This window comes from Hyperolius riggenbachi, chromosome 3 (assembly GCF_040937935.1).
Source record: "Hyperolius riggenbachi isolate aHypRig1 chromosome 3, aHypRig1.pri, whole genome shotgun sequence".
In the NCBI taxonomy this organism is placed as follows: domain Eukaryota; kingdom Metazoa; phylum Chordata; class Amphibia; order Anura; family Hyperoliidae; genus Hyperolius; species Hyperolius riggenbachi.
In genome coordinates, this window is record NC_090648.1 from 35,655,207 (window position 1) to 35,799,385 (window position 144,179).

Below are 144,179 nucleotides of genomic sequence, written 5' to 3' on the forward strand. Positions count from 1 at the left end.
GTCTCACCACCTACTGGATATATCAGTTAAAGTGACCTTGACCCCATCACTATCCTGGAGCGGCTGCTTTGAGAGCCACATAACGCGGCTCAATCTGACGTCCAACTTCAACACCACCATGTGTTGCTTTAGGGGCACGTTATGCGACCATAACGTCCCCTAAAACGCAACATCTTGGTGGGAAAGAGGCCTGAAGCGAGCTGTAAAATACAGTTAGATAATCACCTATTGAGAGGGAAGGCTCCGGATGCTATAGATCCTTCCCGGTCCTCGCTCGGTGTCGTCATTTGCCCGCTGTCCCTTTGGTGAACTATCAGCAGGTCGATTAAGTCTTCTGCTTTCCTCAGCCAGGCTTTGGAAGTACTCCTCAGAAGACTTTGGAAGCAATATCTCCCCTGAGTACATCTAAAGATGAGCGTATCCACATACCACACACCCAAATCCAGGCTCGCGCAAATACAGTATGGGTGCGCTCATCTTCGAAAGCACTCAGGGACACGACTGTTTCCAAAGCATTCTGAGGAGTCTCTAAGGTGTGTCATTTGTGGTGGACCGAGTAGACAGAGGGCCGGGAAGGCTCTATGGCAACGATGGCTAACCTTGACACTTCAGCTGTGACAAAACTACAAATCCCATCATGCCTCTGCCTCCCCGAGTTATGCTTAGAGCTATCACTGTATTGCAATGCCTCATGGGACTTGTAGTTCCACCACAGCTGGAGTGCCAAGGTTGGCCATCACTGCTCTAAAGCATCTAAAAATAATAATCATATGCACGATTTCTTACTTGCCTGCAGGAAAAATAAAATAAAATCCACTGCCTGTTTTAGGAAGAGGAGGGTGGAAACCTACATTCTTGATTAAAGTAATTGTATTACTTTATCCCAAATTAGTGACAAGCTCTGCCTTGGTTTTGTGGATTAAGCAATGTTTATTGAACATTACAGGAACTCTCGAGCTACAGAAGTCTGCTTTTTGTGTAGTTACAGTAAGGTGAATATACACGCATTACTTCTGTCACACGTCACTGCGAGGAACAACCATGGTACAGATGGGTCACTCCGGTATTCTGGAGTCACACGTACTATTGCTGAGTGGAGGAGGGATGACAGCGAGACACGATAGGACTTCTTCCAGTGGGTGAAATTAATTTGTTTCAGTGGCTGCATTCACACATCCAATCACTCGCCAATGTTGTCACCTCCATGTAGTATGAGGGACAGCAGATTGAATACTATGCATGGATTGTGCAGGTAAAGTCTCATAGTTCATGGATGTGGTCAAATTGGCCAATCAAAATTTGATGTGAGCACCAGGCTTGAAACTTGATGCAAATTGTCAGAATGTGTAGAGTCAACAAGTTGAGGTGATGCTTTATTGAGGATCTTCTCCAGGACCTCCATTTTCATCAGCAGCCTTGATTGCAGTACGGTTCCGTACTTGCTAAAAAAGGCCTCCTCCTTGTGTTGCTTGCAGTCTTCTGTCTTACTTGAATAGTCTCTGGATGGAGAAGATCTGTCCATTCCATGCTCTTTTACTGAGCCATCAGCCTACTGCCAGCTCTTCCTCTAGTTACTTTGTCTGCATGTGTGGTCCAGCCAAGTATAGACTTCTGGCCAATGTGTATGGGCCCTCAGGAGACTACTATACTATTAGAGAATAGTATACTATTTGTCTAATGGATTGCACTGTAAATTCCCCTATGAGTGGGAACCCTACCAGGCATGGAGATGTGTAACTAGAGCCCCCGAGCTCACAGCAAACATTTGGGGTGACATGTCTGGGCCTTACAGCTACTAGGGTTCTCTCGATCCCATTCCTGACGCACTCCCACTTCATGACGGGTACTAACCAAAAAGAAGAGTCATTTACTGCACTGGGGATAGTGTGCAATATTTGAAACATCTATGTTATGTTTACAAGTTTGTTTTACATTTTTTGTTATTGGTTACCTGGTATATTGGTTTGTTTTTGGTTGTATGTTACAATCAAAGTTGGTGAATAAATGCTTAAAACAAAAGTTCCGCCATTTTACTTAAAGTATTTTTGCAAAGCCTCATGAGTTTCATATTTTTTTAGGCACAAGGCAGAGCAATAGGTGGATGCTTAGATGTATCTCTACAGATGGTCGAAACATCAGAAAGTAATGAATAAAATTGCTTCTTTTTTAATTTTATTTGTTTACAATATTCACTTATAAATGATTTATTCTATGATCAGCTGGTGTCGATAGTAATAGTACAGCAAAGTCCCTAGTGTCCGGCACCGGCGGGGTTTGCTTGACGCCGGATACATGTGCTTGCGGGTTGCTTGAGAAGCACAAACCTCCCCCCCCCCCCCCCCCCTCTATGCAAGATAAAATACTGTATTTTTTGGACTATAAGAAGTGCCTGACCATAAGACACACCTAGGTTTAGAGGACTAAAACCAGGGGGGGAAAGATATATATATATATATATATATATATATATATATATATATATATATATATATATATATACTAAACCTGCTGCATCCATGGTGAAGGGGCATCTTGTGGATTATGCCCCCTTTGTACCTCTTGCCCCCTTATACCTCTTGTGTCTCCATGTGTTCGCCTCTGTCCCGCTTGCGTCTCCATGTGTTCGCCTCTGTCCTCCTTATGTCCTCCTCTATGCCCCTTTGTGTCCCCCTGTGTCTTCCATTTGTCCCCTGTGTCCTCCTCTGCATGGGCACAGTACAGGGAGTCGCTGACATGCGGCGGGTTGGAGGTTCGTATTGACAGGCGTGCACAAGTCAGGAACTCCCTGCATGTGGACTATAAGATGCAGTGACTGAAAAAGTGAGTCTTACAGTCCAAAAAATACAGTATATTGCCAAGCCTCCAGCGACATCTTCTACCCTTCCTGTAGCTCCTAGTAGCCTTCCATCGTCGTTTGTGTATGGCCCCCAGCTTATCACCTCACCCGGCGGGTCATGTGACACGCGGGGGGCCGTGCACGGACACCTTAATGCTGCTGGGAGTTACAGGTAGGGTAGAAGACGTTGCTGGAGGCTTGGTGAGTATCTTCTGGTCTGAAAACCCTCCAAAAACACAAAGCAATGTCCCGGTTATCCCTCAGGCATGCCGGTTAGTTGAGACTCCCGGTTGCCTTGGTAACGGGTATAACGGGGACTTTGGTAACGGGGACTTTCTTGTATTGCTTTTGGTGCCATTAAAACTAATGACTCAGGGCCCATTTCCACTATCGCGAATTCTCATGCGTTTTTCGCATGCAAATTCGCATAGCAATACAAGTGAATGGGACTCTTTCCACTTGTCAGGATTCCTGTGCGTTTTTCTGTGCAGAAAAAATTCGGATGTCAGAGCCATCAGAATTCGCATACCGCTATGTGAATCGCATACAATGCATTTAATAGGAAATTCACATGCGGTTTGGGTATGCGAATTTTCACGCGAATTTTCATGCGAATTCGCATAGAAACAATGGAAAAAGCACACCAGCACTGCCATGGTTAAATTCGCATACATCGTCATCCATGCGAATTCGCATGAAAATTCGCATACACCCGCATGCGAAATTCGCATCCGCATGCGAATTTTTACCGCGGCGATTAGCACCGCACTAGTGGAAATGCAGCCTGAAGGCTACAATCTTCCCATTCACGTGTCTGCTTCCTGAAAGGGAATAACAAAAAGTTTACGAGAAAGTTTTGGTGGGTGCAGGCAGAACTGCTACGACAATATTTTACAGCGTTCGTTTAATAAATAAATGACTTTAGTGTTTTTTATACAATACATAAAGTGACTTATTAACTCAGTGGAAAGCTCTCAGAAATATCTCTTTTATTGTCCAGTTTCCTGGTACTTTTATCTATACTGACTGCTGATACTCATCTGTTAGACAAGTGGATCTAAAGTGCCGTTCACACTGGGAATTGAAAAATGGAAGATTGCGATGTTGCAATGCTATGTTCTGCGATTTCCTCACGATTGTGTGTTGCGATTTTGATTTCATGGAATAAGAAGCACATCACCTGGAAATGCAGCATGCAGCATGTTTGCATCGTTGGAAATAACGATCTCACAGCAATCGCTGCAGTGTGAGTAGTCCCTTAGGATTGCATGTGTTACAACGCTTTGCTGATTACCGGCGAACAGAAAAGCGCAAAACGCTGCCAGAAAGCGCCTGCGTGTGAACGGGGCCTTATAGTGGTTGTCTCTTATGCCCTGTACACATGCTTGAAGGAACTTAGCCGAGGCGGACAACAGTGTCCATCCCTGGTGAGAATTCAGTGCATGTCCAGCAGCTCCCGACCTCGCTCAGCCATTGCTCTGCCTGGCAGATCGATTTGGCTGAGTAATGGCCAAGGGCAATGTTCTCTCCACTCACCCGGCTACTGTGACGTCACTCTTGTCATGCCTCCACCCCCCCAGCCCTAGAACACGTTGCTACCCTGTGGGCTAGTGTAAGCCCTGCAATACCACCCAAGGGATCGGGTCCCCGCCAAGCGGCATCCATGTGGCGAGTGTACAGGCCTTAAATCGCTATTTTTTTTCTCTCCCATTCCACCTTACTTGTGAGGGGCCACCTCCATTCCAAACACCTCTAGCTGGAGAACAGCTGGGACTGCCAGACTAAAGGTGTCCATCACTGTGATCTGCTGGAGATTGATACCCCAACAAAGCCACTTGACAGTAATGTCCATCAATTTCCAGTCAAAATCTATCGAAATTATTGATTGCTCCAGAAGGAAGGATTAGGTTCGAAAGAGGGTGGTACACTGACGGCCAAGTGACTGGGCCTGTAGGTCTCCCCCCATCTCTTCCAGGGGTCCTGCAGAGTGTTGGCAGTGGAATGCACTTACCTATCCGCTGGCGCACTCCCTCCTGTGTCCTCCTGTCTTCATTCCCGCTGACTGCCTTTTCTCCATGACCTTTTCCTTCTCACAATAGTGAATAAAATGCCTTTCAAACCACCAGCAAGCAAGAAAATACTTAAAATAATTTTGATAGTACTTTTCATCTATTTTTTAGTACTTTTTCAATTGAAAAGTGCTAAAAAATTCTTTTAAAAAGATGAAAAATTAGGAGTTCATGACCTTCAACCAGGAGACAGTATAACTCCAAAACCTGGGTCTTCATAGGAAACCAAAGTTGCTGATCCGTGCAGTTCCCTATCGTCCTTCATCTGTTTTCAGTTACCAGGACTTCTCACATACTAACTCATCCATAAGGCCAGAATGCTAGGCATTGAAATCGACTGTTGCTACTGGAAAAAGCGATGCAAAAACATTCCTAGGGGTCCAAAACCTATAAGATGAGTTCTAGTGAGCGGAACCTAGGGTATGGCATGTGCCTTGGGTTCCAGATTATAGGGGGGATGTGCAGATAAGCTGCTGGGCAGCTGAGAACACTCAGTAGACTTAGAAGCCACTTGCATGCCTCCCACTATTTGGACCCCATGCTCCGCACGCTCACACTTGCTGTTACTTCTGGGGATTGGTGAATTCATTGTCTTGATACTGGTCTGCCCAGCCAGTATCCATCTTGGCCACATGGCATCTCCTCCTCCCCTGTACACCAGTCACTGAGGATGTAAGTGGGGAATTGATGAATGCTGGCCAGGCTGATGGGAATCTTAAAAAAATAAATAAATAAACCAGATACTCACCTATGGAGAGGGAATGCTCTGGGTTGTATAGACCCTTCCTGCTTCCGTTAAAGAAAACTTGTAACCAAAAAAAACCCCTCTGAGGGATACTCACCTCAGGAGGGGGAAGCCTCTGGATCCTGACGAGGCTTCCCCTGTCCTCCTCTGTCCCGGCAATCCAGCGCTGCAGCCCCTGAACAGCAGTGAGGTAAATATTTACCTACCGCAATCCTGCCCAGGCGCTCTGGCTAAGGAGGAATTAGCCGAACCTGATCGTATCCTCTCTACTGTGCAGGCGCGAGTCCTTTGTATCTGCGCAGTACAGCGGATCGATCGGGTTTGGCTATTTCCGCCTTAGCCTGAATGTAGAGCCACTAGTGCGCCTGGGCAGGATTGCGGTAGGTAAATATTGCCGCGCCTACGCAGTAATTGTCAGGCTTTGACGAGGAAGTTTTGGGAGAGCCAGCGCTGGATTGTCTGCAGCTATAGAGGACAGGGAAGCCTCATTGGGACCCCGAGGCTTCCCCCTCCTGAGATAAGTATCTCCCAGATGGACATTTTTTTTTGTTACAGGTTCTCTTTAAGCACTGGCTTCCCCGTTTAAATCCTCCCCAAGAGAGGCTTTGGAAGTCTTTAGGAGCCGAGTGCTCCTGAAGACAGGCGGCTCTGTACTGCACCTGCGTGAGCACATGCACAAGAGAGAGTGCTCACGCAGACCGCCCGTCTTCAGGAGCACTCGGGCTCCCAAAGACTTCCGAAGCCTCCCTTCGGGGGCAGAAAGCAGTATTTGACCAATTTGGTGGAATACTGCTACCGGGGGAGCCAGCGCTGGAACGCGGGGACTGTGAGAGGAACAGAAAGGTTCTATGGGACCCAGAGCCTTCCCTCTCCTTAGGTAAGTATCTGGCTTTTTTATCTCAGTTCCCATTCCCATTTCTGTAGAAAAATACATATGTTTACATAGGTCTGTATATCAGTCCTGAAAGAGGGACAAATGAGGAAGGAAAAGGGACAGAGGAATTGGGTTTCCAAAGAGGGACTGTCACTCCAAAAAAGGGACAGTTGGGAGCCATGATGGTGGAGTACAGCTGATGTCGTGAACAAATCAATTACAGATTTCACACAGGGTAGAAAATATGTGCGCTGAGAGACAAAAGGGGGAAAGAGAACCAGGGCCAATCAGGCCTTATAATCTAATGGGTTAAAGTGTATCGGATGCAAACCTCGGATTAAAAACATACTCACCTAAGAAGGGGGACCCCCCCCCCCCCCTCCGTGAGTCCTATAGAGGCTTCCCATGCCTTCCTCCTGTCACCCATTGCCGAGCATGGAGCTCTCCCCTAAACCCCCCACCCTTCCCGAAGAATCTGACAAGGGCCTGTCTGTAAGATTTTGGCTGCGCCTGCACAGTAGGCCAGAGCCGCTTAGCAGGCCCGTTTCTAGGGGCCGTGCAGCAGCCCTGAGCGCAGACAGTGAAAGGGCCCTGTGAACTCTCCCCAGGGGACTGCAGAGTAATTAGCTCAGGGAAGCACTGTATACAGCTACACTGACTGGCCAGGAGGGAAGGGGGGCAATCTCCCCCCAGGCCGCCTTTCATTCAGTGATTTAGGGCAGGTCTGGTGTCTGGTGTATTTGGGTTTGTTGTAAGGCAATGTGAAACTTGAGGCTAGCTGATAAAAGTGCAATCAGAGGACAGGCAAGCGGGTAAATATACACAGCATGATGCAGAGCTTGTCTGGAGGGTCCGTGGGCAAACATCTGTCTGGTCTCTCCCTATTGTTATTATGACTGCAGGTGTGGATAAGGTGTTATACAAGTTAAAGTTTTTGACAGTCCCTAGACTCCAGAAGGGCTGCTTTCTGACTTGTGTGAGAGACAGGGACAGGAGTCCTATTACAGGCAAGTAGCCTCTGTGTGATGTGCAATACAGATAAGCTCTCTGCTCCATCTCAGGCTATTCTCATTTTCTCTCCACTCCTCCTCTCTCTGGGCTAGTGCAACGCCAGGGGCGTAGCAATAGGGGTTGCAGCGGTAGCGACCGCATCGGGGCCCTTGTGCCAGAGGGGCCCCAAAGGGCCCTCCCTCAAATGCAGTATTAGCTCTCTATTGGTCCTGTGCTGGTAATAATCACTTCTATAGACACTTTGAATAGTGGTAATCATTAACAAGCTGTTCCCCATTCCCTTCATGCACCTCTGACACTGTAGTTGTCCTTGGCAGGTTTTGGTGCGCCGTATCAATTGTTATGTATAGAGTGCTTGGGGGGCCCCAATGTAAAACTTGCATCGGGGCCCACAGCTCCAAAGCTACGCCACTGTGCAACGCCAAAATCGCAATAACAATCGCTAGCAATTTGTGAGTGTGATTTTGTGAAGCGATTTTTCAGAGCTATTTTTTAATGAATTGCTCCAAAAAATGCTACACACTGCATGTAGCATTTTTTGGAGCAATTCATTAAAAAAAAAAATAGCAATTTTCACATTCTCGCACTGGGTGCATTTTAGCCTAGAAACTGCCCTGCCGCTTAGTTGCACCTGAAGAGGAGCATGGCCTGGATCTTCCAGAGGTTCCCGCCGAGTAGCATCCAGAGATATCCCTTTTTTTTGTAAATATGTTTTTTTTTTTCTTACCACAGGTTACCTGAGGTTCGCCTCTTTCAGGGCCCTTTTACACTTGCAGGTAATTCCTGAGTCGCGTTACCCTATTATACTGCAAGGGGCTGCAAAAAGCAATGAAAGTCTATGGAGACTTCCATACTTATTGTGGTCCCTCGCAGTGCGCCGGTATCCGAGCCAACGTAAGGGCAGCAGCGCGTTACCGCTAGCACTGTGCTTAAAGGAAACCAGAGACATGCAACAATAAAGATTTGATACTTACCCAGGGCTTCCTCCAGCCCCATAAGCACGTCCTCCTGCGGTCTGTCATTCAGTCATAATCAGCCCCGGTAACTGGTTCATTTGCCTCAGTCGGGATCTTCTGTGCATGTGCGGGTCCTCCAGCTGGAGGAAGCCCCAGGTAAGTATCAAATCTTTGTTTTACATCTCTGGTACACTTCAATGCATGGGGCTTGGGGTAATGGAAGTCTATGGGCGACGCAATAAGTGTAAACGCTGGAACAGGGTGAATTGCTGCACATATGCGCGGTCCGTCAGGAATCCCTGGGGCGTTTTGCATTGCGGCGGGATGTGGCAGAAGCGTCAGATCCCGCAACGCAAAAAACGCTTAAAACCGGCCTCAGGGATAGGACGATAGAGGAAGGGAAGCTGTATATGAGATGGTGGTCGGTAGGCCAAAATGTCCTAAGCCAGACAGTATGCCTCCCTCCGCAGTGATGCCAGTAGTAATGCCAGTAGTAAAGATGTCACCACCTGTGATAAAATTTAAGAATATAAATCGGGGAGTGGCAAGATTTTACATTGCGCAAACGCTGACCTAATAATCTATAAATTCATATATATTGTAAAACCTAAGCAATTCAGTTAGTTTCCCCTTTAATTCTGTCCCAGCCCCCCTGGCTCCTGGGCCCAATGGCAGCTGTTATAGATGTTCCCACCCAAGTCCCCGGGCTTTTCCCTCCCATTCTAGAGTCTGGAAACTTCTGGACAGACAGAAGTGGAACTTCGGTCCCCACCTTTCATCTTCTCCTGCATCTGTGTCTCGTACATGCTTAGCAATGGTAAGCTGTGATCTGTGCTCAGATATTACTGCTGTATGTAATAATAAGTGTGTATCTGTAATCAGAGTAATAGTCATCTAGCAGCATCTATGGCCAGCACGTGGCCTGCTGCAGAGTCACACTATGGAAGAATCTGTACATTCCAGACCTCCATAGAGCTTGTCTTTTACTAGCATTACTCACATCAGCCACTCCCCACCCTCCATAGAGGTACATACAGTGCTTGGGGTGTTTCCAGCAATAACAGCATTGAGATATAAACAAAAAAGAACAATATCGTGGCCCTTATCTGTTCACCTTATCTGTAAAACCTTTTATGTACCCAGCAAGCATAATAAGTCTAATGCTATGTACACACGTTAAAGCATGGCTCCCAACTGTCCCTCTTTACTCCTCATGTGTCCCTCTTTCAGGACTTTGTCCCTCTTTCTATGTAAATATATATATTTCTCTGCAGTACTAAAAATGTGATTGATTGACTCTAAACGTTATTCCCAGCCTTTAAATTGATATATTACACATTTTAAACCGTTAATATGAAGGAAAATGAACCAGGATAGAAAGGGCCAGTGTGGTTTGAATTATAAAACAACATATTTTTCTTATGAAATCGTTATGGTATGTGTGACAAGGGGCGTGGTGGGGGTGACAGGGCGTGGCTTAAAGGGAAGGTTCAGGGTGGCTCTTAAAAAAAATAAAAATGCCCATCCACTTACCTGGGGCTTCCTCCAGCCGTGGGCAGCCAGGACGTGCCCTCGGCGCCGCTCCGCAGGCTCCCGGTCCCCTCCGGTGGCCGACCCGACCTGGCCAGGCTGGCTGCCAGGTCGGGCTCTTCTGCGTTTCAAAATGCGCCTCACGGGGGCACGCTGACGTCATCGGACGTCCTCCGGGCTGTACTGCGCAGGCGCAGAACTACTGCGCCTGCGCAGTACAGCCCGGAGGACGTCCGATGACGTCAGCGCGCCCCCGTGAGGCGCATTTTGAAACGCAGAAGAGCCCGGCCTGGCCAGGTCGGGTCGGCCACCGGAGGGGACCGGGAGCCTGCGGAGCGGCGCCGAGGGCACGTCCTGGCTGCCCACGACTGGAGGAAGCCCCAGGTAAGTGTATGGGCATTTTTATTTTTTTAAGAGCCACCCTGAACCTTCCCTTTAAGTGTCCCTCTTTCTCATCTCAAAAAGTTGGGAGTTATGGTTAAAGGGAAACTGAATTGAGTAAAATTATTTAAAGAGAACCCGAGGTGGGTTCTGACAATGCTATCAGCATACAGAGGCTGGGTCTGCTTATACTGCTCAGTCTCTGTTGCTTTCTCAATCCCCCCCTAAGTTCCCCCTGCGCTCTGCTATGCCCTCAAATCATTAGCCGAGCCAGCGACACACAGCGTGTCGCAGCCGGCTGTTTACATTTGCAGCTGTCAGTCTCGGCGCTTCCCCGCCTTCTCCATAGCTCCGGTCCCCGCCCGTGTCCCTTCCCTCCCTGCTGATTGGATTGGGCGGGGACCGGAGCTATGGAGGAGGCGGGTAGACTGACAGCTGCAGATCTAAACATCTGGCTGTGACACGCTGTGTGTCGCTGACTCGGCTAATGATTTGAGGGCATAGCAGAGCGCAGGGGGAACTTAGGAGGGATCGAGATAGCAACAGAGGCTGGGCAGTATAAGCAGACCCAGCCTCTCTGTATGCTGATAGCACTGTCAGAACCCACCTCGGGTTCTCTTTAAAATAAACACATTATGTATCTGCAAATGAATATTACATACTAACCTCGCCGCCAGTTCCTCCCAGAAGCTCTCCATTTTCTCCTTACAGTGATCTATTCCAGTTCTGACAATTGTTTGTCAGAACTGAAATATACCAGTTGCTGTCAGTTATATATCAGTAGCTGTCAGTTACAACTGAATGTGCAAGGTAATGTTCATGTTTCCCTATGGCCATTTTTAAAATGGAGGACGGAGAATTCCATTGATCACAGTCTACAAATGGGATGCAGGAGAGGAGAAAGATTGAGGAGTAGACTACACAGGAGGTAAGTATGACCTGTGTATGGTTATTTTGACTTTTTATTTTCAGTTCAGGTTCTCTTTCATGCTGGGCATACACGGCTAGTTTTTGCTGCTCGATTCTCCTGTTCGATCGTTTCGCCGCTCGATTCCGCAGTCAGTTCTCTTATCTTCCGCTCGTTTTTCTTATCTTCTTCCATTCACTGCTATCTGGAACCGAGCGGCAAAACGATCGGGCGGGAGATCGGACAGGTCGGAAATTATCTATCGAGCCATCTTAATGGCTCAAAAACAAGCAGTGTATGCCCAGCATAAGATTTTCTGACAGATCGATTATTTCCAGCATGTCCTATCTGATTTCCGATCGATTTTCCTATCGATTTTCCGTTCACTTCTATAGAAAATTGATCGGGAATCAGATCAGACATGCTGGAAATAATCGATCAGGCAGTAAATCTGCCAGAATTTATTTTTTTTTACTTCGGACCTGTCCATTAGGGCTTTTTCACTCTGTGAGCGTTTTCGATTTTTTTAAGCACTGCCGATTTTAAAATCGCTTTAAAGGTAACCTTAAGCCGGGAAAAAAATGAGTTTTACTCACCTGGGGCTTCCAATAGCCCCCTGCAGCTGTCCGGTGCCCTCGCCGTGTCCCTCCGATCCTCCTGTCCCCGCCGGCGGCCACTTCCGGTTTTGACGTCAGGACCCGACAGGCTGGGAACGCGAATAATCACTCTCGTTCCCAGCCTGTCGGGTCCTGACGGCAAAACCGGAAGTGGCCGCCGGCAGGGACAGGAGGATCGAAGGGACACGGCGAGGGCACCGGACAGCTGCAGGTGAGTAAAACTCATTTTTTTTAAGGTTCACTTTAAGGGCTCGTTCACACTAGAGGCGTTATTATTTGATTTTTTTTTTAAGCGCTGGCGATTTTCAAAATCGCCCTGAAAGCGCTTGTGCAATGATTCTCTATGAGAGAGTTCACATCTGAGCTGTTCGTTTCCGATCCGCTCAGCAAATCGGTGCCTGTTCCATTTTTGAGGCAATTTTGCCTCAATGGAAGGTAAAGGAAAAATACAAAACGCTCACAAAATCGCTTTGTGCAGTGATTGCGTTCACGTTTTTAAGAATAAATGCATTGTATTTATTCTTTTCCGGGTCAAAGAGTTCACTTCCTGACTTGCGTCAAGGAGTGAATTTAAAAAAACGTTCGGGAAAAGCGCTTAGAAAAGCCCTTTTCACAAAAACGCAACGCCCACCCAAGCGCCGGGAATTGGGAAAAAAATTGCGTCAAAGCCTAACGCGAACGGAACGCAATGGCGAGGCCTAAAAGCGCTTGAGTAATGTAGCTCTGTGAGCTTTCCTTCCAATCGGCTCCTGCACCATTTCCTGAGCATTTGCTCTTCAATATAAGTATAAGGAAATCGCAAAGCTCTTGGAAAAAGTGCTTTGAAAAGCGATTTCCCCAGCGCTTTTAGGAATAAATACATCGTATTTATTCATTTCCAGGTCACAGAGTTCACTTCCTGACTGTCTAAAGGAAGAAAAACTCAAATTGCCAGTCAAAAGCGCTTTGGAAAGCGCTTAACAAAGTGCAAATCGCTCTAAAAGCACAGGGAAAAGCGCTCAGCGAGTGCGCTAGCGATGTATAATGTGAACAAGGCCTTAACCACTTCCCGACCGCCACATGTACAAATGGCAGCCGGAAAGTGGATCCCGCAAGGACGGCCGCATGTACAATTGGCGGCGGTCCTTATACGGGCATGGGCGGATCCTCTGCCGGGGACTGGCTCCGCCCCCTCGCGCTGTAACCCGTCGGCCGTTCGGAAGCGCCGGCGGGTTACTAGCTCCCGGATCGCCGCATACAAAGTGTATAATACACTTTGTAATGTATACAAAGTGTATTATATAGGCTACCTCCTGCCCTGGTGGTCCGAGGGACCACCAGGGCAGGCTGCAGCCACCCTAGTCTGCACCCAAGCACACTGATTCCCCCCCCTGCCCCCTGATCGCCCACAGCACCCCTCAGACCCCCTCCCCCCCCAGACCACTGTTTGCACCCAATCACCCCACTAATCACCCATCTTTCACTCACCCAATCAATCTTATCTGTAAACGCTATTTTTTTTTTATTTTCTAAACTGCTCCCTCCTGATCACCCCCCCACCACTCAGATTCTCCCCAGACAACCCCCCCCCGTGTACTGTATCTGTATGCATCTATCCCCCTGATCACCTGTCAATCAACCCCTGTCACTGCCACCCATCAATCAGCCCCTAACCTGCCCCTTGCGGGCAATCTGATCACCCACCCACACCAATAGATCGCCCGCAGATCCGACGTCAGATCACCTCCCAAGTGCAGTGTTTACATCTGTTCTCTACCCTAAACACCCACTAATTACCCATCAATCACCCCCTATCACCACCTGTCACTGTTACCCATCAGATCAGACCCTAATCTGCCCCTTGCGGGCACTCAATCACCCGCCCACACCCTCAGAACGCCCTCAGACCCCAGCCCTGATCACCTCGCCAGTGCATTGCTTGCATCTATTCCCCCCTCTAATCACACCTTGAGACACCCATCAATCACCTCCTGTCACCCCCTAGCACACCTACCCATCAGATCAGGCCCTAATTTGCCCCGTGTGGGCTCCTGATCACTCGGCCAAACCCTCAGACCCCCTTCCGATCACCTCCCCAGTGCATTCATTGCATCTATTTTCCCCTCTAACCACCCCCTGAGACACCCATCAATCACCTCCTGTCACCCCCCTAGCACTCCTATCCATCAGATCAGGCCCAATACAACCTGTCATCTAAAAGGCCACCCTGCTTCTGACCGGTTCCACAAAATTTGCCCCCTCATAGACCACCTGTCATCAAAATTTGCAGATGCTTATACCCCTGAACAGTCATTTTGAGACATTTGGTTTCCAGACTACTCACGGTTTTGGGCCCGTAAAATGCCACGGCGGTATAGGAACCCCACAAGTGACCCCATTTTAGAAAAAAGACACCCCAAGGTATTCTGTTAGGTGTATGACGAGTTCATAGATTTTATTTTTTGTCAAAAGTTAGCGGAAATTGATTTTTATTGTTTTTTTTCCCCAAAGTGTCATTTTTCACTAACTTGTGACAAAAAATAAAATCTTCTATGAACTCACCATACACCTAACGGAATACCTTGGGGTGTCTTCTTTCTAAAATGGGGCCACTTGTGGGGTTCCTATACTGCCCTGGCATTTTAGGGGCCCTAAACCGTGAGGAGTAGTCTAGAAAACAAATGCCTCAAAATGACCTGTGAATAGGACGTTGGGCCCCTTAGCGCACCTAGGCTGCAAAAAAGTGTCACATGTGGTATCGCCGTACTCAGGAGAAGTAGTATAATGTGTTTTGGGGTGTATTTTTACACATACCCATGCTGGGTGGGAGAAATATCTCTGTAAATGACAATTGTTTGATTTTTTTTTTACACACAATTGTCCATTTACAGAGATATTTCTCCAACTCAGCATGGGTATGTGTAAAAATACACCCCAAAACACATTATACTACTTCTCCTGAGTACGGCGATACCACATGTGTGACACTTTTTTGCACCCTAAGTACGCTAAGGGGCCCAAAGTCCAATGTACCTTTAGGATTTCACAGGTCATTTTTGTTTCAAGACTACTCCTCACGGTTTAGGGCCCCTAAAATGCCAGGGCAGTATAGGAACCCCACAAATGACCCCATTCTAGAAAGAAGACACCCAAAGGTATTCCGTACGGAGTATGGTGAGTTCATAGAAGATTTTATTTTTTGTCACAAATTAGCGGAAAATGACACTTTGTGGAAAAAAACAATTAAAATCAATTTCCGCTAACTTGCGACAAAAAATAAAATCTTCTATGAACTCGCCATACTACTAACAGAATACCTTGGGGTGTCTTCTTTCTAAAATGGGGTCATTAGTGGGGTTCCTATACTGCCCTGGCATTTTAGGGGCCCTAAACCGTGAGGAGTAGTCTTGAAACAAAAATGACCTGTGAAATCCTAAAGGTACTCATTGGACTTTGGGCCCCTTAGCGCAGTTAGGGTGCAAAAAAGTGCCACACATGTGGTACCGCCGTACTCAGGAGAAGTAGTATAATGTGTTTTGGGGTGTATTTTTACACATACCCATGCTGGGTGGGAGAAATATCTCTGTAAATGGACAATTGTGTGTAAAAAAAAAAAATCAAACAATTGTCCATTTACAGAGATATTTCTCCAACTCAGCATGGGTATGTGTAAAAATACACCCCAAAACACATTATACTACTTCTCCTGAGTACGGCGATAACACATATGTGGCACTTTTTTGCAGCCTAACTGCGCTAAGGGGCCCAAAGTCCAATGAGCACCAGCAATCGAATAGCACCAAAAGAAAGCTTTATTAGTGACAAAAAAGGAGCCAAAATTCCTTTAGGTGGTAGGTTGTATGAGCGAGCAATAAACCGTGAAAGCTGCAGTGGTCTGAATGGAAAAAAAGGGTCTGGTCCTTAAGGGGGGTAAAGCCCGCGGTCCTCAAGTGGTTAAGATGGCCATGCATCATTTGACTTGGCAGCCGATCGACCATCCGATTCATTCTTAAAATCGAGTAGGATGAAAATCAGTGTCTCCAAGAGCATGCCCGCTCATCAATACGACCAATATCGGGCCGACATTAGTCGCATAAATCGGTCGGACATGCTGAAAAATGTAGGGCCGACTTGCTTAATCGGGTGTGTGGCGGTAACCGCGAGCGATATCGGGACAAGCGACGAAACCCCCAGCACTGTTTTCCCAGTGTATAAATGTAGGCTGTCTGGATCCTCCTCTAGGTGGGCAGGTAATGCTGTTAGTTGGGAAATACTGCACATACGGGGGCTGGCCTATGTTGGGGGGGGGGGGGGGGGGCGGGGGGCACTTCTCTTGCGTAGACTGGTAGCCAAGTTATGGGACCCGGTACCAGAGCAGGGTACCAGAGCAGGAGGAGTGGCTGGATAGTGTAATGGTCAAGGGTTCTGCCTCTGACACAGGCGACCAGGGTTCGAATCTTTCCTGTTCAGTAAACCAACACCTGTTCAGTAGGAGACCTTGGGAAAGTCTCCCTTACACTGCTACTGCCTATAGAGTGTGTCCTAGTGGCTGCAGCTCTGGTGCTTTGAGTCTGCCAGGAGAAAAGCGCAATATAAATGTTCTGTGTTTGTTTGAGAAGACTGAGGACGGCGGTGTGAGAGCATACAAGAGATATCGGCGCGGGAGACTTGGGTGCAGGATACGGCAGCTGATCCTGCTGCTGTACAAATTCCCATTGATGTTGATTACTATTCCCCCTCCAGGCCGCCATGGATGGTGGGGGAATGAAATAATTCAGCTTCCAGCTATTGCTGGAGGCCAAATTATTGTGTTTTAAAAGTAACTTCAGCTCCGTCTTCTGATGGCGCCGAAGTTACTCCCTGTGTGCTGCTATACGCGTAATTCCTATTACGGCCTATGGTGGTGGGAGCGAGCCGTGTGCATGGGGCTGGAGGAAGCCCCAGGTATGTATAAAACTTTTAGTTCGGATACACTCTAAAAGGAAATAAACTGCTGTAGGTAGAATCTCTTAGGGCTCATTCACACTAGAGGAGTTTTTTTTTTATTTTTGAAGAGCAGGTGATTTGTACAAATTGCCCTAAAAGCGCTTACACTATGCTTTCTAATAAGATAGTTCTCACTGGGGTGCTCCGTTTGCTTTCTGCTGACTTAAGACCGTTTTCAGGGCCAATTGTCCTTTTGTCCTGAATGGAAGATATATATATATATATATATATATATATATATATATATATATATATATATATATATATATATATATATATATATGAAAAATGCTCACAAAATCGCTTTGTGCAGCGATTGCGATCGCGTTTTAAAGAATAAATACATGGTATTTATTCTATACCGGATCATAGAGTTCACTTCCTGACTTGCGCCAGGGAGTGAATTTAAAAAATTTCTCGGAAAAAACGCTTAGCAAAAACGCCCAGCGCACAGAAATCGGTTCCGGATACACGATAGACGCTATGCGCCGCTAGTGTGTATGCAGCTGTTAGACTCTGGAGAGATAGACAGTCACCGCGTGGAGGCTGCTACAGGACAGGTAATGTACAAATGCACATGCGGGGGCACATTTATACATTGGGGGGGCAGCAGCGGTGCAGAAGTGCTGGGCTCAGCTGATTCCCTGAAGATTTCATGCTGAAATCGGACGGGAGTTGGTCTGTAGTGTATGGGCAGCTTCGACAAAGAGACCAGTTTCCTGTAATCAGATAGAGATACATTTGTCTGTTTGTCGAATCTGCGCATAATCTTCAGGTCTATGGCCACCTAAAGTACCCCTGACCCCCCCTCTAAAACAGCAGACTTATGTTTTTTTTTAATTTGCTGCGCTGTGATGTGCATCACATCGCCTCTCTCCCCCTTTAGTACCCCCCCACTCCCCCCCCCCCCCCCCCCCCCCCCCCCCGTTTTGCTTAGCTGAAATCTTCGACTGGAGCAGAACGTTGAGGATGGGTGGGGAGGAAGTGTCTGTACTTCCTCCTCTCTGCCCCTCATCAGGAACGACCCTCACTCTTGCGGAGCTGCGCTGTGTGCGGTCTTGGGGTAATTTAGCTCAGGACAATAGTGTATTAATAGCTGTTTTAGTACACCATCGTTCTGAGCTCAATTACCCCAAGACCGCACACAGCGGGCTGTGTAAATAGGAACGAATAGCAGCGAGTTCAGGGGGGAGTTACGGATGACGGATAAAGGGCGGGATGTACCGACACTTCCTCCTAGCCCATCCTCCAGGGAGGCGGGGGCACTAAAGGGGTAGGATTAGGTAGGTCAGAGGTACTTTAAGTGATCAGGAACCCTCGCTATGCCTGTCACTGCCTCGGGGCATCCCAGCAACCTAGTTTTTAGATAATGTACGCTAGATGTGAAGGATCATGCATGGTAAGTTTTCCAGATCTCCAGGCTAGAAGGACACAAGGAGCTTGATTCACTAACCAGTGCTAACTCAGTTAGCACATGTTAAAGGGAACCAGAGGCCCCAGAAAAAACTACGGGACCCGGTACCGCCGTTACAGGAAGCGGTGGACGGCGGCGTGGGAGCGATCCGTGCGTATGGGGCTGGAAGAAGCCCCAGGTATGTATAAAAGCTTTTTCTGTTTTTTTCTGTTTTTACAGAGAGTTCCTCTCTGGTTCCCTTTAAGGCTTTGCACGTGCAAACTAGGGTGCTAAGTAGTTTGCACGGGCAAAGCTGTTGCTGTTCGCGTGCTATTTTAGCGCGCGTATGGCCCTACGAAGCGGCTGATTTTCCAGGGCTGTGGAGTCGGTACAAAAATCTTCCAACTCCGACTCCTCAGTTTATGAAACCACGACTCCGACTCCAGGTACCCAAAGTGGCCCCAACTCCGACTCCTCAGTTTATGAAACCACGACTCCAACTACGACTCCGGGTACCCAAAATAGCTCTGCCTCTGACTCCTCGACTCCGACTCCTTAGTCTAATACTTAACAGTTCTGTGGATTTTGTACAAAAATCATCCGACTCCGACTCTTCAGTTTATGAAATCAACGACTCCAACTCCGACTTCGGATGCCCAAAATTGCCTCGACTCCGACTCCACAGCCCTGATAAATTCTTACGCGCATATTAGCGCGTGCAGAGCCAGTTTGCACGTGCTAAGCGGCTTTTCACTGGCGTGCTAACATTTAGCACGCTTTTGTGAATCAAGCCCAAGCACTTTTTGGGTACCTGGAGTCGGAGGTTTCATATACTGGAGGAATCAGACTTGGAGTCGGATGATTTTTGTACCGACTCCACTCTGGATATTAGTAATATCCAGGGCTGTGGAATCTGTACAAAAATCATCCGACTCCCGCTCACTCCTCAGTTTATAAAACCTCCGATGTGGGGAACCCAAAATGGCTCTGACTCCGACTCCGACACATTAGTATAATACTTGCCAGGGCTATGGATTTTGTACAAGAACCATCCAACTCCGACTCGTTAGTTCATGAAACCACCAACTCCAGGTAGTCAAAACGGAGCAGTTTTGACTACCTGGAGTTGGTGGTTTCATGAACTAACTTCAACTCCACAGCCCTCAATATTACCGATAGTAGAATATCTGTTATTTTATCTATAGTCCACTATAACCCTAAATAACCTATTTCTCAGGCTAGGTTCACAGTGGGACGTTACAGGCGCACGTTAGAGCAGCCTGTAACGCAGCCCCACCGCACAGTAATGAAAAATCAATGGGCTGTTCACAGTGCCCACGTTGCGTTACATTGTAACGCTCCACGTCAAGAGAAAGTGCTGCATGCTGTGCGTTATAGGCGGCTAAGCCGCGTTAGACTGTTTGCACATGCTCAGTCATGTTGGGGAGGAGGGGAGAGCGGCCGGGCACATGGCTAATTAATATTCACTGCACGGTGTGACATGCAGTGTTTACTTCCTGGAGCGCCGCTCTGTGCCGCGATTGGCCGGGCGGGACCACGTGATGCCGCATGCGTCCAAGAGTGTGCATCACGGCATAGCGGATGCCAGAGTGAGCTGCACAACGCGGCTCACTCTGACGTCCACACCAGAGAGCACCAGGCGTTGCGTTAGGGGCACGTTATGTACCCTATAACGTCCCCTAAACGCAACGTCCCACTGTGAACCTAGCCTGAACTAACCCTCACCTACACCTAACACTAACTTCACCTCCCTACCCCACTCTGAAGTAGGGTTGGGCTATGTAATAGCCGGACCCCAGGCACCCATTAAAGGAGTCATCAATCAAAACAAGTATCCCCCCCCCCCATCCACTTCCCCGGGGCTTCCTCCAGCCCCTCCAAAACCGCAGCTCCACGCTCAACCGTTGGCCCAGGGTCCCCACCAGTGCAAAGGCTGACCTCCTGGTTGCCTCTGCTGCGCCTGCGCGAGCATCTCTGTCAATCAAACCCACGTTGTCCGCGGTGTACTGTGCAGGTACAGAACTACAGCGCCTGCGCAGTACACCATGGACAATGTGGATGTGATTCACAGCGGTGCTCAGGGACTTGTCAGCTGCAAGGGGCTGGAGGATGCCCTGGGTAAGTAGAATGAGGGGGGGTTATTTTGATTGATGACTTCTTTAAATTACCCTCCTCTGCTGTGTCTTCCAATATTTTTGTACTTCCAGAGCTCAAATGAACCTATTGGCCCTTGGCTAAGATATAGCTGAGCAACCATTTCCTATCTATACAAAGAGAGAAAAGGTCCCCCCTTATAGTCAGCACCACTCCAGGGTATACAGGTATTTCAAAAATATCAAAATCAGTTTATTATGCCATCAGTAACGATAATTAAACACACATGGTGGTGCAATGGTTAGCGCTCTTGCCTTGCAGCGCTGGTTAGATTCCAGCCGCGTCAACATCTGCACGGAGTGTGTATGTTCTCCCCGTGTCTGCGTGGGTTTCCTCCGGGCACTCCGGTTTCCCCCACATCCCAAAAACATACAAATAAGTTAATTGGCTTCCCCCTAAAAAATAGGCCCTAGACTACAATACACACACTACACAATACACACATAGACATATGACTTTGGTAGGGACTATATTGTGAGCCCCTCTGAGGGACAGTTAGTTGACCAGACAATATACTCAGTACAGCGCTGCGTAATATGTCAGCGCTATATAAATACATATAAAATCGGATAAAACCATAGTCCTTCTAGGGTTTTCAGGGTAACATTATATCGTATTTCATCATTCAGTATATAACCTGGAACTGCTTACCAAACCTGCAGCAGGCCGTGTTCACATTGATACAGCGTGTGCTTGAATCCGGGTTCATATAAAGTGCAGTAGTGTGAAAGGTACAGGGTGCATAAACATACAAGCAAACATATTAGAATGGCCATAAATCACAAATGATGCTGGTGGTAGCTGGTGCAAGGCAATATAAGGAGACCTATATCGTCACCCAGGTAAGCAGACCAGGAGGAACCCGAAGGAGGGTGTGGCATCTCAAAATGTCAGGGTGGGCGAGTCCACCGGTTCCGCGGGTGTCACCGCGCTTTCTCAAGACTATCTGGTGTTATATGGTGGGGCGGAGCTCATGTGACAACGAGGATATGATGTCGTGTATTTACGGTTTCGCAACGACTCACAAACCAGCAGTAATAGGGCTGTGTGGAGTGCATGGACTCTCTCCGCACCAGGGCCGAGGCAGAGGCAAGAGAGGCTCCAGCCTCGGCACAGTGTAGTAGGGGGCGCATAGCTCCCAACTGTCCCTATTTTGGAGTTCTGTCCCTCTTTCCTCCTCATTTGTCCCTCTTTCAGGACTTTTTCCCTCTTTCTATGTAAATATATATATTTTTCTACTAAAAAATGTGTTTGATTGACTCTAAACTTCATTCCCATCCTTTAAATTGATATATTACTAATTTTAAAATGTTACTATGAAGGAAAATGATCCAGGATTGAAAGGACCAGTGTGGTTTAAATGATAAAACAACATATTTTTCTTATGAAATCTTTCTGTGACGGCTGGGGTTGGAGGGATGGAGGGGGGTACTTTGGTGTCTCAGTCTCGGGTGCTGGAGGACCTTGTCCCAGCTCTGCTCCACCCCCACCAGATGGACAACAGTATTCCCCCCCCACTGCGCGGGGGGAATACTTTAGGATATTTTAAATAGGATATTTTTGAAGTATACCCTGGAGTGATGCTAACCAGGCATGCTCAAATCCGAATTCGGGAGATACCCGGATAGCTCTATCCGGATATCTCCCAGTAAAGCTTTGCAGGGGTGGGGGTCAATCTTACCTGTCTGACGTCTTCTTGCTCCGTCCCTCAGCGCCTCCCATGATGCGCTCCACGCGGCGGTAACATGACTTCAAACACTTCCTGCTTCCGGATTGAAGGAGGAAGTGTTTGGAGTCACGTGATGCGCGTGAAAAGCATCGTGGGAGGTGCCAGGGACGGAGCAAGAAGACGTCAGAAAGGTAAGATTGACCCCCACCCCTGCACAGCTTTACTGGGAGATATCACTGGGAGATATCCGGATAGAACTATCCGAGTATCTCCCGAATTCGGATTTGAGCATGCCTGGTGCTGACTACGTGGGGGGAGGGGGGGACCTTTTCTCTCTTTGTATATATGCCTTTAAAGAGACTCTGTAACAAGAAAAAGTTCCCCTGGGGGGTACTGACCTCGGTAGGGGGAAGCCTCAGTGTCTCAATGAGGCTTCCCCCTCCCCTGTAGCTGCAGGCAGTCCAGCGCTGGCTCCCCGAAGTGTCCCGGAATCCTCCCTCGACAAGCCTGACAAGCGCTGATTTATTTACCTCTCCTGGCTCCAGTAGGGGCGCTGTTGCAGCTCTCCGCATGTAGATAGGTGAAAATAGCCGATCTCCGTCGGGTCCGCTCTACTGCTATTTCCGCCTATCTCCGAGCGGACAGCCCATACTGCGCTGGAGCTGGGAAGGTAAATATTTACATCCCCGCAGCTCAGGGAGCTTTATCTCTGCCGCCGTGGGACCGAGGAGGACGGGGGAAGCCTCAATAGGATCCGGAGGCTTTCCCCACCCCAGGTGAGTACAGCCCAGGGGAGGTAGTTTTTGTTACAGGTTTTCTTTAAAACCCACCCATAGCACACCTCTAGTGGTTGCGTTAATTTGTGTTGTACCCATTTCCTATATGCTTACCGTAGCCAATCACCCGTGCCTAAATGAATCCCTTGGCGCTCAGCTATAGTATAGCCAAGCGCCCATTTCTGCTACATCGCTGCATCACGCAAAACCAGTGTACAGGTAGTCCCCGACTTACGAATGTCCCGCCGATACGAATGGTATGGATCCAGTGTTTTCATGGGAACAAGCCCAAAAACAGTTTTCAAATTGGACTTGTAATTTTTGAGAAAATCGATTTTAAAAAATAAAAAAAAATGTTATTTAAACTTGTATAATCAGGTACAGAGAGCAGATATGACACAGAGGGGGATACTGGAGGCAGAGGGGGCACAGAGGAGGTACAGGGGGCAGAGATCCGACTTAAGAACAGATTCAGGTTAAGAACAAACCTATAGTCCCTATCTCATTCGTTAACGGGACTACCTGTATAATTGAATTTATCATTGCAGTCTATGTGACGCCCATGTTACCAACATGCTCCAAAATGACTTGCTTTGCTTTAGTAAACCAAGTCCAGTGCCACTAATCTTTCCTGTCTTTGTTCACCAGATTGTCAGTCGGAATGGTATACTGACGTGCCTGTCACCTGTATTTGCCCGGAGGCCAGAAGCAATAACTGGACTGGATCCTGCACCGGAAGAGGCAGCCCTGATAGAACTGGAGTTTGGCTGTGATGTTTTACCCACCCATTCATCCACCCGCCCCACTGACTTCTCTCTGGGACAGCACACGGTCCATGCAAATCGTTCCAACGCTGAGAAATCTTACTACATCCACCAAGAAGATGACATAGACATCTGCTCACACTTCCTGGTGGGCCAATGCTCCAGGGGTCTTCTCTGCCGAAACCATCACACGGCTTTACCATACGTATGGCAGCTGAGGCGTAAAGACACAAAGCTGTGGTGGAGTTTTGATGAAGGTGATCAGCTTGTCCTGGAGAGGCTGTACAGTGACCCAAGTAGGGAACATGTCTTTATAGTCCACGGGTAAGTATGAGGAGAACCGTGGAGCGTTTGGAATGCGCTTACACACCTGGCAGCGATAGGGGTGCACAAACAGACCAAGGTAGAAGTGAAACAAAACACTTATAAAATCCTTCAATAATATAGTGACGTAAAGGATTACAACTAGAGTGGAAAAAAAGCGACACACTCGCATAAGAAGAGGGAAGGCTCTGGGTCCGTTAGAACTTCCTGGTCCTCTCTGCATCCCCTCATTCCACCACCAGGCCCTCGTTCCAGCATTTGACTTTAACATCGAAGAAGCCTTCAGGTCTGCTTGGAAAGCTACGGAACTACTTGGTTTCCAAGTACGTCTGAAGACAAGTAGCTCCGTACTGAACATGCCAAAGTCCAGGATCGCATGTGTGCAGAAGGGAGCAGCTCGTCTGGCGCTAGTCTACTTTAGGGGACCTAGCAGGAAGCCTCATAGACAAAATTAGCTAACGCGATTGGGTGGACCACTCCCTTTCAAACTGCTAAGTTTCCAGTAGGTTGTAGTAAACTACCCCCACACTATTCAGCCAGTCACAATGCTTTGTGCTGTAAGAGGGGTGTGATTGGAAAACTGTTTTCTATGAGGTTTTCTGCTGGGTTCCCTAGAATTGACTTGCGCCGCTTGTCTTTAGAAGAACTTGGAGAACCCAGTAATTCCATAGCCTTCCAAGGAGACCCGAAGACGCAGCCGGTGGGAAACTTGAATGGGGGAATGAGGGGACACAGAGAGGACCCCCCCCCGGCAGAGGTTACAGGTATTATTTAAAGTGACTCTAGAGCAGAAAAAAAACCCTCAATATAATGGATTGGTTGTGTATTTCTGATAATTAATAGAACATTAGTAGCAAAGAAAATATTCTCATTTATTTTCAGGTATATAGCTTTTTTTTTTTTTAATAACGTTACATCATTCTCTAATAATTGCAGTTTCCACACTACACAGCATTTTAATTGATTTCACAGAGCAGGCCAGTGAGACTTTGAACTATTCTCTGCAGAAATACCAGAAACAAAGAAGAAACAATGAGAGATAGTTGAGATAAGAACTTCAAAAGACAGTGCTGTTCACAGAGCTCACAGAAGCGCTTTTGCATAGATAACAGAAGTTTCTTAACTCTTCCTGTACTGGAAAACAATATAAAACTTATATCTCTGCTAATAATGTTTTATTTCTTAGCTGTACTACACATACAATTCATTATATCGTATGTTTATTTTCACTTCAGATTCCCTTTAAAGAGAACCCGAGGCGGGTTCTAAGAATCCTATCAGCACACAGAGGCTGGGTCTGCATATAATGCCCAGCCTCTGTTGCTATTCTGCACCCCCCCCCCCCCCCCCCCCCCCCCCCCTGCGCTCTGCTGGCCCTTTTAAATCACACAGCCGTGCTAGCGACAGCGTGTTGCTGCCAGCTGTTTACCTTTAGATGTGTCAGTCTCGGCGCTCCCCTGCCTCTTTTATGTCACCACACTCCCCGCCTGCGTCCCTTCCCTCCAATCAGCGGGGAGGGAAGGGACGCAGGCTGGGAGCGGCGACACAGAGGAGTCAGGGAAGCTGCGACCTAGAGAAAACGGGAGCGGGGATGCCAGCTCCTATATAAAATAGGTAACCAACTATGGAGAATATTAACTCAATGAAGCGTTAGTTCTCCTCAGATCGGTCAGATGGATTCTTAACCAGTCATACCAACAATATATATTTTTAGTATCACATATATCCCCAATGAAATAATGAGTCTCAGACCAAGATCACTTTTTGTCTTAAAATAAATGTATTCTTGTAATAATAAACATAGAATATACAAAGATCACATAGAACAGGGTTATTATAAAAAAAGCAATTGTAAAAATATCTAGCAACATTTCTCAGCCATCAGGAGTACATAAATTAAAAAGATACGTACCACCTCTCTTACAGCATATCTCGGCCAAAGTCTTATCTGAACAGTGTCTTGACCTATATTTATAGGGGACATCGTACCCATACCAAGTTTCCCTCACGTGAGTTTCAGAGTCGTCACAAGAGACAGACATGTAAGGGGTAGTTGGCCTTGGATGGAGCCAACTTGAAATTTACAACATACAGGGTTTATACACAGTTGAATGGGTCACTTAAAGTTCATTCTTTCTAGGTGAAAGGTAATTTTACAGAGTTCACCAACAGTTTATTCTTTCTGGGTGAAGGTTCACCAACAGTTCATAAGCAGTTCATACGGTTATTATAATTCACAGCACACCAGATATAATAGGATTATTAAACACACACTGCACATGATATAATAATGCAAACAGTTACATTAGTCATATACCATAAGATATGCATAAATATGTTTCTCTAATTATAGTTCTTACACTATTTAAGTTTACCTAATGACAACCTGATAATAAAGATTAAATATGTTTGACAGCGACCTAGAGGAGGCAGGGGAGCGGCGACATAGAGGAGGCAGGCGAGCGGCGACATAGAGGAGGCAGGGGAGCGGCGACATAGAGGAGGCAGGGGAGCGGCGACCTAGAGGAAGCGGGGGAGCGGCGACATAGAGGAGGCAGGGGAGCGGCGACCTAGAGGAGGCAGGGGAGCGGCGACCTAGAGGAGGCAGGGGAGCGGCGACCTAGAGGAGGCAGGGGAGCGGCGACCTAGAGGATGCAGGGGAGCGGCGACATAGAGGAGGCGGGGGAGCGGCGACCTAGAGGAGGCTGGGGAGCGGCGACATAGAGGAGGCGGGGGAGCGGCGACCTCGAGGAGGCGGGGGAGCGGCGACCTAAAGGAGGCAGGGGAGCGGCGACATAGAGGAGGCAGGGGAGCGTCGACCTAGAGGAGGCAGGGGAGCGGCGACATAGAGGAGGCAGGGGAGCGGCGACCTAGAGGAGGCATGGGAGCGGCGACCTAGAGGAAGCAGGGGAGCGGCGACCTAGAGGAGGCGCGGGAGCGGCGACCTAGAGGAAGCGGGGGAGCGGCGACATAGAGGAGGCGGGGGAGCGGCGACATAGAGGAGGCGGGAGAGCGGCCACCTAGAGGAAGCGGGGGAGCGGCGACATAGAGGAGGCGGGGAGCGGCGACCTAGAGGAGGCAGGGGAGCGGCGACCTAGAGGAGGCGGGGGAGTGGCGACCTAGAGGAGGCGGGGGAGCGGCGACATAGAGGAGACGGGGGAGCGGCGACCTAGAGGAGGCGGGGGAGCGGCGACATAGAGGAGGCGGGGGAGCGGCGACCTAGAGGAGGCGGGGGAGCGGCGACCTAGAGGAGGCGGGGGAGCGGCGATATAGAGGAGGCGGGGGAGCGGCGATATAGAGGAGGCGGGGGAGCGGCGATATAGAGGAGGCGGGGGAGCGGCGATATAGAGGAGGCGGGGGAGCGGCGACATAGAGGAGGCAGGGGAGCGGCGACCTAGAGGAGGCGGGGGAGCGGCGACATAGAGGAGGCAGGGGAGCGGCGATATAGAGGAAGCGGGGGAGCGGCGACCTAGAGGAAGCGGGGGAGCGGCGACATAGAGGAGGCGGGGGAGCGGCGACATAGAGGAGGCGGGAGAGCGGCCACCTAGAGGAAGCGGGGGAGCGGCGACATAGAGGAGGCGGGGAGCGGCGACCTAGAGGAGGCAGGGGAGCGGCGACCTAGAGGAGGCGTGGGAGTGGCGACCTAGAGGAGGCGGGGGAGCGGCGACATAGAGGAGGCGGGGGAGCGACGACCTACAGGAGGCGGGGGAGCGGCGACATAGAGGAGGCGGGGGAGCGGCGACCTAGAGGAGGCGGGGGAGCGGCGACCTAGAGGAGGCGGGGGAGCGGCGACCTAGAGGAGGCGGGGGAGCGGCGACATAGAGGAGGCGGGGGAGCGGCGATATAGAGGAGGCGGGGGAGCGGCGACATAGAGGAGGCGGGGGAGCGGCGACATAGAGGAGGCAGGGGAGCGGCGACCTAGAGGAGGCAGGGGAGCGGCGACATAGAGGAGGCGGGGGAGCGGCGACAGAGGAGGCGGGGGAGCGGCGATATAGAGGAGGTAGGGGATCGGCGACATAGAGGAGGCGGGGGAGCGGCTACATAGAGGAGGCGGGGGAGCGGCTACATAGAGGAGGCGGGGGAGCGGCGACATAGAGGAGGCAGGGAAGCGGCGATATAGAGGAGGCGGGGGAGCGGCGACATAGAGGAGGTGGGGGAGCGGCGAGAGTGACACACCTAGAGGTGAACAGCCGGCTAGGGACACGCTGAGTGTCGCTAGCACGGCTGTGTGATTTATGGGGGACAGCAGAGCGCAGGGGGGGGGGGCCTGGGGGTGGAGCAGTATAGCAACAGAGGCTGGGCATTATACGCAGACCCGGCCTCTATGTGCTAATAGGATTCTTAGAACCCACCTCAGGTTTTCTTTAATAATGCCTCACACCATAATACATTTCAGTATTGATGCTTCTAATGGCGATCCTCTTTGGGGTCTTTGTAAAGTGTTAAGTTGTAGAGTCCTTAGTCACAATACCCCACTGCTATACCCAATCCCCAGCATCTTCTCGTTTTTCATTGAGGCTTCCCTTTGCTCCATTCTTCTGGACCAGTGATCTGCAGACTTGGCTGTTAAGGAACTACAAGTCCCACAAAGCATTGCGGGAGTCTGACAGCCACAGTCATGATTCATAAAGGCAAATGCATTGTGGGATTTGTAGTTCCTTAACAGCTGGAGAGCCAAGTTTGCAGATCACTGTTCTTGACCAGTGGGAATTGTCACTGGCACATTTGTATTTGAATTTGTTGTTAAGCATTCTTATTGGATCCTGACTTGTAGTACAAACAAAGCTGAGCTTGAGAGACTAAGACAACTCTTAGGCCTAGTGCACACCAGAGCGGTTCTGCTGCGGTTTGCGATCCGCTTGCGGGTGCCGATCCGCTAGGGTAATGTATTTCAATAGGCTGGTGCACACCAGAGCGGGAGGCGTTTTGCAGAAACGCATACTCCCGGACTGCTGCCGATTTTGGATTGCGGAGGCGTTTCTGCCTCAATGTTAAGTATAGGAAAAACGCAAACCACTCTGAAAAACGGCACTTCAGAGCGGTTTGCCAGGCGGTTTTTGTTACAGAAGCTGTTCAGTAACAGCTTTACTGTAACAATACATGAAATCTACTACACCAAAAACGCTTCACAAAACCGCAAAATGCTAGCTGAAATGCTACAGAAAAAGAAGAAAAAACGTTTCAAACTCTGCTAGCATTTTGCGGATCTGCTAGCGGTTTTTGGTGTGCACCAGGCCGTAGTGAGCATGGCAGGTCTCATCGGTTATACAGTAAAGGTAGCCATACACTGGTCGATTTGCCATTAGATCGACCAGCTGACAGATCCCTCTCTGATCGAATCTGATCAGAGAGGGATCGTATGGCTGCCTTTACTGCAAACAGATTGTGAATCGATTTCAGCCTGAAACCGATCACAATCTGTTCAGCTGCTCCTGCCGCCTGTCCTCCCCCCGCGCATACATTACCTGACGCTGGCTCCCGGGCATCTTCTCCGCATTTTCTCCGTGCTGCACCCGCTCCATCCCGGCGCTTCTTGTGTCACTCCGTGACCAGGAAGTTCAAATAGAGCGCCCTCTATTTGAACTTCCGGGTCACTGCAGTGACAGGAAGCGCCGGGATGGAGCGGTGCAGCGCGGAGAAGATGCCCGGGAGCCAGCGTCAGGTAATGTATATCTGATCGGATGCCGCTAACGACGCGCTCCCTACCCGCGGGCGATCGAGGGTAATTTCCCGCACGGCGCGATCGACGGACCGATCCGATTTCGGGAGGAAATCGGATCGGCGGGTGCGTTTAGCGCGAACGATTGGCAGCAGATTCGATCCCAGGATCGAATCTGCTGTCGAAACGGCCGCGAATCGGGCCAGTGTATGGCCACCTTAACCCTTGTAAGCACTGAGGAAAAGCAAGATGGCCACCTCACGACACTTGCCATACACTGATAGATTTGCAGCAGATTCGACCATCAGATAGATTTCTGTCAGATGCCTGTCAAGTCGAATCTGACAGGAATCTATCTGATGTGTGCCACACACTAGGAACAGATATCAAATACGTTTTTAGAATTAAATCTATTGTAAATCGATCTAACTGCATTATTGGACCATTAGATCCAATGCAACTCTATGGGCCATCGCTCTGCTGCCAGCAGCAGATCAACCTAGATTTTCTATCCTGTCAGATAGATCAGGAAGTGACTACAGTGTGACTCTCCCTGATAAGAAATTCCAACTATAAAACACTTTCCTAGCAGAAAATGGCTTCTGAAAGAGATAAAAAGGGGAATTTCTTATCAGTGAGGGTCACACTGTAGTAACTTCCTGTGTCTGAATCCTTAAGGCTTAGCACGTGCAAACTAGGGTGCTAAGTAGTTTGCACAGGCAAAGCTGTTGCTGTTCGCGTACTATTTTAGCATGCGTTCGCGTTACGTGTTGCGCGCGTACGGCGCTGTGCGCTCCGTTCGCGTGATAATCCGTGACTTTGGGCCTGATTCACAAAGCGGTGCTTAGGCCCCGTTCACACTTGCGGTTTTGCGAAAACCGCACCGGATGTCCGGACCGCACCGGAGCCGGATCGGACCTGAACCGTACGGTTCCTGTCCGGATCCGGTCCGGTTGCATACGGTTTCCGTGCGGTATGAACACGGTTGCGGTCCGGATTCTTAAAGAGATAACAACCTGTATAAATACCTGGGGTTCTGGGAGGTCAGCAGAAGCTCTGGGGTCATTGTTGGAGACAGCTGGACGTGTGGAGACCATCCTTGGATACAGAGACAGCAGTTGGGACCATGGATCCAGTCATTTTTTACGCTTATTACCTGGGAATTCTCTCCTTCCTGTTGTTTAGCTACTACTATGTGGGGAGAAGGCGTGCTCCTCGCAGGAGATGGTGGGTGCACCCTCTACTAGCCAGGAGGCAGAGGAAGGGAGAGTTCCAGGCCCTCTACCGGGACCTCAGACGACACCCACAGAAGTTCTACAGCTACACTCGGATGTCTATTCCCCTGTAAGTATATAGGCCTAAATACAGCAACCCCCACCATTCCTAAACACCACACCCTCACCCCCACAACACCTCATCCCTGTATACCTAGCTAAACACACCACCCTGACCCCCACACCCCTGTATACCTAGCTATACACTACACCCCCACCCTCCACAACACTCCCAAACCTCTGTAAACACACCTCCCCCATCCTCCACCCAACACCTTGTCCCACAACATACTTTACAGCTTCTTCCTTTACATCTCCTGACAGGTTTGATACCCTTTTGGAGATGGTGAAGGATGACCTTAGGAAGAAGGATACCACGTTCAGGAGAGCAGTCACACCACAAGAACAACTACTCATCACACTGAGGTATGTAAAAACAAATTTTTTTATTGCAAAAACAACCACTTTCCAACATGGAAACATTCTTCCAACATGGAAGACAAAAAAATAACATATCTATGGTATAGCCCGGTCAGTTTTAAGGAACACCAACCACCAACTTTGTGCTGGAAGAGTTGCAGGGCATAGCTGCCCAAGTGTCTTTCGGGGACACCAGGCCCTAATAAATTGAAGTGCTTCAAAAACCTAACCACTGGCACAGGACCCTCTGAGCCATGGATGAAGGACACAGGTCAGTGAAAAGGCTAGGCCTCTCACCGACCAGTGTAGGTGTCCTTCATCCATGGTTTCAAGGGTCTTGTGCAAGTGGTTAGGAACAAGAACAAAGTGAGGAGCAAGAGGAACCGATGGCAGAGGTGCATGACTACAGGTGCAGTGCAACAGGCACAAGGTTGTGACCCAGGTAGTGTCTTTCGGGGACACCAGGCCCTAAAATTGAAGTGCTTTAAAAACCTAACCACTGGCACAGGACCCTCTGAGCCATGGATGAAGGACACAGGTCAGTGAAAAGGCTAGGCCTCTCACCGACCAGTCAAGGTGTCCTTCATCCATGGTTCAAAGGGTCTTGTGCAAGTGGTTAGGAACAAGAACAAAGTGAGGAGCAAGAGGAACCGATGGCAGAGGTGCATGACTACAGGTGCAGTGCAACAGGCACAAGGTTGTGACCCAGGTAGTGTCTTTCGGGGACACCAGGCCCTAAAATTGAAGTGCTTTAAAAACCTAACCACTGGCACATGACCCTCTGAGCCATGGATGAAGGACACAGGTCAGTGAAAAGGCTAGGCCTCTCACCGACCAGTCAAGGTGTCCTTCATCCATGGTTCAAAGGGTCTTGTGCAAGTGGTTAGGAACAAGAACAAAGTGAGGAGCAAGAGGAACCGATGGCAGAGGTGCATGACTACAGGTGCAGTGCAACAGGCACAAGGTTGTGACCCAGGTAGTGTCTTTCGGGGACACCAGGCCCTAAAATTGAAGTGCTTTAAAAACCTAACCACTGGCACATGACCCTCTGAGCCATGGATGAAGGACACAGGTCAGTGAAAAGGCTAGGCCTCTCACCGACCAGTCAAGGTGTCCTTCATCCATGGCTCCAAGGGTCTTGTGCAAGTGATTAGGAACAAGAACAAAGTGAGGAGCAAGAGGAACCGATGGCAGAGGAGCAGGACTACAGGTAGTGTCTTTTGGGGACAAAAGGCCCTAAATTATTAGTGCTTCAAAAACCTAACCACTGGCACAGGACCCTCTGAGCCATGGATGAAGGACACAGGTCAGTGAAAAGGCTAGGCCTCTCACCGACCAGTCAAGGTGTCCTTCATCCATGGTTCAAAGGGTCTTGTGCAAGTGGTTAGGAACAAGAACAAAGTGAGGAGCAAGAGGAACCGATGGCAGAGGTGCATGACTACAGGTGCAGTGCAACAGGCACAAGGTTGTGACCCAGGTAGTGTCTTTCGGGGACACCAGGCCCTAAAATTGAAGTGCTTTAAAAACCTAACCACTGGCACATGACCCTCTGAGCCATGGATGAAGGACACAGGTCAGTGAAAAGGCTAGGCCTCTCACCGACCAGTCAAGGTGTCCTTCATCCATGGCTCCAAGGGTCTTGTGCAAGTGATTAGGAACAAGAACAAAGTGAGGAGCAAGAGGAACCGATGGCAGAGGAGCAGGACTACAGGTAGTGTCTTTTGGGGACAAAAGGCCCTAAATTATTAGTGCTTCAAAAACCTAACCACTGGCACAGGACCCTCTGAGCCATGGATGAAGGACACAGGTCAGTGAAAAGGCTAGGCCTCTCACCGACCAGTCAAGGTGTCCTTCATCCATGGTTCAAAGGGTCTTGTGCAAGTGGTTAGGAACAAGAACAAAGTGAGGAGCAAGAGGAACCGATGGCAGAGGTGCATGACTACAGGTGCAGTGCAACAGGCACAAGGTTGTGACCCAGGTAGTGTCTTTCGGGGACACCAGGCCCTAAAATTGAAGTGCTTTAAAAACCTAACCACTGGCACAGGACCCTCTGAGCCATGGATGAAGGACACAGGTCAGTGAACAGGCTAGGCCTCTCACCGACCAGTCAAGGTGTCCTTCACCCATGGCTCCAAGGGTCTTGTGCAAGTGATTAGGAACAACAAAGTAAGGAACAAGAGGAACCGATGGCAGAGGTGCATGACTACAGGTGCAGTGCAACAGGCACAAGGTTGTGACCCAGGTAGTGTCTTTCGGGGACACCAGGCCCTAATAAATTGAAGTGCTTCAAAAACCTAACCACTGGCACATGACCCTCTGAGCCATGGATGAAGGACACAGGTCAGTGAAAAGGCTAGGCCTCTCACCGACCAGTCAAGGTGTCCTTCACCCATGGCTCCAAGGGTCTTGTGCAAGTGATTAGGAACAACAAAGTAAGGAACAAGAGGAACCGATGGCAGAGGTGCATGACTACAGGTGCAGTGCAACAGGCACAAGGTTGTGACCCAGGTAGTGTCTTTCGGGGACACCAGGCCCTAAAGTTCAAATCCAGCAAAACCAAAAGTTCCCTGACATGGTCATCTGAACACCTCTGAACCTTGGTTGAAGGAGATGGGGCAGGGAAAAGGTTGGGCTAAAAAGCCCTGTGATGGTATCCTTCCTCCGAGGATCGGAGGTATTCAGAGGAGCATGTCCAGGAACAATTTGACTTTTTTTTTCAAATTGTATCGGCACCACTACTAGAAAAGGTGGGAGTTGCTGCCTGGAAATCTGGACTCTCTTGGGTGCTGGTCGTGGATGAGCTGGACCCTGACAGCGGTGGCCCATATTGACTGCCTCTGTAGCCGGTGTACACCTGTGATGATTGCCAGGTGGGCACCGCTGTTGGTTGTGGGGGTCTAAAAATTGGTGGTTGCAATAATGGCGTGTCCATGTGCTGTTTGATCACCTCCAGCAAAGTGGAATGGCACGCCATCAAGTTTTGGGAAGGCACCTTTTCCAAATATGGTATTAGAGACATCACAGTGTGAAAACACGGGTGTGCCTGCAATTTCAGTAGTTCCTTGCTTTGTTGATGCATTTGCTGCATCATGTTCTGCAGCTGGCCCACCGACTGATGATGCTGCGCACGCAGTTGGTCGATTTCTCCTCTGTGCATCTCATGCATCATTTTAAGCTCGTCCCTGTAGTGCCCATGTACAGCGTCGAGCTCACATTGCAGTGAAGTGATGTGGGACTTGTACTGCTCCATGATATGGCCCCTGTCCTCATCTTGCAACTGCCGGGTTATGAGAGTTTGGTGGCTCTGAAGAATCCCGAGAAGTCCGGAGACAGCCCCGGACATCTCGGACTCTGTCTCTCTCCTTGTTGGGGGGAGGGTACCTCGACGCCTCACTGGTGTGGTGGTCCTCACTGGTGGTGTGGCAGCATCTTCCCGTCCTCTGGCCTGTGTCGGGGTTGCCCTGCGCGCTGGTTGTGCTGCAGTCTCTCGGTGCTCCTCACTTTGTTCTTGTTCCCCGGGAGCTTCCATAGCGGTCGATTGTGGAGGTGCAGCTTCATCCACACTCGGTCCTGCAACCTCAACATCCAAGCTCTCTTCTCCCAAGTCATCATCAAAGGAGAGAGCTGGGATAGCTAAGGACTCCCTCCTCCTACTCCTCTCCTCGGGGACATAGGTTACATCGGCGACGTCATCATCCACCAAGCTCTCCTCACTGCTGAACCGTGCCTCCTGGGTCGGTTCCTCTTGCTCCAAATTGTCTTCAGTCCTGTAGATAAAAACAATATTTATTGGTGTGCCAAACAGCATGTGGCGTCAATTCACAGAGCTAGCAAACACTAGCAAACACTTTATCAACCGTTTCTACCAAACATTTGATAAAGCTTGTGAGAAAAGTTCGCTAGCCATGGGAATTGAGGCCAGTTTATAGCAATACATGGCCGAAGTCATGGTAGTTGTCTGCTAAAATGAGCTCTCAGTTCCTGCCCACAGTAGTGGTACTTACAGTCTAGGTTCCAGGCTTGCATTGATGAAAGACAATTGCTTGGCAAATTGGTAGTCTTTTTGTCGCTTTCCCCCGCCACTGCCACTTCGTTCGGCAAGTTTTTTCTTCCGTAGCCATTTCACGTATGCATCACGTATATTGCGCCACCTTGTCTTGAACCTTTCTCCTGTAACGACATGAAAAATTGATTTCGATTATTTCTCTTGTAGGTACATCGCAACTGGACAAACATATACATCGCTACATGTCACATTTCGTATTGGGAAGAGCACGGTGGCAGGCATCGTCGTGAGGACTTCGAGGATCCTTTGGACGCGACTGAGGGCCAGATACATGCCTGTGCCGGACACCACGAAATGGGAGGAGATCGCCCAGGGCTTCTGGACCGAGTGCAAGTTTCCTAATTGTGTTGGCGCACTGGATGGGAAACACATCCGGATTCAGAAACCCGTGGGGAGTGGCAGCCATTATTTCAACTATAAAAAATACTTCAGCATTGTTCTAATGGCAGTGGCAGATGCGGACTACAAGTTTGTGTACGTGGACGTGGGGTCGTACGGTAGTTCCAATGACTCTGGAATTTTCCAGCGTACGACCCTTTGCCGGCTGATGGAGGAAGGCAGACTGCGTCTCCCCCGTGACAGACCCTGGCCTGGGACAAGGGCACCAGCCTACCCCTATGTGTTTGTGGGGGACGAGGCCTTCGCCCTGTCCGACCATGTAATGCGTCCGTACCCAGACAGGGGACTTGATGCCAGCCAGCTACACTTCAATGCTCGGTTGAGCCGTGCAAGGAGAATGGTGGAGTGCACATTTGGGATCCTGGTGTCAAAGTGGAGGGTGTTCCACACGCCCATGCTGCTGAAACCGGGCAACGCAGTTGTCGTGGTGAAGGCAGCATGCATCCTCCACAACTTTGTGCGGCAGGAGGAAAGAGAGACTCCGGAACCCCCGAATGTGCTTCCACTAATGCCCCTGCGGAGGTATGCAACCAGGCCAAGGGTAGTGTCACTGCGGAACAGGGACCAACTGAGACTTTATTTTACCACACCACCAGGACGAGGGTGAATGTTTGGTTTTTAATATGTTTTGTTGAAATGTGTTTATTTTGGAGTTTCAAGTTTTTAAGTGATTTTAAATGTCTTAATTTTTTACAATAAATTGATGTTTAATAATTGGTCATTGTGTATGTTTTATGTGCACAGGTGGGGTGCATCGCAGGTGGGTGGGAGACATCACAGGTGGGTGGGATACATCACAGGTGGGTGGGATACATCACAGGTGGGGTACAGGTGGGTGGGATACAGCACAGGTGGGGTACAGGTGGGTGGGATACATCACAGGTGGGGTACAGGTGGGTGGGATACATCACAGGTGGGGTACAGGTGGGTGGGATACATCACAGGTGGGGTACAGGTGGGTGGGATACATCACAGGTGGGGTACAGGTGGGTGGGATACATCACAGGTGGGGTACAGGTGGGTGGGAGACATCACAGGTGGGTGGGAGACATCACAGGTGGGTGGGAGACATCACAGGTGGGTGGGAGACATCACAGGTGGGTGGGAGACATCACAGGTGGGGTACATCACAGGTGGGGTACAGGTGGGTGGGATACATCACAGGTGGGGTACAGGTGGGTGGGATACATCACAGGTGGGGTACAGGTGGGTGGGATACATCACAGGTGGGGTACAGGTGGGTGGGATACATCACAGGTGGGTGGGATACATCACAGGTGGGTGGGAGACATCACAGGTGGGTGGGATACATCACAGGTGGGTGGGATACATCACAGGTGGGTGGGATACATCACAGGTGGGTGGGATACATCACAGGTGGGGTACAGGTGGGTGGGATACATCACAGGTGGGGTACAGGTGGGTGGGATACATCGCAGGTGGGTGGGATACATCACAGGTGGGGTACAGGTGGGTGGGATACATCACAGGTGGGGTACAGGTGGGTGGGATACATCACAGGTGGGTGGGATACATCGCAGGTGGGTGGGATACATCACAGGTGGGGTACAGGTGGGTGGGATACATCACAGGTGGGGTACAGGTGGGTGGGATACATCACAGGTGGGTGGGATACATCACAGGTGGGGTACATCACAGGTGGGGTACAGGTGGGTGGGATACATCACAGGTGGGGTACAGGTGGGTGGGATACATCACAGGTGGGGTACAGGTGGGTGGGATACATCACAGGTGGGGTACAGGTGGGTGGGATACATCACAGGTGGGTGGGATACATCACAGGTGGGTGGGATACATCACAGGTGGGGTACAGGTGGGTGGGATACATCACAGGTGGGTGGGATACATCACAGGTGGGGTACAGGTGGGTGGGATACATCACAGGTGGGGTACAGGTGGGTGGGATACATCACAGGTGGGTGGGATACATCACAGGTGGGGTACAGGTGGGTGGGATACATCACAGGTGGGTGGGATACATCACAGGTGGGGTAAAGGTGGGTGGGATACAGCACAGGTGGGGTACAGGTGGGTGGGATACATCACAGGTGGGGTACAGGTGGGTGGGATACATCACAGGTGGGGTACAGGTGGGTGGGATACATCACAGGTGGGGTACAGGTGGGTGGGATACATCACAGGTGGGGTACAGGTGGGTGGGAGACATCACAGGTGGGTGGGAGACATCACAGGTGGGTGGGAGACATCACAGGTGGGGTACATCACAGGTGGGGTACAGGTGGGTGGGATACATCACAGGTGGGTGGGATACATCACAGGTGGGTGGGAGACATCACAGGTGGGTGGGATACATCGTGGGTGGGATACATCGTGGGTGGGATACATCACAGGTGGGGTACAGGTGGGTGGGATACATCACAGGTGGGGTACAGGTGGGTGGGATACATCACAGGTGGGGTACAGGTGGGTGGGATACATCGCAGGTGGGTGGGATACATCGCAGGTGGGTGGGATACATCGCAGGCGGGTGGGATACATCACAGGTGGGTGGGATACATCACAGGTGGGGTACAGGCGGGTGGGATACATCACAGGTGGGGTACAGGTGGGTGGGATACATCACAGGTGGGTGGGATACATCACAGGTGGGGTACAGGTGGGTGGGCCACGGGTGGGTGGGCAACACGTGGGTGACACAAATCCATAGCAAAAGTGGAATACATCACAAGCTAAACCACAAGCCCCCCCAAAAACTTCTAGTCAACATACCCTCTGTGCCTTGCTGTCTCTTGCTCAAGTGCTCAAAGTCCTCCACATACAGCTTGGCAATTTTTTTCCACAGGCCTCTGCATTTTTTGATGTTGCTGTGGTCCGCATCCCCCTTGTCCCACAGGGCTGGTACCTGCTGCACCTGTAGGATGAGGTCTTCTGATGTGTAAGGCCTCACCCCCTTGTTATCAGACATATCGTCAGACATGTTGCTGCCAAACAGCTCCAGCATGAAGTCACTGCTGCTCCACTCTGTGAACGCTGGTGCCATGTGGTCCCCATCCAAAATGGCCACCATACCATAGAGTCAGCATAGGAAGTGTGGTATAACATCCGGTTTTTATAGCCAGTGTGTTGTGCGCTCTCCGGTTCTCATTGGTTTCCATTGGCCGGTTTGCAACATTCCGGCTCCGGTCCGGATACGTCAGCCGGACCAAAAAATAGCGCATGTTGGAACGGACGCCGGAGTCCGGATCCGGTCCGGCTCCGGTCCGGACGAAACGGACGCATGTGAACGGTCGCATAGACTTTCATTGCTATGCCGTGCGTCCGTTTCGTCCGGTCCGCATGCGGTCCGGCTCCGGCACGGCTCCCTCACGGCGATTCCGGATAGCAACCGCTAATGTGAACCGGGCCTAACAGTTAGCATGCTGGTGAAAAGCCCTTTATCACGCCTAGACTCAGTTTAGGCATGATAAGTTTAGGTGTGATAAGTTTAGATGTGATAAGTTTAGGCGTGATAAGTTTAGGTGTGATAAGTTTAGGCATGATAAGTTTAAAGGGGAACTGAAGAGAGAGGTATATGGAGGCTGTCATGTTTATTTCCTTTTAGACAATACCAGTTGCCTGGCAGCCCTGCTGATCCTCTGCCTCTAATACTATTAGCCATAGCCCCTGAACAAGCATGCAGCAGATCAGGTGTTTAAGTGGTTCAGACTTATAAGTCTGATCTAACAAGACTAGCTGCATGCTTGTTTCTGGTTTTAATCAGATACTACTGCAGAGAAATAGACCAGCAGGGCTGCCAGGCAACTGGTATTGATTAAAAGGAAATAAACATGACAGCCTCCATATACCTCTCTCTTCAGTTCCCCTTTAAGCACCAACTGCGTTAGCACCGCAGTGCACAGCTGATCAAAAGTTTTGCGCTAGCAAAGTCTGGTGCACTTTGCATACAGTTTAATGGCGCTGCTTTGCGTGCGGGACTTTGCACGCTATCTACACTTATCTAAACTTAGCATGCCTAAACTTATCACACCTAAACTTATCACGCCTAAACTGACTTTTCACCAGTGTGGTGCAAAGGTTATCACGCCTAAAGTCTTTTAGGCGTGATAACTGAGTTATCACCGCTTTGTGAATCAGGCCCTTTGTGTGCTAAGTCTGCTTATCACGCTACTTAGCACACGAAGCAACTGATTTTGCATGCGAATCGCTGCATGCTAAACTTTGCGTGAAACTTTACGCGCGTAAACACTTACGCGCATATTGGCACGTGAAGAGCCAGTTTGCACATGCTAAGCGGCTTTTCACTGGCGTGCTAACACTTAGCACGCTTTTGTGAATCAAACCCATTGTATTTATTGTTTTCCGGGTCAAAGAGTTCACTTCCTAACTTGTGTCACGAAGTGAAAAAACAAATCGCTCTGCAAAAGTGCTTTACACAAAATCGAAGCACGCAGGTAACTGCCGGGAGGAGAAAAAAATGCGTAAAAAAAATCGTCATCTACGATTTCAAATTGTAGATGTGAACAAGCTCTCATTAATATATTTTTTCCTTTGTATACCATGCATTTGCCTGGCTGTCTTGCTGCTCCTCTGCCAATAGGACCTTGTTTACACTATATGCGTTGCCATGCGCATTTCAGCAATATATACGCTATAAAATGTGTTGTCTGTTATGGAATAAATGTTTCTCTCTCACGTACATCTGTCATTTCCTGTACTTTTCTCTGGTCAGAGATGTTAAACGAAAGATCGACCTCAACCTGATGACCATCCAGCAGAATCGATGGTGTGACCGCATCCGGCGTCTGTCCACCACGTCTTGTACGAAAGCGGAGTTCCACACTGTCTACAAATATTACTACGAAGAAAAACCGAACGAGTGGGAGGAATATGAGACGGTAAGGATCAAGGGCCTCATTCTCATTAGCCACATAAAGAGGCACTGTAACGACATAGTTATGCTAACCTTCGTGTAGCGCTTTTCTTCTATCTGACTCAAAACGCTTGAGAGCTGCAGCCACTAGGGGGCGCACAGCAATAGAATGTGCTGCATTATTTTACATACCCATTTTTATTTTAATTATCCTAGTTTTAGCATCAAAAACACCTCCTATGTCTATACATTGCTGTATATTAATATGTAACTAGTGATGTGTAGCCTAGGCTGTGATGTCATGAAACCTCCCAGTGCTTTCTGGGAGACCAGGTGTTATCTCTGTGTGTAGCCTCGGCTGTGATGTCATGAGGCCACCTCATACCAGTGCCTTCTGGGAGACCAGGTGTTATCTCTGCGTGTAGCCTCGGCTGTGATGTCAATAGAGCTGTCTCCTCCCAATGCATTCTGGGAGACCAGGTGTTATCTCTGCGTGTAGCCTCGGCTGTGATGTCAATAGAGCCGTCTCCTCTCAATGCATTCTGGGAGACCAGGTGTTATCTCTGCGTGTAGCCTCGGCTGTGATGTCAATAGAGCCGTCTCCTCCCAATGCATTCTGGGAGACCAGGTGTTATCTCTGCGTGTAGCCTCGGCTGTGATGTCAATAGAGCCGTCTCCTCCCAATGCATTCTGGGAGACCAGGTGTTATCTCTGCGTGTAGCCTCGGCTGTTATGTCAATAGAGCCGTCTCCTCCCAGTGCATTCTGGGAGACCAGGTGTTATCTCTGCGTGTAGCCTCGGCTGTGATGTCAATAGAGCCGTCTCCTCCCAATGCATTCTGGGAGACCAGGTGTTATCTCTGTGTAGCCTCGGCTATGATGTCAATAGAGCCGTCTCCTCCCAGTGCATTCTGGGAGACCAGGTGTTATCTCTGCGTGTAGCCTCGGCTGTGATGTCAATAGAGCCGTCTCCTCCCAATGCATTCTGGGAGACCAGGTGTTATCTCTGCGTGTAGCCTCGGCTGTGATGTCAATAGAGCCGTCTCCTCCCAATGCATTCTGGGAGACCAGGTGTTATCTCTGCGTGTAGCCTCGGCTGTTATGTCAATAGAGCCGTCTCCTCCCAGTGCATTCTGGGAGACCAGGTGTTATCTCTGCGTGTAGCCTCGGCTGTGATGTCAATAGAGCCGTCTCCTCCCAATGCATTCTGGGAGACCAGGTGTTATCTCTGTGTAGCCTCGGCTATGATGTCAATAGAGCCGTCTCCTCCCAATGCATTCTGGGAGAGCAGGTGTTATCTCTGCGTGTAGCCTCGGCTGTGATGTCAATAAAGCCGTCTCCTCCCAATGCATTCTGGGAGACCAGGTGTTATCTCTGTGTGTAGCCGCAGCACACTCTGTCCATTCCCATTATCCCTTCCGTGCTGCAGGTACATCCTCCATCTTCCCCTCCCAGCCAGCCACAGTCCCAGAAGGGGAAGGACTACTAGACGCTAACACTCGGTTATTACATAGGCAGCATTTCAAGGGACAGCGAGCTCAGTTATTGGTTCACAGGTCAGGAGGGTTAGAGGTAAAAGTGAACACGAGGTGAGAGATTTGGAGGTTGCCATATTTATTACCTTTTTAAAGGACACTGAGGCTTAAATAAACTAATAAAATAAACGATTGTATCTATCTTCCTTCTCGTAAAAATGGCTTTTTAAGATATCCTGTTTTATTTTATGTTTAAATCTACTTTTTAAAGTTTTAGCTGTTTTATTGTTTTTGCTCAATGATGCATTCGTTGAAGTATGCCAGAGCTAAAATCTATAAACTATTGAACCATTTCATCTCTTTCCTGCTCTCAGAAGCCATTTTCTGCTAGGAAAGTGTTTTATAGTTAGAATTTCTTATCAGTGAGGGTCACACTGTAAGCATTTCCTGTCTGAGTCAGAACTGAGTCAGCCACTTACATACCTGATATTTAACTCTTTCAGGCAGAGAAAGAAAACAAGGAACACAGCATACTTATTTGTGTGTTAGGCACTGTACATACCCATGTCTATCTCATCATGTCACATGTCACCACGGGTATCCTTTAAAGGGTAACTAAAGAGAGAGGTATATGGAGGCTGCCATGTTTATTTCCTTTTAAGCAATACCAGTTGCCTGGCAGCCCTGCTGACCCTCTGCCTCTAATACTATTAGCCATAGCCCCTGAACAAGCATGCAGCAGATCAGGTGTTTCAGACTTTAAAGTCAGATCTGACAAGACTAGCTGCATGCTTGTTTCTGGTGTTATTCAGATACTACTGCAGAGAAATAGACCAGCAGGGCTGCTAGGCAACTGGTATTGATTAAAAGGAAATAAATATGGCAGCCTCCGTATACCTCTTACTTCAGTTCCCCTTTAAGTAATACCAGTTGTCTGGCCATCCTGCTTTTGCTCTGCCTCTAATGTTATTAGCCATAGACCCTGAACAAGCATGCAGCAGATCAGGTGTTTCTGGCATTAGTGTCAGATCTGACAAGATTAGCTGCGTGCTTGTTTCTGGTGTGAGTCAGACACTACTGCAGCCAAATAGATCAGCAGGGCTGCCAGGCAACTGGTATTGTTTAACAGGAAATAAATATGGCAGCCTTCATATATCTCTGACTTCGTGTTCACTTTAAGGTTAGAAGTATTTTTAGGAGGGTGGTTAGAGTTTCTAATTAGGATGAAGAGGTTGATGTTAGGTGTTTAGGAACAGGTTCACAGTGGGGGGGAACTACAAGCAGAAACAATGCTGAGAAATTTGGGTGCAGGCTCACCCTACTCCTGCAAAAGTCCCGGCGGTGTTAATCACTATTCCCCCTCCAGGTCACCATGGACTCGGAGAGAGACGTATTTTGGCTGCCAGCTTTTACGGTTGCGGCCAAATTACGCTGTTTTAAATAGGAACCTGACGTGAGAAGTATATGGAGGCTGCCATATTTATTTCCTGTTAAACAATACCAGTTGCCTGGCAGCCCTGCTGATCTCTTTGCCTGCAGTAGTATCTGAATCACACCAGAAACAAGCATGCTGCTAATCTTGTCAGAACTGACAATAATGTCAGAAACACCTGATCTGCTGCATGCTTGTTCAGGGGCTATGGCTAAAAGTATTAGAGGCAGAGGATCAGCAGGACAGTCAGGCAACTGGCATTGTATAGATGGAAATAAATATGGCAGCCTCCATATCTTAATTCAGATGTCCTGTAAAGTAATATGGGCTCCAAATTACCATCTGAGCGTCACTGTAGCCGTAATTTACATTGTAGCCTATGTCGGCGCATGATGTGCCCAAATTTCCCTGCGCGTTTTGCACTGTTTTGTGGGAGGGGTATTAGGGTCAAGCGCCTGGAATAGTTTAGTGTTAGTGTAAGGGATTATAATGAAGGGGGGAGGGGGTAAAATTAAAGTGAACCCGAAATGAAAATTAACTGATGAGATAGATAATTATATTTATCCTCCTACTCCTAGGTTGAATGGTTTATTGACTGTAATCAGTGGCCTATTAAGTGTTTTCCTTTACTGCCCTCAGAAGTTGTATTTTGCCAGGAAAACTTTTATGGCTGTAATTAGCTTATCAGTGATGTTTACGATATTCCCTAAAAGGTACCGACAAGACAGAAGCTGTCACTTCCATGCCTAGAAATTAACTCATACAGGAAGCAAAATAAAACAAGTGAAACAGCCATGTGTCACGGAACAGCCGTGAGAAACGAGAACGCAATCAGTTTATTGCACCGATTGCCAGTGACGTGTTATATCTGGATTGATTGTGTAGGAGTATCTGCAGTCTTTTCTCAGCAGAGAGATAGCATCAGCTTAACTGCAGGATGGCTCTTTTGATTTACTAATGAACAGGAACAAACCCTTGTGTTCAGGAGGCTAGTGTTTACTTTTCATTAACGGACGGGCGCATTCGACGCGGAAACGCATGGTGTGTATCCAGCACAAGGAAGCTACTCCCAGCAGGAAGTCTAGTCGAAACCTGCTTGCACCCAGACTATCCGGCACCGACCAAGGGCCATCTGAAGGCATGTGATGTATGGTTTCTTGTCGATTATATGGCGACTGTACATCGCACAGCTATAAAATTCATATAGTCTTATTCGGTAAAATCTGGCCATCGTGCCAGTATGAAATTCATCGCGATAGCCCGTCCAGTTATTGAGGTATGACCCTTCTCATGGACTGGGTCCGCTGCACTAGCCATGTCTGATGTCATATTAATCTGTATTTTCCGACAAGTATGAATCTGTTATCCACCTAAATATGACTTGTATCGTTTGTGAGTTACGGCATTTTATAAGTTTAAACCCAAAATCTCTCAGAGGGAGTGAACTGTCATTGGTGGGTAATTCAGAGGGGGCCGGCATTGCCACACCCCCATACCAGCTTCATCAAAAGCATCTGCGAGGGGCTCTTCCCTCATTCCTCCATTTTCCACCTTCATGAACGCGCGGCCACCGTGAGGAACAAGTGGTGGCCATTTTGCTTTTACTTTAAATTGAGCTGAAACAAATGGACTTTACCAAGGACTTTATGATTCTTCCCACAAAAGGACATCTTTCCATGAAACTAAGTATTTTTTCTCCCTTTCTTTTATTTTTCATACGGGTATTAATGTTTCAATAATTGTTGATTTTAATAATTGTCTGTATATATTATTTATATTGCCCGTGAATAAAGACTTTATCAAAGTCATTCACTGTTCCGCTACCCTGCTACTCAGCCGCACAAACTGAACCCAGACTTCTGACGACGCTACTGTTGTTACCAGGGCTGTGGAGTCGGAGTCGTGGAGTCGGGCAATTTTGGGTGCCTGGAGTCGGAGTCGGGAAAAAATGCACCGACTCCGACTCCTAATGAATTTGTAACTGTAATTAAAATAGAAAATATGATAAAATGTTCTATTTCTCAGATAATAGTCATTAAAAATAATGTATATATACAGTATATATACAGTAATAGCTGTGCTTAGTCCACAAAAATGAAATAAACCAATCAAAATTAGTTACTTGTGCTGCTTCAATAAAGCAGTCCCCGTATTTTTAAAGTCAGATATACATATCTGATTGTGACTGTATATATGATGTGTACACAGGAATCTCATATATACACTAAATAACGTCTATGCTGTAAATATAAAGCCTGATGTGTAGCTGTGTCACTAATAGAGATGGTCAACGAGATGGAAATAATTCTGCATTGATGCTGATTTATGCAAATGTATGCACTCCCTTTGCTGATGAAATCAAATAATTTGATATGTTATTAAAATTTGGTTTGGTGACTACAAATTAAAGGGTAACTGAGACGGATGAAAAGTAAAGTTTTATACATACCTGGGGCTTTCTCCAGCCCCCTTCAGGCTAATCAGTCCCTCACTGTCCTCCACCACCCGGATCTTCTGCTATGAGTCCTGGTAATTCAGCCAGTCAGCGCTGTCCGGCCGCATGCCGCTCCCACAGCCAGGAACATTCTGCACCTGCGCAATAGTGCTGCACAGGTGTAGTATGCTCCTGGCGGCGGAGTGTGTGCATGCGCACTACGCCTGACTGGCTCAAGTACCTGGACTCATAGCAGAAGATCCAGGTGGTGGAGGAGGACAACGAGGGACTGATTATCCTGAAGGCGGCTGGAGGAAGCCCCAGGTATGTATAAAACTTTAATTTCATCTGTCTCAGGTTTACTTTGTTACACAGTAGTACTATACTCTACATATGCACTCCCCACAGAGCTGCAGGGAATCCACTGAGAATGCTGTGCACATTGAACACAGAGGTGTTGTCTGTTTACAATCTCCTCATTCCCCTGCAGAGTACCTGCACATCACTCTTACATGTACCCACACTTACATTGCCTAGGGCCTGATAGATGTTCTTTGTTCCGGTTTGTACCTTTTACAAGTACTCTTACCAAGGACTAGTTTTAGTCTAAAGGGAATAAATATAGTAGTCTACATATCCTTCTCACTTCAGTTGTCTTGTAAAATTCCTAAGCGTTGGCAGTTAAGAGACGAATTTCATGTTACATACTTTTAATCAACAAAATTGTAATATGCAAATTAGAGGAGTCGGAGTCGGTGGAGTCCTAAACTGAGGAGTCGGAGTCGGTGGATTTTTGGACCGACTCCACAGCCCTGGTTGTTACTAGCCAGACAGAATAGAGGGTGTTTAACCGTTTTTATTTGCAGGATCAGTCAGTCGGGTCCACTGGCCCATACCAGTGGTGGTGGCAGATACCCTGAAATAGTGTGTAAAGTTGTAACTACCGTACCTCACAGGCTCCCTTCTGGTCGACTTCCGTGCACCGATTGCTCCCACAGTTTGCATTGTCTGTGTGCTGAAACCGATTGGAAGGCAATTTGCGGTCTGACCACTAGGGCTCCTGTGACACCATGTTATTAATATGTTTTGTGCTGTACATACATGTTTATCTCATCATGTCACATGTCACCTCAGGTACACTTTGAGGTCAACATTTAGAAAGTAGACCATCTTTTACTGGTACACACTGAGCCAAAGTGAAATTCATTTTCAAGAATGTTTTTATTGACAGCGAATGTCAAAAGTTTTTGCATTTTACTGTTTTTCAGCGTTTCCGTGGCGAGGTGTGTCATGGCATACTTTTTACAGGCTACTTGGCTAATATTACTTTGAATGGTTTATAGATCTGTGGCCAACGACCACGGGATTTTCCTGATATTGGTGCTGCGTGGGCTCTCCAGCCCGCAGCATCAATCAGGAATGAGCCTGGGCGATCAGACTCCCCCCCCCCCTTTTTTCCCCCACTAGGGGGATGTCCTGCTGGGGAGGTCTGATCGCGGTCGGCTATCTGCGCTTTGCGGGGGGGGGGCTCTTCAAAGCCCCCCTCCGCAGCGATTTCTGCCCTCTCTGCCCATACCTGCTTCTCCCGCAGGCTATGGGCTGCGCAGGACAGATAACCATCCTGCGCCGGATAGGATAGGCTTTAGCCTATCAGATGGCGGCGGTCCCTGGCCAATCAGAGGCCGGGGATCGCCGATCTCCTTTACGGCGCTGCTGCGCAGCAGCGCTGTATTGATGTAAACAGCGGGGTTTTTTTTCTCCGCGTGTTTACATTATGCGTGCGAGCCACTATCGGCGGCTCGCACACTGTTCACGGAGACACCCTCCGTGAACTGGCATGGAATGCTATACCACTAACGACCCGCCGACGCCTATCGGCGTTAGGCGGTCGTTAAGTGGTTTTAAAGAGAACCCAAGGTGGGTTTTAAGAATGCTATTAGGACACAGAGGCTGGTTCTGCATACTATCACCAGCCTGTGTCCGTATAGTGTCCCCCAGGCCCCCCTCTGCGCTCTGCTGTCCCACAGGGAAAAAAAACGCCGTGCTAGCGACATGCAGCTCGTTGCTAGCTGGCTGTTTACCTTTGTGCTGCCTGTCACCGCCACTCCCCCGCCTACTCTATACCACCGCTTCCCGCCTCCGTCCCTACCCTCCAATCAGCTTACAGAGGTGAGGAGGGAAGGGATGCAGGCCGGGAGCCGCGATATAGAGGAGATGGGGGAGCGGTGGTGACAGGCAGCACACAGGTAAACAGCCGGCCAGCGACAAGGACACAGAGGCTGGTGATAGTATGCAGAACCAGCCTCTGTGTCCTAATAGCATTCTTATAACTCACCTCGGGTTCTCTTTAAAGAGAGTCTGAAGTGAAAAAAATTGCTAAATTTACCTTAGCATTCGCTTCAGAACTCTCATTAGACGCAAACTGCTGCATTCCCGGCGAAAAACGAGTGCTGCAGACCCCCCAAATCCCGGGGGGGGTCTAAGGACGGCGCTTCCTGGAAGGGGCAGAGTGCTCTGCTGTAGCTCTGCCTCTCCTGCCACCAATCGCCGCCTCTCCCCGCCCCTCTCACTCTTTCTTTACAGAGAGGGGTGGGGAGAGGCGGCGATCGACAGCAGGAGAGACGGAGCCACAGCGAATAGGTCAGCACCTCAGGGCAGCACAATCCACGGCCAAGTTGGTCGTGGATGTTTGCCCGGGGATTTGGGGGGTCTGCAGCCCTTGGTTTTTGGTGGGGATGCGGCGGGTTAGCGCTGGTGAGACTTCTGAAGCGAATGCTAAGGTAAATATAGCAAAACAAATTCGCTTCAGAGTCTCTTTAAGATGGATGGTTTGCTAATAGAGTTATACATAGCTTACACAGGATATTACACAAACAACATAAAATAGCACAACATAAACAACATTAACCTCCCTGGCGGTCTGTTAAAATCCGCCAGGGGGCAGCAAATACCTTTTTTTTTTTTTTTTTTTCATGTAGCGAGACAATGTCTTGCTACATGATAGCCGCTGCTGAGCAGCATCCCCCCAGCCCCTCCAGTCGCCTTCGGCGAACGGAGATCAAGAGATCCCGTTCAAAGAACTGGATCTCTTGGAGGGCTTCCCCTGTCGCCATGGCGACGGGGCGGGATGACGTCATCGACGTCGTGACGTCAAAGGGGAATCCCATCCACCCCACAGCGCTGCCTGGCACTGATTGGCCAGGCAGCGCACGGGGTCTGGGGGGGGCGGCTGCGGCGACGGGTATATCGGCGGGTAGCGGCGGCGATCGGAGGTTACACGCAGCTAGCAAAGTGCTAGCTGCGTGTAACAAAAAAAAAATTATGCAAATCGGCCCAGCGGGGCCTGAGCGGTGCCTCCCGGCGGCATAGCCCGAGCTCAGCTCAGGCTTACTGCCAGGGAGGTTAAACAGCATAACACAAACAACATATAATAGCACATTACAATAACCTATCTTTTCTTTTTGCACCTTTTTTCATGCAGAGCGGGGTGAAATGCTTAGAAGAAGGATTCAGAAATGAGTATGAAAGGATCTTTTACTCCTCTGGCCGTCACGAGTACTCCCTTGACCTAATCAACATGGAACAGACCAACCTGGACACTGAGACTAAACGGAGGATGAGGAGACGCCCAATATACAGGTCCCCCATCTTAATGAAAGGAAATCCCAGGTAATAAGAGGCGCAGGCAGGAGGAGACGTAGGTAATTTGGACGCCGCTGGCGCTTTGGTAGAATGGGCGCCCGTAGACCGTGATGATAACTGCAGCTATAGCCACGCCCCAGGGGTAAAATGGGCTCCTGTTAAAAATATTGGGGTTACCCTATAAATAGCGAGTGAGATTGCATTGTGTGTGTGAGACATTCCTGTATTTTTGGCCTAAAGCCTTTGGCTGACCCAAGATATGTGAACTCCAGCCTGAGTGTGTGGCGCTCAACAGCACTGCATGAAATTGTCATAATAGCCATAGACAGGGACAGATCTACGTGTGTGTGTGTGGTGTCTAGCAGACGACTGCTAGTGGTGGCTGAGTCTTGCAAGGTGTGGTTGAGGTTGACAGCCTTGGTTTGTCCTTAGATAAGGCTGCTCTCCTCTTGATTTTGTCAAAACCCATCAGGTCCTGTCTCTATGTTTCTGGGGGTGGAGAGGGGTGCAGTCAGTTAAAGAGAACCTGTAACAAAAAAAAGTCCCCCTGGGGGGTACTGACCTCGGTAGGGGGAAGCCTCAGGGTCCCAATGAGGCTTTCCCCTCCCCTGTAGCTGCAGGCAATCCAGCGCTGGCTCCCCTGGAGTGTCTGGCAATCCTCCCTCGACAAGCCTGATAGGCGCTGATATATCTACCTTCCCTGGCTCCAGCGGGGGCGCTGTTGCGGCTCTCAGCACGGAGGTAGGCGAAAATAGCCGATCTCCGTTAGGTCCGCTATACTGCGTAGGAGGCTTGCGCCTGCGCAGTAGAGAGGACCGACAGAGATCGGCTATTTCTGCCTATCTCTGAGCGGAGAGGCGATACTGCATTAGCGCTGGAGCCAGAAAGGTAAATATTTACATCCTCGCTGTTCGGGGAGCTGTATCGCTGCCGCCGTGGGACCGAGGAGGACGGGAAAGCCTCAGTAGGATCCGGAGGCTTCCCCCACCCGAGGTAAGTACCCCCCAGGGGAGGTTTTTCTTGTTACAGGTTTTCTTTAAGGTTTGGCATCAATAGAGGGTGTGCTTGTGTGAGAATATGGTTAACCTCCTTGGCGGTAACCCCGAACGTAGTTCGGGGTAAGCCGCGCAGGAGGTTTTCTCCGGCCCTGCTGGGCCGATTTGTTTAATTTTTTTTTTTGCTGCACGCAGCTAGCACTGTGCTAGCTGCGTCAGCATACCGATCGCCGTCGCCCCGCGCTCGATCGCTGCTATCCGTCGCGCCGTGCACCCCCCCAGACCCCGTGCGCTGCCTGGCCAATCAGTGCCAGGGAGCGTTGAGGGTTGGTCTGGGACTCCCAGTGACGTCATCCCGCCCCGTCGCCATGGAAGCCCTCCAGGAAATCCCGTTCTTTGAACTGGATTTCCTGATCGGAGATCGCCGAAGGCGATCGAAGCGGGCGGGGGGATCGCTACATGATATAAGAAAAACAAAAAAAAACCTGCTGCGCTGCCTCCTGGCGGAATTTTTTATACCGCCAGGGGGGTTAAGTGTTAGAGCTAACCTGAAACGAGGGGGTAAAATAATTAATACTTACCTTGGGCTTCCTCCAGCCCCCTGCCTTCCTCACTTTCCTTCCCGATGGGACCTGCTGTGTGCCCTGGTAATCCTTCAGTCGCGTCAGTGGTGCTCTTCTGCACATGTGCGGCCCAGCCACGCGCTCCCACCTGCCATGTTCACATCGTCAGGAGCGTTCTACGCCTGTGCAGGTAATACTGTGCAGGTCCAGAACACATGACATTAAAGCGGATCCGAGATGAAAAACTAACTATAACAAGTAAATTGTCTATATATCTTATCTAAAGTTTAGATAGTTTACACAGCATAACTAGCTGCAAACAGCTTTAAAAGTTTATGATTATTTATTCCTGCTATACAATGAGGGCAGCCATGTTCTGTTTGTCACATTGTCACAGGCTGAGGGCTGGTGATGCTATCAGCTTGCCTGTGTGTAAATTCAGTCCCCTCTCCTCCTCCCTCCTCCTTTCTGCCTCTGAAATCAATGGCTAGTAACCTCCTCCTGGTTGTATATATAATTGGGAGTATGATCTTTTTACACAAAGGGAAAAAGAAAAAACCTTATAGTCCTTTATTTGGGGTAATCCACTTTCCCCTATTGAAACTTCACATATATAGAAAGGACCTTGCAAGTGAAAAAAACGGGCTATAGCTTTTCAATGTAAAAATATCAAAACTTTATTAACACAGACATAAAAAAGAGTAAAAAATTCTCTGTTAGAGGTTCCTTGTGAGTATATCCAAAACGGAATTTATAATGCAGACATCGGCTTAATTATAGACTTAGTGCAAATTTAGAAAAGGCAACGACATGCTCGTTTCGGGCACAGAAGGCCCTTCATCAGGCCAAGTTGCAGAAAGCACTGTCTACAAAGAAAGCACATGGGTAAATGTATATTAATGACATTGATAAAAATACGTAAAAAGTATATCCAGCACCTCACAGAGAAATGACCCAAAGGTGGAGTTGATGACACTGTGTGGACACCAGGTCTCATATCGGCAGACCTCCACACTTGTCAATGAAAAAGGAAAAAGTGTCGATGTCAGACAGAGCAACTTTAAGAGTGAAGGCAGGCATATCATCACAACCTTAGGGACTAGTAAATATCAGTTCACTATATATGCCATAGCAAAGAGGGAAGGCTTAAGAATATCGATTAGTGACAAACCCAAGGTCTATAAATATCGACCTCATCACCAAAAGAGATGAACACATAAAGGGGAGAGAAGGAAGTCAAAGATAATAAAAACATTTCCGCATACCTGCCAATGCTGTGGATATTGCACATTTAGGACATCAAGGAAGCAAAAAACATCTGAACCAACCAGATGTAGATTACACCTTTAATAAACTCCTCCTGCCCAGACTGAGCTCCCATAAGCCATTGCTACAGTGCCAAGGCACTGTGAAAAGCTGTAGGCGAGGCTTATTTCGCTTATAGGGAATTAGGGTATTAAAACAAACCAAAAAATGTATTTGGCTTGAAGAATGCCCTATAAACTATAAGAAAGGAACACAATTATGCAATGAGTAAAAGTTTATCTCGGATCCACTTTAATGCATCAGGCATTCATGATGCGACTGGAGGAGCATTACCGGGGGCCCATAGCAGGTGAACGGAGCCACCGGAAAGGACCGCGAAGGAGGCAACGATGGTCATGGGGCTGGAGGAAGCCCTAGGTAGGTATGAGTTCTTTTCCCCCCTCATCTCAGGTTCTCTTTAAATATTGGCAGTTTTTGTGGTGAAGGATGGTCAGGGTTAGGCATCTGCAGAGGAAAGGGCTCATGTGAGAGTAGCGTTAGGTTTATATAGTAAAATGTATTGCACTGCGCAATATTAGATTAGTGGTAATCTTACAGTTATTCTTCCAGTGGCTGTCTCCAGCACCCGAAGTACCGCTGCATTCTTTTCACATATATGCGGCATAAGGAGTCTGTAGTAGACATGGGTTGTTGTAGGGATCTCTACTTCCACCAACCAATGAGCCATCTGTCTGCTAACTTTGTACAGCAAAGTCACTGGTATCCGGCACCAGATGGGATCGCCTGATTGCCGATACATGTGCTTGCCGGTTAGAAAACCTGTAACTTTAAAAACCTCCCCTGGGGTACTCACCTCGGTTGGGGGAAGCCTCCGGATCCTATTTTGAGGCTTCCCCCGTCCTTCTCGGTCCCACGGCGGCGGCAGAAAAGCTCCGGAAATGGCGGGGATGTAAATATTTACCTTCCTGGCTCCAGCGCAGGCGCAGTATCGGCTCTCCACCTCGGACATAGGTGGAAATAGCCGATCGCTGTGGGCCCGCTCTATTGCGCAGGTGCAAGTCTCCTGTTCCATGCGCAGTAGAGCGGACCCGAGGGAGATTGACTATTTCCGTGCGGAGAGCCGTAGCAGCGCCCCCGCTGGAGTCTGGAAGGTAAATATATCAGCGCTTATCAGGCTTGTCAGGGGAGGATTGCCGGACACTTCCGCCAGCGCTGGATTGCCTGCAGCTACAGGGGAGGCTTCCCCCTCCCGAGGTGAGTACCCCCCAGGGGAACTTTTTTTGTTACAGGTTCTCTTTATAGAGGATTTGTAATTTAAAAAAAGCCCTCTGGGGGATACTTACCTCAGGAGGAGGAAGCCTCTGGATTCTAACGAGGCTTCTCCCGTCCTCCTCCGTTAGCATGCCCGGGTTCCCCGAAGTGCGGCAAGGTAAATATTTACCTACCGCAATCCTGCACAGGTGTACTTGCCGATCTTCCTTCACGTTAAAGGGGAACTGAAGAGAGATGTATATGGAGGCTGTCATGTTTATTTCCTTTTAGACAATACCAGTTGCCTGGCAGCCCTGCTGATCCTCTGCCTCTAATACTATTAGCCATAGCCCCTGAACAAGCATGCAGCAGATCAGGTGTTTCAGTGGTTCAGACTTATAAGTCTGATCTGACAAGACTAGCTGCATGCTTGTTTCTGGTTTTAATCAGATACTACTGCAGAGAAATAGACCAGCAGGGCTGCCAGGCAACTGGTATTGATTAAAAGGAAATAAACATGACAGCCTCCATATACCTCTCTCTTCAGTTCCCCTTTAAGGCAGAAATAGCCGAACCTGATCGGATCCGCTTTACTGTGCAGGTGCGAGTTCTTTGTGCCTGCGCAGTAGAGCAGATACGATCAGGCTCGGCTATATCCGCCTAGCCCGTGCGAAGAGACGCTACTGTGCCTGCGCTGGATACCGGAGAGGTAAATAAATCCTTCAAGGGGGCCGAATACTTTTGCAAGCCACTGTATATCAGTGGGAACATTAGAGAAAACACCTATCCTGCTCTCTGTTTCATTATTTACTGTCTGCTTGTTATCAGCCATGATAAAATCCTGGACTGAGCATTCAGTCTGGCATTGCTCAGGAATCATTAAAGCTGAGTCTGTCTTCTCTGATATCTTTTCAAGCCCAAACCTGCACCCTTGTGGCTCTGCTTTAATTCTCTGATGTTCCCACTGATATATATGGTAAAATACATGAGGATGCTTCATCTCTGGTTCACTTTAAGGGCTCGCTGCAGTGCCGACCACCCAGCACACAAGTGATCATCCCCCCCCCCCCCCCCTCCTTTCTGCCCATCTGTCCACCAATAGAGCTTTCTGTTGGTGGGCTCTGATCGCTGCTAGGGTGTTTATTTTCTTATTTATTTCCTTGTTATTGTTTTTTAAATACATTTGGCCGTATTTTTTATTATTTTTATTTACCACCCTCCCTCCCTCTGGCAGCCAATCCCAGCAATCGGCTCTCACAGCCGATCGCTCTCTGAGCCTCTCCAGGGGACAGCCGAGTGTCACTGTTGTCCCCAGTACAGTGCTGCCTTAGATCGCAGCGCTGTTCAATGTAAAGAGACAGAGATTTCGCCGTCTAACAGTCTCCTATCAGCGATTACGCGCGATCTTCTGCAAAACATGCCAATTGGCGTGATGCGGTCTTTAAGAAGTTAAAGAGGTTCTGTGCTTTAAAAAAAAAGACACTCTGGTGGAGACTCACCTCTGGAGGGGTAAGCCGCAGGGTCCCAATGAAGCTTCCCCCATCCCTGTAGCTGCAGGGAATCCAGCGCTGGCTCCCCCGAATCCCGATCCACCCCTCAGCGCTGCCTGGCACTGATTGGCCAGGCAGCGCCTGGGGGGGGGGGGGCAGCGGGTTGCGGCGAATCGAAGCGAAACGGCAGCGATCGGGCAGTACACACAGCTAGCGAAGTGCTAGCTGCGTGTACCAAAAAAAATTATGCAAATCGGCCCAGCAGGGCCTGAGAAATCCTCCTGCGCGGCTTACCGCCAGGAAAGTTAAGTGGTTAAGCAACCAGCCTAAAATGTGCAAACCTTACCCCATGCAGGATAGAATACTCACCGAGCCTCCAGCCACATTTTGTAGCTCCTAGCAGCCGGCTTCGATCGGACGTCCTTTCACATGTTGGGTCAGGTGACACAGTCAGAGCCGTGCACGGATGCCAGAAGCCGTTAGGAGCTACAGGATATCGCTTGAGACCTGGTGAGCATTCTATGGACCGCCCCCCCCCCCCCTCCAAAAAAAGTTGTTAGTTGAGTCTTCCAGTTTCCTGAGTTCCAGACAACGGGGGTTTTGCTATATTCGGCTGCCTTTCTCCATAAACAAACACTTTAATTCTACTGAGAAGCAATTGGACTCCATTTTAGACCGTTTAACACACCCAGAATTTCCATGTTTTCTGCTTTCTCCAGGGCCTCATCTCCTTCGTCGGGCTTTGTTATATATATACGGAAAGTCGGCATGCACCCACTTTGCTGGTGCGTCACCAATACCTCCCTCACCTATGAGAAGAGCACTGTGACCTCTTCGGATTGCGAATACTTACATATCTACTCCTACTTCCATAAGACCATGGAGGAGTCCAAGTACGTCATCGAGGAGATCTCCCGAATACAGAACTACTTTCAATGGGAAAAGTACTTTCGGTAGGAACATCGGGTGACTTAATACAGTTTGGTAGTTCATGGTTTGATAGTTCACAGAGATAAAAACACTCAGGACTGTAGTTTAAAGCGGAATATAACCCTGCATTTCAACTTTGCTCTAAAACATTATTTACAGCATATTATACAGCATATCTAGCTGCAAGCAGCTTCAAAAGTTTATGATTATTTATTCCTTTGATACAATGAGGGCAGCCCCATGTTCTGTTTGTCACAGGCTGAGGGCTGGATATGCTATCAGCTTGCCTGTGTGTAAATTCAGTCCCTCCTCCCCTTCTGCCTCTGAAATCTCTGGCTAGTAACCTCCTCCTCCCCCTGCCCAGACTGAGCTCCCATAAGCCTTTACTACAGTGCCAAGGCACAAAAGGAGCTGTGGGCAAAGCTTGTTTAGTTTCTAGGGAATTAGAGTATTAAAACAAAACTTGGCTTGGGAAATGCCCTATAAACTATATGAAAGGAACACAATTATGCAATGAGTCAAAGTTTATGTTGGATCCACTTTAAGGGACATCCAAGACCAAAAAAAGATGTGTAATGGGTACATACTTTTGTTACTAGTGGCATCCTTTAGCAGGCTGTGTCCTCTGTTACCCCCCCCCCTCCCCCCCCTGTCCACCTCCTTTTGTCTGCCATAAATCCTGTTAGTAGGCCACAACTAGTTCTAGTCAGGGCCTTTAAACCAGAAGTAGCCCCTCCATAGTAATAAGCGAGTGCCAGGCAGAAGGAGAGCCGCCAGGAGTGTAGACAGCGCTGCTAGCACGACTATGGGGAGTCTACTGCGCATATGTGAGGGTAATTACTTCTGGTTCAAAAGTCCTGTCTAGTACTAGTGGACAAAAATAGGCAGACAGGAGGAAAGAAGGACACAGATGCTATTAGTAACAAAAGTCTGTACTCCATTTCACATCTTTTTTTGCTCTCGGATGTCCTTTAACCCCCTTGGCGGTATGAAAAATACCGCCAGGGGGCAGCGCAGCAGTTTTTTTTTAATTATTTTTTTTTTTAAATCATGTAGCGAGCCGAGGGCTCGCTACATGATAGCCGCTGCTCAGCGGCATCACCCCAGCCCCGCCGATCGCCTCCGGCGATAGGCGATCAGGAAATCCCGTTCAAAGAACGGGATTTCCTGGAGGGCTTCCCCGGGACGGAATGACGTCACCGACGTCGGCGACGTCGGGACGTCATTGGGAGACCCGATCCACCCCTCGGCGCTGCCTGGCACTGATTGGCCAGTCGGGGGGGGGGGGGGGGGCGCGCCGCACCGGATAGCGGCGATCGGGCGTGCGGCGGCGATCGGGGTGCTGGCGCAGCTAGCAAAGTGCTAGCTGCGTCCAGCAAAAAAAAATTAAGTAAATCGGCCCAGCAGGGCCTGAGCGGCACCCTCCGGCGGCTTACCCCGTGTCACACACGGGGTTACCGCTAAGGAGGTTAAAGGGACACTGTAAGGGGGTCGGGGGAAAATGAGTTGAACTTACCCGGGGCTTCTAATAGTCCCCCGCAGGCATCCTGTGCCTGCGCAGCCACTCACCGATGCTCCGTTCCCGCCTCCGGTTCACGTCTGGAATTTCAGACTTTAAAGTCTGAAAACCACTGCGCCTGCGTTGCCGTGTCCTCAATCCCACTGATGTCACCATGAATGTATAGCATAAGCCCAGTATGGTCTGTGTCTGCACAGTACGCTCCTGGTGACATCAGTGGGATTGAGGACACGGCAACGCAGGCGCAGTGGTTTTCAGACTTTTAAAGTCTGAAATTCCAGAAGTGAACTGGAGGCGGGGCTAGAGCATCGGTGAGTGGCTGCGCGGGCACAGAATGTCTGCGGGGGACCGTTAGAAGCCCCGGGTAAGTTCAACTAATTTTCCCCCGACCCCCCCTACAGTGTCCCTTTAACTACTTTGGCCTCCTGGACGTACTAGCTACGCCCAGGAGGCCATGTGCGCGTCCGCGCACTCCCGGCCGCGGATCGTTAGCCCACGAATCAGTGAATCGGGCTATGGTGCCCGATCACTGATTCCTCTCCCCCGCAGAAAAAGCGACAGCTTCTCTCAGAAGCTCCGCTTTTTCTGGCTGTTGCGTCCCCCGTACGTCCCTCTAAGCGTGTGTTACGCTTAGAGTGACGTCATGTAAACAAACTCATGGCCGCCATCTTGTGGCCAAAAAGTAAAACTACAACTAAAAGTAAAAAAAAAAAACTTAACACACATTTACATTATAAAAGTTCTGTTTACATCCCACCCTCCCAAAAAATACCCAAATAAAATGTTTAATATAAAAAAACAAAACATTAAAATAATAAAAAAAACATGTAAATATTTACCTAAGGGTCTAAACTTTTTAAATATCAATGTAAAGATGAAATATTTCTATACTTTTTTTATTTTAAACTTGTAAATAGTGATCGATGCAAAACGGAAAAAAATGCACCTTTATTTCCAAATAAAATATCGTTGCCATACATTGTTATGGGGACATAATTTTAACGGTCTAATAACCGGGACATATGGGCAAATACAATACTTGAGTTTTAATTATGGAGGCATGTATTATTTTAAAACTATAATGGCTGAAAACTGAGAAATAATGAATTTTTTCCGTTTTTCTCTTATTCTTCCTGTTAAAATGCATTTACAGTAAAGTGGCTCTTAGCAAAATGTACCATCCAAAGAAAGCCTAATTGGTGGCGGAAAAAACAAGATATTGATCAGTTCATTCTGATAAGTAGTGATAAAGTTATAGGCTAATGAATGGGAGGTGAACATTGCTCGGATGCGTAAAGTGAAAACGACTGAAGGCTGAAGTGGTTAAAGGATACCCGAAAGTGACACGCGACATGATGAGATAGACATGTGTATGTACAGTGCCTAGCACACAAATAACTATGCTGCGTTCCTTTTTTCTCTTTCTCTGTCTGAGAGAGTTAAATATCAGGTATGTAAGTGGCTGACTCAATCCTGACTCAGACAGGAAGTGACTACAGTGTGACCCTCACTGGTAAGAAATTCCCATTTTTACCTCTTTCTTGCTCTCAGAAGCCATTTTCTGCTAGGAAAATGTTTTATAGTTGGAATTTCATATCAGTGAGGGTCACACTGTAGTCACTTCCTGTCTGAGCCAGGACCGAGTCAGCCACTTACATACCTGATATTTAACTCTTTCAGGCAGAGAAATAAAAAAAGAAACACAGCATAGTTATTTGTGTGCTAAGCACTGTACATACACATGTCTATCTCATCATGTCACATGTCACTTCGGGTATCCTTTAACCCTGTTTGTACCAGCAGTCTCTGGCAGACGAATCTCTGCACAGACCTGCAGGTTACGCTGCTCTCCCATTGCGATTTCATTGGCTCCTGACCCTGTCATCTATGTAAGCTAATGGGATTGGCTCAGAGTGATCACGGGATCATACTGACGGCAGGGTAAGCGGGCTGCTGCGGGGGCAGAGTGGCGGGACCGCACGGCGGCGATGTTGAAATCTACATCCTGTCAGAAATAAGCAGCCACAAACAGGACATAGATTTCAACTAGCGCGCTTCGGAAGTGGTTAAAGAGACTCTGAAGCGAGAATAAATCTCGCTTCAGTGCTTATATTCAGCAGGGGCATGTGTGCCCCTGCTAAAACGCCTCTATCCCGCGGCTAAACGGGGGTTCTGTACCTCCCAAATCCACTCGTGGAGTCCCGGGGATCTCCTCCGCATAGAGGCAGGGCTAACCGCCGCAGCCCTGCCTCAAGAGCATCTATCAGCGCGTATCTCCGCCTCCCCCCCGTCCCTCTCAGTCTTCCTTCGCTGAGAGGAGCGGGGATAGGCGGCGATGCGCCGCTGATACATGGCGCTGAGAGGCAGGGCTGCAGCCATTAGCCCTGCCTCGACAGCAGCAAAATATACGACGAAGTTGGTCGCGGATTTTGCAGGGGGGGATTTGGGAGGTGAGGGACCCCCGTTTAGTTGCGGGATAGTGGCGTATTAGCAAGGGCACACATTCCCCTGCTGAATATAAGCTCTGAAGCGAGATTTATTCTCGCTTCAGTGTCTCTTTAAAGACTGGTCAAAAAATGTATCTGAGCGGAAGAGTTGAATGATAAGTGTATTTAAAGGGTCACTTAGGCCTGAGGGAAAAACATTCATTTTAACTTACCTTGGTCTTCTTGTAGCCCCCTGCAGTCATCCTGTGCCTGCTCCGTCCTTCTGCGGCCCCCAAGCCAGCAGCGGCAACCCCCTGAAAGCTGGCCAGTCAAAGGCTACTGCACATGTATGGCCCCCGAGCTGCGTGCACCCTGCATTGCTCCCCCATTGCTGGTAGTGTTCTGCACATGTGCAGTAGCCATTTTCCCATACTGCACATGTGCAGAACGTTGCCATGCACGAGGACAAGACGAGGAGGCGCGTGGGTCGGTCAGCTTTCAGGGGGTCGCTGCTGATGGAGGGTCTCGGATGTAAGGGGCGGGCACAGGATGACAAAAAATCTCCAAGTAAGTAAACTTTTGAGGGGTTTTTACCATTAGACAATTGACTGGAGGCTGCCATATTTATTTCCTTAATACCAGTTGCCTGGCAGCCCTGCTGATCTATTTGGCTGCTGTAGTGTCTAGGGGCGTAACAATTGAACCTCCAAGTAGGCCCGACCTGAGAGACTGACAACTAAGGGCAAGGAGAGAGAAAAACTTTCTGCCCTCTGCAAAATAGTTCTAATGACTGTATCTGCTCAGCCACTGATACAGAATCATGTAAGGTTTTGCAGACAAAGATTTATAGACAGTTGTTCAGCAGGGTCTTCTGTATAGTGCCGAGCCCCCAACCTCTCTACCCCTCCCCAAGTGCTGTGTACTGTAGTGATGCTGGAGAAGGCTGCAGAGTCAGTTATGTTCCATCAGAGATAGACAGAGTGGGCCATATGCAATTCTCTTTTTTTACATGAGTTTTCTCCGAGGTGATCATTTTTCATCTCGATTTTAAATAACTTTCCAGCGCTTTTCAACTTAAAAAGTACCAAAAAGTAGGTGAAAAAGTTCTATCAAAACTATTTTGAGCATTTTCTTGCTTTCTGGTGGCTTAAAGCGGTATCACTTTATGGTGGCACCATAAAAATCAAATTTCAACAGCAACTGGTCTGAATGTATTAAGTGATAAAGATGCTAATCCTGCATTCAAAACTTTCAAAACTTTTTCTGCTGTTATGATTTGGAGTTATCACATACTTAAAGCGGAATATAACCCTGCATTTCAACTTTGCTCTAAAACATTATTTACAGTATATTAAATGCAACCAGCATTTTTTTTTTTACTAGACCAGCATTGGAAGGGTTACACAGAGCTTTAAAGTTCCTGGAGATTTCTGCGGACGCATCCGAAGCTGACATAGATACATTTTGTTTACATAAATGTATCTAAGTGTTGAATGTGACTCATCTCTCAGACTGAGAAGGAGTTGGAGGACAGCCAAAGAGTGTGTAACATTTCTCAATAGATACATATAACAAAATAGAATGTAACAATCTGAACTTCTGCATATCTCTCCACGGAACTTTAAACCTCTGTGTTTAACACTTCCAGTGCTGGTCTAGTAAAAAAAAAAATGCTTTTTGCATATAATATGCTGTAAATAATGTTTTAGATTAAAGTTGAAATGCAGGGTTGTATTCCGCTTTAAGGAACACTGGCCCTTTAGTAGTCGTGCCAAAGAATTGCATGCTGGGGGTTCTTTTTATCTATAATCTATTCCTCCTCTTCCCTTTATTTCCCTGCCAGCTTCTTATCTGAAACCTAATCCCCTACTCACTTGTGTTTACAAGCAAGGCTGAGGCGACTCAGCGATTGGAGGAGACAAGAAAAAAAGTAAAGGGCAGAAATGACATCACGAGTTAGCCTTAACTGTGGGCAAAAGACATGGCCCCCACCAGGAACAGAATTCTCGTCATTTATTATATAACATTCACTGAAATCAAAACGTGGACAGTATAATACATGTGTTATGTAAGTAGATCAAGTATTTATCTACTTATGTATGTGTTTTTTTTACCTGGCATAGTATGGATGATGCCAAATGGTTTTTTGAGCGTTGTTGTGTAGCAGATTACAAATATTGTTACAGTAAAGCTGTTCAATACAAGAAATGCACCCTGACACTGCGCTCATATGCGGAGCAGGTATCTATATAAATTCAAGTCCACAAGCAATAACCATAAAAACGTCCTTATTAAGACAGTAAGATGTTTGTGGTGGCGCTCTTCCTAGATGCATGCATCGTCAGTTAAAGTTCATAGAATAAGTGGATAAGCACTTAATATTGCTTGTATTTCTGGAGATAATTGAGACAAAAACAGCAGCCCCCCCCCCCCTTCGGGGAAAGACTCACCAGACTTCGCGGCCTTCTGGGCCTGCTCTCGCATTCGGGGTATTGGCCACCCCGCAGCCCCTCTGGCAGTCCACTCCTCGATGTCACAGGTCTGCATAAGCAACAAAGGGGGTCCACATAGCGTAAAAGCGTACTACTTTATTGTAAAAAGCCTTAAAACAAGTAAAAGTTTGGCTAGAACAAAATGCCATACAGTATAGCCACCCCTCTGTTCCAGTGTACCGCTAATATAGCGGATATAGGGATCAACTGCACTTAGCTAGCGTCAGGTCACAGCAGACTGTCACCCAACACGCCCTCCCTGCAGCAAACTCCCGGCTACTGTCAGTAGGTCAGTCAGTAGCCGGGAGCTTATCCACTTATTCTATGAACAGTAAAGCGGTTACTGAACAGCTTCTGTAACAAAAGCCCCTGGAAAACAGCTCTGATGTAGCGTTTCCACTTTCCTATACTTTAACATTTAGGCAGAAACGCCTCAGAAATCTCAAAAATGCTGCAGCCCCCGAGTTTGCGTTTGTGGAAAAAACGAGCCGCTCTGGTGTGCACCAGCCCATTCACTTTCATTAGCCAAGCGGTTTTCCCCCTGCAAGCGTTTTAAAAACCGCTTCAGAACCGCTCTGGTGTGCACCAGCCCTAAAAGAGGTGTTTTTAGCCTTTTTTTAAAGCTTTCCAGAGAAGGTGCCTAGGAGAAAACTCAGGAGAAGAAGTAAATTGCATATGGGCCCATGTGTGTCTGCATGTGTAAAATCATGCACGTTTTATCACAGAAGCCAATGTAATTGATAGAGAAAATGCTCCCAGTGCTTCACTGCTGTCTGTTTTTATCTGCATGGGGAAAACACATCCAAGTGTGAATTAGCCAACTGAATAACATTGATTCTCAGTTTACACCACTGGTAGTGTCTGAATAACACCAGAACAAGCAGGCATCTAATCTTGTCAGACCTGAAAATGTCAGATACACCTGTTCTGCTTCATGCTTGTTCAGGTTCTATGGCTAAAAGTATAAAAGTGGCAGAGGATCAGCAGGATAGCCAGGCAACTGGTATTGCTTAAAAGGAAATTAATATGGCAGCCTCCATATACCTCTCGCTTTAGTTGTCCTTTAAAGAGACTCTGTAACAAAATGTTCAGCCTTATTTCTTCTATCCTATATGTTCCTATAGCTGTTCTAATGTGGTCTGTCTTACTGCAGCCTTTCCTAGGTGCACAGTGGCTGTATTATCTCTGTTATATAATCTAATCTTCTTTCCTTTGTCAGCTTTGTCGGCTGAGGCAGAAATGTGCTGCTCTGCTGTGATAGGATAGAAGTTATACACACCCTCTCCACGCCACCTGCAGGCTCTGTGTGAGTCGCAGACTGAGCTCCTCTCAGCCTATCACACTCTGGTTAGCAGCCATGTCTTTTGTTTGTAAACACTGCCTAAAAATGGCAATTACAAGCCAGGATTGCAGCAGGGAGGGGCAGAAACAGCACAGAGGGGCCCAGGAGAACATGATGAATAGAATGGTATGCTTTTTATTGTAAGAATTTTAGAGTGCAGATTCTCTTTAACATAAATGTTGTGAATCGTCTCTCTACTGTCTCATAAGGAATAGAATATTTATAACCCATAAGTGATTTTTGCCATGTAGAGACATGAGAACCTCTCTGGCTGCCTACTTACTTTATTTTTTTTAATAAAGCCCATCTTTACAAGACCTGACATGAAGAAGGTCACCTTGATACAGATTTCTCCCATAGCTGTAGTGAGGATGTCACATGGGGACTTCTGGTCGATGTCCTGATCACCTCTGGAGCATCTTCTAAGAGGAGGGGTGATGTAGGCTGCTAATGGAGGAGGAGTCAATGTTAGGGTCACCAGATACTCACCTTATCCGGTGGGTTCAGAACTGCGACTGTGGGTGCCGACTCCCGATAAGTAGAGTATAGGTATATAATTACCGATTCTCTGCTGTTTGGGTTAGTCATGCGGATTTCCGTGGTTTCGACACATATCGACTATCCGTTGCCCTAACCTAAACCAATCCCCCATCCCTAGACAAGACAGACAAGACACAGAACATTTGTTTTGTGCTTTTCCTCTGAAGGTTTCAAAGTGCCAGAGCTGCAGCCACTAAAGGGCTCTCAGTAGGCAGTAGCCGTGTTAGGGAGACTTGCCCAAGGTCTCCTCACTGAATTGGTGCTGGCTTACTGAACAGGAAGAGCCGAGATTCAAACCCAGGTCTCCTCAGGTTTAGTGAATTGGAATTTGGGAACAAGGTTCTGGGAAGGTCCTTGACGGTCGCCACACTATGGAGGGGAATGTCTTGGGCCTAGGGAAAGGATGAGACCGGGAGCCCTTATGGTGTAGTATTGCTAGACTAGTGGGTTAGGTAATAGTGTGGGTAATAAATACTCACAAAGGTGGGTTGCCCTGATGCAACCAATGACAATCACATGCGGAAAAAACCCGTTTCCGCTCAGTGTACTGGAACACTATGGTACCAGGTGGTCGCTCTCCTTCTGTGGTCCTATATACTCCCCGATGATATAGTAGCACCTCAAAGAGGTGAGGGATACAGAGGCAAATCGGTGGAGGCGCCCTTAATCTTATTAACAAGCCATTAGTGGAGAAATGAACTCAAAATAAAATTTCAAATAAAAAGAGGTATCTTACCTCATCAGAAGACTCATACAGGTAGAAAAGGAAGTCTTTTTTTATTAAAATAAAGGATAAACTGTAGACAACGCGTTTCACGGGACACAGCCCGCTTCATCAGGTCAATAAACAGAAACCGTAATTGCCAGCCTTGCAGTGCGGGGGCGCATATAGAAACTATATATATATGCGCCCCCGCACTGCAAGGCTGGCAATTACGGTTTCTGTTTATTGACCTGATGAAGCGGGCTGTGTCCCGTGAAACGCGTTGTCTACAGTTTATCCTTTATTTTAATAAAAAAGACTCCCTTTTCTACCTGTATGAGTTTTCTGATGAGGTAAGATACCTCTTTTTATTTGAAATTTTATTTTGAGTTCATTTCTCCACTAATGACTTGTTAACCAGTTCACCCCCAAGGGTTTTTATCCTAACGGACCAGAGCAATTTTCAGTTGTCAGTGCTCCTCCCTTTTATTCCCTAATAACTTTATTACTACTTATCACAAGAAAATGATCTATACCTCGTTTTTTTCGCCACCAATTAGGCTTTCTGTGGATAGTACATTTTGCTAAGAATTTTTTTATTCTAAATGCGTTTTAATGAGAAAAACAGAAAAAAAAAGAAAAAAAATCATTATTTCTCAGTTTCCAACCATTATAGTTTTAAAATTAAACATTTTCCTGTGGATAAAACAAACACGTTTTATTTGCCAAGTTGTCCCGATTATTAAACAGTTTAAATGATGTCCCTATCACAATGTATGGCGACAGTATATTATTTTGAAATATAAGTGTTATTTTTCTTTTGTGTTTTTTTTTATTCTGGCCATAATTACAAGCCCCTATGTAATAAATTAAAATTAATTTCCCTCCATAAAATATAAATTAACAAAGCTGAGTCCCTAAGGCAACTATTTATTTATTTTTTTTAGCTGATTTTTTTTTACAAGTGTTTTTTTTTTGGGGGGGGGGGGGGGAGGGTTGGAAGTGTAATTTTATTAAGATCTGCATGTACTTGAAAATGAATGTATTTTGTAGGTGTAATGTACTTTTTGGCCACAAGATGGCGCTAGTGAACACTCATAGGAAATGTTCACTTTTTTCTTTTTTCTTCACTTTATTTAATTGTTACATTTCCTGTTATTGTGAATGGACGTAGCCGCTGTTCGCGGTCACGTCCATATACTCCAGGCACTGCGATTGGGTAGAGGACTGTTCGGTCCTCTTCCCCAATCACCCAGCACGGAAGCCCGACGGAAAAAGCGGCGGTAGCGGCGCACACACGGCGGTAGCATCGGCGGGAACGCGGGACGTATTAAAACGTCATGTTGCTGTTAATAGCGGTAAGCATGACGTTTTAATACGTTAGGATGTCAGTAAATGGTTAATAAGATTAAGGGCGCCTCCACCGATTTGCCTCTGTGGAATTTGGGAAGATGATCAGTAAAATCTGCTGGTTTCAGCATTACCGAATGCAATAATGCTTTGTGAATAGTGGCCAGTGGAGGCTGTCAGGCCCATAGCATTGCTGGGGAATAGTGGTCTATAGATACAGAATGCTGGTTAAGAGGAATAACATGTAAACAACAGGCAGCCAGGGGCATTCTCATATCTCATAAGCTGGTTATACACCATACAGTCTCAATCTGTATTGTTAAAATCGCACAAAAGTAAACATACCAGTGCGTTAGGGGACATCTCTTATTACCCACTGTCACAATTTCGCCGCTCCCAGCCGCATTAAAAGTAGTCAAAAACAGCTTTAAAAAGTTTTTTATAAACAAACAAAATGGCCACCAAAACAGGAAGTAGGTTGATGTACAGTATGTCCACACATAGAAAATACATCCATACACAAGCAGGCTGTATACAGCTTTCCTTTTGAATCTCAAGAGATCATTTGTGTGTTTACCTTCTGTCCCCCTGCAGTTCTCATGCACTGAAGAGTGACAGGCTGATTGTTCTGCAGACAGCTCTGCCCTGTCTGTAATTCCTCAGCATGTGTCAGCCAGCTCTTTTCAAAGCCACAGAGGAGGATTTTTATCCAGCTCCCTTTCACCGATAAGAGAGCAGAGATGCTTCTGGCTTATGTAAATAACACACACACAGGAGTGTGCATAGAAGGGCCTGGAGAGGGGTGTGCATAACAGATCAGCACGGAAGAGTTGGCAACCTTCCAGACACAGGGCGACAAGTCCGACAGGGGAAAGATACATTGATTTATTACAGAGACGGTGATAGTAGAAAGTGCTGCAGTTAGGCTAGGTCCACACTAGGAATGGTTGCAGGACGGACGTTGCAGTCCGGGATCAGGGGAAGTACCACCACACCGCAAACTGATCCGTTTAAAAAAAAAAAAGTGCATCCGTTTTGCATCAGTTTCCGTGCAGTTTTTTACCCCAAAAAATGGACAGAAAACGTCTTTATCATTAGGAATGTAGTGGGAGGAGGAGGTTTTGGGCCAATAATACGGTTCAGGCTATCCGTTTTTTCATCAGTTTTTGGTGCTATTTTGCCTGTGGAGTTGCGTTTTCTCATTGCTTTTCACTACCCATCTGTTTATCTGTGGTCCGTAAAAATGCATCAATTCCGGACCTTCCGTTCAAGTTTTGAAAACGGGTCCCTGCAAACGCAGAGGGATCCATTTTTTTCTTGGGTGAGGACGGCTGCTATTTTTAACATTAGTATCCGGGACTCCGTTTTTCATCAAGGCTGAAAAACGCAGCCACGGATACGTTTCCGGACCTAGTGTGGACTAGCTCTAAGCCAGAGCACATTAGAATAGGTTTAGGAACTTGTAGGATGGTAGAAAAAAGGATGACATTTTTGTTACAGAGTCTCTTTAAGTACAAAGGTTAGGTATGGCAGGAGGAAAGGCATAGTTAAAAAAAAGAGATGGGCCTTAAAGAAAACCTAAAGTGAGAGGGATGTAGAGGCTGTCCTATTTACAGTGGGATGTGAAAGTTTGGGCAACCTTGTTAACCGTCATGATTCTCCTGTATAAATCGTTGGTTGTTACGATAAAAAATGTCAGTTAAATATACAGTGGTGTGAAAAACTATTTGCCCCCTTCCTGATTTCTTATTCTTTTGCATGTTTGTCACACTTAAATGTTTCTGCTCATCAAAAACCGTTACCTATTAGTCAAAGATAACATAATTGAACACAAAATGCAGTTTTAAATGATGGTTTTTATTATTTAGTGAGAAAAAAAAAACTCAAAACCTACATGGCCCTGTGTGAAAAAGTGATTGCCCCCCCTTGTTAAAAATTAACTTAACTGTGGTTTATCAAACCTGAGTTCAATTTCTGTAGTCAGCCCCAGGCCTAATTACTGCCACACCTGTTTCAATCAAGAAATCACTTAAATAGGAGATATCTGACACAGAGAAGTAGACCAAAAGCACCTCAAAAGCTAGACATCATGCCAAGATCCAAAGAAATTCAGGAACAAATGAGAACAAAAGTACTGTAATTGAGATCTATCAGTCTGGTAAAGGTTATAAAGCCATTTCTAAAGCTTTGGGACTCCAGCGAACCACAGTGAGAGCCATTATCCACAAATGGCAAAAACATGGAACAGTGAAGAACCTTCCCAGGAGTGGCCAGCCGACCAAAATTACCCCAAGAGCGCAGAGAAAACTCATCCGAGAGGCCGCAGAAGACCCCAGGACAACATCTAAAGAGCTGCAGGCCTCACTTGCCTCAATTAAGGTCAGTGTTCACGACTCCACCATAAGAAAGAGACTGGGTAAAAATTGCCTGCATGGCAGATATCCAAGGCGCAAACCACTTTTAAGCAAAAAAGAACATTAAGACTCGTCTCAATTTTGCTAAAAAAAAAAACATCTCAATGATTGCCAAGACTTTTTGGAAAATACCTTGTAGACCGACGAGACAAGTTGAACTTTTTGGAAGGTGCGTGTCCCATTACATCTGGCGTAGAAGTAACACAGCATTTCAGCAAAAGAACATCATACCAACAGTAAAATATGGTGGTGGTCGTGTGATGGTCTGGGGTTGTTTTGCTGCTTCAGGACCTGGAAGGCTTGCTGTGATAGATGGAACCATGAATTCTACTGTCTACCAAAAATTCCTGAAGGAGAATGTCCAACCATCTGTTCGTCAACTCAAGCTGAAGCGATCTTGGGTGCTGCAGCAGGACAATGACCCAAAACGCACCAGCAAATCCACCTCTGAATGGCTGAAGAAAAACAAAATGAAGACTTTGGAGTGGCCTAGTCAAAGTCCTGACCTGAATCCTATTGAGATGTTGTGGCATGACCTTAAAAAGGCGGTTCATGCTAGAAAACCCTCAAATAAAGCTGAATTACAACAATTCTGCAAAGATGAGTGGGCCAAAATTCCTCCAGAGCGCTGTAAAAGACTTGTTGCAAGTTATCACAAATGCTTGATTGCAGTTATTGCTGCTAAGGGTGGCCCAACCAGTTATTAGGTTCAGGGGGCAATTTCTTTTTCACACAGGGCCATGTAGGTTTTGAGTTATTTTTCTCACTAAATAATAAAAACCATCATTTAAAACTGCATTTTGTGTTCAATTATGTTATCTTTGACTAATAGTTAACGGTTTTTGATGAGCAGAAACATTTAAGTGTGACAAACATGCAAAAGAATAAGAAATCAGGAAGGGGGCAAATAGTTTTTCACACCACTGTATCATATATAGGAGACACACACAGTGATATTTGAGAAGTGAAATTAAGTTTATTGGATTTACAGAAAGTGTGCAATAATTGTTTAAACAAAATTAGGCAGCTGAATAAAGTTGGGCACCACAAAAAAGAAATGAAATCAATATTTAGTAGCTCCTCCTTTTGCAGAAATTACAGCCTCTAAACACTTCCTGTAGGTTCCAATAATAGTCTGGATTCTGGTTGAAGGACCATTTCTCTTTACAAAACAACTGTAGTTCATTCAGGTTTGATGGCTTCCGAGCATGGACAGTTGTCTTTAACTCACATCACAGATTTTCAATTATATTCAGGTCTGGGGACTAAGATGGCCATTCCAGAACATAGTACTTGTTCCTCTGCATGAATGCCTTCTCATAATTGGACTCACCTGTGTATGTAGGTCAGGGGTCACTGGGCTTGCCAAGTCAATTTAAGTTACAATAATTAGTTCTAAAGGTTTTGAAATCAATAAAATGACAACAGTGCCCACATTTATGCACCTGCCTAATTTTGTTTAAACAATTATTGCACACTTTCTGTAAAACCAATAAACTTCATTTCACTTCTTAAATATCACTGTGTGGGTCTCCGATATGATATATTTAACTGACATTTTTTATCGTAACAACCAACGATTTATACAGGAAAATCATGACTATTAACAAGGTTGCCCAAACTTTCGCATCCCACTGTATTTCCTTTTAAGCGATGCATATTACCTGGCTGTCCTGCTGATCCTCTGCCTTTAATACTGTTAGCCATAGACCCTGAACAAGAATGCAGATCAGGTACTCTGACTGGAATAGCTGCATCCTTGTTTCGGGTGTGTGATTCAGAAACTACTGCAGCCAAATAAATCAGCAGGCCTGCCAGGCAACTGGTATTGCTTAAAAAAATATAAAAATATATGTATGGAAGTCCCGCTTTAGGTTTCCTATAACAAAGGTTTTTAGGCAATCACATTCCATGTTTTAATAGCCTTCGTTATTCTCTCTCGCATTTTTTTTTTTTTAGGAAAATGGATTACATGAAAAAACACCTTTTAGGCTTCCAATATAACTGCTTGGAACGGTACCTATTCCACGGCACCAGCCCATCCCACTTAAAGGCCATTTGCACACAGAACTTTGACCCGCGGGTCTCAGGAAAACATGCAACTAATTACGGCAAAGGCAGCTACTTTGCCAGGCACGCCAGCTACGCTCACAACTACTCCCCACCCACCAAAGAGGGTGACCACTATATGTTCCTCGCCAAAGTCTTGGTGGGACGTCCAGCACTGGGAAACCCCTCTTACACCCGACCGCCACCGTTGAACAGGGCCTCTGAATCTAGTGTTCTGTATAACTCGTGTGTGGACAGGCCCCAGCGACCAAACATATTCATCATTTTCGACAACGACCAAGTCTATCCATATTTCCTAATCCGATATCAGGAGGTGCAGAATGTGCTACACCTGGATTAAAGGATGCCTGCCGTTAAAAACGAAGTCTTTGAAGGGAATGCAGTACCATTCCACATATTCAGTTTTCAGTAGTGGAAAAAAAAATTTGTGTTTTATCTGGAAAATATCAAACATTATGTATGATTATTTGCTATTTAGGTGATGGCCAGATCCCAAAATTGGCCACTTCAGTAGATGGGCGGCCTATACCCAAAGTGCAAACTAATGTGGTGAGGAATTTGCTGCTTTCGGACTTAAGATGGCCAAAATGGGACCTTATGAGAGCTGGCCAGCCAAGGTTGCAAAAAAAAAGGGGCAAAACCACAAAGTTCAGCGGCGCTAACTGCAATTCCCAGGCACCCCAACCTGTCCTCAATTTTGCCCCTGTGTCCCCTCACCTCTCCCCGCTTCACCTTTTGTCCCTCCACTCTCTGTGTCCCCTCACTCTGACGGAAGGAAAATAGACTGGTCAGCTTCCAGTCTTAGCACGCCCGTGTGTGTTTTTTTTTTTTTGCAGTTCTGTGTTGCCGGTATTCGCTGCCGTATGATGACGTTTCCTGTACTGGCAATAGGCTGAAATGCAAAGCTGGAAAGGACACACAACTGGGACTGGCTGCTGCCCTATTTTCCTCCCGTCAGAGTGAGGACACGGAGGTGCAGCCTGGAGAGGTGAGAGGACATGGGCAAAATGGGGAGGGTTGAGTAGCCTGGGAATGGCAGATCCTACCAACGGTTAACTTTGATGTTTTGCCCTCTGTGTGGGACTTGGCTGGCCAGCTCTCGTCAGATCGCGTTTGGGCTGTCCAAAGTCTTACAATTGTCAGTTACAGTAACGACATTCTTCGTTGACTTCTGGCTGTAACATTTACAACGTCTTTCTGACACTGACTACCAGGGATGGTCAATGAGGTGCTCTTAATTCCGAGCTTAGTTTATGTTCATTTTTGGTAAATTTTTGCAGCTTGGAAATAGACCAAGAGAAGGTAGTAAGTAAAATTTCCATCCGCTTGGAATTCTTAGTATCTCATTGAAGATGCCTACTGGTGACCATAGATGGCTGATGCTGATGATCCCATGCAGATCTAATGTGAATCGTTTGCTGCTTTGAATTGGGACAAGCCTATTCACTTCCTGGTGATTTGGATTGGCCTAGCCCCAATTTGCTATAAGTTTACACTCAAGTTGGAATTGTTGATGTTCTATGTTCGCTCCTCCCTTCTCCCCTCTCACTCTCCTTATGCTGGTCCTACAGGTTGCCACAAAGCTGGTGGTGGTTATTGTTCTGAACAGTCAAGTAGCACCACCTACTGGATATATCAGTTAAAGTGACCCTGCAGCGAGCTGTGAAATAAAGTTAGATACTCGCCTATTGAGAGGGAAGGCTCTGGATGCCATACAAAGAGCCTTCCCGGGTGCTCTGTGTCCTCATTTGCCCGCTGTCCCTTTGGTGGAATTATTTGATCAGCAGGTCGGCTTTCCTTAGCCAGGCTGCATAAGTACTCCTCAGAAGTCTTTGAAAGCAATATCTCCACTGAGTACTTCCAAAGATGAGTGGATCCACGTGCCACACACGCAAATCCAGGCTCGTGCATGTGCAGTATGGGTGCGCTCGTCTTCAAAAGCACTTGGCACGACTGCTTCCAAAGCATTCTGAAGAGTCTCGAAGGTGTGTAATTTGACCAGAGGGACAGTGGTGGACCAAGTAGACGGAGAGGACAGAGAAGGCTCAATGCTATCTAAGAAATAATCCTATGCATTATTTCTTACTTGCGTGCAGAATAAGGAAAATAAAATAAACTCCAGGAGGAATTTTAGGAGGAGGGTGAAAACCTAAATTCTTGATTAAAGTAATTATATTACTTTATCCAAATAGCTCTTCCTTAGATTTGTGGATTAAGCAATGTTTATTGAACGTTACAGGAACTCTCGAGGTACAGAAGTCTGTTTTTTTTGTAGTTAGTCTAGTTAGTGTAGAAGTCTGCTTTTTGTGTAGAAAGGTGAGTATACACACATTACTCCTGTCACACGTCACTGGAGGAATGATCGCGGTTCAGATAGGTCACTCCGGTATTCCAGAGTCACATGTACTGTTGCTGTGGGGAGGAGTGATGGCAGCGAGACATGATAGGACTTCTCCCAGTGGGTGAAATTCATTAGTTTCAGTCACTCGCCAATGTTGCCTCCTCCATGTAGTATGAGGGACAGCAGATTTTTAATACTATGAACGGATTGTGCAGGTAAGGTCTCATAGTTCATGGAAGTGGTCAGATTGGCCAATCAAAACTGGATGTGAGAACCGGGCTTAAAGAGACTGTAACTAAACAAATTTCCCCTGGGGGTACGCACCTTAGTAGGGGAAGCCTCTGGAACCTGTCGAGGCTTCCCCCCGTCCTCCTCCGTCCCACGGAGGTCTCGCTGCAGCCGACTGAAAGCACAGCCAACAATTTGTCAGGCTGTGCAATATTTACCTTTCCCTGTTCCAGTGGGGGCGCTGTTGCTGCTCTCTGCTCGGAAACAGCCGATCTCTGTCGGGTCCGCTCTACTGCGCAGGCGCTGGAGCCAAAAAGGTAAACATTTACATGCCCGCTATTCAGTGGGCCGCAGTGAGACCGACGTGGGACACAGCAGGACGGGGGAAGCCTCGATAGGATCCAACAAGTTGAGGTGATGTTTTGAGAACCTCCTTTAGGACCCCCATTTTCATCAGCAGCCTTGATTGTAGTATGGTTTCGTACTTGCTAATAGAGGCCTCCTCCTCGTGTTGCTTACAGTCTTCTGTATTACTTGAGTCTCTGGATGGAGATTTGTCCATTCCATGCTTTTCTACTGAGCCATCAGCCTGCTGCCATCATCTCCTCTAGTGACCTTGTCTGGTGGCCAAGTGGTCCAGCCAAGTATAGACTTCTGGGCCCGATGTGTATGGGCCCTCAGGAGACTACTTTACTATTAAAGAATAGTATACTTATAATTTGTCTGAAGGATTGCACTGTAAATTCCCCTATGAGTGGGAACCCTACCAGGCATGGAGATGTGTAACTAGAGCCCCCGAGCTCACAGCAAACATTTGGGGTGACAGAGTGGTGAATGTCTGGGCCTTACAGCTACTAGGGTTCTCTCGATCCCATTCCTGACGCACTCCCACTTCATGACGGGTACTAACCAAAAACCAGAGTCATTTACTCCACTGGAGGTAGTGTGCAATATCTGGAACATCTATGTTATGTTTACAAGTTGATGTTTTACATTTTTTTGTTATTGGTTATATTGGTTTGTTTTTGGTTGTATGTTACAATCAAAGTTGGTAAATAAATGCTTAAAACAAAAGTTCAGCCATTTTACTCATTTTGCAAAGCCTCATGAGTTTCATTTTTTTAGGCACAAGGCAGAGCAATAGGTAGATGCTTCGAGGTGTCTACAGGTGGTTGAAACATAACGTAGTGAATAAAATTGCTTATTTTTTAACGTAATTTTTTACACTATTCACTTATAAATAATTTATTCTACAATCAGCTTTTGTCGATAGTAAATCCTAGTATCCGGCACCGGCGGGGATCACCTGATGCTGGATTCATGTGATTGCCGGTTGCTTAAGCAACCAGCCAAAAAAAAACAACCCGTGCAGGATAAAATACCTACCAAGCCTCCAGTGATGTCTTGTAGCCTTCCTGTAGCTCCTAGCAGCCTTCCGACGTCCTTTCTGTACGGTTCCTGGCTGGTCACCTGACCCATGTCGGGTCACGTGACATGCTGGGAACTGTGCACGGACGCCATAAAGCCGCTAGGAGCTATTAGAAGGTTAGAAGATGACGCTGGTGGTTCGGTTAGTACTCCCCCCCCCCCCCCCATAAAAAACCCCACAGTACAGCCACCGTTATTTCCTCAGTCATGCCGGTTAGTTGAGACTGTTGCCTGCTCCAGTTGCCTGCTTTCCAGAAAACTTTGCTGTATTGCTGTTGGTGCTCTTACTAACTAATGACTGTGGACTACAGTCTTCCCATTCATGTGTCTCTGCTTCCTAAAAGGGAATAACAAAAGTTTACGAGAAAGTTTTGGTGGGTTGAGACGGAAATGCAAAGGTAATATTCTACAGTGTTAATAAATGACTTTTATATTGGTTGTACAGTAGATTGTTACTCATTAACACCTCAGTGGGAAGCTCTCAGAAATGATATCTCTTTTACTGTCTAGTTTACAAAGTCATCAGGTCTGTACGGCGCAGTAGTTCTGCTCCTGCGCAGTACAGACCTGATGACGTCGGCTAGAGCACATGACCCGCGCCGTGGAGCTCACAAAAGTGGCGAGGTCGGCTTCTGCAGCGGAGGACACCGGCAGTGAGCAGAGCTGCGGCGAGGGCACAGGACGGCTGCCAGGGGCTGGAGGATGCCCCAGGTAAGTGGATTTTGGGTTGTTTTTTTATTAGCTTGGACCTCAATACCAGTTTCCTGGCAGTCCTGCTGATCTCTTTGGCTGTAGTAGTGGCTGAATCACAGACCTGAAACAAGCATGCAGTGTTCTCCCCAGAAATTTTTTCCAGCCGGGTGGCATGAAAAAGTAGCCGGGTGGAGCAAGATGAGAAAATGGAAGGCCGGAACTTTTCTGCACAACTCTGCTTACAACAGAGGAGCACATGACAGCCACCAAAACTAGCCGGGTGGAACACCTGGCTAAAGGAGCCTGGGGAGAACACTGCAGAGCACCTGATCTGCATGCTTGTTCAGGGACAGTGGCTGAAAGTATTAGAGACACAGGATCAGCAGGAGAGTCAGGCAACTGGTATTATTTTAAAAGGAACAACCCATATCCTTCTCAGCTTAGGTTGCCTTTAAAGTGTTTTTTCCTTATGCCACCGAACACATGCTAGATGGAACTTGGCCAAGGCGGACAACAGTGACCATGTCTGGCGACATCATGGTCTGGTGACCATCCAGCGTGTCCAGCAGCTCCCGCCTTCTCTCAGCCATTGATTTGCCTGGCAGGTCGATTTGGCTGAGTAATGGCTAAGTGCATTGTTCTCTCCACTCCCCTGCTGCTCTGTCGTACTTCCGCCCCCTAGCTCTAGAACATGTTGCTGCCTGGTGGGCTAGTGTCATCCTGCAATGTCACCCGAGGGATCAGGTCCCCGCCAAGCGACATTCATCTGGCGAGTGTACAAGCCTAAAAATCAATGTATTTTCTCTCCCACTTGTGAGCGGCTACCTCCATTCCCAACCTCTCTCACTGGAGAACAGCTGGGACTGCCAGACTAAAGGCGTCCATCACTGTGATTGGATCTACTGGAGATTGATACCCCAACATAGCCACCCAAAGGTAATGCCGAGAAATTTCCAGCCAAAATCTTTTGAAATTATTGATTGCTCCGGGAGGAAGGATCAGGCTCGAAAGGTGGTGGTAAACTGACGGTCAGGTGACGCCCCCCCAGGTCTCCTCCATCTATCCCAGGGGTCCTGCAGAGTGTTGGCAGTGGAATGTGCTTACCTATCTGTCGGCGCATTCCCTACTGTGTCCTCCTGTCTTCATTCCCGCTGGCTGCCTTTTCTCCATGACCCGGCGGCATGTAACGTGCTTATGCACATGCCACCAGGTCATGTAGAACAGGAAGCCGGAGGGGGTGGAGACAGAAGGACACAGGAGGGAGCACGCTGGCGGACAGGTAAGTGCATTCCACTGCCAACACTCTGCAGGGGCCCCAGGAGAGCACTGCTAGGGGGGCGTCAGCCGGCCCAGCTGCGGGATTTTAATGAATTTACAGCTGAAATCGGTTAAAAATCTATTTGCAGTGTGTGGAAGGAATATATCCCTCTCTCTGATCAGATTTCGATCTGAGAGGGATCTATCTTTTGAGCACGTCAGGCGGCTATCTGGCAGTGTTTGGCTACCCTAAAGTGAACCTGAACTGAATAAAATTATTCAAAATATACACATGATGTACCTGCACATGATGAATATTACATACTTACCTCACTGTCAGATTCTCTAAGACGCTCACCATTTTCTTCTAAAATGATTCCTTCCTGTTCTGACAACATTTTAGTCAGGACTGAAATATATCAGTTGCTGTCAGTTATAAATATATATATATATATATCTCAAATGCTGTCTGTACAACTGATGAGCAAGGTAATGTCCATGTTTGCTATGGCTCAGGTGGGCGATATTATAGTTTAACCGTGTGCTGACCAGGAAGCTGTTATGGGGTAATGGCCATTTTCAAAATGGAGGACGGAGAATTGATCACAGTGGACAAACAGGACGCAAGAGAGGAGAAAGATTGATGAGTAGACTACACGGGAGGGAAGTATGACGTGTATGTTTACTTTGACTTTTAATTTTCAGATCAGGTTTTTTTTAACGTGACGCTTCCGCCCTGCCCTCTGCACTTATACTAAGACACAATTTGGCCCATATGTAATTAACTTTTTTCTCCAAGGTGATATTTTCACAATAGTCAAAATGCCTTTCAAGCCAACAGCAAGCAAGAAAATACTTAAAATAATTTTGATAGTACTTTTCATCTGCTTTTCGGTACTTTTTCAATTGAACACTGCTAAAATGTTATTTTAAAAAGGTGAAAAATGATCATCTAGGAGAACAGAGTATGAGAGTTTGAGTTCGTGACCTTCAACCAGGAGGCAGTGTTACTCCAAAACCTGGATCTTCAATCTTCATGGGAAACTTAAGTTGTTGATCCGTGCAGTTCCTTATCACCCTTCATCTGTGTTCAGTTACCTGGACTTCTTGTATACTAACTCATCCATAAGGCAAGAATAGGTCTTGTAGGCATTGGGACTTGTATACACTTGACTTATTTATATTTCATTGTACAACTGAACTCTTGCCACATATCTTACTTGCCATGATTCGTTTTAAATTGGATAAGCCCGTTTCATGTTGTTGCCTTGCCAGTTCATGGGGTACAGTTTCTTACTTGCCCCAGGTGCTGTTTTTCATTGATACACCGCTGGTCACAATTGTTATATAGAGAACAGAAAATGTAAGAGGACTTGGTAGAAAATTACGGATGATTTTAAGGCATGATGGCTGTGGAAGTGTGATGCCACAAATGTCACTCCACCCATGTTTGATCACTGTGGGATAAATCTCCACAATTTGTACCTAATTTGTTTTTAGAAGTAGTACTCTTCAAGACCAGAGAGTAACCAGAGTTTCCAGATGTTACTGAAAGATCCACCGTGCTCTTGGGAAGTTGGGACAAACCGTCAAGATACAGAACCGACCACCCATTAGGATGACGTGATTCGAGAGTACTTAGTACCAAAAAAAGCTGTCACCTCCACTTGATTTCCACAGACAAGTGCAGCAATCACCCAACTCGCCATGGTGGAAATTTTGCTATCCTCAGTTTAAGTTGGCCACTGTCACTTAATCCCATGTAGTAGTTGAAATAAGTTAATTGTATAAAAAAAAATTTTTTTTCCTGGGAACCAAAGGAATTCAGTGGGAGGTTGATGTTAGAAGTGGAAAATCATTACAGTAGAGTCTGGGTTATCCGGCATGGGGATCGGCATAGAGATGGCCCGAACCTCCGATGGTCGATTCGCAAACCTACCGCGAAAGTTTGGTTCGCGTGAACGTTCGCAAACCACAATAGACTTCAATGGGGAGGCAAACTTGGAAAACTAGAAACATTTATGCTTGCCACAAAAGTGATGGAAAAGATGTTTCAAGGGGTCTAACACCTGGAGGGGGGCATGGAGAAGTGGGATACATGCCAAAAGTCCCGGGGAAAAATCCGGATTGGACGCAAAGCAGCGTTTTAAGGTCAGAAATCACATTGAATGCTAAATTGCAGGCCTAAAGTGCTTTAAAACATCTTGCATGTGTATACATCAATCAGGGAGTGTAATTAGAGTACTGCTTCACACTGACACACCAAACTCACTGTGTAACGCACCGCAAACAGCTATTTGCGTAGTGACGGCCGTGCTGGACTGATGCGCACCATGGCCAGATGGCTCTTCCTCACTCAGTGATGTCAGGTAATGTCTGACCGCCTTATCAACTTTCAATGGTTCTTTCTCTAACATAGTTAAAGCTTACATCTATTTTTTTAAATTACTTTTTCTGCTGGCTGTTCACTGCCTGTAATGAGAATCTGTTATGGAGGGCAAGTCTGCCATTGCGAGTGACAATGGGTAATGGCTGGGGAATCCTGGTTCGATTACGGTCCGGAGTGGGATCCTAAGAAATGACTACCGGCACCACACATCCAAGGAAGGCAGCAGGCAGGCATGCACGTCCCGAGGTAGTTAATAAAAAACTACAGGAGGACTTTTGAGGCCCTGCTGTATATGAGATGAATCAACTTTAAATCCTTTAACGAGAATCTGTTATGGAGGGCACGTCTGCCATCCATTCAAGTGAAAGGTATGCGGTAGCCAGAATTATCCACTGCTCCCATCGCTCCACCACGGCGGATTCCCTCTTTGAATCCCTCCACTGGCTTCCTCTCCAGTCCAGAATCAGATTCAAGATACTGTGTCTGACCTACAAATCTGTCCACAAAACCTGTCCAACCTACAATACCGATCATACTCAAAAGGTACACATTTAGCCGCTCACTCCGCTCTTCCAATGAAGTTTGCCTGACCGCCCCCCGCATCACCCAGTCCCATGCACGCCTCCAGGACTTCTCAAGAGCTGCTCCAACACTATGGAACTCCTTACCTCCACCCATTAGGGCAGTCCTCTCCTTCAACATCTTCAAGAAAACCCTCAAAACTCACCTTTTCACTCTGGCCTACCACCCCTCACAAGTGCTCTAAACCCACAGCTGAACTCTGGTCCCCTACCTTTCGTGTCCTTACCTCTCCCTCTAGATTGTAAGCCTTTGGGCAGGGTCCTCCTCCTTTTGTGTCCTACCTGATCATGCACCTCCATTACTGTGAACCCATGCTATGCATCTGAGTGAACCTAACTTGACTAATCTCCATGCTATGGTCCAGTGACTAAGCATTACCTTGTACTCATACTGTGCTGCATGATCTGGTCTTTCTTGTATTCGGGTATTGTCATTTTGCTGTATGCCACCCCTAAACATTGTCTGTAACCTAAAGTAATGTCCAGCGCTGCGTAATATGTTGGCGCTTTATAAATACAAAAAATAAATAAATAAGGTATGCACTGACTGCCAGGTATAATACAATGTGCAGTCAAAGATGCAGTGAAAGGTATGCAGTGACTGCAAACAGCTGTTTGTGTAGTGACGGCCATGCTGGACTGGTGCGCACCATGACGAGAGTGCAGGTGATGGCGGCTTTCCAGCCGCTAGGGTCGCCGGGCTGAGGTAGCTGAATGACAGAACAGTGACTGTCCAGCTGATCAAATTTGGTCTGTCCACAATGAAGCAACGACCTTATTATCTTTGGTGTGCCAACCCCCGAGACACTCATATAGCCGGCGGTCATTGCTTCATTGTGATACGCAAGCCCCTTCACCGCTGCAAAGTAATGATCACGAAGGGGAATGGGCACATGTACATGCCTTTTGTTTTGTTGTTGCAGCCACAGTGCAGCCAGAAAAATTAGGCAGGCATGTACATGCACCAGAAAAATTATTATAGCAAGTTCAGGAATCCGCCTGGAGTCCTGAACCCTGTTGGTGGTGGCGGAGAAGGCAGTCAAGCGGCCTGCGGGCAGAGGTGCTGTGTGGGGAGCGACTTAGTCTTGGGGCAGGCAGCTAGTCACACGGCGTGCAGGCAGAGATGCTGTGTGTGGGAACTGACTTAGTCTTCGGGCGGGCAGTAGCCCTCTGGGATCCATGCCTGATTCATTTTGATAAAGGTCAGGTACTGAACACTTTTGTGACTTAGGCGACTTCTCTTCTCAGTGACAATGCATCCAGCTGCACTGAAGGTCCTTTCTGACAGGACGCTTGAGGCAGGGCAAGACAGAAGTTGGATAGCAAATTGGGACAGCTCTGGCCACAGGTCAAGCCTGCGCACCCAGCAGTCCAAGGGTTCATCGCTGCTCACAGTGTCTACATCCACACTTAAGGCCAGGTAGTCGGCTACCTACCGGTCCAGGCGTTGGTGGAGGGTGGATCCGGAAGTGCTAAGTCGAGGCGTTGGACTAAAGAATGTCCGCATGTCCGACATCACCATGAGATCGCTGGAGTGTCCTGTCCTTGCCTGCGTGGACATGGGAGGAGGATTACTGGCAGTGGTACCTTTATTGCGTTGTGCTGTGACATCACCCTTAAACGCATTGTAAAGCATAGTTGACAGCTTGTTCTGCATGTGCTGCATCCTTTCTGCCTTCTGGTGAGTTGGTAACATGTCCGCCACTTTGTGCCTATACCGAGGGTCTAGTAGCGTGGCCACCCAGTACAGCTCATTCCCCTTGAGTTTTTTTATACGGGGTCCCTCAAGAGGCTGGACAGCATGAAAGACGACATCTGCACAAAGTTGGATGCAGACATACTATCCATCTCCTCTTGCTCTTCCTCAGTGATGTCAGGTAAGTCCTCCTCCTCCCCCCAGCCACAAACAATACCACGGGAACGTGGAGCAGCACAAGCCCCCTGCGATGCCTGCTGCGGTTGTTGTTCTTCTGCCGCCGCCTCCTCTTCCTCCTCCTTCAAAGAAACACCTTCCTCATCATCCGAGTCTGACTCCTCTTCCCCATACGGCTCTTCCTCCTTCTCCCACCTCTGTGCTGTCACAGGTGTTGAGGAAACATCTGATTCTGATGTAAATTGCTCCCACAACTGTTCCTGCCGTAACTGTTCCTCTTCACGCTCCTCCACAGCTTGATCCACCACTCTACGCACGGCACGCTCCAGGAAGTAAGCGTACAGGATCAAGTCTCTGATGGTGCCTTCACTGCGACTACCAAGGTTGGTCACCTCCTCAAAGGGCCGCATGAGTCTGCATCCATTTCGCATCAGTGTCCAGTTGTTGGGCCAGAACATCCCCATCTCCCCAGATTGTGTCCTTCTACTGAAATTGCAGAGGTACTGGGTGACGGCTTTCTCCTGTTCTAGCAGGCGAGAGAACATGACCAGGGTCGAATTCCAGCGAGTCGGGCTATCGCATATCAAGCGTCTCACCGGCAAGTTGTTTCTCTGCTGAATGTCCACAAAGCGTGCCATGGCCGTGTAAGACCGCCTGAAATGCCCACACAACTTCCTGGCCTGCTTCAGGACGTCCTCTAAGCCTGGGTACTTTGACACAAATCTTTGAATGACTAGATTCAGCACATGTGCCATGCAGGGTACATGTGTCAGCTTTCCCAAATTCAAAGCGAAAAGGAGATTGCTGCCGTTGTCACACACCACGTTGCCAATCTCCAGCTGGTGCGGGGTCAGCCACTGATCCACCTGTTTGTTAAGAGCAGCCAGGAGAGCTGCTACAGTGTGACTCTCCGCTTTGAAGCAAGATGGCGTGACACCGTCGTGCCTAGCATGCAGCATAGGCCCTGGGGAGATGGGTCTGTGTAGCTGGAGAGGTGTTCGCAGCACCAGTAGAGTTGAACTGCCACTCAGCCAAGGAGGAGGAGGAGGAGGACAGTGAAGAGGATGTAGCAGGAGGAGAGGAGGTGGCAGGAGGCCTGCCTGCAAGCCGTGGAGGTGTCACAAGTTGGTTCGCTGCACAGCCACGTACTCCCTGCTTGCCATCGGTCACCAGGTTGACCCAATGGGCTGTGTAAGTTATGTACCTGCCCTGACCGTGCTTGGCAGGCCAGGCATCTGTGGTCAGGTGGACCCTTGACCCAACGCTGTGTGCCAGAGATGACACCACTTACCTCTCAACTTCACGGTACAGTTTGGGTATCGCTTTTTTAGATAAATAATTGCGGCCTGGTATCTTCCACTGTGGTGTCCCAATGGCCACAAATTTACGGAAGGCCTCAGAGTCCATCAACTTCTATGGTAACAGCTGGCAAGCTAACAGTTCCGCCACGCCAGCTGTCAGACGCTGGGCAAGGGGGTGACTCCCAGAAATAGGCTTCTCCTGCTCAAAGATTTCCTTCACGGACACCTGGCTGCTGTGGGCAGAGGAGCAGGAACCGCTCAAGGGCAGAGGCGGAGTGGAGGAGGGTGGCTGTGAAGGTGTAAGGGAGAAAGCGGCTGAAGATGCTGCACCTGAAGGAGGAAGAGGAGAAGGAGGGTGGCTTTTCTTTTGTGTGCTGCTTTTGTTTATGTGCTATTCCCATTGCAGTTTGTGCCTTTTCTCCATGTGCCTTCGTAAGACACTTGTCCCTACGTGAGTGTTGGCCTTTCCACGGCTCAATTTCTGGAGGCAGAAACAACAGATGGCATTGCTCTGATCTGAGGCAGACACATTAAAAATGTCCAAACCGCTGAGCCCCCCTGGGGTGATGGCACTATGGTGGCATCAGCAGCAGACGTTGAAGGGCATGTTGGCTGGCTGTACATAGGTACATAGTACATTCATGGCGCCGGACACTGCCACCAGCTGTTTCTGATGACGAGCTCCCCCTGTTTCTTTCAGAAACTCGTCTCCTCCTACTCCTCTCTGACTCCCCCTCTGAACTGTACCCCTGTTCATCTCCTCTACATACGTGGGATCCATATCATCATAATCATCCTGCCCAGCTTCGCTTGCCTCAGACACCTCCAAAACTGCACCAACAGCAGGTACTTCATCATCTTCACATGTCTGTTGTGTCCATATCGGGGGGAGGGGGGGATGAAGTGAAAGGTATGCACTGACCTGACTAATACAATGTGCAGTCACACAGGTGCAGTTAACAGGTACACATGGAGTGGTATATCACACTGCGTGCGCTCACTTAGGTAGGTGGGTGCACTGAGCACAACAGGTAGGTATATGCAGTGATGGGTATTACAATGTGCACCTGTCACACACAGACAAGTAGCGGACAGACACAATGAAACTGCGTGCGCTCACGTAGGTAGGTGGGTGCACTGTGAACTACAGGTAGGTAGGTAGGTATGTATATGCAGAACTGAGTATTACAATGTGCACCTGTCACACACGGACAGGCACAGTGACACTGCATGCGCTCATGTAGGTGGGTGGGTGCACAGTGAACAACAGGTAGGTATATGCAGTGGGTATTAAGATGTGCACCTGTCACACACAAACAGGTAGCGGACAGGCACAATGACACTGCGTGCGCTCCCGTAGGTAGGTGGGTGCACTGTGAACAACAGGTAGGTAGGTAGGTATATCCAGTACTGGGTATTACAATGTGCACCTGTCACACATAGACAGGTAGCGGACAGGCACAGTGACACTGTGTGCGCTCACGTAGGTGGGTGGGTGCACAGTGAACAACAGGTAGGTATATGCAGTGATGGGTAATGTGCACCTGTCACACACGCAGGTAGTCACTGAATGTGCTGGATCTGGCAGTGGCACACACACAGTATGAATTATCAAGGGTGTCTATACAACACAAGTGTCAGTGGGACACACAGAAAAAAAAATAGATCACAAGAACAAGATTAGCTCTCAAAAGAGCTGTTGTGGGGTGCTATTTTAGCAATAAGAATCAGCAAGGAGCAAACTAACAAGCCTACAAAAGCCTAACTAATCTTTCCCTATGAGAGAGTCTACAGCAGCAGTCCCTTCTCTATTTACTGCAGGCACACGAGTGAGTATAATGGCCGGCGGTGCCTGCCTTTTATAGGGGGGGGGGAGTGGCTCCAGGAGGGAGTTTCGCCTAATTGGCTACAATGTGCCTGCTGACTGTGATGTGTAGGGGGTTAAAGTTCACCCTAATGGTGCATTTTGGGGGCGAACCGACCTTCCGGAAAAGTTTGCGGTTCTCCGCGATCGCGAACTACGGAAGTTCGCCGGGAACCGTTCGCCGGCGAACTGTTCGGAGCCATCTCTAATGCAGAACAATTGTGCTTTCTGCCAGGGCTGTGGAGTTGGAGTCTGGGCAATTTTGGGCTCCCGGAGTTGGAGTCGGAGTCGTGGTTTTATAAACTGAGGAGTCGGGAGTCGGAGTCGGATGATTTTTGTACAAAATCCACAGCACTGTTAAGTATTAGACTAAGGAGTCGGAGTCTGAGCCATTTTGGGTACCCGGAGTCGGAGTTGGAGTCGGAGTCGTGGTTTCATAAACTGAGGAGTCGGAGTTGGAGTCGGAAGATTTTTGTACCGACTCCACAGCCCTGCTTTCGGGTTTCTTGAGACTCATTGTTAAAAATAGGCTTGGCTAATACAGAACTCTTACCCCCACTTGATATACATACAGGCCTGGGTTTACCTCACAGGAGCCTATAGGCACAGATGTCCTGGCACCCTAGACTCCCTCCCTCCATGAACCTACAAACCCCCATTAAACTGGCTGACTGGCCCAGCTGTCACTTCTCCCTTACTTCCCTTGCTTGTCATAGGTAGCTACATGTGCCCTTTAGCATTAGGTAGCCCGAGTGATCCTCCGTATCAAGTAGTTAGAGGTGCCCCCAAGTATTAGGTAGCTTGAGGTGCCCCCGACTGAAGGGAGTTCTGGTCAGTGGAATGCAAAGACCCGGGTGAGTAACCTCTCATTTACACTCTGATCAGGACTCTGCATAGGGAAGGAGGGAGGGAGACACTTGGGGAGGGGAGTAGGCATGTGCCTACAGTGCCTTATGGTAAATCCGGCCATGTATACATACCATGAAATTTGTATTAAAAGGGACTTTTACACTTTTGCACCTCTCATGGGTATGCCTTTAAAGACACTCCGACCAGTACTACAAAGATGCATACCTTTCTGTAGCTTGTGCTCTCCTCTTTCATTTGATGCCTGAATCGCTGTTCTACACCAACCCTGTCTTCTCTGTTAGAGAAGTGCATCACTGAATGAAGCAGGAAGAGGAAGTGACACGCATGGCCATTGCAAGAGGCTCCTCCAGAGGGGTCGTAACACAACTTTGTTGGAAGTCGTCTGGCTTAAAGGCATGCCCATGAGAGGTGCTCGGAGTCCCTTTAAAGGACCACTCCAGCGGAAAAAAAAGAAGCAGTTAAAATCTGACGGAACCAACATAAGTATTACCTGAACGACTGTTGCTAAGTCTAACTGACAACATAGTGGAGAGTATAGAGGCTGGCTGGTATCTTACTGTTTTGGCATTTTAACTGCCATTCAGGAAATGCTTTTGATAACAAAGAAAACCCTGAGAAACCCCCATGAGGCGATAGACTTGCCCAAAACCTGTCGGATTTTCACTGCTTGCTTTCTTCACTGGAGTGGTCCTTTTAAATGTAAAAATAACAGTTATAGAAGGTATATTATCCTTGGGAGAGCCGTGGAACATCTTTAAGCAGAGCACACAAACAGCCTAAGAAGTTGGCCTTCACCACTGTGAGTACTGCCAGCGATTTGTTCTGCTTGATTGAGACCGCTGGTTAGTCCAGTTCCAGTTATGCAGAACTCTACTGTATGTTGTTCTGAAACTACGCTGTTATTTATTAGGAAATACTATTGGACCACACAGGCACATTCCTCTCCTGGCCGAGGCCACATTCTTGTATTCAACCGTGTCCTGGTGAGACAACCTCACTCTCACAATCAAAATATGGGACAGTCGGGGAGAGATTATTATATATATGTCAGGGGATGAGCAGCACATACCAAATTTTATGCAATACTATGCAACGCATGCATGCAGCACTGGAGAACCCCAATCTCCTTAAAGGGAACCAGAGAGGATGAAGTATACATACCTGGGGCTTCCTCCAGCCCCATACGCACGGATCGCTCCCACGCCGCCGTCCTCCGCTGCCTGGATCCGCCGATACCGGGTCCCGTCATTACTAGTGTTGGGCGAACATCTAGATGTTCGGGTTCGGGCCGAACAGGCCGAACATGGCCGCGATGTTCGGGTGTTCGACCCGAACTCCGAACATAATGGAAGTCAATGGGGACCCGAACTTTTGTGGTTTGTAAAGCCTCCTTACATGCCACATACCCCAAATTTACAGGGTATGTGCACCTTGGGAGTGGGTACAAGAGGAAAAAAAAATTAGCAAAAAGAGCTTATAGTTTTTGAGAAAATCGATTTTAAAGTTTCAAAGGGAAAACTGTCTTTTAAATGCGGGAAATGTCTGTTTTCTTTGCACAGGTAACATGTTTTTTGTCGGCATGCAGTCATAAATGTAATACATATAAGAGGTTCCAGGAAAAGGGACCGGTAATGCTAACCCAGCAGCAGCACACGTGATGGAACAGGAGGAGGGTGGCGCAGGAGGAGAAGAAGGCCACGCTTTGTGAGACACAACAACCCCGGCCTTGCATGAGGGCAAGAAGCGTGCGGATAGCAGGCTTTGTACCGCCATGCAGTCATAAATGTAATAAAGATAAGTGGTTCAATAAACAGGGACCACGCGGCAACGCTAACCCAGCAGCAGCAGACGTGATGGAACAGGAGGAGGCGCAGGAGGAGAAGGCCACGCTTTGTGAGACACAACAACCCAGGCCTTGCATGAGGGCAAGAAGCGTGCGGATAGCATGCTTTGTACCGCCATGCAGTCATAAATGTAATAAAGATAAGTGGTTCAATAAACAGGGACCACGCGGCAACGCTAACCCAGCAGCAGCACACGTGATGGAACAGGAGGAGGGTGGCGCAGGAGGAGAAGAAGGCCACGCTTTGTGAGACACAACAACCCCGGCCTTGCATGAGGGCAAGAAGCGTGCGGATAGCAGGCTTTGTACCGCCATGCAGTCATAAATGTAATAAAGATAAGTGGTTCAATAAACAGGGACCACGCGGCAACGCTAACCCAGCAGCAGCAGACGTGATGGAACAGGAGGAGGCGCAGGAGGAGAAGGCCACGCTTTGTGAGACACAACAACCCAGGCCTTGCATGAGGGCAAGAAGCGTGCGGATAGCATGCTTTGTACCGCCATGCAGTCATAAATGTAATAAAGATAAGTGGTTCAATAAACAGGGACCACGCGGCAACGCTAACCCAGCAGCAGCAGACGTGATGGAACAGGAGCAGGCGCAGGAGGAGAAGGCCACGCTTTGTGAGACACAACAACCCAGGCCTTGCATGAGGGCAAGAAGCGTGCGGATAGCATGCTTTGTACCGCCATGCAGTCATAAATGTAATAAAGATAAGTGGTTCAATAAACAGGGACCACGCGGCAACGCTAACCCAGCAGCAGCAGACGTGATGGAACAGGAGCAGGCGCAGGAGGAGAAGGCCACGCTTTGTGAGACACAACAACCCAGGCCTTGCATGTGGACAAAAAGCGTGCGGATATAGCAGCAATGCTTTTTGCCGCCATGCAGTCATAAATGTAATACAGATGAGAGGTTCAATAAACAGGGCCCGGAAACGCAACACCATCCCAGATGTTCATTGGTCATGTTACTTGGTTGGGGTCCTGGAGTGTTGCGTAGTCATTTCCAATCCAGGATTGATTCATTTTAATTTGAGTCAGACGGTCTGCATTTTCTGTAGAGAGGCGGATACGCCGATCTGTGACGATGCCTCCGGCAGCACTGAAACAGCGTTCCGACATAACGCTGGCTGCCGGGCAAGCCAGCACCTCTATTGCGTACATTGCCAGTTCGTGCCAGGTGTCTAGCTTCGATACCCAATAGTTGAAGGGTGCAGATGGATGGTTCGACACAGCTACGCCATCTGACATGTAGTCCTTGACCATCTTCTCCAGGCGATCGGTGTTGGAGGTGGATCTGCACGCTTGCTGTTCAGTGGGCTGCGGCTGCATGGGTGTCAGAAAATTTTCCCACTCCAAGGACACTGCCGATACCATTCCCTTTTGGGTACTAGCTGCGGCTTGCGTTGTTTGCTGCCCTCCTGGTCGTCCTGGGTTTGCGGAAGTCAGTCTGTCTGCGTACAACTGGCTAGAGGAGGGGGAGGATGTCAATCTCCTCTCTAAAGTCTCCACAAGGGCCTGCTGGTATTCTTCCATTTTGACCTGTCTGACTCTTTCTTCAAGCAGTTTTGGAACATTGTGTTTGTACCGTGGATCCAGAAGGGTATAAACCCAGTAATTGGTGTTGTCCAGAATGCGCACAATGCGTGGGTCACGTTCAATGCAGTCTAGCATGAATTGAGCCATGTGTGCCAGAGTCCTACCAGAATCCTCATCATCCTCTTGTGAGCGTTGTGATAGTTGTTGTGATGCATCATAGTCGTCACCTTCCTCCTGGTCTGCTTCTGCTGACCATTCGCGTTGAATTGTGGAAGTCCAACGTGCACCGCTCTGGCCCTCGTCAGTGGTGGCATGAAATTCCTGCTCCAACTCCAGCTGTTCCTCCTCCTCTTCTTCGTCATAGCTGCTGGGGCCAGCGTTCCCTGAGGCGGATGGCCTGATGTTGGTACCATCACGCTGATCGTTTTCTCCTTCAGATTCCCCCAGTTGCATCATGACAGCTGTTTCCTTGATTTTTAACATCGACCTCTTCAGTAAACACAGCAGTGGTATGGTAATGCTGACTGAAGAGTTGTCACTGCTCACAAGCAACGTGGATTGCTCAAAATTTTGGAGGACTTGGCAGAGGTCCAACATGTTGGCCCAATCGGATCCACAGAAGCTTGGCAGCTGGCCGGATGCGCCTCGGTACTGCGCCGTCATGTACTGGACCACTGCACTCTTCTGCTCGCAAAAGCGGGCTAGCATGTGCAGCGTAGAATTCCAGCGCGTAGGGACATCACACAGCAAGCGATGGTGGGGGAGATTGAAGCGCTCCTGCATCTTGGCGAGTGCCCCCGAAGCAGTACTGGAATTTCTACAATGTTTGGACACTCGACGCACCTTCAACAGCAGATCGGGCACGCCTGGGTATGTCCTCAGGAACCGCTGAACTACTAGGTTCATCACGTGCGCCAGGCAAGGGATGTGTGTCAGCTTAGCCAACCTTAAAGCGCGAATGAGATTACTCCCATTATCACACACAACCATGCCCGGTTTCAGGTCCAGCGGTGCCAGCCACAAATCCGTCTGTTCCTTTATTCCCCTCCAAATTTCCTCCCCTGTGTGCTGCTTATCCCCAAGGCAGATTAGCTTCAGCAACGCTTGCTGACGCATGCCAACAGCTGTGCTGCACTGCTTCCACGATCCTACTGCTGCTGGGTTAGCGTTTCCGGATGAGGTACAGCTTTGAGATGCGTTGGAGGAGAAGGAGTCAGAGAGGTAGGTGCTGCTGTTGTTATCCAGTGGGAGGGACGGCGGTGCAGCTGTTTGTGGCGTGGGCAACACCCGTGCCGTAGCAGGTGAGGAATCGCTGCCAGGCTCCACAAGGTTCACCCAGTGCGCGGTAAGGGAGATGTATCGACCCTGGCCGAACGCACTCGTCCAGGTGTCAGTGGTGAGGTGAACCTTGCAGGCAACGGCATTCTTCAAGCTTCGGGTTATTTTGCTGACCACGTGCTCATGCAACTCAGGCACTGCAGAGCGTGCAAAGTGGTAGCGGCTGGGAACCACGTAACGTGGGATGGCCACTGACATCATGCCCTTGAAGCTGTTTGTCTCCACCAATCGATATGGCAGCATTTCGCAGGCCAGAAGCTTGGCTATGCTGGCTGTTACTGCCACGGCCCGGGGGTCATTTGCTGGCAATTTCCTCTTGCGCTCAAACATCTCCGACACAGACAACTGAACCGTAGCGCTGCACACGGAAGGGCTGTTGGTTGTTGTGTTTGATGAACACTGGGAGACCTCAAGAGCACTACTCCGGAAAGTGACAGTGTCAGCGTCGTCTGATGTTTGTGAATGTTGTGAACCACGCAATGGCTGGGCTACTGCTGCTGCTGAGGCGGGTCTGGTGAACCCAAGGGAGGCAGTGTTGTTTCTGGTACCCTGTCCTGACGCGTTTGCCCAAAGAGTGGGATGTTTGGATAGCATGTGACGGCTCATGCTGGTGGTGGAGAGGTTGTTAATATTTTTCCCCCTGCTCAGGCGGGTCTTGCACACCTTGCAAATCGCCATGGTAACATCCTCAGTGCAGTCTTCAAAGAAAGCCCAGACTTTGGAGCACCTGCCTCCTTGCTGGCGATTTCTGTTTGCTCCTCTTTTGCCTCTCACTTGAACTTCCACGCTTGTGGTGCCTGAAATTGCGCGCCGCCTACCTTGTGGCACAAGGCGAACTCGTGCAGCAGTGTGTTCTTCAACAGACTCATCTGTGCTGCTGCTACGACGGCGATGTTCTCGTTCACAAACAAAATCTGGGTCTCTGTCCACATTGTCCATACCCTCCTCTTCCATCTCCTCAAACTCGTCATATGTCATTGTGGGCCACCGCCGTGGAGTAGAGCTCCCCACAACAACCTCTGCGCAGCACACTCCAACGTCGTCTTCCAGATCTTGTCGGCCGACCTCCTGCAATTGCAACCCCTCCTGCCCAAATTGCTCTGGGATTTGGGTTTCCGAGTCCTCTTCGGACTCGCCTTGTATTTCAGTGCGCGGTGCATTTCCCACAGTTAACGGTTGTGAATCCAGGCACAACATTTCTGGCTGTTCCTCCATTGACCTTTGAAAGGTGGAAGTTTGTTGGGCTGGGAATAGCTCCTGCGAATACCCCATTGTGTCCTGAGGTAATTCATCGGACTGGTTATCTGGCAGTTGTGTGCGTGGTGTCGCTGCCGGTTGTGTCAGCTTTGTGCCCACTGGCTCCTTGTAACTGGCTGAGGACTCGGACCTCGTGCGTGATGTGCTGGTGCTGCTTAACCCACTGCTGGACGCTTGAGAGGTCATCCAAGTAATTATCTGGTCCTGTTCTTTTGGATTTGTGAGGGTTGTTGTCCTGGACAACATGGGCGGTATTGAGTGGGTTTTCTTGGGTGCTCCCCTGTGGCCTGTACGTGAACCGTCAGGGGAAACACCTCTTCCCTTGCCCCTCCCTCTTTCACCGGATTTCTTCCTCATTTCACTTATCCTTACAGTACACGCTGACTGGCAGCAGTACAGTGGCAGTACAGAAATGCTATACAGTACCACTATTCCCAGCAGCGACACAGAGCACAATGCTATACAGTGACGGGTGAGCGGTGTACCACTATTCCCAGCAGACACAGAACAGTACACAGAATGCTATATAGTGTGGCTGAACGAGCGGTGTACTACTGTTCCCAGCAGACACAGAACAGTACACAGAATGCTATATAGTGTGGCTGAACGAGCGGTGTACCACTGTTCCCAGCAGACACAGAACAGTACACAGAATGCTATATAGTGTGGCTGAACGAGCGGTGTATTACTGTTCCCAGCAGACACAGAACAGTACACAGAATGCTATATAGTGTGGCTGAACGAGCGGTGTACTACTGTTCCCAGCAGACACAGAACAGTACACAGAATGCTATATAGTGTGGCTGAACGAGCGGTGTACTACTGTTCCCAGCAGACACAGAACAGTACACAGAATGCTATATAGTGTGGCTGAACGAGCGGTGTACTACTGTTCCCAGCAGACACAGAACAGTACACAGAATGCTATATAGTGTGGCTGAACGAGCGGTGTACTACTGTTCCCAGCAGACACAGAACAGTACACAGAATGCTATATAGTGTGGCTGAACGAGCGGTGTACTACTGTTCCCAGCAGACACAGAACAGTACACAGAATGCTATATAGTGTGGCTGAACGAGCGGTGTACTACTGTTCCCAGCAGACACAGAACAGTACACAGAATGCTATATAGTGTGGCTGAACGAGCGGTGTACTACTGTTCCCAGCAGACACAGAACAGTACACAGAATGCTATATAGTGTGGCTGAACGAGCGGTGTACTACTGTTCCCAGCAGACACAGAACAGTACACAGAATGCTATATAGTGTGGCTGAACGAGCGGTGTACTACTGTTCCCAGCAGACACAGAACAGTACACAGAATGCTATATAGTGTGGCTGAACGAGCGGTGTACTACTGTTCCCAGCAGACACAGAACAGTACACAGAATGCTATATAGTGTGGCTGAACGAGCGGTGTACTACTGTTCCCAGCAGACACAGAACAGTACACAGAATGCTATATAGTGTGGCTGAACGAGCGGTGTACTACTGTTCCCAGCAGACACAGAACAGTACACAGAATGCTATATAGTGTGGCTGAACGAGCGGTGTACTACTGTTCCCAGCAGCGACACACAATGACTGGGGGGGACCCTGGCTAGCGTGGCTGGAGCGCGAACTACCCTGCCTGCCTACCCAAAGCTAAACCCACAGACAAATGGCGGAGATATGACGTGGTTCGGGTATTTATTTACCCGAACCACGTGACAGTTCGGCCAATCAGAGCGCGTTCGGGTCCGAACCACGTGACCCGTTCGGCCAATCACAGCGCTAGCCGAACGTTCGGGGAACGTTCGGCCATGCGCTCTTAGTTCGGCCATATGGCCGAACGGTTTGGCCGAGCACCGTCAGGTGTTCGGCCGAACTCGAACATCACCCGAACAGGGTGATGTTCTGCAGAACCCGAACAGTGGCGAACACTGTTCGCCCAACACTAGTCATTACCGCCAGTCGGCCGGCGGACGCGGCCAATTCTCTTCATCACAGGGTGCTCTCTCCATACAGTTACGCATGTGGCTGCCTACTGCGCAGCCGCATGTGTACGGGTATGGAGGGAGCCTCTGTGATGCGGACAATTGGCCGCGTCCGCCGGAAGTGACGTGCCCGGTACCGGCGGATCCAGGAAGCGGAGGATGGCGGCGTGGGAGCGATCCAGGCTTATGGGGCTGGAAGAAGCCCCAGGTATGTATAAAATCTTTTTCTATTTTAGCTGGCCATTCGTCTCTGGTTCCCTTTAAGAAATATATAAATACAGAGGGGCTGCAGCACACAACAGGAAAACAGTGACAGGGGCTTTTGGTTACGCTTTAACGCGTTTAAGCTCACCAACTGCGCCAAAGTGTCCCCGATCTGGTGAGTCCTACTCTAACCAGGCAAAAATGCTAGTTTTTATCAGCGTTCTAGTGGGAACCATGCCAAAAGCCCAAGGGTCAACTAAATGGGAAAAATGAAATTAAAAACCCCTCACCTTCTACTAGCTACTAACTGAACTATGAGCTCCACTCATTAGTAGAAGGTGAGGTGTTTTTAATTTCATTTTTCCCATTTAGCTGACCCCTGGGCTTTTGGCATGGTTCCCACTAGAAGGCTGATAAAAACTAGCATTTTTGCCTGGTTAGAGTTGGACTCACCAGATTGGGGACACTTTGGCGCAGTTGGTGAGCTTAAACGCGTTAAAGCGTAACCAAGACCCCCTGTCACTGTTTTCCTTTTGTGTGCTGCAGCCCCTCTGTATTTATTATTATGTATATATAGCACTGACGTCTTCTGCATTACTTTGCAGAGTTTATAGTCATGTCACTGGCTGTCCTCAGAGGAGCTCACACTCTAATCATACCATAGCCAAAGTCTTATGCCCTACCATATTATTATTATGTATGTATATAGCACTGACATCTTCTGCAGCACATTACAGAGTACATAGTCATGTCACTGACTGTCCTCAGAGGAGCTCACAATCTAATCCTACCATAGCCATAGCCTAATGTCCTACCATATTATTATTATTATTATTACTAGTGGCCTTAGCTAGGGCTAGGTCTGTCTCCGCGCGCATGCGCGCGCCCGACCCGTCGCGCATGCACCTGCCGCACACCCGCGCGCGCACTTGCCGCACACCCGGCCGCCCGCCCGCTCGCACGCCTGCCTGGTTGCGTCCCTCTCGTCCTGACATCTTCTGCAGCACTTTACAGAGTACATAGTCATGTCTCTGACTGTCCTCAGAGGAGCTCACAATCTAATCCTACCATAGTCATACTCTAATGCCCTACCATATTATTATTATGTATTTATATAGCACTGACATCTTCTGCAGCACTTTACAGAGTACATAGTCATGTCACTGACTGTCCTCAGAGGAGCTCACAATCTAATCCTACCATAGTCATAGTCTAATGTCCTACCATATTATTATTATGTATTTATATAGCACTAACATCTTCTGCAGCGCTTTACAGAGTACATAGTCATGTCACTGACTGTCCTCAGAGGACAGAAGAGAGTCGTAGTCTAATGCCCTACCACAGTGGTTCCCAAACTTTTTGGAGTCGTGACACATCAAACTAAACGTTCAGATCTCCGTGACACGTACACTAGCGGTTGCTGGTGAGTGGCCATTACCGCTGCTGGCATAATGACAGCTGCTGGAGAGTGGCCATTACTGCTGCTAGCATAGTGGGGGCTGCTGGTGAGTGGCCGTTACTGCTGTTGGCATAATGACAGCTGCTGGAGAGTGGCCATTACTGCTGGTGGCATAGTGGGGCTGCTGGCGAGTGGCTTTTGCTGCTGGCATAGTGGGGGCTGCTGGCGAGTGGCTTTTGCTGCTGCTGGCATAGTGGGAGCTGCTGGCGAGTGGCTTTTGCTGCTGCTGGCATAGTGGGGGCTGCTGGCGAGTGGCTTTTGCTGCTGCTGCTGGCATAGTGGGGGCTGCTGGCTGGTGGCTTTTGCTGCTGGTGGCATAGTGGGGGCTGCTGGCGAGTGGCTTTTGCTGCTGGTGGCATAGTGGGGGCTGCTGTCGAGTGGCTTTTGCTGCTGCTGCTGGCATAGTGGGGGCTGCTGGCTGGTGGCTTTTGCTGCTGCTGGCATAGTGGGGGCTGCTGGCAAGTGGCTTTTGCTGCTGCTGGCATAGTGGGGGCTGCTGGTGGGTGGCTTTTGCTGCTGCTGCTGGCATAGTGGGGGCTGCTGGTGAGTGGCTTTTGCTGCTGCTGGCATAGTGGGGGCTGCTGGTGGGTGGCTTTTGCTGCTGCTGCTGGCATAGTGGGGGCTGCTGGTGGGTGGCTTTTGCTGCTGCTGCTGGCATAGTGGGGGCTGCTGGTGAGAGGCTTTTGCTGCTGCTGCTGGCATAGTGGGGGCTGCTGGTGGGTGGCTTTTGCTGCTGCTGCTGGCATAGTGGGGGTTGCTGGTGAGAGGCTTTTGCTGCTGCTGCTGGCATAGTGGGAGCTGCTGGCGAGTGGCTTTTGCTGCTGCTGGCATAGTGGGGGCTGCTGGTGAGAGGCTTTTGCTGCTGCTGCTGGCATAGTGGGGGCTGCTGGCGAGTGGCTTTTGCTGCTGCTGGCATAGTGGGGGCTGCTGGTGAGAGGCTTTTGCTGCTGCTGCTGGCATAGTGGGGGCTGCTGGTGAGAGGCTTTTGCTGCTGCTGCTGGCATAGTGGGGGTTGCTGGTGGGTGGCTTTTGCTGCTGCTGCTGGCATAGTGGGAGCTGCTGGTGAGAGGCTTTTGCTGCTGCTGCTGGCATAGTGGGGGTTGCTGGTGGGTGGCTTTTGCTGCTGCTGCTGGCATAGTGGGAGCTGCTGGCGAGTGGCTTTTGCTGCTGCTGCTGGCATAGTGGGGGCTGCTGGTGAGAGGCTTTTGCTGCTGCTGCTGGCATAGTGGGGGTTGCTGGTGGGTGGCTTTTGCTGCTGCTGCTGGCATAGTGGGAGCTGCTGGCGAGTGGCTTTTGCTGCTGCTGCTGGCATAGTGGGGGCTGCTGGTGAGAGGCTTTTGCTGCTGCTGCTGGCATAGTGGGGGTTGCTGGTGAGAGGCTTTTGCTGCTGCTGCTGGCATAGTGGGAGCTGCTGGCGAGTGGCTTTTGCTGCTGCTGGCATAGTGGGGGCTGCTGGTGAGAGGCTTTTGCTGCTGCTGCTGGCATAGTGGGGGTTGCTGGTGGGTGGCTTTTGCTGCTGCTGCTGCTGGCATAGTGGGGGCTGCTGGCGAGTGGCTTTTGCTGCTGCTGCTGGCATAGTGGGGGTTGCTGGTTGGTGGCTTTTGCTGCTGGTGGCATAGAGGGGGCTGCTGGTGCATGGTGGCTGCTGGAACAGGGGCTGCTGCTATTATTATAGTGGTGGTTGCTGCTGGCACAGGGGTTGCTTCTCCCACAGCCAGGGGTTGCTGCTGGAATGGGAGCTGCTAAATTTGTGCAGAGAGATGCATGAAAGTGCCTCACTCACCGTCCTTGCTGCACTGTGCCTCTCCATCCGCTTCTCCTCCTCAACCGGGACGCTATCTTCCACGCTGCTCTGTTGCCCCGTTCTGCCTCCCCTTTCGTTCCGTCCCATGGTAGATAAAGCAGGACTACAAGAAAATGGCTGTCGCTGTCCACCAGAGGCGTAGCTAGGGCTTCCAGCGCCCGGGGACAAAGACTATTAATGCGCCCTGTAAGGAGGTCAAAAAAGGGGCTTGGGCATGGTAATGGGTGGGGCCAAATATACATGACCTTAGCAGTGGTGTAAAAGGTCTGGCAGGGAAGTTTGAGCTCTGCCATAGTGTTTCCTCCCAAAATACATGTAATCTGACAGCATTTCACCAAAAATACATGTAATTTGGCAGAGGTTCCTCCAAAATACAGATATTTGGCAATGGTTCCCCCAAAATAGACACAATCTGGCAGCAGTGGTTCCCCCAACATACATATAATCTGTCAGCTGTTCCCCAAAATACACTTAATCTGGCAGCAGCGGTTCCCCAAAAATACAGTTAATCTGGCAGCAGTTTCCCCAAAATAGGTGCCCCCAGTATAGGTAACCAGGTCTATAGGTGTCCCCAGTGGTAGTAACCAGGTAAATAAATAAAACAAATACCCACAGGTCACAGCTGGGCGCCCCTAGGGACCCAGCGCCCGGGGGCACGTGTCCTACCCTGCCCACCCCTAGCTACACCCCTGTTGTCCACAAATATGGATGGCAGTGGCCATTTTCTTGTAGTCCTCCTTTAACTACAATGGGACGGAACGAAAGTGGGAGGCAGAGCGGGGCAACAGAGCAGCGCGGAGCTAGACAGAGAGCTGACACTGCGACACATGCCCAAAGCTGCCGCGACACATGTATGTGTCGCGGCACATGGGTTGGGAACCACTGCCCTACCATATAACCATACCAAATCGCAATTGCTCCTCTGGAACCTAGTTTTATTTATTTAGCTTGATTAACCACTTCACCACTGAGGGGTTTTACCCCCTGAGCACCAGAGCAATTTTCACCTTTCAGCGCTCCTTCCATTCATTCGTCTATAACTTTATCATTACTTATCGCAATTAAATGAACTATATCTTGTTTTTTCCGCCACCGATTAGGCTTTCTTTAGGTGGGACATTATGCCAAGAATTATTTTATTCTAAATGTGGTTTAATAGGAAAATAGGAAAAATGTGGGAAAAAAATTAATTATTTTTCAGTTTTCGGCCATTATAGTTTTTAAATAATGCATGCTACTGTAATTAAAACCCATGAAATGTATTTGCCCTTTTATCCCAGTTATAAAACCATTTAAATTATGTCCCTATCACAATGTTTGGCGCCACTATTTTATTTGGAAATAAAGGTGCATTTTTTTCAGTTTTACGTCCATCCTTAATTACAAGCCCATAGTTTATAAAGTAACAGTGTTATACCCTCTTGACATAAATATTTAAAAAGTTCAGTCCCAAAGGTAACTATTTATGTATTTTTTTTATTGTAAATTTTTAAAAAAATTTTTTTTAAAAAAAATGGGGAGTGTGGGAGGTAATGAGTTAATTTTTTGTGTAACAGTAATTTATTTCTATGTAAAAAATGCTTAGGGTGTAGTTTTACTATTTGGCCACAAGATGGCAACAGTAACTTTTTGTTTATTGCGACCTGCGAGCGTCCTTCCGGACGCTCGCAGGAAGTAGTAGGAGGCTGTAAGTGTTTGGTTTTTTTTCACAATGATCGCGCTGCCCATCGGACGCGCTGCCCATCGGAGAGCAGCGGATCATTGCGGGGCTTAGATCAACGAACGGGAATGGATTTTCCCGTTCATTGATCTCCGGGCGAGCGGGCGGCGGCGTGTTTACTAGCGGCGGGCGGCGTGTTTACGTGCGGGAGCGCGGGCAGCGGCGGGAGCGCAGAAAGTACGAATTTCTCCGTCCCTGGGGGTTAAAGGATGGAAAAAGGGACGGAGAAATTCGTACGGGTGGGGGTAAAGTGGTTAAAGGACAACTGAAGTGAGAAGAATATGGAGGCTGCCATATTTATTTCTTCTAAACAATACCGATTGCCTGGCAGCCCTGCTGGTCTATTTGGCTGCAGTAGTGTCTGAATCACACCAGAAACAAGCATGCAGCTAATCCTGTCAGATCTGACAATAATGTCAGAAACGCTTGATCTGCTGCATGCTTATTCAGGGTCTATGGCTGAAAGTAATAGAGGCAGAGGATCAGCAGGGTAGGCAAGCAACTGGTATTGCTTAACCCCCTTGCCGGTCCAATTCCTGCGGCAAGGGGGCAGCGCAGCATTTTTTTTTTTTTTTTTTTTAAATCATGTAGCTAGCCTAGCGCTAGCTACATGATAGCCGCTGAGCAGCAGCTTCCCCCCACCCACTCCGATCGCTTCCGGCGATCAGTGTAAGCAGGAAATCCCATTCAGAACGTGATTTCCTGCTGTGCTTACCCGGTCGCCATGGCGGCGAGGCGGGATGACGTCACCGTCGTCAGAGGGGATCCCGATCCACCCCTCAGCGCTGCCTGGCACTTATTGGCCAGGCTGCGCAGGGGGGGGGGGGGGGCGGCTCGGCGCGGTGGGTAGCGGCGAATTGGTGGGTAGCGGCGGTGATCGCGTACCACATGCAGCTAGCAAAAAGTGCTAGCTACGTGTAGGAAAAAAAAATAGCAAAAATTGGCCCAGGAGGGCCAGAGCAATCCTCCTGCGCGAGTTACCCCGAGCTCAGCTCGGGATAACCGGCAAGGAGGTTAAAGAAAACCTGTAACGACAAAAAATTCCCCTGGGTGGTACTCACCTCGGGTGGGGGAAGCCTCCAGATCCTATTAAGGCTTCCCCCATCCTCCTTTGTCCCACGGCGGTCTCGCTGTGCCCCTCCGAACAGCGGGATGTAAATATTTACCTTCCCGGCTCCAGCGCAGGTGCAGTATCTTCTCTCCGCTCGGAGATAGGCGGAAATAGCCGATCGCTGTCGGTCCGCTCTACTGCGCAGGCGCAAGTCTCCTGTGCCTGCGCAGTAGAGCGGACCCGACAGAGATAGGTTATTTCCACCTAGCTCCTTGCTGAGAGCCGCAACAGCGCCCCCACTGGAGCCAGGGAAGGTAAATATATCAAGCCTTGTCAGGCTTGTTAAGGGAGTATTGCAGGAGTCTTCGGGGAGCCAGCGCTGGATTGCCTGCAGCTACAGGAGAGGGGGAAGCCTCATTGGGACCCTGCGGCTTCCCCCTCCCGAGGTGAGTACCTCCCAGGGGACCTTTTGTTTGTTACAGAGTCTCTTTAAAAGGAAACACATATGGCAGCCTCCTTATCCCTCTCACTTCAGTTGTCCTTTAAAGGGAGTCTGAAGTGAAAATAAAAATAAAAAACCAGATACCTAAGGAGAGGGAAGGCTCTTTATCCTATAGAGCCTTCCCTTTCTTTTCCCGCTCCCCTCTTTCCCCTGCAGCCTCTCCCGCTAGCAGCCTATGTCCGAACGGTCGTAGACTGCTCTATTCTGCTTCTGCATGGTTACGGCAGTCTTCGGAAGCACTCGGGCTCCTGAAGACTGGCTGTTCCTTACCGCTCACGCGGGAGCGCCCTCTCTCGAGCACCCGTGCGTGCGCAGTACAGTCACCAGTTTTCAGGAGACCAAGTGCTGGACATTCAAACGGAGGAGCCTGCGTTAGAACGAGGACACTGGGAGGAGAACAGGAAGCCTCTATAGGACTCAGAGCCTGCCCTCTCCTTAGGTATCTGTTTTTTTTTTCTATACATTTCCCTTCAGACTTTATTTAAAGGGGCACTACAGCGAAAAACTGTAAAATGTAAAATATGTGCAAACATATACAAATATGAAGTACATTTTTTTCCAGAGTAAAATGAGCCATAAATTACTTTTCTCCTATGTTGCTGTCACTTACAGTAGGTGGTAGAAATCTGACAGAAGTGACAGGTTTTGGACTAGTCCATCTCTTCATGGTGGGATTCTCAGGGATTTATTTATTTTCAAAAGCACTTAGTGAATGACAGTTGCTCTGTCCAACTGCCAAAAAACTGTGTAGGGAGCAGGGAGGCTGGCCAGCATCATTGTTTAAAGAGACTCTGAAGCGAGAATAAATCTCGCTTCAGAGCTCATAGTTATTATTATTATTATTTTAGTATTTATATAGTGCCGACATATTACGCAGCGCTGTACAGTGTATCTTTATATCTTGTCACTAACTGTCCCTAACGGAGCTCACAATCTAATCCCTACCATTGCCATATGTCTATATTATATAGTGTAAGTACTGTAGTCTAGGGCCAATTTTAAGGGGAGCCAATTAACTTATCCGTATGTTTTTGGAATGTGGGAGGAAACCGGAGTGCCCAGAGGAAACCCACGCAGACACGGAGAGAACATACAAACTCTTTGCATATAGTGCCCTGGCTGGGATTCAGACCAGGGACCCAGCGCTGCAAGGCGAGAGAGCTAACCACTACGCCACCGTGCTGCCCATGTGTGCCCCTGCTAAACCGCCGCTATCCCGCGGCTAAACGAGGGTCCCTGACCCCCCGAAATCCCCTCCGAGCAGCGGGGATCTCTTCCGGATTGAGGCAGGGCTAACCGCCGCAGCCCTGCCCCACGCGCGTCTGTCAGCGCGTATCTCCGCCTCTACCCCCGCCCCTCTCAGTCTTTCTTTCCTCTCTTAGAGGCAGGGCTGCAGCCGTTAGCCCTGCTTTTAGGAGCAGCAAAATCTACGACCAATTTGGTAATTGATTTTGCGGGGGGGGGGGGGGGGGGGGGGGGGGTTGGGGGTGAAGGGACCCCCGTTTAGCTGCGGGATAGCGGCGTTTTAGCGCTAACTATGAGCTCTGAAGCGAGAATTATTCTCGCTTCAGTGTCTCTTTAAATCCTTTTTCGGGAATATCTTTGTAAAGAATAAAAGCCTTGCTGAGAATCCCCTATGAAGAGATGGACTAGTCCACAACCTGTCACTTCTGTCAGATTTCTACTACCTACTGTAAGTGACAGCATTATAGGAGAAAAGTAATTTATGACTCATTTTACTCTGGAAAAAAATGTTCTTCTTATTTGTATATGTTTGCACATACTTTAAATGTTACTGTTTTTCGCTGTAGTGCCCCTTTAAGTATCCCAGCAAGTTTTTTGGCATGGAATACCGTAACTTCAGACATAGAGCTGTACATAATGACGCAGTCCCCCCCCCCCCACTCCTTCCCCCACCCCGCTATATCTGCCCACTAGCAGATGACGATGATTCATTCAGTCTGGGGAGTGCCTCTCACTGACGGGAAAGTAGAAGAAATCATTTGCATAAAGCTTGAACAGAAACAGAAAGTAAATCCTTGGTAATGAGGACGCTGCTTACTCCATGTCACGGTACAGGTAAGCTCTGAGCCTCCGGATTGTACATTAATATTCCTTACCGACATTCTTAATTCACTCCCAGAGTCACTCCGCTGCTGTGCTGGGGGGCTTTACAAAACTTGAAGCAAAAGTTCTCTTTTGTAGAATGCTTTGTGGGATTGTCCTAACGCAGAGCTGGAATTCCTTCCCGGTGCCTCATCTTAAAGGGAACCTTAACTGAGAGGGATATGGATGTTTCTTTTTAACCACTTGAGGACCACTGGCTTACACCCCCCCTACTAGTGACCAGGGTATTTTTTTACAATTCAGGCTACTGTAGCTGTAACAGCTCGCTGCAGAGCCATACAACTTAGCACACAAATTAATTTTGCATCCTTTTCTCAGCGGACCCAGGATTTTCAAAGGGGGGGGGGGGGGGGGAGGGTGTTCCTGAAAGGTCTCCATGTAATAATGTAGGACATCATGCTGGGTACACACAGTGCAATTTCCCATCCAACCAACCCGACAACGGATCAATCAGGAGCAGTTTGGCTACAGATAATAATGAGGACAGCCAACATTGGTAATGAAGGGGAAAGTGAAGCATTCACACAGCAGGGTACAGGGCGGTGCTCATACCTGACTCTGTTACATTCCCTAAAGCTGCTCCATGCTCTGTACACACGCTGCTGCTACATCCAAAGTCAGGGCCGGGCCGAGGCATAGGCTGGAGAGGCTCCAGCCTCAGGGCACAGTGTAGGAGGGGGCGCACAATTCATTCAGCTGTTATTCCTAATTGTGTTTGAAGCAGAAAGAAATAAGAAAAGGGGATACATGACAGTGACTGCAAGCCAGATAACTAGAGATTAAGGTGTTGGGGGCCCTGTGGTGCCTCTTAGTCTAATAGCAATCAGTGTGTGACGGCTGGGGTGGAAGGGATGGAGGGGCGCACTTTGGTGTCTCAGCCTTGGGTGCTGGAGGACCTTGTCCCTGCTCAGTCCAAAGTCATCTGTAGCAGGGAAAGAAAGGGGGCAGTGCTGTGAGCTGCAGTATGCCTACAGATATTGTGGTGTCTCAGTGTATGCCTGTCCCCAGACACTGCACCAGCCCTGGTCTGAGGGGGGATTCTGGGCAGCTGTAATCCTCCCCTGCGTTTGCCTATATTTGTTGCCACCAACAACTTGGTGTTAGCTTTCTGTTGGTGGCATCTGATCACTGCTGTCACATTTTGTTTTGTTTTATTCATTTTAATGTTATAAATGCCTTTAATTTTAATTTATACTTCCCCTCCCTCCCTCTCCCCAAGATTCAATCCCTGCCGATCGTCTCTCATAGGCATCAGTCTATGAGAGCGATCGCTTTCTGTGAGTCTCCAGGGGACTGCCGAGTGACAGGGTTGTCCCCAGTACAGCACTGCGGTAGATCGCATCGCTGTACAAAATAAATAAACAGCCATTTCTTCCCCTAACAACCTGCCAGCAACGATCGCTGCTGGCAGGCTGTTTACAGAGCGGAGCTTCGTTACATAAGCAGGGATGCGCGTGTGATTCCCGCTAATATGCAGCTACAGGACTTGATGCCAATCAGCATCAGGCGGTTCTGTAGCTGCCACCCTCCCGCTGCCAATCGGAGTTAGGTGGTCAGGAGGGGGTTAAACAATACCAGTTGTCTGGCAGTCCTGCTGATCTCTTGGGCTGCAGTAGTGGCTGAATCACACCCTGAAACAAGCATGCAGCTAATCCAGTCTGACTTCAGTCAGAGCACCTGATCTGCATGCTTGTTGAGGGGCTGTGGCTGAAAGTATTAGAGACACAGGATCAGCAGGAGAGTCAGGCAACAGGTATTATTTTAAAAGGAAAAATCCATATCCTTCTCAGTTTAGGTTCCCTTTAAAGAGGCCCTGTAGTGACGTATAGTAGAATGTAGAACTGTAGATTATTCAGGATACCCACTTTTGTGTATCCTGGTTTCAGCATCATAAACACTTCCTATGTATTGCTGTGAATTGGTATGTAGCCCCGCCCTCCCAGTGATGTCACAGCCTAGGCTGTTTAGATATGCGGAATTCTCATTCCAGAGCATTCTGGGAGACCAGGTGTTGTTCCTACTGGCTTCGCAAAACACAGAGCATACAAACAGTCTGTAGAGATACACCTACCAGCAGTAAAGATGTCAACACTTGTGATAAATTTCAGAATGTAAATCAGGGAGAGGAAAGATTTTACAATGGGAAAACACTAACCAAATTATTTATAAATTAATAACCTTATCGCTGACATGCCTGGTGCCTAATCTTAACCCTGAAATGTCTGGTGCCTAACCCTGGCCTGCCATATGTCTAACCTTAACCATGACCTGCCAATTGCCTAACCTTAACCCTGACCTGCCTACTGTCTAACCTTAACCCTGACACGCCTGGTGCAAAATCTTAACCGACATGCCTAGTTCCTAACCTTAACCCTGACAAGCCTAGTTCCTAACCTTAACTCTGACATTCCTGGTGCCTAACCTTAACCCTGACCTGTCTACTGTCTAACTTTGACCATGACCTGCCAATTACCTAACCTTAAAGGACCACTGTCGGGAAAATCATAAAATGTTAAATATATATAAATATATACATATAAGAAGTATGTTTCTTCCAGAGTAAAATGAGCCATAAATTACTTTTCTCTAATGTTGCTGTCACTTACAGTAAGTAGTAGAAATATGACAAAACCGGGTCTTGGACTAGTCCATCTCCTCATGGGCGATTCTCAAGGTTTTCTTTATTTTCAAAAACACTTAATGAATGGCAGTTGCTGCATGGTGAGCAGGGAGGCTAGCCAAGTTGGCCAACATCTTTGTATAAATCTTTTTCGGGGAGTGTCTGTATAAAGAATAAAGGCCATGCTGAGAATAACCTATGGAGAGATGGAGTAGCCCAAAACCTGTCAGTTCTGTCAGATTTCTATTACCTACTGCAAGTGACAGCAACATAGGAGAGAAGTTATTTATGGCTCATTTTACTCTGGAAGCAATGTACTTCTTCTTCGGATGTGTTTACATACATTTTAAATTTTAAGATTTTCGCGTCAGTGGTCCTTTAACCCTTAAATGCCTGGTGCCTACACTCAGGGCAGCCATCAGGGGGGGACAACTGACACTAGAGTGAGGGGCCCAGGGCTCCTCCCCTCCAACACGCTGGCAGGGCCGTGCAGAGGATTCTCAAGGGGGGGTGCTCAAATTTGAAAAAGGGGCCCTAATCGATAAATCGTGCTAAATTGTGTATGTAATACCCCTTCTCCAGAAAGCACTAGGCAGTCTTAACCCCCCCCCCCACCACCACACACACACACACACAGTACACACACACACACACACACACACACACACACACACACACACACACAGTACATACACACACACACACACACACACACACACACACACACACACACACACACACACACAGTACATACACACACACACATACACACACACACACACACACACACACACACACACACACATACACACACACACACACACACACACACACACACACACACACACACAGTACATACACACACACACACACAGTACATACACACACACACACACACACACACACACACCTTTATAGAAGTATCAGGCAGACTTTCCATGTGTCTTCTTCCAACCAACTTCTTTAGTGCCACCACCCTCAAATCATCAGTCATAGGTGCGCACTATTAGAGTGGGAACAGTGGAGCCTGATGTAGGCATGGATTCACCTTTCATTACTGAGATCTCTGTCCCTCTAGATCAGCACCCAAGCTTCTTTTCAGGCAAAGAAGCAGTGGTTGCCAATATGCAGTGGTTGCTAAGCATTAGTAGATGCAAAACTGCAGTAAGTGCCAAGGTGCAGCGGGTGCCCAGATGCAGTGGGTGGTAAGACGCAAAGGTCCAGTTTGTGCTAAGTTGCAGTGGGTGCCGATGTGCCAAAGTACAGTCCGTGTCAAGCTGCTGTGGATACCAAGGTCCAGTTTGTATTGGGTGTTTATTTGCAGTGGGTGCTATGCAGTAGTTGGTGCTGAATGAGTAGCAGAAGGCGATAAACAATAGTGGGTGCCATGTGAGTGCTAATTGGTACAGGGAGCCATGTGAGTGTTGGACATGAGTGAGTAGGGAGTGCCGTGTGTGGTCTGGATGTGTACCATGGGAGAGTACTGAGTCTCATATGGGTTCGGACCAAGGATGGGTACTGGGTGCTATTTGAGTGCTGGCCATGGATGGGTACTAGGTGCATATAATGGCTTTGGAACTTTGTGCTGTGTGAGTACTGTGCCATGTGGGTGTTGATTATGGGGGTTATAGGGTGTCATGTGGGTCTTAGGTGCAAATACTGAGTGCCAAGTGGGTACTGGGAGCGAGTACATGGTAACATCTGGGTAATGGGTGCTGGTTAGTGGGGTATTTGTTGTCATGTGAGTGCTAAATGCAGAAGCTGGGTGCCATGTGGGTTCTGGGTGCTGGCACAGGGTGTCATGTGCATTCTGGCTGTATGGGTTGGTGTCAAGCATCATGTAGGTGTTGATTGCAGTTACTCAAGCCCTTGTGAGTTCTGGGTGCAAGTACTAGATGTCATATTGTGAGTGTTTGGTGTGGGTGCTGGGCAGTGGGCACCAAGTGGAGGCTTAGTGCAACTGGAACTACTGCAGATGAAACATGTGGGTGTTGGGTGCAGGTACATTGGTGCGAATACTTGGTGCCATGCCTGCACTGGGTGCTAGCTATGGGTGGGCATTGTGTGTCATGTGGATTCTGAGTGCAGGTACTTTGGGTGCTAGTACTGGTTTATGTGAGTTCAGATAATGTGCAAGTACTGTGCCAAGCGGGTGTGAGTACTGGGTGCCAGCTATAGGGTGAATGATGCAAGTACTAAGTGCCATATGGAGGTCGGATATAAGTATTGGGTGAAAGTTGCTTGGTGCAAGTACTGGGTGCTTGCTATAGTGGGGGTTACTGGTTGAGTGTAATGTGGGTGCTGAATATTGGTGGGATTGTGGTGGGTGCAGGGAGTGGGAGGTCACTGTGTGTACTGCTATGAATGGCATAGTTGCTGCTAGGGGAGGTAGAGGTCAGTGTGGTTGCTGGGGGAGGTAGAGGTCAGTGTGGTTGCTGGGGGAGGTAGAGGTCAGTGTGGGTGCTGGTGGAAGGGTAGGTCACTGTGGGTTCTGTGGAAGGGAGAGGTCAGTATGAGTGCTGGAGGAAGGGAAGGTCACTGTGGGTGCTGGGAGAGGTCATTGTAGTTATTGGAGGAGGGAGTAGTTGTGGATGCTGTGTGTTGGGAGAGATCAGTGTGGGCGCTGCTTTTAGGATGGGAGGTTCCTGTAAGTGCTGCAGGGGACAGGAGGGTAGCCTCTGGGGGAGGGAAAGATCACTGTGGGTGCTGGGGGAAGGATAGGTCAGTGTGGGTGCTGGGGTAGGCAGGATCACTGCTATATTTGGGGAAGGAGAGGTGATTGTGGGTGGTAGGTGAAGGGAGAGGTCACTGTGGGAGGGAGAGGTCACTGTGGGTGCTGGTGGAGGGAGAGGTCACTGTGTGAGCTGGTGGAGGGAGAGGTCACTGTGGGTGCTAGATGGAGGGAGAGGTCACTGTGGGAGGGAGAGGTCACTGTGGGTGCTGGTGGAGGGAGAGGTCACTGTGGGTGCTAGGTGCAGGGAGAGGTCACTGTGGGTGCTGGGGGAGGGAGAGGTCACTGTGGGTGCTAGGTGCAGGGAGAGGTCACTGTATGTGCTAGGTGGATGGAGAGGTCACTGTGGGAGGGAGAGGTCACTGTGGGAGGGAGAGGTCACTGTGGGTGCTAGGTGGAGGGAGAGGTCACTGTGGGTGCTGGGGAGGGAGAAGTCACTGTGGGTGCTAGGTGGATGGAGAGGTCCCTGTGGGTGAGGGAGAAGTCACTATGGGTGCTGGGGGAGGTAGAGGTCAGTATGGATCCTAGGTGGAGGGTGAGGTCAGTATGCCACACTAGGATTCCTATCCAGGCCTCTTCACCTGAAAGTGCCCCAGGCGGAGGCGGAGCTTCTCGCGGGTGGGCGGGGCTTACTGCGGTAGGGGCGGGGCTTATTTTGCGCGATCAGAGGGGCCTTTTTGCTGATTTTAAAAAGGGGGTGGTGCCTGGGCACCCAGAGCACCCCCCTCTGCACGTGCCTGCACGCTGGTATTAAAAAGGACCCACAAGGCGAGAACGTCATAAAAAAATAAATACCTTTTAATGTTAATGATGCTGCTGGGAGGTGGTCTGTGCTTTAATTTAGGTTGTGGCTGCCTCTGAATGGCCGCTAAACACTGTTCCAGGCCCCAAACCCTCCCATGTTAAGATGGCTGACTCGGATACAGTATTTCCCCATTGTTTCCCGCACCTGCGCAGTTTGCTATACAGACGTCCAAGAGCGCTCTGCGCAGGCGCATTATGTAGTTGTGACATCACAACTACGTAGTGCACCTGCGCAGATCGCTTCCTCCCAGCTGCGTGAATGCATACAAGGATATGCTTCGCCAAGCAGCGCCTGCGCAGGAAAGCCATGACCACCCCAACCTGGAAGTAAGTTTGGAGAGTCGCTACTGAGTAACAGAGGGGCAAGAAGTTTTAAATCAGGATGATACCATTCATTGGCTAACTAAAAATGAATAAGAATAAGCAAGCTTTCGGCCTTGCAGCCTTCGTCGGGCTTATATCCTGTTAGTTTGCAAGCTGGTGGTACAGACAGCTTATATACATGCAACATCAAAAGGGAAAACAGATATTTTTTTGAGGCTGCTGAAGATGCCTTAATTCAAACAGACCATCTGAATGGGGTTAGAGGTTATTAGCTAAGATAAGGATCCTTGTTTACGCCATGCTCACAGACCTGGGATTAGGAATGACCCAGAGGTATTGTAAATTCTTAGTTCACAAGTTCAGCTAGAATGGCAGAGAAAGTTTAAATATCATCAGTCTCATACCAATATAAAAAATTGTTGTCCTTATTCAAACCGTTCTGCACAGCTTTGAACCAATTTATAAATTTTGTTTCTGCTATTAATCGGTCATTTGACGTTTTGAAGCCACCCTTCAGGGCAGTGACACGAAGATCATCCATGCTGTGTCCGTTGGACCGAAAGTGTGTAGCAACTGGGAGTCCAGATTTGGTATCATTAATAGTGTGCCTGTGTCCATTCATACGTCTGCGCAGAGTTTGTCCAGTTTCTCCCACGTACAGAACATTGGGGCATTTAGCACACATGATCAGATATACCAGATTGGTGGAACCACAGGAAAATGTACCTTGTACTCTGTACTCCTGTTGTGAACCTGGTATCGTTACCCTGTCAGTGGAGTAAATGTGTCTGCAGGTCCCACATATTTTAAGAAAGCAAACTTTTGTTTTTCTTAACATCTTAGTAAGGGGTTTTTTAGGACCATTGTAGTTCCTTACACACTCCAATGAGTTCTGGGTCACCATGAGCTTGCTGGTTAGTCTGTATCTCTCGGTGTTACAAGCCCTACTGCAAAGAGCCAAATTAATCTATGCTATGCACTGATGAGGATCAAACCATCCAAAACAGTCTGTATGCATGTTGGATTATTATGGCTCTGTACAAATTGGTAAGCTGACACATCATTGCATTCCAGCGGTTCTGGAGGTGTGTTTAGCTTCTAAGGGTACAATGGTTAATTTGCATATATTCAGCAGTGTTGCTCTGGGAGACATCTCAAGCTCACTCCAACCTGAATTATCGCAAATTCTTTCTGTTTTAAGAAAGCAAACTTTTGTTTTTTTTTATATTTTTTGTCGGCAGGGTGATGTTCCGTTTTGTTGAGGCCTATTCAAAGAACTCCTGACAATCATCTGTTTTAGATTGTGTGGTTGCCGATATGACAAGACTGGAGGTTTAGGGAATATCTTTCTCAGTCTGTGATCCTTGTGTAAAATGGGATGAAGTTCCTTAGCAATCCTCCTTAAGATTTCCAGGTGTGGGTTGTAGGTGACAACCAAAGGGACACGTTCCTCTTTCTGGTTTTGCTTATATTTCAGGAGTTCAGTCCTGGGGATGATGCTGGCTTTCCTGATTTGGGCCTCAGCCATAGGAGGACTGTAACCTTGTTTAATGAAAGTGTTCTTAAGGCGATCCAGGTTCTTGTCTCTGTCCATCATGTCAGAACAAATCTGGTTGTACCTTATAGCTTGGCTGTAAATTATAGAGTTCTTAAAGAGGAACTGTAACGTCAAAACGTCCCCTGGGGGGTACTCACCTCGGGTGGGGGAAGCCTCCGGATCCTAATGAGGCTTCCCACACCGTCCTCCGTCCCTCAGGGGTCTCGCTGCAGCCCTCCGTGCAAAATGACGTCATTATTTACCTTCCCGGCTCCTGCGCAGGCGCTCTGACGGCTGTCAGCTCCGAAGTAGGCAGAAATACCCGATCGCCGTCGGGTCTGCTCTACTGCGCAGGCGCAAGTTTCCGGCGCCTGCGCAGTAGAGCGGATCCGACTGAGATCGGGTATTTCCGTCTACTTCGGAGCCGAGAGCAGCCACAGCGCCCCCGCTGGAGCCGGCAAAGGTAAATATTGAATTTACAGTTGGGTCTGTCGCTGGCTGTTCGGAGGGCTGCAGCGAGACCCCCGTGGGACAGAGGACGGCGTGGGAAGCCTCATTAGGATCTGGAGGCTTCCCCCACCCGAGGTGAGTACCCCCCAGGGGATGTTTCTGATGTTACAGAGTCTCTTTAATGTGCTTGGGATGAAAACTGTCATATCTTAGGTATGTGGGACGGTCTGTAGGTTTGCGATACACAGAGGTTTGTATGTTGTTACCCCTGATGTATATGGTGGTGTCCAGAAAGTTAATCTCTGTGTGAGAGTAGGTAAGTTTCAATTTGATTGTAGGATGGAAGGCATTGAAGTTCCTGTGGAACTGGAGAAGATCATCCTCACTTGCGGACCAGATGATTAAAATATCATCAATGAAGCGGAAGTAGGCCATGGGTTTTATGCCACATGCATTGAGGTATTCCTCTTCGATTTTGGCCATGAATAGATTTGCATACTGTGGTGCGAATCACGAACCCATTGCCACGCCCATCTGCTGTAAATAGAGGTCCTGTCCAAAAGTGAAATAATTATGAGTGAGAATGAATTTGATCAGTCCAGCAATAGGCTTTACAGGTATGACCTGACCCTGAAGATATTTACGGCAGGCCGCAATACCATCATCATGGGGAATGTTCGTGTACAGGGACTCCACGTCCATTGTGGCCAGTATGGTTCCCTCAGGTACTGGGCCGATGGCTGTCAGTTTGTTCAGGAGGTGGGTGGTATCCTGTAAGTAGCTGGGCCTTTTACAGACAAGAGGTTTCAAGATGTTTTCCAGCCACCCTGAAATGTTCTCTGTAAAAGTTCCGCTCCCTGAGATTATGGGCCTGCCTGGGTTTCCCTCTTTATGGATCTTGGGAAGCATGTAAAAGCAGGCTGTTCTAGGCTCTTCAGGGATAAGGGTCCTTACATGTTGTCTGATGTTTGCAGGCAATCTGTTAACCATCCTATTGAGTGCCATTCTGTAGCCTTTTGTGGGGTCCCCCTGTAATTTAACAGAAGGGGACAGAGGAGAAGGGGGAACAGTGGGCATGGGGAGAGCCCACTACACATGCCTGCTCCTGCCGTTATCATTTTATTTTCCACTAAGGTATCCTTAACCACCTTGGCGTTACGGACGAGCTCAGCTCGTCCAGTAACGCCACGGTGGATTGCTCAGGCCCTGGTGGGCCGATTTACACAATTTTTTTTAAACCCGCAGCTAGCACTTTGCTAGCTGCGTGTTTTCCCGCTCGCCGCCGCTACCCGGCGCGAAAGAGGGCCTCCCTTGCGCAGCCTGGCCAATCACCGCCCAGCTGCGCTATGGGGTGGATCGGGACTCCCCCTGACGTCATGACGTCGATGACGTCAGTCCGATCGTCGCCATGGCGACGGGGGAAGCCATACAGGAAATCCCGTTCAGAACAGGATTTCCTGATGGGTATTAACGCCAGCGGCGAGCGGAAGGGTGGAAGGGTGAGAGCAGGGAGGGAAAAATCATGTAGATAGCGCTAGGCTAGCTACATGGAAAAAAAATTTACGTAAAAAAACCCTCCCGCGGCCAGGGAGGTTAATCCTATTAAAGCTCTTACTGACAGGCACAGGGGTGGAGTAGCTAGTGGGCAGGCACAGCAGCCAGTGGGTGGGCCTGGGAAGGGGGGGGGGAGGGAGGGCAGGCCTGATGATGTGTGAGGGGCCCCAAAATTTCTGATGGTGGCCCTGCACTGCCTAACCTTCCTCAAGCACCTCATGGGGCTGGAGGAAGCTCCAGGTAAGTATAAATAGGCCCACACAAGCTATCTCAGGATTACTTCAACAGAGAGGTCTAAACACAATGTATTTGACAGATACAGTCTATGTGCCTGAGTGTGGAGGACATAAAATAATACAAGACGTAAAAAAAATATGTTTATCAACGGAAAGAAGATGAATCACTTCCTTGCCAGGCCTTCTCCACTCTCCCACCCCTCTCTGCTCCTGGAATGACTGAGGACAAGTCTCGGAGGGGAGCGTAGGTCCTATTTCCATGTCCATTTGGCAAGCACTGCCACTGACACGCTATTTCAGTATATGCTTGGAGTGGTGGGTGTGTTTGTGTTTTGTACATTTCTCCCCCAGGCACAGTTTTATCTGCATTAACTTCAACATTTTTTAAATGGAATCTAAAGTGAGAGGGATATGGAGGCTGACATACTTATTTCCTTTTAAAGTGGAGCAGAACTCTTGCAGAAGGAAAACATACAGGGAGTGCAGAATTATTAGGCAAGTTGTATTTTTGAGGAATAATTTTATTATTGAACAACAACCATGTTCTCAATGAACCCAAAAAACTCATTAATATCAAAGCTGAATATTTTTGAAAGTAGTTTTTAGTTTGTTTTTAGTTTTAGCTATTTTAGGGGGATATCTGTGTGTGCAGGTTACTATTACTGTGCATAATTAATTCTTAGGCAACTTAACAAAAAACAAATATATACCCATTTCAAGTATTTATTTTTACCAGTGAAACCAATATAACATCTCAACATTCACAAATATAGATTTCTGACATTCAAAAACAAAACAAAAACAAATCAGTGACCAATATAGCCACCTTTCTTTGCAAGGACACTCAAAAGCCTGCCATCCATGGATTCTGTCAGTGTTTTGATCTGTTCACCATCAACATTGCGTGCAGCAGCAACCACAGCCTCCCAGACACTGTTCAGAAAGGTGTACTGTTATCTCTCCTTGTAAATCTCACATTTTATGATGGACCACAGGTTCTCAATGGGGTTCAGATCAGGTGAACAAGGAGGCCATGTCATTAGTTTTTCTTCTTTTATACCCTGTCTTGCCAGCCACGATGTGGAGTACTTGGACGTGTGTGATGGAGCATTGTCCTGCATGAAAATCATGTTTTTCTTGAAGGATGCAGACTTCTTCCTGTACCACTGCTTGAAGAAGGTGTCTTCCAGAAACTGGCAGTAGGACTGGGAGTTGAGCTTGACTCCATCCTCAACCCGAAAAGGCCCCACAAGCTCATCTTTGATGATACCAGCCCAAACCAGTACTCCACCTCCACCTTGCTGGCGTCTGAGTCGGACTGGAGCTCTCTGCCCTTTACCAATCCAGCCATGGGCCCATCCATCTGGCTCATCAAGACTCACTCTCATTTCATCAGTCCATAAAACCTTAGAAAAATCAGTCTTGAGATATTTCTTGGACCAGTCTTGACGTTTCAGCTTGTGTGTCTTGTTCAGTGGTGGTCGTCTTTCAGCCTTTCTTACCTTGGCCATGTCTCTGAGTATTGCACACCTTGTGCTTTTGGGCACTCCAGTCATGTTGCAGCTCTGAAATATGGCCAAACTGGTGGCAAGTGGCATCTTGGCAGCTACACGCTTGACTTTTCTCAGTTCATGGGCAGTTATTTTGCGCCTTGGCTTTTCCACACGCTTCTTGCGACCCTGTTGACTATTTTGAATGAAACGCTTGATTGGTCGATGATCACACTTCAGAAGCTTTGCAATTTTAAGAGTGCTGCATCCCTTTGCAAGATATCTCACTATTTTTGACTTTTCCGAGCCTGTCAAGTCCTTCTTTTGACCCATTTTGCCAAAGCAAAGGAAGTTGCCTAATAATTATGCACACCTGATATAGGGTGTTGATGTCATTAGACCACACCCCTTCTCATTACAGAGATGCATATCACCTAATATGCTTAATTGGTAGTAGGCTTTCGAGCCTATACAGCTTGGAATAAGACAACATGCATAAAGAGGATGATGTGGTCAAAATACTCATTTGCCTAATAATTCTGCACTCCCTGTAGAGAAATGCACTCTGTGTGTATTTAGAGAGTTTAGCCTGTCTAATCCCCCCTCATCTGTGACTGATCACAGGTGTAATTTGATCTCTCAGCTGTTTCAGCTGGCTGCCTTGGCAGAGCAGTCAATTTGTAAACACAGGATGTTAACCATATGTCTGCTTCCATGAAAGAAGGAAGTAGACACACTGCTGATTTATTGCAGGATTGTGTCAACTGTAACAAAGAAATGTTTTTCTTTAAAAGTTATGCTTATCTTTTAGAGCAGAGAGAAAGTTCTGAGTTCCGGTGCACTTTAAGCAATACCATTTGCCTGGCAGTCCTGCTGAGGATGCTCTGCCTCTAATACTTAAGCTGGCCACTAACTGTCCAATATCTAGCGAAAAATCGTTAGAGCGATCAGAAATTCTGATCGGATTGGTTGTAAATAATCTCCATTGGTGGAGACAATCGATTATGAACGAGTGAAAAAAATGTCGCCCGAATGAATTTTTCTAGCGAAAAATCGTTAGAGCGATCAGAAATTCTGATCGGATTGGTTGTAAATAATCTCCATTGGTGGAGACAATCGATTATGAACGAGTGAAAAAAATGTCGCCTGAATGAATTTTCGTCGAACGAAAATTTGGATTTTCTTGGTGGTCGTGATAGATAGGAAGCAATGATTGGTTAGTTGATGGTGTAGTGAACGATTTTTCGTCTGATCAGAATTTCTGATCGCTCAAACGATTTTTCGCTAGAAATTGGACCGTTAGTGGCCAGCTTTATAGGGCTGGTGCACATCTAAAAGCACTAGCGTAATCGCAAACACTCAGTGTTTTTAGAAGTGATTTTTCTAAGCTGTTGATCCAGGGATTTTATTTGATTGCCATTTGGAGTCGGGAAATCATTTTTTCCCTTTTAGGGCTAATTGGACCATGCCTTGGAAGGTTTTTTGCCTTCCTCTGGATCAACAGGGATATGTGAGGGGATAGGCTGGTGTTTAACTCGATGGATGGATGTCTTTTTATAACCCAAATATCTATGTAACTATGTAAGCCCCTCTAGGCATATGCCTAGCGATTTTCTAAATATGCCTAGTGATTTTTGCAGCGTTTTTGTGTAGCAATTTTTTTTTGTACAGTAGAGCTGGAAGTGTAGAGCTTTTGTAAAAAGAAAATGCTTGGAAATCGATCTGTTCTAGCACTATGTTAGAGCGATTTTCCACTTTCCTATGAGGCTGAATCGCTTCAGAAAAGCACAGAAATGCTGCAGGACCCACATTTGCGTTTGGGAGAAAATCACATCGCTCTGGTGAGCTCCATCCCATTCAAACACATTAGCCAAGCGCTTATCAAAGCACTAGCATTTTGAAAAATGCTCAGAAGCGCTCCAGGTGTGCACCAGCCCTATGGCTTCTGAGCGTTTTTTAAAAACGCTTGTGCTTTGATAAGCGCTTGGCTAATGTATTTGCATGGGATAGATCATACCAGAGCGATGAGCGTTTTTCCCAAAAGCAAACTCGGGTCCTGCAGCATTTTTGCTGATTTCTGAGGCGATGCAGCCTCAATGTAAAGTATAGGAAAGTGGAAAATCGCCCTGAAAAGCGCTAGATCAGAGCGGATTTCCAAGCATTTTTGTTACAGAAGCTGTTCAGTTCCAGCTCTACTGTTAAAAAATATAAATGACGCTACACCAAAATGCTCCAAAAATCGCTAGGCATGATTAGAAAATCGCTAGGAACATGCCTAGAATCGCCTTCAAAAAGTGCTAAGCTTTTATGCTAGCGGTTTTTGGTCTGCGCCTAAGTCTGAACATGCATGCTCCTCTCACCTCGGATTTCCTTTACAGGGAACACACTTGACTTTCAGTTTTCCGCGCGCATTTTTCTGCATACTTTTTTTGCACACCAAGTGTGTTTCCATGCAGGAAAACGCGCGCATTTTTTCACAGCAGCTTATGTAAATGATAGAGGAAACTGCCAAAATGTGCAGAGTCATCATGCAGAATGTCAGTTTTTTTTTCTGCGGGCGAACAACACAGTAAGGTCTCTTTCACACCAGGATGTTGGGTTAGAGGGGACGTTAAGGTCGCATAACGTGCCCCTAACGCAACGCATGGTGGTGCGGGAGAGGACGTTAGAGTGAGCCGCGTTAGGCAGCTCTATCCGCATAAGGTCTACCAGAGTGGCGCTGATTGAGTGAGACACTCCGCATCACGTGGTCCCGCCGGCCAATCAGCAGCCGCCAGTGCAGTGCATATTAAGCAGCCATGTGCGCGGCTACTGTAGCGGCATCTCCCCGCCTCCTCTCACCCCCCACTGAGCATGTGCAAACAGTCTAACACGGCTTAGCCGCGTGTAAAGTACTGCATGCAGTACGTTATGTAGATGTGCTCCGTTACTATGTAACGCAACGTGGGCACTGTGAACAGCCCATTGATTTTTCATTGCTGTGCGTTGGGGTGCGTTACAGGCTGCTCTAACGTGAGCCTGTAACGTCCACCTGTGAAACCAGCCTAAGTGTGCACTAGCACATTGATTAGCATGAGTTCTCTGTGCAGAAAACGCACACGAAAACAGTCAAGTGTGTTCCCTGCCTCAATGGTTCCCATACATGGTACAATTTTTTCGATTAGATAATTATTAGATTATTCCATTAGATCGAATATAAAGATTTTTCCAACATGTTCGATCAGGTTTTATTGAAAAAACGGGATAATCATTTGTTTTTCTTGATCAAAAAATAAATAAATAAAAGATTATTTTTGACTATTATTCGATTCTATCGTTTTGGTCAAATAAAAGGGAAAATTGAACGTTTTTATTGCACGCTGTATGGGCATAATAATGTGCTTTGCTTCGGGATCAGGTGGTATATGCGCTCCTCAGCACAGACTAATATAGTTCACAGTATGATAAATGCAGTCACATTGGCTGAGTGGATCGCTATACAATTGGGTGAGTATTGACACCCTGTAGAGTATGTAACTGTTTGAGTACAGCGCTCTACACCAGCCTTAACACAATCTCAGATTCCCACAACACAGTTCCTTGGCATGAGTTAAATATAAGAGTCCACTCTGAAGTCCGCAATCTCAAGTCTCCAATACAAATGGTAGGTATCACGCTCACCAAATTTGATGGCTGATTGATTACGATCAGCATAAATGGCATATGGTATATGGCACCATATACCATATATGCTGATCGTAATCAATCAGCCATCAACCAGAAAACCACTGCGCCTGCACGCCTGTGTCCTCGCTCCCGCTGATGTCACCAGGAGTGTACTGCGCAGACACAGACCATACTGGGCCTGCGCTGTGCGCTCTTGATGACATCAGCGGGATCGAGGACACGGCAACGCAGGCGCAGTGGTTTTCAGACTTTAAAGTCTGAAATTCCAGAAGTGAACCGGAGGCGGGGCCGGAGCATCGGTGAGTGGCTGCGCCAACACAGGATGTCTGCGGGGGACCATTAGAAGCCCCGGGTAAGTTCAGCTCATTTTCCCCCGACCCCCTACAGTATTCCTTTAACACAATCTCAGATTCCCACAACACAGTTCCTTGGCATGAGTTAAATATAAGAGTCCACTCTGAAGTCCGCAATCTCAAGTCTCCAATACTGGTAGGTATCACGCTCACCAAATTTGATGGCTGATTGATTACGATCAGCATAAATGGCATATGGTATATGGCACCATATACCATTTATGCTGATCGTAATCAATCAGCCATCAAATTTGGTGAGCGTGATACCTACCAGTATTGGAGACTTGAGATTGCGGACTTCAGAGTGGACTCTTATATTTAACTCATGCCAAGGAACTGTGTTGTGGGAATCTGAGATTGTGTTAAGGCTGATGTAGAGCGCTGTACTCAAACAGTTACAATGTGCTTTGCTTGCCTGCCTGACCCTCAGCACATGAGCACAGGGACCACTCCCACATTCCCAGCATGCACCGCTGATGAGTAAGGGCTTATTCACATTCTGAAACGTGAGCTGTGTCTGCGCTGATGTGTAAAGTATCTGGCAGTCACCATTTCACCTTTGTTACTGAACGGCTGGAGCAATTGAAGCCAGAATTAAGAGGTATGTGCATGTGAACAACCTCACTACATATAATAATAATAATATAGCCATCTTAAGGTCTCAGCCCTTGTTTATTGGGGGTATAAAACATTTTACAGTTTTTTTTCTTTAAACTGTTACATTGTTATTCAACAAATACTTACAACCAACAGCAAAACTTTATTTACGCTACAGATTGTAACACAGTACCGGTTGCAGATTGTAACACTACTCCGTATGGCAGGGCCGGGACGAGGCAGAGGCAAGAGAGGCTCCAGCCTCAGGGCGCACTGTAGGAGGGGGCGCACAACTCACTCAGCTATCGTTCCCCTATTGTGTCTGAAGCAGAGAGAAATAAAAAAGGGGATACATGGCAGTGGCCAGAGACGGGAAAAGGTCCTCCAGCACCCAAGGCTGAGACACCAAAGTACCCCCCTCCATCCCTCCCACCCCAACCGTCACACACTGATTGCTGTTAGAGTAAGAGGTGCCCCAGGACCCCCAACACCTTAATCTCTGGTTATCCGGCTTGCATTCACTGCCATGTATCCCCTTTTCTTATTTCTCTTTGCTTCAAACACAGTAGGGGAATGATAGCTGAGTGAGTTGTGTGCCCCCTCCTGCACTGTGCCCTGAGGCTGGAGCCTCTCTCACCTCGGCCAACCCTAGCAGTGACTGCAAGCCAGATAACTAGAGATTAAGGTGTTGGGGGCCCTGGGGCACCCCTTAGTCTAATAGCAATCAGTGTGTGACGGCTGGGGTGGGAGGGATGGAGGGGTGCACTTTGGAGTCTCAGCCTTGGGTGCTGGAGGACCTTGTCCCGGCTTTGCCGTACGGTTCTCATCCAGTTCTGTATCAAGCCTGTAGAAGAAACTTAGAGTTTTGAAAGCTTGTACAGTTTGGCATTGAAGGTATTACCTAAACAGCAAGGTGTATTTATACTTTTTCTGCCCCTAGGCCGAGTATGCTGGAGTACCCCTTCCATGTACAGTAGCACCCATCCATTCCATGTACATCCATCAATGTACAATAGCCCCTCTATTTAAAGAAAACCTGTAACAAAAAAAAAAAATCTCCCCTGGGGGGTACTCACCTCGGGTGGGGGAAGCCTCCAGATCCTATTGAGGCTTCCCCCGTCCTCCTCGGTCCCACGGCGGCAGCAATAAAACTTTCCGAACAGCGGGGATGCAAATATTTACTTTCCCGGCTCCAGCGCAGGAGCAGTATCGGGTCTACGCTCGGAGATAGGCGGAAATAGCCTGCGCAGTAGAGCGGACCTGACAGAGATCGGCTATTTCCGCCTATCTCCGTGCGGAGAGCTGCAACAGCGCCACCGCTGGAGCCAGGAAAGGTAAATAAATCAGCACCTGTCAGGCTTGTCGCGGGAGGATCTCTGGACACTTCGGGGGAGCCAGCGCTGGATTGCCTGCAGCTACAGGGGAGGGGGAAGCCTCATTGGGACCCTGATGCTTCCCCCTCCCGAGGTGAGTAAACCCCACGGGAACCTTTTTTTGTTACAGGTTCTCTTTAATGTACAGATACCTTCGGCATCAGCTTTCATTTTTATGTGTTGTTCCCATTTGCAGCCTCCTCTTTCATATGCGGTAACTCCTATTTCCTGTCCAGGTGCCCCTTGTGCTGCAGCGGCCCAAGGCCCGGGCCATTGTGGACTTTCCAGAATCTCGGCCCTGCTAAACAGCTTTTGTTGTTATGTCTGTGGAGTCTCTCCATGACTAACACAGGACCACATACAGTACTACTGGCTTCCTGGGCAACACTAATAGTGTGTGTGTACCTCCCGAGATTGTGGATCCCCCAACACCCCTCTTCCATATGAATGGTCTGCTCCGCGGCTCTCACCTGTTCTTGGAATGTCCCTGCAATGCCCTACATGCGATGATGTGGTGTGCATGATCCTGGAGATTGGCTGGGATGACAGGACACTTCCTCCCTGGCGCCTGCACCTGGGCAGAGAGCAGAGATTGGTCACATGGGTGGAGGAGGCAGGTAAGAGCAATGAGGGCAAAGGAACTTCAGAGCAGGACCCTTTCCCATTATGTGAGAACCATTCCTGCAAATGTATACGTGTGAGGTAAACAAAGCATGTCTAGGCCCGCTTTTAAGCCCCTTTTTTACACATACGTGTTACGTCGGCGTGCGGTACTCTCTCTTGTTGCAAGGGCAATGAAAATCTGGCAAATTTTTAAAGATTACCTGTATGTGAGTGGATGTGGCAGGTGAGTATGACCGTTGGGAGGGCGGAGCTTGATGATGCTGTGTGGGGAGTTATTCCTAACCTTTGAGGCAGTTGGAGCTGGATCTCTGTGAGGAGGAGATGTCTAATGGAGCTGTATGTGGAGAGCAGAGAGAGGCAGCAAAGAACTTTACATTTTAAAGAGGGACTTTAGACTAAGTAATTTCACCCTACAGTTCACCAAAATCGCTGCAAAATCATTTGTGCAGCAATTCAAAAGCGATTTTGCAGCACTCCTATACCTTGCATTGGAGCGCAATTGCTTCACTTCTGGCTGTCGTGCCTCCCTCTGTCTCCCATGCCTCTTTTTGTCCCCTTTTCCCTTCTTCTGTCCCCTTGTGCTACCTGTGCCCCCATGTGCATCCTTTTTCCGACTGCGCCTAGGCTCCTTCTGTCCCCCTTTGTGCCTCTCTGTCTCCCTGTGCCTCCTGATGTCCCCTTGTGCCACTATCTGTCCCCATCCCCTTCCTGCACTCCCCCAGCCCAATGTGTAAATGCAGAGTATAGCACAGCAGAAGCTGGGCTCTCACCTCCCCGCCAGAGTCCAGTGCTGTCCCTGTGTGACCATCCTTTCTGTCTCCTGCATGTAATCATGCTACATGTGGTAGGAGATGCTGGGCACTAGGGCGAGTGGTGAGCGGACAGGCTGAAGCACAGCACTGGACTTCAGCGGAGAGGCGAGAGCACAGCTTCTGCTACGTTATACCCTGCATTTGCCCACTAAGCTGGGGTAGTGCAGGAAGGGGTGTGCAACAAAATGCGACAGAACCAACTGATTCGTTAAACGGCCATGAGGGACAGGTTTAATTGTCAGAAGCCTATAGGGACACAAATCCACAAGGAGATAGGACAACAGTGGGTTTCTCACCTACCACATTGGCCAGAAGTGTCCTTGACTGTTTACATACATTGTTTTGATTGTATTATATGGCTCCAGCTTCCAACGATTAGTCTAGAAGACACATCATGTCATGGATTTAGATAACATGTTTGCACTTTGTTCTGCAGGTCATGCTTCGAGGTAGTCTGAAAAGGAGAAGATCATGTTCAGTAGACCTCAACCCAGCAGTGATCACGGGATTAGATCCGACGCAGGAAGAAATAGCCCTTCAAGAACTAGATTTAGATACTGAAAACACTCCTAATGAGCTTGTGGAACCCCAGAACACACCATACACCGGACAACTAGTAACTTTCAACCCTCATAGCTTCTATATTATATACCAAGAAGATGGCCATGCAATCTGTTCAGACTTCCTGGTCGGCCCATGTTCTCCGGGACTTCTGTGTCCCAAGCACCACACTGTTTTACCATATCTATGGCAGCTGAGGTATAAAGACACAAAGCAGTGGTGGAGTTTCGATGATGGGGCTCAGCTTGTCCTGGAGAGGCTCTACAGTGACCCGAGTAAAGAACAAGTCACTGCAGTCCACCAGTAAGTATATTGATGAGAAACATTGAGGACCATTTCATGAGAACGTATTATCGAGCGAGCTCTACTACAGAGCACATAAGGCTTATGTAGGCTTAGACTCAGTATACTAAGGAGTGTTAATGTTCTACTTCGGGACCAGGTGGTTCAGAACCCAAAAAGCCACATGCAGCACCATTTCAGCACCAGATAGCAGAACTGGGTGTTTTCCTTTTAGCTTTAATACTTTCTCCATTCCAGCTTGGAATCAGGAAGTATCAAAGCTAAATGAAACCCACCCAGTCATGCTGTCTGCTGCTAAAATGGCGCTCATCCTCGTGTCACACTGAACTGCCCTCAGCCAATCAGTGAAGAGCAGGATGTAGGAGGGGAGATAACACGTTTCCTTCTCCCCAGCAATGCACCGGAATAGAGCCAGGCTGACTGAGATAAGATTCATCACAGCAGAAACATTTATGATTACATTAAAGTGCTTGTGATGCAGGGTCAGGTTGTAGACTGCGTAATAAACACAGTGTGCAGTGGGTACGTGGAATTTGATTTTATGGCTGACAATCCCGCTTTAAGTTCTGAGAATACTTCCTCAATATGTGAGAATGAGAAACCATCAGTAGTAACCACAGTCTTGTTAAGTTCTTGGAAGTCAACAAGTAATACTTCCTGTTCTCTTCATTCTCAGCACAAAAGGGGAAACTTATTTAGATGATTCCGTTTTCTCAATTACGTCTGGCTTTACTAGATCCTTCAGTTCCCCAGAAACAGCTTTGCTCACAGAGTACTTACAAAGTATGGTAAGCATCTCCCTTGTTGGTGAACTGGCTTCATTTGTATGCTTAAAATACAAGAAGAAAATCGAGAGCCCAATATGGTGCAGTATTGTCAGGTAAAATGATGAGTTCAATACAATTTTATGTGTATATAGTACTCACAAACACGGGTTACCCGTAGGCAACCACTTTAAATGCAGGTGGGGAGCATTAGGACCTGACCCCACTCAGGCTAAGAAGTCACTCTCTGTAGATAGTAGATGGGGATGCACCCCTCCACCCAGGGTGGACTAGAAGATCAGCAAAAACTCGGTATACAGAGGCGCCAGAGTAGAGTAAAACGTTTTAAAAACCGCTTAAAAGCAGAGGCGCTTGACCCACTGAGTTGTGCTCCCATTTTTGTCCGAGGAAGCCGGGTCACACCCGTGAAACGCGTTGCATTTGTGGAGTTGAATAAATTATTTTGTGCTGGCTTAATTTGGAACTTTTGTCACATGGTGGGAACTGGAGCTGTCCTGAGAGCCTATTGGCTCTGAGGAAATGCACATGAAGCCTGGTTTGGGGTGTATCATCTGCGTTATGTGGAGAGACCCATGCTGTGTCGTCCTGGGATGCATTGTTTTCTTCTGCGCTCTACCCCCTCCATCCATTGGCTCACATTGTCTGCCCTCTGCCCTCCATCATGATAGAAGAACAAGTCACTAGCCAGCAGGCTAGCATTGTACTAGACAATTGTAAAGAGGCGCCCTAATCGTAGATAAAAGCATCTAAAAACAGTTTAAAATTGACAAAAACGTGAGATAGCTTACCTCAATGATGACAAATCTTTGTAATAAACAAAAGATTTATTATAGCACAGGCAACGCGTTTTGCGGGTCCAAGCCCGCTTCCTCAGGCCAATACAAGTGCCAAGCTAAATGAAATATTTAGCCAAGGGAGCTCCCCATACGTGTCCCATTTGAGGGGTGGAGACAGACCACGCGTGGTGTACACCACGGTGGACACCTGTCCCCCTTTTTTACCCAAGGAGTGCGACCGCATCCAGGTCCTCGGTGACCTCACCGAGTGGAGTCGGGTTTATTGTCTCCACCTGCTTCCTGCGGTCGGTTGCCCTTCTGCAACCCACCTTTGTGAGTAGATTTTCACTTCCTACAATTACCCGATTGTATTGACGTACTGCACCATTGGGCTCTCCGTTTTTGTTCCCTGTGTCCTTTTTCAGAAGGTGTCCTGACACCCACTACCCACTTAGGCTAGCATTGTGTTTGTACAGCCACATTCACAAAATTTTGCCAGAGGGATTGTTCCCCGATCCCTCCTGGGCAACATTACTATCAAGTGTGTATCTGGTTGGGTGAACCCTACTATTGTTGACTTATTGTAGTTAACTTGGCGGACCATGAGGAAGTGCCCCTTTTGTGAGAAGCAAGTTATCCACCAAGCGACACTGAACATGTTTCAGGGAGAAATTATTTAAACTCACACAATAAATTGTGCTTAAAATGGAACAGATCTGGAGGAGCCACAGCAAGAGGCCAGGCCATATAGCTTCAAATAGATACTGACAGACAAGCTGTGCTCAGTTTCTTGGACTGAAGGAGGTACCATAGATGGCCCTCTCTCATACAGTATATACTGTATCAAGGCCGGTTCTAGTAACAGTGGGGCCCCAGGGCAAAATTAACCCAGAGGCCCTCCAACAGGCACACACCGACCAAAAAGCAGCATTAGGGGCCCATTGTAGCAGCCACATTTCTCTCCTGGGCCCTTTGGCAGTGTTGCGTCTTATCATCTGCCCAGTGCCCACCAGCACAGGTGAGACACTACTCTGCCAAAGACTCTGTAGAGGCCCCAGGGAGCAACAGTTAAGGGAGGAGACACTTTGGGGCCCATACAGGCTCTGGGGCCCTGGGGCGATTGCCCCCTTTGCCTCTATGGTAGCCTCTATGGTATCGTGGAAAAGCCTCAGAAGCACCGCCGTGCGAAACGGCCGTTAGGCTGCCCGATTTGCACCCTGCACCCGCTGCCACGTACCCACGGTAGGACTGTATCAACTGCCTTGAATATGCTGACAAGTATTGTGTATGCACTTCTATGATCACAGTCTGAACAAGCATTAAAGCACAATTCGTTTACTGCAGTGCCGGACGTCTCTCCTTTCTTCCTTAGCATACAAGAGCCTCTATGGTAGCGCTGGCCCTGTACTGTATAATTTTGTATAAAGTCAGGTATAGTATAGTCAGGTAAAGTATAGTCAGGTATAGTAAACTAAATGTCCAGGTCCTGGACAATTTCCATTATAAGACTATGGGAGCAATGCCTGGTATAGTAAACTCAGATATAATAAAACTTCTGGTATAGTAAACATGTATTTTTTGGCCCCTACGTGACACTGACTCTGGATATAGTGAAAAGTGGGCGGGGCATGCATCATGTGTCAGAGTGAAGCCCATGGTCTGCTGCTCTCTTCGGGCTGGCAGGTGAGCTGTTACCTGAAGGGGGGGGGGAGGGGGGCAATGAATAGCACCGCTGTTACAAGGATGCAGATTTGGTGGACTACAAGGTCTAGAATGCCTTAGGGCTGCACAGCCAGGCAACACGAATCCCAGGCTGGACAAATACCTCCGATACCTCCGCGGGTGGGACTTAGCAAGGGTGGAACTGCATGGTGATTGGCTGCATTTTAGAAAGAGGCTTCATGATTGGCCCCAGTGTGAACATGAAGGTTTGTTTTGTCCAGTTACAGGACCCATGCTGCATTTGGAGCCCCCTTTGTCATCCCAGAATGTCAGAGTCCGACTGACGCGGCTGCCGGACGCTCTGGCCGCCTGCGTCTCTAGGTGTGTGGTCTGACTGACTCTGTGGTGACAATCGGTGGTGTTGCATTTTTGCCATAAAAAAAAAAGTTTGTAAAACATTTGTATTAGGTTTGCATGTTCAATAAAATGCCATTTGAAAAGAAAAAATGACCCTCAATTATTGACTAAATTAAAATACAACATATACGGTACTTTTGTGCATTAAAATGACCATTTCTGATATAGTAAACTTCTGATATAGTAAACCACTTTCCCTGGTCCCTTGGAGTTTGCTATAACGAGATTGTACTGTAGTGCATATTTACCTTTACCTAATATGCATTATATTTACTGTGTGGCAGACATTTAGCACCTCCTGCTATCCAGCCCATTTAAAGTCCCCAGGAAACTGAGCAGAGTCTTGTTTGTGATCAATCAACATGAGGTCCACAGAGCTCTGCCGTTCGGATTCCAAATTGTGAAACTTGTGTGCCAGGGAAGGATGGCAGTTAACTTACCCTTGTCGCTGCCTATAACTTATGCATTCCCTCACCTTCCATCTCTCCAATACTTCCTCCCTCAAACCCCGAAAGAGGAAGTATTGGAGTGACGAGGAGCGTGATGCAACGCGACGTGGAGCGCATCGGCTATAGGTGGTGGCAAAGATAATTTAACTGCCCCTCCCCGCTGTGGCCTGCAAGTTTTACTCAGAATTTGGAATCTGAACGGCAGAGCTCTGCGGAACTCATGCCTATTTGTGATTTACAAAGTACTTTTATCCTCTTCCATGGAATAATAGAGCCACTAACTAGAAATCACTGGGCCCCCATGCGAAAATTTGGATGGCCCACCCCCCCATAGGTACCAAATAATTGTAATGGGGCAGCATTTCACTATAAAATAATTGTAGTGGGGCAGCGTTTCACCATAAAATAATCGTAATGCACCAGAAATTAATCGTAAAGTGGGCAGCATTTCACCAGAAATTAATCGTAAAGTGGGCAGCATTTCACCGTAAAATAATCGTAAAGTAGTCAGCATTTCACCAGAAATTAATTGTAAAGTGGGCAGCATTTCACCGTAAAATAATCGTACAGTGGGCAGCATTTCACCAGAAATTAATCGTAAAGTGGGCAGGATTTCATCATAAAATAATTGTAAAGTGGGCAGCATTTCACCATAAAATAATCGTAAAGTGGGCGGTATTTCGCCATAAAATAATCGTAAAGTGGGCAGCATTTCACCATAAAATAATCGTAAAGTGGGCAGTATTTCACCATAAAATAATCGTAAAGTGGGCAGCATTTCACCATAAACTAATTGTAAAGTGGGCAGCATTTCACCTTTAAATAATCATATAGTGGGCAGCATTTCACCATAAAATGATCGTAAAGTGGGCAGCAGTCACCAGAAAATCGCAATGTGGGCAGCATTCACCAGATAATCGTATAGTGGGCAGCAGTCAACAGAAAATCGCAATGTGGGCAGCGTTCACCAGAAAATCATACAGTGGGCAGCAGTCACCAGAAAATCGTAATATGTGCAGCAGTCACCAGAAAATCGTACAGTGGGCAGCAGTCACCAGAAAAATCGCAATGTGGGCAGCAGTCACCAGAAAATCATACAGTGGGCAGCAGTCACCAGAAAAATCGCAATGTGGGTCTGGGCAGCAGTCACCAGAAAATCGCAATGTGGGCAGCAGTCACCAGAAAATTGCAATGTGGGCAGCAGGCACCAGAAAATCGCAATGTGGGCAGCAGGCACCAGAAAATCGCAATGTGGGCAGCAGGCACCAGAAAATCGCAATGTGGGCAGCAGACACCAGAAAATCGCAATGTGGGCAGCAGTCACCAGAAAATCGTTCAGTGGGCAGCAGTCAACAGAAAATAGTACAGTGGGCAGCACCTGTAAAAAACAAACAAAAAACAATTCACTCACCTGCCTGGCAGAAGTCTCCTCTCCTGGCCTCAGATCCCCCGACGATCCTCCTGCAGCACATCTCCCACGCTGACAGGCAGACTGCAGGGCTACGGCAAGATGGCTCCCGAAGCCCTCTACTGGAGACACAAATAGTCTCCAGAGCAGGGCTTCGGCAGCCATCTTGCCGTAGCCCTGCTCTGCCTCCCGGGAGACAGACTGCGGCTGTGGGGAATGAACTGGCCCGGAGTCTATTCGACGCTGCGGCCAGTTCCACACCTGGCTGGGGGGGTCCCAGAATCGGGCGGGCGGCAGCGTTCAACCCCCCTCCGCACATGGCTGTGGGGGTCGCATCCCCGGTGGTTACGCCGATGGCCACTATTATTTTCTCCTTTTCTCTAAGTTATCATCTGTTCTTTGTGACTCTCACCTGAATCTTTCCCTCTTCCCAGAGGTTCTAACATACTGATTGACCTCACCATGATGGCTGTCCATCAAAGCCAATGGTTCGACCTCATCCGGCGTTTGTCTACCTCCACCCGTCCAGAAGATGAGTTCCACACCATCTACAAGTATTACTACGAGAAAGAAGATGACAAGTGGGAGGAATATAGTCCGGTAAGGATACAGGGTGTTTCATCCATCAAGCTTGCCAAATATGGGTCGATAATTCCCTGATCCAGCAAGGGTTTCTTATGTGGGTTCAGTGAGTTTGGGCTGGTGAGGTCATGGTGTGCCTGTCCTGGCAAAAAAAATTACGTGTCTGTCTTGGTAAAAGTTTGCATGTCCTTTATAGACTTATTTTGAGATGCAACATAATTTTTAAATACTGTATAACCTATTAATTTGTATTGATTCCTATAAAACTACCGTATATACTCGGATACAAGTCGCCCCCGTGTATAAGTCGACCCCCCAAATTTGACCCTCACAAGGTGGATTTTTTCAATTATTCAAGTATAAGTCTATATGTAATTATATGTAAGCCAGCCAGGTATGTGCCTCCAGTATAGGTAGCCAGTATTGTTACCCCCAGTATAGGCTAGGCAGGTAGGTGCATCCAGTGTATGTAGCAAGGTATAGTTGCCCCCAGTATAGGTATTAGCCAGTATAGTTGCCCCCAGCATAGGCAGGCAGCCAGGTATAGTTGTCCCCAGTATAGGAAGGTAGCCAGTATAGTTGCCCCTAGCATAGGTAGGTAGACAGTATAGTTGCCCCTAGCATAGGTAGGTAGCCAGTATAGTTGCCCCTAGCATAGGTAGGAAGCCAGTATAGATGCCCCAGCATTGATAGGCAGCCAGGCATAGTTGCCCCCAGTATAGGAAGGTAGCCAGTATAGTTGCCCTTGGCATACGTAAGTAGCCAGTATAGATGCCCCAGCATTGATAGGCAGTCAGGTATAGTTGCCCCCAGTATAGGAAGGTAGCCAGTACAGTTGCCCCCATGTATAGGCTGCAGCGGTGGGGAGAGCGGGCATGGAGGCAAACATCTCACCTATCTTCCATCTACTTCCTCTCCCAGGCATCCCATGCACTGATACCAGCGTCTCCCCCCCGCCGGCCAACCACTCACCCAACTCGCCCGCCCCCTCCACGTCACCTCATCACTATGGCAACATGTCAACCATCCCGCCCAGTTCCCGAGGCGACTAGAGGCAGCAGCGAGCAGGTACAGCCTCTCAGGACAAGACACCTGATGGAAAAAACTTTATCCACCATTGCCCCGTAACCGATCGGCCGTCATGGCCACCCCGCGGGGAGCATGTGACGTGGCGGGCAGAGAAGGGACGCCTTTTTCTCCGTGTCCCTCCCTTCCGCATCACGTGTTAGGCTTGACGCCCAGTTATTGGTTCACTGTATGTTACATGCATGCTCTATTTGGAGTCCAGGGGTGTGATTGGAGCATGATCACAGTGTGTAGGTATATAATGTATGCATTCTGTTTGTTTTATCAGACAGTCATCACTTGATAAAGGAGCTGCGCTCCGAAACGTCGTGTTTTCATGACTAAGCTGAATAAATCTTAAGAGGATTTGAAGACGGTGCCGACTGCTTTGTTTGACTATTGATGGGATTGGCTATCCTTACAGTCAGGCACGTCACCCTTAACTGTCGGGGTGCATAACTACATTTGAGGACACACACCTCATCATAAAATGCCTTTTGAACCACCAGCAAGGAAGAAAATATTCCAAATAATTTTGATAGTACTTCTTCATCAACTTTTGAGTACTTTTTCAATTGCAAAATGCTTAAAAGTTATTTTAAAGAGAATATAAAATGATCTCCAAGGAGATAACTCAGGTGAAAAATGGAATTGCATCTGGGCCCAGGGCTTATTTTCAGGGAAACACAGAGTAGAAGCATTTTCATCTTGAAGTTCCAGGTCTGGTAATAATTATTATTATTGATTTATAAAGCGCCAACATATTCCGTGGCGCTGTACAAAGTAAGAAACAAACATGGGGTACATAATAATACAGACAATGGTGTACACTAATACACAAGATACATAATTAGTGACAAAATACAAAAATGATACAGATTACAATATACAGAAGTGGCAATGACAGTGATAAAAGTAACATGATGAATAAAATGTATAATGATTTCCAAGACACAAAAGGAGATAGAGCCCTGCCCTTGCGAGCTTACAATCTAAAGGGAATGGGGGAAATAAGGAGGGGTAGTGTACAACAAATATACGGAGGCTTTGTGTTTTAGGATACCTAGTAGGAGTGCAATTTGGTCTTGGTACAAAGGGAAGTGGCCTAAGGTAGCGCATATGCTTGTCGGAACAAATGAGTTTTTAGAGAGCATTTAAAAGTAACAAAGGTTGGCGAGTGACAGATGTGTTGTGGGAGGGGATTCCAGAGAAGGGGTGAAGCGCGTGCAAAATCTTGTAAGCTTGAATGTGAGGAGTTGATCCTAGAGGAGGACAACAGAAGATCGTGTGCAGATCTGAGATTACGATTGGGTTTGTATCTGGAAACTAGTGAGGATATGTACCTGGGAGAGAGATTGTGGAGAGCTTTGTAGATTAGGGTTAGTAGTTTGAACTGGATCCTCTGGTTAATTGGCAGCCAGTGAAGAGCTTGACAAAGAGGGTCAGCAGAGGAAGATCGAGAAGAAAGATAAATGAGACGAGCAGCTGAGTTCAGTACCGACTGGAGCCAGTTTGTTAGAAGGTAGTCCACAAAGTAGTACATTGCAGTTGTCCAGACGAGAAATTATAAGAGCATGTATTAACATTTTGGTTGTGTCTTGAGTGAGAAAGGGATGGATGCGAGATATATTTTTGAGTTGGAGATGGCAGGAGCTGGTTATGGAGTTAAGATGAGGAGTAAAAGAGAGAGAAGAGTCGAGTAATACCCCCAAGCACCGAGCTTTGGGAACTGAAGTTATGGGAGTGTTATTAACATTTATTGTTACTTCAGGCAGTGAGGTGGACAGAGACGGTGGAAAAATTATTAGTTCCGTTTTACTCATATTAAGTTTTAGGAAGCGAGAGGACATGAAGGAGGATATAGCAGACAAGCAGTCAGGAACACGTTTGAGGAGGGAGTTAATGCCTGGGTCCGAGAGGTACAGTTGTGTATCGTCTGCATACAGGTGGTATTGAAACCCGAATGAGTTGATTAAGTCACCAAGACCGTGCATGTAGATGGAACAGAGGAGGGGACCAAGGACAGAGCCTTTAGGAACCCCGACAGACAAAGCATGAGGAGAAGAGATCTGATCTGAGTAGGAGACTGTGAAGGACCTTCCAGAGAGGTAGGAAGATAACCATGTGAGAGCAAGGCCCTTTATTCCTACATTTGAAAGTATTTGTAAGAGTAAGGTGTGGTCGACCATATTGAATGCTGATGACAGATCAAGAAGGATGAGTATGGAAAATTGACCTTTGAATTTAGCTGTAAGAAGGTCATTGGCCACTTTGGTGAGGGCCTTTTCCGTGGAGTGGTTGGAGCGAAAGCCAGACTGGAACTGATCAAGTAGGGAGTTAGCTGATAAATAATGTCTTAATTCTGCATGTATATGGCGTTCAATTAGTTTGGATGCAAATGGGAGAAGTGAGACTGGGCGGTAGTTGGTGAGTGTGGTAGGATCTAGAGATGGTTTTTTAAGTAGTGGTGTCACAACAGCCTTTTTGGAGTGGCGATGGAAAGATGCCAGTAGAGAGGGACAGGTAAAATAGCGATGTTAGTGCAGGCATAAGAGATGAGGATATCTGTGGAATGAAATGGGTGGGAATAGGATCCAAAGAACAAGTGGTTAGATTAGCTTTGGATATTATAGAGGAGAGAGAATGTTCAGAGAGTGTAGAGAAGGCAGTTAGAGAGCAGTCAATGAGAGGTGTGGAGGTGGGATTTGAGGGCTGCATAATAGACTGTTGTTGCTAAAAACACATTCCAACAGTTGGACTCGTGGAGTGTTCAGGTAATTGGATCCTGCTCATCTGAGGTTATAAGAGGTATGATGCAGCTGCAAGAAGTTCTTCAGGTATCCTGAATATATATGAATATACATCATGTACATAATTTAATGCTAGCTTGCCAATTTTTAAGAGGATTCTCCATTTTATAGAAAGCCAGTCAAGTGAGCAAAGGATCAGTTCTATGTAACAATGGCAGGCTTAGCTTGTTAACAGTACCAGGGACGGATCTAGACCAAGTTGCGCCTGGGGCAAGGTCAGGTTTTGGCGCCTAAAGGTCAGGTTTTGGCGCCTAAACTGCCATTCCCCATCCAGTTTTGGCGCATAAAGGCCAGGTTTTGGCACCTAAACTGCCATTCCCCATCCAGTTTTGGCGCCTAATGGTCAGGTTTTGGTGCCTAAACATCAGGTTTTGGCGCCTAAACTGCCATTCCCCATCCAAATTTTGCCGCCTTTTTAAGAATTCAACAAACTGCACCTGGGGGCAAGAGACCCGTCTGCCCTCCCCCCTAGATCCGTCCCTGAAAAGTACTGTACTAGCTGCAGGTGGTGCAGGGTTTTATTCGGAAGGCCCGCATAAAGGGCATTGCCGTAGTCCAGCCGTGATGTATGAAGGCGCGAACTAGGGTTGGAAGATCTGCTAGAGGGATGAGGTGCTTAATTTATGCAATGTTCCTAAGGTGAAAAAAAGTTTCACAACAGCTGAAATGGGGCTCTGAACGGTGAATATAATGTCTCAAACATACTGTTTTAGTTTAGGACTGAAACTATGCTTAATAAAGCCTCAAAATGATGGATAGCACAGTGGCTAAACGACTGGTTAGGAGTAGTGATGGTCATGCCTAGGAGAACTCATGGAGAAACATGTGATTTGTTTCATCAGCTGTTAGATTTGCAAAGCTCTGATTTGCTGTTATCACGTCCTGCTTTAGCAGAGAATTATAACTAGCAAATCAGAAACTTACATATTTGTCACCTGACCAAACTGATCACATGCTTCTCCGTGAGTTCTCCTAAACATGGCAGTTACTGGTTAGTAGAGTCTTGGGTTTACATCCTGGCCAGGAATATTAACCCTCCTGGCGGTATGAAAAATTCCACCAGGAGGCAGCGTGGCAGTTTTTTTTTTTTTTAAAAATCATGTAGCGAGCCCAGGGCTCGCTACATGATAGCCACTGCTCAGCGGCATCCCCCCGCCCGCTTCGATCGCCTTCGGCGATCTCCAATCAGGAAATCCCGTTCAAAGAACGGGATTTCCTGGAGGGCTTCCCCCGTCGCCATGGCGACGGGGCGGGATGACGTCACCGACGTCAGCGACGTCGTGACGTCATTGGGAGTCCCGATCCACCCCTCGGCGCTGCCTGGCACTGGTTGGCCAGGCAGCGCACGGGGTCTGGGGGGGGGGGGGGGGGGCCGCGCGCCGCAACAGATAGCGGCGATCGGGCGCGGGGCGGCAGCGATCAATGTGCTGGCGCAGCTAGCAAAGTGCTAGCTGCGTCCAGCAAAAAAAAAATTAAGAAAATCGGCCGAGCAGGGCCGGAGAAAACCTCCTGCGCGGCTTACCCCGAACTACGTTCGGGGTTACCGCCAGGAAGGTTAACGCATGGTCTTTGTTCCCTCAATGTTGGCTTGTGTTCCCTCCCACCTCCTAAAGACGTACCGGTAGGAAAACCGAACAACCCTAAAAAATAGTCCAAAAATAAAGGAAGAACAAAAGATTGTGAAAATAGTCCAAAAATACAGCAGGTACAAGAGATTGTGACCATCCAAGGGACAGTTGATGATGCGAATTGTAATGTACTCTGTAGAGAGTTGAGGAACAATGTATCAGTGCTACAGAAATGCTTAACAATAATTAAAAGTTAAGAACAATCCTAAGTATTAGTTTAATGTTCTAAAACACTTTTTGGGTTATCATGCTTTTTTTTCCAACTAGGACTTTATGAAATGCATAGAGGAAGGCATCAAGAACCAACAAGAGGAGGTCCTCTTCTCATATGCTGGCAACAAATACTCGCTTCACTTAGTCAACCTGGCCCAAACTAATGTCAGTAGTAAAACTGTGAGAAGGATGAGAAGACGGCCGGAATTCAGATCCCCGGTTACAATGTGTCACAGGCTACGGTAAGAAGACATGTGTTCATTGTTTGGGATGATTAGATTATGTGGTTTAGAACTGGGAGTTGTGACTGACCGGCTTTGGAGATGCTTTCTGTCGGGTCTCTATAACTGGAAGCCTCCTCAGCATCTTTCCCTGGTATAATTATAACTGGGCCTTCTGAGACCCAATGGAAGTCTGAGTTTGGCTGGACTTTAATCTTCAACACGTAAAACATTAGTGGGGAAATAAAACATTAGGGGGTAAGACAGTGGCTGGGATTTTCTGTACAATTTGTCGTTTAATATTATCGTGCAGCCGTTACCGCCGCACACACGATCAAACCTATCGACCCAACACTTTGCAGCGTGTCTGATCTCAAATTGGTTGCATCGTCGATCAGGCATGCTCTTGGCGGCACTGGTTTTCATCCGATTCGCTTATAATAATCGAATCAGATGGTCAATCGGCCCTCAAGGTGCCTGATGCATGGCCACCTTTAGTAATGAAAATCATAGAGCAGCCACTTGCCTACTGAATATATTTCTAAGGTGAAAAATAAACAAGAGTTAAATACTTACCTCATTTGTGGGAAGTGTCTGAATAGTTTAGAGGCCTCCAAGATCTGGCTACAGCCCACTGTTACAATGCAAAGTTCATCTATACCTATTCAGAAGTTTTTTCTGTTTGAGATCACGGTGGTGGATGAGAACAGCTGAACGGGGCATGTGCAAGTAAGGTCTGCACATGCCCAAAAGAGGGACGCACTCATATATGGAGGCAAAAAACCCACGCATGAGAGCTTCCTTCTATTGGCCTTGTGCAGAGCATACAGCCCAGCACAAATGTGCCCGTCCGAGGCCAGGCTTATGGTCAGAAGGTAAAGAGGGGCCCTAAAGCAGGAAGCCTCTGAAGCCTCTGAACCATCCTGAAACTTTCACTACTAAGGTAAGTATTTAACTTTTGTTCTATTTTTAACTTCAGGATTGTAAAAGTGCATTGGCCATGGATGAGAGGCAATAGAAGTGCTATTTTGGCCTGAACATGATATCTTGGCAACTACCCTGCATGGAAATGACTGCTTTTATTGTCTCTTGTGTAATGCGTTGCTAAACAATTATCCCACAAGGTCTGTGAATGGCCCTTGGATGTCTCAAAAGCTTCCAAAGTTCAATAACTATCTGAGTTCTTGAGAAGTGGTTGTGAAATTCTGTACTCAGTGACTTGTCCTTAAGATACATCAAGAACTGTACTGAACGGGGGACATTTCTTCTGAAAATAATTATTATGATCTCAGTGAGTCCCAGGATATTTTATCTCACAACAGGTTACAATTTAGCATCAGTCTGCGTCTACCTGGGTGTGACCAGCCTTGGGCAGCAGGGGCAGTTGAGGATAGGCGTGAGGAGAGGAAGGTTAAAGCAGGAGGATCAGCCATACTATGCCAGGGAAAAAAACACATATATAAGTAGATAAATACTTGATCAACTTACATAACACATGTATTGTACTGTCCACATTTTGATTTCAGTGAATGTTATATAGTAAATGACGAGAATTCTGTTAGTGGTGGGGGCCATGTCTTTTGCCCACAGTTAAGGCTAACTCGTGATGTCATTTCTGCCCTTTACTTTTTTTCTTGTCTCCTCCAATCACCTCAGCCTTGCTTGTAAACACAAGTGAGTAGGGGATTAGGTTTCAGATAAGAAGCTGGCAGGAAAATAAAGGAAAGAGGAGGAATAGATTATAGATAAAAAGAATCCCCAGCATGCAATTCTTTGGCACGACTACTAAAGGGCCAGTGTTCCTATGTGATAACTCCAAATCATAACAGCAGAAAAAGTTTTGGAAGTTTTGAATGCAGGATTAGCATCTTTATCACTTAATACACTCAGACCAATTACTGTTGAAATTTGATTTTTATGGTGACGATACCGCTTTAAGGTCAGCCATGGAGGGGGAGCAGTTAAGGTTAGGCTTATGGGGGGAGGAGAAGGGTAGTTGAGGTTAGCCGCAGAGGGGGGGTGGTTAAGGTTCGACATGGGCGGTTGGGGTGGTTAAAGGAAAATATTAATTTTAAAGGTTCAAAGGAAAATAGTATGAAGATCAAACAATCCGAAACAGTCTGTATGCATGTTGGATTATTGTGGCTCTGTACATATTAACAAGCTGACACATCATTGCATTCCAGCGGTTCTGGAGGTGTGTTTAGCTTCTAAGGGTACAATGGTTAATTTGCATATATTCAGCAGTGTTGCTCTGGGAGACATCTCAAGCTCACTCCAACCTGAATTATCGCAAATTCTTTCTGTTTTAGGAAAGCAAACTTTTGTTTTTCTTAACATCTTAGTAAGGGGGCTTTTAGGACCATTGTAATCCCTTACACACTCCAATGAGTTCTGGGTCACCATGAGCTTGCTGGTTAGTCTGTGCCTCTCGGATTCACAAGCCCTACTCCATAGAGCCAAATTAATCCATGCCATGCACTGATGAGGATCAAACAATCCGAAACAGTCTGTATGTATGTTGGATTATTGTGACTCTGTACATATTAACAAGCTGACACATCATTGCATTCCAGCGGTTCTGGAGGTGTGTTTAGCTTCTAAGGGCAACAATGGTTAATTTGCATATATTCAGCAGTGATGCACTGGGAGACATCTCAAGCTCACTCCAACCTGAATTATCGCAAATTCTTTCTGTTTTAGGAAAGCAAACTTTTGTTTTTCTTAACACCTTAGTAATGGGGCTTTTAGGACCATTGTAGTCCCTTACACACTCCAATGAGTTCTGGGTCACCATTATAGATGGGAAGTTCGGATCTTTTCAATGATCCGGATGATTCGAATCGGATCATTGAAGAGATCCGGATCTTTGATCCGAATCTCGGATCATTTTACTAACGGAAGCATTCGGGGGTGAAATGAACAGCAGGACAGGTCTGTGGACAGGAGAAGGGGAGGGAGTGGACACACAGAGAAGGGGAGAAGATGGACAGAGGGCAGGGAGTGGACAGAGGAGGGAGGAGGGACGAGCAGAGAGCAGAAATGTTTGCACGTAATACCCACATGCTGCAATCATATGCATTACATGTATTTCACCTATATGCTCATCTGTATACTTTGAAAGAAAAGGTCGCACAGTGAAAGAAAGCATTCCCAGAAGTGAAGTGCAGCTGTTTAGTGCCGAGTGCAGGAGGATTATATTGCCTTTCAATCACACTGTCTGCAAAGTTACTGAGCTGTGCTGAGCCAAAAGTTTCCAATGTGTTCACTGTGCAGCACTACGGAACAGCCAGCCTGTAATGTGCAGCACATTGCAGCCAGTATGTGTGCTCTACACATATCTGGCAGTGGCACCCATGTCCCCTCTCTCTCATCTACCTGTCCCCCCTCCAACAGAGTGATCCATCTATGCTCTGCTTCCAAGACCCCGCTGCCCGCTGAGAGGGGGCGTGTCACTCCTGGCCCCGCCCCTTTTTTGCGATCCGAATCACTCATTTTGATGATTCGGATGATCGACTCATAAAATAGATTCGGATCAAAGATCCGAATCGTTCATGATCCGGACAACACTAGTCACCATGAGCTTGCTGGTTAGTCTGTGCCTCTCGGATTTACAAGCCCTACTCCATAGAGCCAAATTAATCCATGCCATGCACTGATGAGGATCAAACAATCCGAAACAGTCTGTATGCATGTTGGATTATTATGGCTCTGTACATATTAACAAGCTGACACATCATTGCATTCCAGCGGTTCTGGAGGTGTGTTTAGCTTCTAAGGGTACAATGGTTAATTTGCATATATTCAGCAGTGATGCACTGGGAGACATCTCAAGCTCACTCCAACCTGAATTATCGCAAATTCTTTCTGTTTTAGGAAAGCAAACTTTTGTTTTTTTTAGTATACATTTAAATGCGGTAAATGACAGTTAATGTATTTGCCGCATTTACATGTATACTTTTTTCCTTTGAATATCCTGCAAATTTGGTGTTTAGAGCAAGTAAGAGGGCTTTGCTATTAACGCTAAAGTCGGCGGGTTTTGGAGGTATTTAATCAACAATACTTTTCCATTGGAAACTTTAAATTTGATTTTCTCAAAAACTATAAGGTCTTTTTGAAAAAAATTTTTTTTATTTTAATTTGTAGCCACTGATCACCTTTATAATCCATGCAATTTTGGTGATGTAACGATTGCGGGATATCTCCGTGGTCAGCGCACAAGATGTGCGCTGACACTGCGGAAATCCTCCACAAGCGTGTCAAGATACTAGAACCCAGCTTTTGGTGCAAGCACCAGTAGAGGGGAATTCCCACCGGCAGATGGAGCTGTGGAGTGCAGAGGAATAAACCCTCTGCACTGCCACAAATGTCAGATGGAAATTGTACGAAGAAGCAACACAAGGCAAGATAGCACCCAAAGAGAGAGAGCATAGAGACAGAATGTATGTGTGTGCACCAAACTAGTCGCCACCCAGCGACGTTGAACACACAATGGTGGAAACGAAGTGGGAACGCAATCGCAAGAATGGCGATTGCCAAACAGTGACACCAGACTGAGCAGGACAGAGCACGAGAGTAGCAAAGGCACAGCAAACAACAATAAAAGATAAGGAAAATAACAAACGCTAGCTAAACGCGAACACCGCACTCATTCGCAACAGCGAACGCGTTTACAGCCCGGTCTCCGCACGAAAAGCGCAACAGAGACAAGCACGCCACCCTAACTAGCCACAAGTAACACAAATGAGTACAAACAGACAAGACGGACAAATGAGGTAGCCAGTAGCAACCGCTGCTCCAGCTTACACTCCAGGAACTCAGATCAGAAGGATCCACAGCCGCTACCGCTAGAGGCTAGTGCGATCCAAACAAGACAGACAGATGAGGTAGCCAGTAGTAACCGCTGCTCCAGCTTACACTCCAGGAACTCAGATCAGAAGGATCCACAGCCGCTATCGCTAGAGGCTAGTGCGATCCAAACAAGACAGACAGATGAGGTAGCCAATAGCAACCGCTGCTCCAGCTTACACTCCAGGAACTCAGATCAGAAGGATCCACAGCCGCTACCGCTAGAGGCTAGTGCGATCCAAACAAGACAGAGCGATTCACTATCAACCACCGCTGGCGACAGCGCAATCGCGACAGACAAGACAGGACAGAATAGGCAGTACAAATATACACAAACTGACTGCACTAACTAGGAATGCAAGGAGCACTCCCCAAGAATTAACTATACTAAGATAGCAGTGGCTGACACTCCAGGTGAGTCCAGCAGGAACAAACCTCTATGAGCAGCAAAGGACTCTGGGATCACATGGCATTTATACTGCAAGATTTCAAAGGAGGCAGCTAGGCCGTTTGCATGACAAGTGTATGCAAATTGCCCAGCAGCAGAACAGGTCTGAAACTTGCAAAGCACAGGCAGGTCTTTTTTCCCGAGACCTGCAGCCCTCAGACTTAAGGAATGGACAAACAGCCGTCTGCCCGTGCAGACAGCTGAGCAGACCGTTACACGTGATTGTAGCATGTATTGGAGCTTTGCTATTAACGTTCAAATCCGGATCACAATCATGGCTTATCCGGATTTTGCGACTGCCGTGGCCGGATTTATTCAAATCCATGATCGGGGGTATCCGAGCAACACTACTCTACAGATTTTGTGGGCAGTGAATTCCATTCATTATAATGAATGAACAAAATCATAGCCACATTAGGAAGAATCTCATAGAAACATAAGTGCCATGCCTTGTTGACGGCACTTGCGTTTCCCACAGCACCAATTTGGAGAAGGGGCCAATCTTCATTTGGAACACCAGCATAAGAATTTGAAATTATATAGTAAATGACGAGAATTCTGTTCCTGGTGGGAACCATGTCTTTTGCCCACAGTTTGAAGCTAAATACTGATGTAATTTCTTCCCTTAACTTTTTTTTTCTCCTCCAATTGCTGAGTCACCTCAGCCTTGCTTGTAAACACAAGTGAGCAGAGGATTGTGTTTCAGCTAGGCAGGGAAATAAAGGGAAGAGGAGAAATATATTATAGATAAATAGAACCTCCAGCATGCAACTGAATGGCAATGGCTATTAAAGGGCCAGTGCTCCTAGGGTATGTGATAACTCCAAACCATACCAGCAGAAAAAGTTTTGAAAGTTCTGAATGCAGGATTAGCATCTTTATCACTTAATACACTCAGGCCAGTTGCTGTTGAAATTTGATTTATATGGTGACAATCCCGCTTTAAGGGATGGAGGTAGTCCCTGGCTGTAGTGGAAAATAGTGGTTCTTAAAGTGCACCAACCAAGCACCATTCTTTGTCCTGCAGTTTCTCCTGGTTTCTAATAGCTATAGGAGCTGCCATGTTCTCCCCTCCCATTCTCTCTGCCCTTATTTATCCAGGGGAAGGTGTGAAAATAGCATCTGTGACTTCTCTAAACTCGTTGAAGCACAGTGTTCTATCTCCGACCCCCCCCCCCCATGTTGATGAAAGCTTTTGTTTGCTCTCTGTTAATGTGTGCAATAAAATAATTACATCAGTCCTTATCTGCCTGAAATTTCTGTGATCCAGCAGGCTGCAGAAGTATTAAATGCTTCTGCTAAACTTTTAAATGTAAAAATAAGAAGAAAACAAAAAAAAAAATAAGAGGTAAAATGTATGGTTTTTTTTTATTAATTAGCCACATTGTCAGCATGCATTTTTAATGTGCCACTGAGATGTCCTGGGTGCTAAAAATGGTGATCGGTTCCCTTTCAGAATAATTAAAAAATGAAAAGAACAATATGTAAATGGACTGCAACTCACGCTCATATGAAGCCACCGAATACTCATTACATCTCCAAAAAAGAAAATATATGCATTAACCACTCTGCAAACGCCTAACGCAGGATGGCGGCTGCAGAGTGGTTCTCTCGTTCCTCGGTCACGCCATATGGCGTGATCTTGTGAGGAGCGAGATTGACGGGAGCTCTCATTCGCACAAGCCCGGGTTCCCGTCAGTAAACAAAGCCGGCCGAAGTGCTCAGCCTGCCAGCCCTCGATCCGAGCTAGCAGGTTGATTTTTTCATTTACAGGCAGAAATATATTTATATAGCGCTGCAATCTCCCGCAGTGCTGTGCAGAGGACAGCCTTGTCACTTAGCTGTCCCATGGAAGGGCTCACACTCTACTCCCTGCCATAGACATATGGCTATGTATGTATCATGATTCATGTAGTGTATGTAACATAGTATAGGGCCAATTTAGGGGAGAGGGAGGGAAATAAACATTTATTTTTTATTTTAATATGGTCTTTTTTTTATCAATAAAAAAAATTGCAGCAGGAATCAAATACCACCAAAAGAAAGCCCTAGTTGTGAGAAGAAAATGGGGTTAAATTCATTTGGGTGCTAAGTTGTATGACCGAGCACTAAACAGTTAAAGTTGTGAAGTGCCGAATTGTAAAAAAATCACCTGGTCACTGGGGGGGGTATACACCTCTGGTCCTCAAGTGGTTAAAGAGCCCCTGAGCCAGTGTCAAGGCCAGTCTCATTCGGGGCTCGCTACATTAGCGGTGGGTGGTGCACAAACAATTAGCATGTCCATTCTTAGAAACGTATCTAATTGGATAAAAAGCTCAGGTAATCCTCGGGGGCAGAGTCCCCTAGACCTCCTGGGTGGAGTTAAACTTTGAGGGAAAACAAGCAGAAGTCCCCTGTGCACTACATCATACATTCAGAGAAATGTTAACATGAAGCCGAGGCCTGAAATTTCCATATTTTATGTTTTTACTTTCAGGTCCTTCTTACATTCTACAGCGTGTCCCTGTCCTTGGAGCTCCACAAGGTTCTCAGAAAGAGACAGAACTTTCCCCAAGAGCTGGTGCGTTACCAACTCCTCACTTATCTATGAGAAGAGTCTTCTGAAGAGCGCAGATACTGAATATGTCCACGTCTACACCAAATTCCACAGGACTATGGCGGAATCCAAATATATAATCCTGGAGATCTCCAGAATTCAGAACTACTTTCAGTGGGAGAATTATTTCCGGTATGGATGAGATTTGATTTCGTTAACCTCCCTAACGGTATGATTATTTCCAGATTTTAGTGTCTAAAAGCAGGAAAAAAAACATACCACAGAGAGTGAGATCTAAGGCGGCCCCTGCTTACTCACCTCCCTGGGATCAAGTGCTGCAATTCTCACTCTGTCCTCCAGGTGGCGCTGTTCACCCTTAGTGAGATCGCTGTCTGTCGTCATGACGAAAAACGGCGATCTCACCCGAGGGATCCAGAGCCTCAGAGGACTGCTTAGTTTATATTGCCTAAGTTTTATGACATTGGCCCGGTTTCTGCATTTTAATATGAACTTTTTACTTTACAGGAAAAAGTTATACATGGAAAAAACCCTCAAAGGCACCATAGGTGGTTGCTTGGAGCGTTACCTATTCCATGGCACCAGCTTATCCCACATAGAAGGAATCTGTAATCTGAACTTTGACCCACGAGTGTCGGGCAAAAATGGAACTCTTTATGGTAAAGGCAGCTACTTTGCCAGAGACGCCAGCTACTCTCACGGTTACTCTCCAGCCACCCCAGAAGGTCACCACTTCATGTTCCTCGCCAAGGTCTTGGTGGGACGTCCAGCACTGGGAAAATCCTCTTACAACCGACCACCACCGTTAAATGGGGAATGTGAATCGAGCCTTCTATATGACTCCTGTGTGGACAAAGCCTGTGAACCAACTGTATTCATTGTTTTTGACCGTGATCAATTCTATCCATATTTCCTTATCAAATATCAGAAGCTGGAGAATTTGGTCCTTCTGGATTAAAGGATGCCCCCATTTAAAGAAGAACTGTAACCAAGGATTGAACTTCATCCCAATCAGTAGCTGATACCCCCTTTCCCATGAAAAGTCTTTACCTTTTCTCAAATACATCATCAGGGAGGTCTGTATGGCTGATATTGTGGTGAAACCCTCCCACAGTGTGATGTCAGCACCTAGGTACTCCATTCAAAAAAAACACACACCAAGAAATGGAGTAATGCTGGTGCTGGTATCCCGTAGCAATCCAAATCCAAGAATCAAAAAGGGGATCCACACACAGACTCCAAGCACCGCTCATGGGCATGCCTTTAAGCCAGATGACTTCCAACGAAGTCGTGCTATGACCCCTCTTGCAATGGCTATGCATGTCACTTCCTCTTCCTGCTTCATTCAGTGATGCACTTCGCTAACAGAGAAGACAGGGGTGAAGTTATAAAATAGCCAAGATGGCAGCCGCAATTTATAAATTGAAATCAAAACTATTCGGTGTGGAACGGCGATTCAGGCATCAAATGAAAGAGGAGAGCACAAGCTACAGAAAGGTATGCATCTTTAAGTACTTTACAGTACTGGTCGGAGTCATACCCATGAGAGGTGCTCGGAGTCCCTTTAAAGAGACTCTATAGCAAAAATTGCATCCTGTTTTTTATCATCCTACAAGTTCCAAAAGCTATTT

The 144,179-nt window shown here is 47.7% G+C and overlaps 2 protein-coding genes across 3 annotated transcripts in view; both read left to right on the forward strand.

Moving 5' to 3' along the window:
- The first annotated feature begins 9,226 nt into the window (after positions 1-9,226).
- Positions 9,227-74,621, forward strand: LOC137562549 (protein mono-ADP-ribosyltransferase TIPARP-like). The gene is made up of 6 exons (XM_068273995.1): positions 9,227-9,308; positions 23,553-23,992; positions 40,522-40,687; positions 49,484-49,671; positions 55,929-56,162; positions 70,885-74,621. The coding sequence occupies exons 1-6, from the start codon at positions 9,306-9,308 to the stop codon at positions 71,333-71,335; spliced, it is 1,482 nt and encodes a 493-aa protein (XP_068130096.1). The 5' UTR covers positions 9,227-9,305; the 3' UTR covers positions 71,336-74,621.
- Positions 74,622-102,527: 27,906 nt separating this feature from the next.
- The window catches only part of LOC137560920 (protein mono-ADP-ribosyltransferase TIPARP-like), a 42,113-nt gene continuing 461 nt past the window's right edge, over positions 102,528-144,179 (forward strand). Inside the window, exons 1-6 of one of the 2 annotated variants that reach the window (XM_068272093.1) lie at positions 102,528-102,599; positions 122,255-122,682; positions 128,614-128,779; positions 134,532-134,719; positions 142,471-142,722; positions 143,056-144,179. The exon at positions 143,056-144,179 is cut by the window's right edge and continues 461 nt beyond it. In XM_068272093.1, the coding sequence (XP_068128194.1) occupies positions 122,258-122,682; positions 128,614-128,779; positions 134,532-134,719; positions 142,471-142,722; positions 143,056-143,506 (1,482 nt within the window). In that variant the 5' untranslated portion in view covers positions 102,528-102,599; positions 122,255-122,257 and the 3' untranslated portion in view covers positions 143,507-144,179. Of the gene's footprint in view, positions 102,600-121,300; positions 121,406-122,254; positions 122,683-128,613; positions 128,780-134,531; positions 134,720-142,470; positions 142,723-143,055 lie in introns of those variants that run through there. The other variant, XM_068272092.1, reaches the window with a different exon arrangement.

Excerpts from the sequence above, each read along its gene's own strand:
- LOC137562549 (XM_068273995.1), top strand. Across the intron at positions 40,688-49,483 it reads AGTGGGAGGAATATGAGACG|AGCGGGGTGAAATGCTTAGA; the intron begins GTAAGGATCAAG and ends TTTTTCATGCAG. Across the intron at positions 56,163-70,884 it reads CAATGGGAAAAGTACTTTCG|GAAAATGGATTACATGAAAA; the intron begins GTAGGAACATCG and ends TTTTTTTTTTAG.